The sequence below is a fragment of the Trachemys scripta genome, chromosome 2 (genome assembly GCF_013100865.1).
Source record: "Trachemys scripta elegans isolate TJP31775 chromosome 2, CAS_Tse_1.0, whole genome shotgun sequence".
Taxonomy (NCBI): Eukaryota; Metazoa; Chordata; order Testudines; family Emydidae; genus Trachemys; species Trachemys scripta.
The window spans coordinates 90,198,553-90,342,731 of NC_048299.1; the positions used below are offsets into that span (position 1 = coordinate 90,198,553).

The 144,179-nt window shown below is 40.0% G+C and overlaps 3 protein-coding genes and 2 long non-coding RNA genes across 9 annotated transcripts in view; 2 read left to right on the top strand and 3 right to left on the bottom strand.

Annotated features, from left to right (window-relative positions):
• The first annotated feature begins 14,346 nt into the window (after positions 1-14,346).
• CDK13 (cyclin dependent kinase 13) lies at positions 14,347-79,245 on the top strand. 4 transcript variants are annotated; one of them, XM_034761242.1, is made up of 15 exons: positions 14,347-16,206; positions 28,991-29,602; positions 34,189-34,359; positions 35,654-35,793; positions 36,994-37,164; positions 57,121-57,165; positions 59,195-59,384; positions 63,643-63,699; positions 67,011-67,112; positions 67,224-67,301; positions 70,018-70,134; positions 70,967-71,098; positions 71,784-71,989; positions 75,330-75,875; positions 76,489-79,245. In XM_034761242.1, the coding sequence occupies exons 1-15, from the start codon at positions 15,008-15,010 to the stop codon at positions 77,334-77,336; spliced, it is 4,614 nt and encodes a 1,537-aa protein (XP_034617133.1). In that variant the 5' UTR covers positions 14,347-15,007; the 3' UTR covers positions 77,337-79,245. The 4 variants fall into 4 exon arrangements, with proteins under 4 accessions (XP_034617133.1, XP_034617134.1, XP_034617135.1 ...); XM_034761243.1 differs by having other exon boundaries at positions 14,349-16,206; positions 28,994-29,602; XM_034761244.1 differs by lacking the exon at positions 57,121-57,165 and having other exon boundaries at positions 14,349-16,206.
• Positions 66,308-70,022, bottom strand: LOC117872604. Its single transcript, XR_004644529.1, has 2 exons — positions 67,609-70,022; positions 66,308-67,106 (listed from the first exon to the last, which is right to left on the bottom strand). It is a non-coding gene; the product is annotated as an uncharacterized LOC117872604 (long non-coding RNA).
• LOC117872605 lies at positions 77,425-84,938 on the bottom strand. Its single transcript, XR_004644530.1, has 2 exons — positions 82,904-84,938; positions 77,425-82,238 (listed from the first exon to the last, which is right to left on the bottom strand). It is a non-coding gene; the product is annotated as an uncharacterized LOC117872605 (long non-coding RNA).
• A 31,919-nt stretch (positions 84,939-116,857) lies between these two features.
• MPLKIP (M-phase specific PLK1 interacting protein) lies at positions 116,858-124,007 on the bottom strand. The gene is made up of 2 exons (XM_034761247.1): positions 123,537-124,007; positions 116,858-118,287 (listed from the first exon to the last, which is right to left on the bottom strand). Exons 1-2 carry the CDS (start codon positions 123,903-123,905, stop codon positions 118,084-118,086), a joined length of 573 nt encoding a protein of 190 aa, XP_034617138.1. The 5' UTR covers positions 123,906-124,007; the 3' UTR covers positions 116,858-118,083.
• A 2,729-nt stretch (positions 124,008-126,736) lies between these two features.
• The window catches only part of SUGCT (succinyl-CoA:glutarate-CoA transferase), a 491,880-nt gene continuing 474,437 nt past the window's right edge, over positions 126,737-144,179 (top strand). The window contains exons 1-5 of one of the 2 annotated variants that reach the window (XM_034761248.1): positions 126,737-127,127; positions 131,348-131,399; positions 131,495-131,568; positions 138,678-138,763; positions 139,239-139,289. In XM_034761248.1, coding sequence (XP_034617139.1) covers positions 126,950-127,127; positions 131,348-131,399; positions 131,495-131,568; positions 138,678-138,763; positions 139,239-139,289 — 441 coding nt within the window. In that variant the 5' untranslated portion in view covers positions 126,737-126,949. The remainder of the gene's footprint in view (positions 127,128-131,347; positions 131,400-131,494; positions 131,569-138,677; positions 138,764-139,238; positions 139,290-144,179) is intronic. The other variant, XM_034761249.1, reaches the window with a different exon arrangement.

Consider the following 144,179-nt stretch of genomic DNA (forward strand, 5'->3'; position numbering starts at 1 on the left):
GCTTCACTTAAGCAAGTGCTTAATTCCCATTGAAACTTGAAGTTAAACATGTGATTAAGTGCTGTTCTGAAGAAGGATACTTTCCTGAACTGGGGCCTTAATAGTTACACAATTAAGTAGTTAATTTAGTAGTTATACAATTGTCATCCATTTGTGATTATAATTTACAAGGATTTTGGTAGAAACCAACAGAAAATCTGTCTGGTCCCGGACTTATTTATTCCTGCATTTCTATTTTCTTCTTGTCACATCATGTGTCCAATTTTCCCAGGTAATAATTAATTTTAAACTGGATCATGGAGAATACTAAACTTTCTAAAAAACTAATACTGTTTATTTTTGCCAAACTTTCAAGTGGTTTTCAGCATTATTATAACAACATAGGCATAATGGGCCTGACGATGTTTGGTGCCCTCTGGCCACTTTCTGTTGTCATAGCTGGTCCCAAGCAGCTACAAAACAGCTATAAACCCCCTGGTATAGAGAGGGCCTCTTCCACCATGCACAGACCCAGCTCTACCCCTGCACCTAGGAGAAATGCCAGGAGTAGGCCTTGAGTGGAAGGATGTGTAGCCAGTGTTCTTACACTCCACCTATTTGCCAGCTGCTGCAAGGTCCTCAGAGGCTATGACAGCCAAGCTGCAAGTTAAGGTTGATCTAATATGTGCTGGGGACTTCACTAGCTCTCAGTAGCACCAGAATATAAGAAGTACAAGCCACCACCCCCCTTAGTCCCTGTGCTGGCCTCTGCACTAGTACCAGGATGAATCAGGTCCAATGTTACTGAGAAGACAGCTAGACTTTTCATCTTCTGGTTGAATGTGTTTGCTTGTGTATTGGACTTTTTTGTTTGTTTTCTTGAATCTGGAAAACATGCAAACAAGAGACCAAGTGCACTGCAATTTAATATGCTGACTGAGCAATGGGGAAGAATGAGCTGTGCTGGATCACAGAAAAAGGGCAAAGGTGGAATTAATAGACTGCACCTCTGCAGATCATTGGTTTCAAAGTGACAACCCCAGATGGACAAAGTCATGAAAGGCAGTCTAATGGGAAAAATGGAAACGTTAGTTATAAGCTGTATGTAGAGTCATAATCATAGATTCACAGATTCTAAGGCCAGAAGGAACCATTGTGATCATCTAGTCTGACCTATTTAATGAAGGTCATAGAATTTCCCCAAAATAATTCTCAGAGCATATCTTTTATCAAAAAAAATTGTCAGTGATGGAGAATCCATCACAACCTTTGATAAATTGTTCCAATGGCTAATTACCCTATTAAAAACTTATGCCTTATTTCCAGTCAGAATTTGTCTAGCTTCAACTTCCAGCCACTGGGTTGTGTTATACCTTTCTCTGCTAGACTGAAGAGCCCATTCTTAAATATTTGTTCCCCATATAGGTACTTATGGACTGTAATCAAGTCACCCCTTAATCTTTCTTTGTCAAGCTAAATTGATTGAGTTCCTTGACTCTGTAAGGCATGTTTTCTAATTGGTTAATCATTCTCATGGTTCTTCTCTGAACTCTCTCCAACTAAACAATATCCTTGAATTGTAGACACCAGAACTGGATGCAGTATTCTAGCAGTGGTTGCACCAGTGTCAATTCCAGAGGTAAAAATCTTTTTACTCCTACTTGAGATTCCTCTGTTTATGCATCCCAAAATGACATTTTTTTTGGCCAAAGCCTCACACAGGGAGCTCATGTTCAGCTGATTATCTATCATGACCCTCAAATCTTTTTAAAGTCACGGCTTCCCAGGATAGAGTCCTTCGTCCTGTAAGTATGACCTACATTCTTTGTTCCTAAATGTATACATTTATATTTGGCCCTATTAAAATGCATATTGTTTGCATGAACCCCTTATCAAGCAATTCAGATTGCTCTATCAGTAGCCTCCATCGTCTTCATTATTTACCACTTCCCTAATTTTTGTGTCGTCTGCAAACTTTATAATTTTGTTTTCTCCCATGTCAATGTACCTACATTCTCCTATCACCTAAACATTGGACAGATTGATAGATTTGGTAGAGTTACTAAAACAGAATCTTATGTCGACCTGGCAGTTCAAATATGATCATGGCAAAGACACAAGAATTTCATTGTTTTTGTGTTAGCACCCAAAAGCTCCACTTAGGATCACTCTAAGTGTCTTACCCTCTTTTGGGGTTAACTGGCCCATTAGGAAAGATCACTGCCGATGCAGGGATAGATTTTCCACCTTTATATAAAGCAGGAAATCATTCCTGACTTATTTGTGAGAGGTATGTTAAATGCATGATCATCAAGAATTCATAGGACTTGCTTTGATTGGGTTCTGTAGGGAAACTAGTAGCACTTGAGAGGTTAAATAAACCAGGAAGGTATATTGATGATGTAATATTTTTATCTAACAAACATTTCCTTAATATTAGTATACAAAGAAATATAGGACTTTGGGAAAGCATCTGGATTCAAACTAAATGAGGTCAAACCTGAAACCCTAGCTATAAATGTGCAAGACTCTGAGAAGCCTTTCCTCTAGAAAACATTTGGGTACAAATGGGTAGCACAGTCTATACGATACCCTGGGAATTCAATTCTCAACCTAGAAGAGTGCTATGAAATTAGATGTAAACTCCTACTTCAGGAAATTAAGAGAGATCTGCCATGGTGGAGAGAGTATGCAAATTTCTTGGTTACGAAGAATAGTCGCAGTCAAAAATATTTTGTCAAGGCTATCTTTCTTGTTTCTAAATCTTTCTATGATTGTCTCAGATAAAATTCTAGCCGGAATACAGAAGATGGTGTTAGAATTTATATAGAATAAGGAAAGACCTAGAGTGAGTGCAGATACTTTATACATACCCATTAAGCAGGATGGACTAGCTGTTCCATATGTTATATCAAGTCAACCATCTCAAAGCCGTAATGGATTGGAGCACTTTACCCAGCAAAACACAGCTTTATTGAACAAAATAATTATGGCAGTATAAATATTGCTAGGCTATTAGGGACTAATAAAAAATCATGCCCTCCAGAAGTCTGTACATATCCTTTAGCAAAAGCTACTCTAGGGGTTTGGGCTAGAACTTGACATAAGTTATTTTGCCTCACAAGTGATACCCATTGCAAATAATTCACATCTTAACCCAAATCATGAACCAGAGAGTTTAAGATATTAGGAGAAACATGGCCTGCATAGGGCTGGTCATTTATTCAGTGAAGAAGTTTTTCTAACTTTAACTGGCCCACTCTCCTATGAACCATTACTATCAAGTTAAGCATTATTTTTCTCAACTTTCTAGGAAAGTTGTTTTATACAGAAAAGTGAACTTCAATAGAAGCGATGCCAGCTGGTCAAGTTCTGTTTTTTGTTTCTTTAATTATCAACTTATGCAGACAACTTTCCTAACCCAACCCCCCCCCCCCCAAAAAAAAATTTATAGGACACACTGGAAAAGGATTTGGACAGACAAATTATCTGAGAGGAATGGGATTTGATCTGGAAAAAGAGGCCCAGCTATCTCAGACTGTAGCATGATAAAAGAAAATATCTGTAAGATATTATTTCAGTGGTACCTCACACCAGTCAGGTTAAAATATGAATGGGGAAAGTGTTGGAGAAATTGTGGAGAAAGAGATTTTATGCATATACAGTGGAAGTGTCCAGGGTATTAGGATACAGTCTATAACTAAATATTACAAATTATTGGATAGTTATTACCAAATGATTCTTTGGTTATCCTCCTGGGGCTTCATGGTGGAAAGGGCTACGCACAATGAAAGGAAGAATTAATCTCTCATCTGCTAGTAGCTGGTAGGGCTACTGAGAGCCTGTCACTGGAAAAAGAAAAATAGTGCAACTCAAGATGGTTCAGAAAAATGTGAGATTGTGGAAAAATTAATGTACCAATTATGTATTGAGCAAAATAGATAGAGGACAAATAAATACTTAGATATTGGTTTACCATTTTTTCAACAGTCAAAGTACACTCACCTGCAAAACAAACCACCATACCTGTCCAATTTTTTTTAACATTAATGTTTGACAGACATGCTAGGTTTGTTAAGTGTGTAATTAGAGATTTCACTCAATTTAACAAAATCAGCGGAAACAGCAGGCTTTGGGTAACAGAATGATGCTCACTCTGTAATATGCAATGCCCTCTAAAATAAAGAGATCTGATGTTTATATTACTGTGTAATGCTTCTCTAAACAAAAGCTCACTATTGTAATAGTTATTGTTTTGTGTCTGTTATTTACAGGGCAAGGATTTGTAAATCTGTTAAAACTTACTAAATAAATAAATTCCCAATTTTTTAAAGGGGGGGCAGAACACCCTTCCTTCCTACAGGATGTGTCACATCTCTAGCTGTGTATCTTACTGTATTCCATACCTTCACAGCACCAAGAAATGGCCACCCTAATACAAGAATCCTTCCTTTGGGGTGGGGGTGAGTGAGAATGTTTGGCTTTACTTGGTATTGTGTTATGAAACCTTGACAATGATAAAGGACTATTTGAGTTGGTTCACAGAACAAACAGAGCCCAGTGAATTAGTAAGGATGACAGCAGGCAAGAGAACAGTGTGTGAGGTTTATTTAAAAGTGAACAATAGCAAGGTAGCGAGACACTGATAATCCTAATGGTGCCCGATTTCCTCTACAGTGAATGAAAAACAAAACCTGCCCATAACTGGCTTTCATTTTAATAAAATCAACTGTGCACCAGCAATTAAGGTTTACCTTGAATGGCAGCATTGCACCCTCTCTGTGTGGAAAAAGTGAATGTTTCACCCCTCTCTTGTCAGCAAGTAGCACAAATTTAAAATTATCCCACCCTAATGCTAAATTTTTGCAAAAAAGCTATTCTTCCTAGAGGAACTTCAGGGATTTATCCCATGTTTCTGTGCTGCTGCAAGTTCTTTAAACAGCTTTTCACACTCTTGCTGGTATGACACTTCTGACCAAAAAAAAAAAAAATGCATTTCTCCCTTCTGGCCCTGGAAACAATATACCGAAGGCAAGAAAAATATTATGAAAGAAACTTCTGTGTGATCTATTCCATTGATGTGTTCAATCTTTGGAAACCACTGCACGGGGTAGAGAAATCCTTACCAAATCAAGTTTTTTTTATCTTTTTTCTTATGCTATAGTGTAATGTAAATTCAATGCCTCATTGAACCTGACACTTCACAAGTGTCTTGTTCTACTTGACCGTGTGCTTTTTATTTCTGTCTTTCTTTAGTCACTGCAGAAAATTAAACACTAAACTACAAATCCATTTTTAACAAGCTTTCAGTGACATCCTGATTATAAAGAACAGTACTCACAGAGAACTGATATGTTCACAACAGGAAGAACGCTTCATTGCAGTAACCTTGCAACTTTTTGAACACATCATTAGATCCCGCCCCATTCTTAAAAGAAAAACAAGTAATTTGCAAATGACTGCAAACTTTTTGGGGCGGCAACTGCAAAGAAGTTATAATAATATAATATCTCTTCCATCTCTAACTGTTGTGATCCTGTGAAGTTTAAGAACTTGTCACTATTAGATTATATACATACACTCTAAACTAATTTCTTTGATTAAAAATCAGTCTTTACAGTGCCTAAATTGTTATAACCGCCTATGATTTTTCATGATTTTTACTTCATTATGAAAGCATAGGTCAACATTCTGGGCCTATTTTTTAAATGTCTTTTGTCATCTGACTTTTCAGCATCACAAGTTTATTATCCACTTAATTTTCAGATTTCCACATTGACTCTATCCTCTTACTGCTATTCTATCCTATCAAATCCTACCTAGTCAAGTGCAGCACACTTGTTTCCGGAGTTTAAAATAGTTGAGTTATTAGATGCCATCTTCTAAAACAGAAGTCCCCAAACTGTGGGGTGTGCCCCCCCCCCAGGGGTTGTGTGGAGGAATGTTCGGGGGGCAGGGGTGGGCAGGACCAGCTCCCTCAGAGGACAGGGAGAAAGGACAGGCCACTCCGCCCCAGCCCCGCTCCAGCCCCACCCCCAACTCCTGCACCTGACCTTGGCCTCAGCACAGCTCCGCACTGGGAAAGGGTCCTGGCTGCTGGCCCCCACTGTGGCCAGGCTATGGCTCTGCTCCCAGCCCCAGCCTGCAGCTCCATTCCTGGCCCAGGGCCCAGGCCGGGTGTGGGGGCAGGAACACAGCCACACCCACCTGCAGGCCGCCACGGCTCCGTCCCTGGACCCAGACCCACTCCCAGATGCAGCCCCAGCCTTGGCCCCTTACCCCTATCCGTGCCTCCACCTCCTGAGCCACGGCCCTGCTTCTGACCCTGACTCCAAGGGGGTGCAGACAGGGGGGCATGGACAAAGGGGTAGGGGGCATAACCTTCAAAAGTTTGGGGACCTCTGTTCTAAAAACTATTTGCTTTAAAGGTGCCCAGTGGTTAAGCCTGATATATGACTCAGCTGCAAGTTAGCTCAGAACTGTTGCTCTTCAGATCCAGGATGGAAGATCTTTCTGAGCATCTGTGGTCATGATCTCAAGGAAATTGTATTCCATAATCAAGTTTGAAATCTGGTCTGAACATCTCTTCTCTAATGGGATTTTAATCATTTTAACTTTAAATGCTAAGTTCATTACATTTGCTAGCCTTCCATTGTTGGTTTTTTCTACAATGAAAGCCATATCTTTCAGATGCTTCAATTTGTGTGGTGTGCATCAAACTTCTGCAAAAACACCTTTGTGTGTTGTATCTTTCTGCTTCTGAGCAGGTTTGTAAATGTATTTTAATATCAATAGCTGTGCTTGTTTCTGTATGTAACAAAAAAAGTTTCTGCTTAACATTTTCAGTTCCATCTGTTATAAAACTATTACACGTAAAATGTTTTCTTAATCATTCTTCCATTTATGTTGCTATTTCTTTGTCAATGTAACAGTTCTCATATTAGGAAAAAGTTACTAAATGTTCAACCATGATGATTACATCAATGAGGCCAACAGCCAACTCTGACACCACCTACTTTAAAGAACTCAGAAGACCTTGCACTACAATTCACACAAGAATTTCAGGATATCAAATCCTCCCCCCACAACAAAGCCAAGAGAAACTCTACAACCACATTCCCCATGAATGCACTGCAGGGTCCTTCTACGTGCTTCCCAAGATAAACAAACAAGGAACCCAGGTATCGTATCTGATCATAGCACTCACCGCACAAAAGGCCAGTTTTCTCCAGGAAACAACTGACTTCTTCCAGAAATGCCACAACATTAACAACCTCCCTTAGAACACTATATACATAAACATCCTTCACTATGATGGCATCACTGCCTGCCTCAAATATCTACCAGACTATAGATAGCGGACAGATACCTGCCCCAAACACATTGCCAACCTCATCTAGTGAATCCTCATCTATAACTATTTTACATTCAACAACAAACACTTTACCCAAACTCTGTAAACAGCCATGGGTGCTAGAATAGCTTCCCAATATGCCAGCATCTTCATGGGCCACCTCAAGGAAGAATTTCTGGACGAATGGACCAGGAAACCAATGATATACCTGTAATACATCGGTCATATTTTCACCCTCTGGACAGATGACCTAAACTCCTTCATAGATATCCATCACAACTTCAACCACCCATCCATCTCCCTCACCCATCAAACTCCCTCTAGAACACTCCCACCCCAGCATCAATTTCCAGGACTTCACAGTCAGCTTCAACAGTTGAATCCTACAGACAACTATACACAAGAAACCTGTGGATAACCAATTATTGCCCAAGTGGCTAACTATGTGGGGAGATGGACTTTGTTAACCCTCAGTTTGAGGTAAAATTAATGAATGTCCGTCCCAGAATTTTGTTTGTCCTGAGGCGTCTCCCTATTTCTATTCCTCAAATTTATTTTTAAAAATTCGCTAATATTTTCAGAATGTTCTTTTGGGGTATAGGCAAGAAACCTAGACTGGCTCTGAACAAATTATAGCTCCCCCATCTCTGGGAGGATTTCATTTTCCCAACTTGGAAAATTAGATCTCCTTTTTGTTAAACCAGGCATTTTGTGTGTTGAGATTGACCAAAAATTGATATACCGTCTCCCCCTTTCAGGCATTGTAGGATCAAATTATTATAGATTTGATGGCTCCAGAACATCCACAATAACAGCTGTGAAGCAAGCTTGGTCAAACTTGGGTGGAGAGTTCTGCTTCCATCCATTCTTCCACATTGAGGGGGCCCTATGGAATAATCCAGTCCTTAAAAGTGGTGGCAAAACCTTGATGGGGAGAGATTGAATGGACTGACGAATTATGATTGTGATGTAGCTAATCAACAATTTAAACCATTTGTAGATCTTCAGCAACAATTCGACTTTCCCTGCACCAGAGCATGGAAATATCTCCAGGAAAGCATTTACATATGAATGTCATTGGACCAGATGCATTGAACTCCAGAACCTTTATTACTTTGGAGGAAAACTTCATGGATTTATTCAGCTTTTTTATTCTGTCCCAAAAAAAAAAATCTGCCAAAGATTGATAACACTGCTCTATAGCCAAAATGCTTCTGAAATAAATGTAGTCAAACTTTACTAATTCTGGGTCACTGAGAACGAAAACGATGCTTAAAATTGTTGATTGGCTCTAGTTTTCAAGATATGCTATTGGGTCAGTATATATGACTCTTGACTTGGGAATGGCGGAGGATAAGTGAGTTATAAAGGGAAGGGATCTCAATTTAAACCAGAAATGACTAAAATACATCTTTGACTGGATCTATGAATAAATCTATGACTGGGTTTGGACAGTACTTGCTTTTTAGGCAAAACAATGAATGATGCAATCTGAAGCTGGTATTGCGTCATACATGATATGAATTGCGTCATGTTATTCCCAGTGGTTGAACAGGAAAAGGAAATCTCTGCCTTTTGCAGTGCCAATGATTTGGAGAGAGCCAACAGATCATACCAGCAATTGTTACTTCTGCATGGTGCCTCCAGTTGGGAAAGGTGTGTCAAAGAAGAAAAAGTGGACTGTGCATTATCCAAACTTTCCATCAGCTATACGCCCAGTACCCCACAGAGAAGGACTGCTGGTTCCTGATGCACCAGAATCATTCTCACTTGAGTCAGACGAGGAAGAGGATGAAACTTCTGGTCCTGAACCATCGATGTCACAGGACCCACATTTTCTCCCATCATTCTTCTCTGAACCACACCTCATAACACAAGGTGAACTGAATGACCTTGTCAGGGATTTGGAACTACCCAAGAGTAAGGCAGAGCTGCTGGGCTCCAGACTACAGCAGTGGAATCTCCTGGCAGATGATGTTAGGGTTTCCATGTTCCGTGACCATCAAAAGGATCTTGTCCCATTCTTCTTCATGGAAGGTGATCTTGTAGCCTGCAACAACATCGATGGTGTGATGGCAGCCCTCAACATCGTTCATGATCCAGATGAGTGGAGACTGTTCACTGATTCATCGAAGACCAGTCTTAAAGCTGTTTTACTGCAAAATGGCAATGTTTTGCCATCAATTCCAGTTGGTCATGCAGTCCATATGAAGGAAACCTATGACAACATGAAACAACTTTTGAGGTGCATAAACTATGACCAACATCAGTGGCAGCTTTGTGGCGATTTGAAGGTTGTTGCTCTCTTGCTTGGTCTGCAGATAGGATACACAAAGTACTGTTGTTTTCTCTGCGAATGGGATAGTCGTGCAAGAGATTCCCACTACATCAACAAAGATTGGCCACTCAGACAGTCATTGGAGCCTGGGAGGAAAAGTGTTCAGCATCCACCACTTGTTGAATCAAGGAAGATTTTGTTACCACCCTTACACATCAAGCTGGGTCTGATGAAGAACTTTGTCAAGGCCATAAACAAAACACAAGCAGCTTTCAAGTACCTCCGTGGAAAATTTCCAAGGTTAAGTGAAGCTAAGATAAAGGAAGGTGTCTTTGTTGGTCCTCAGATTCGTGAACTTCTTCGAGACTATGCATTTGACCATGCACTGCGTGGCAAGGAAAAGACGGCATGGAAAGCCTTCCAGTTAGCGGCAATAAATTTTCTCGGAAACAACAAGGCAGACAACTACAGGTTGTTGGTGGAAAACCTCCTCAAGGCATACAAAAGCCTTGGTTGCAACATGTCACTAAAGATACATTTTTTGCACTCTCATCTAGATTTTTTTCCACCAAACTGCGGAGCAGTGAGCGACGAGCACGGCGAGCGATTTCACCAGGACATTGCAACAATGGAGAAACGCTATCAGGGCAAATGGAGCCCATCAATACTTGCAGACTATTGCTGGACAGTGACAAGAGATGCTCCATTTAATGAATACAAGAGACAAGCCAAGAAGCGCCGAGTAGACATTGAATAGGACTAAACTATGTACATAATAGTTTTTTGCCTTTTGTTTCATAATAAATTTTATTTATATAACCCTTTTGCTGGTTTTTAAAGTGTCACATAAACAGGACAGGTGAAATATCATCATGTAAAGCAACCATAAACACATGAAAAGACCTGGGTTTACAATTTATGATTAAAACTCTACTATCTACACAACATACATAGACATAAAATGTAAAAACTTAAATATCTTAAACAGTAGCCAATCAGTTGTTTTAATTGTCATATTTGAATTCAGCACATCAAAATACATAACAAATAGCACATTTTATCTCTGAAGCAGATGACTTCTCAAAAATTGTAGACCAGTGTAATTTGAGACTTCCTTGGAATAGAGATTTGGATACACAACCATCTCCAACCTAATGGAATACATTTGTATCTAATGTTTAAAAAGCAACTATAGGTTAGAGAATATGGCTTATTCACTGAAAGACACTTTTTCCAAAATACTGGTCCCCACATCGGGTAATGGGCAAATAAATGCTGACTGCAGTTGGAAATTTAACTCCCTCAGTGTTATATTAGCTTATATGTTTTGGGTTGCCCCTGTATCAACAATTTCTGAAATGAGGTGGATCAAAAGACCAATTTAATATTTGATGCTAAATTAGGGTTACCATAATTTAATTTAAAAAAAGGAGGACACTCCACAGGGCCCCGGTCCCGCCCCTTCCCCACCACCAGCCCCACCCCAACTCCGCCCCTTCCCCAAAGTCCCCGCCTCAACTCTGCCCCCTCCCCTGAACGCTCCGCCCCCTGCTCCTCCCCCTCCCCTGCTTCCCGCGAATCAAATGTTTGTGGGGAGCCTGAAACGGAGGCAGCAGGTAGGCTGGGGCGCGGCCCAGTCCGGTCGAGCGGCTCCCTCCAGCGGCCGGCCGGCCCAGGCCAAGAGGCTCGGGCCCCAGCGTCTCCCGCGTGGCTTGGCTTGGCTCAGGCCCTGGGGCGCTGGTCCCCGGCCGAGCACCCCCGGCCCGGCCGAGCACCGCCGGCCCAGCGCCCCTGGCTGAGCACCGCCGGCCCCTCCCTCCTTATTTTCCCGGACATGTCCGGCTTTTTGGGATTTCCTCCCGGACGGGGATTTGAGGCCCAAAAAGCCGGACATGTCTGGGAAAAACCGGACATATGGTAACCCTATGCTAAGTTGGAGCCCTCCCACTTAATGTTCACTCTTGGATATATTCCTGATACATGAAGATTATCTGATAATAAGGCAGTGTGGTTTCAATGTGCAGCTTTGGTTGCTTTAAAAAAAAAAATCCTACAAAAATGGAAAAATTGATCCCTACCAAATATTAATGCCTGGCTCAGTGATACAGCCGACCTTACAGCTACCAAATGACTGGCATTATGCAGAAAGAGAATGACTGAAAACAATTAAGCTGACCTTTTAGAGGTCTATGATTAACATGGACCCTGAGGATAGATGTTGTTTCCCTTCCCCTCCCTTTATCTACTTTGTATATTATAATGATTCTTATATTTTGGTATATTTGTTGTATTTGGGAAAATAAAAAAATTATTAATAAATCCCATTGATCACTAAACACTTCTCTTCACAGATTCAGTAATCATCCCAGACATACTAAGAAATCTGTTGTTTGCAACCCGGCACTCAAATACCACAGAATATGCTCTGAGGAAAAAATCCAGGAGACATACCTTAACACACTTAAAACCGCCTTCACTACACCAGGATAGTCCATCAGAGCAGCACACTGACTCACAGAACAGGTTCCCCAAATACTCTGCTTCAATACAGGGGAAAAACTACCTCCCGCACCCTTAGTTGTCACTGTCCACCCCACACTGGAACCCATATGGGCTATCATCAAACAAGTACAACCCATACTCAATAGGGACAACTTCCTGGAAAAAAACAAACAAACAAAAAAAAACCCAAAAAAACCACACCAATATGTTTCTGCAATCCCCACATCTGGCCTCCAAACAACCTCCCAGCCTTGCCAAGCTCATCATCAGAAGCAAGCTCCCTTCAGACCAAGACTCATCGAGTCAAAGCGGCATCAAACCTTGCCAGAACAACAGATGCAAAACCTGAAGCCATATCTCCACTGCTACAGTGAGGAACATACCCCACAGCACACCTTTCACCACATGTGGTACCTCATCCAGTGCACTACATACCCCAATAACAACTATGTGGGTGAAACGAGACAATCATCATGCTCTTGAATGAACACTCAAGCTACATCTACATTACAGCTTATGTTGGCATAACTTGTCATTCAGAAGGGTGAATAAATCACCCCGAGAGACATAAGACACACCAAAACAAGCAACGGTGTGGACAGCACTACGTCCAGGTGAGAGTTTCTCCTGCCACCATAGCTACTGCTGCTCATGGGGGCTAAAGTAGTTAACTTGACAGAAGAGCTCTCTCCCATCCGTTTAGAGTGGCTATATTCAAGAGCTTACAATAGCACAGCTGGACTGATGCAGCTGCACCACTGTAAAAGTCTCTAGTGGATTATGCTCAATACACTGTAACCCATTAAACCTCCTTTGTCCTATGACTGCATAGGTATTAACTGCCCACTTCGCCTTGAATGGTCTATTCCACGTGTACTATCTCCTTATTAAGCTTAACAATCTGTCCCACCTTTGTATTTAGCAGTGACAGTCAAATGAGAGTATCTTTCTTAGAACTGAAAAAGAGCTTGGTGTATGCTCAAAACCTTGTCTCTCTCACCATCAGAAGTTGGTCCAATAAAATATATTTATTACCTCACCCACCTTGTCTCTCTAATATCTTGGGACAAACACTGCTACAAAAACACTGCATACATAAAACTGCTAGGACACTAAAGGCTGCCAGCTACTAAGAGCTGAAGGGAAATGCTTGACCTATATCTTCCACCAAACATGTATTTTAAGCTTTGTTACTTGCATGTATATACCACCACAGCCTTGATTTCCAACGAAACTCTAGCACCATCAATATCTATTTCAGAAGTCAAGATTGCCATGCCCAAGTATTCCAAAATCATGAGGCAGTCCCCAGATTTAAGATTGGTTTAAAATCATAAGAGTTTTAAAAATAATGCCTAATTCTACTTGTTTTTTTTGTTTTCATGCCTTTAGGACTTAAATTTTCATCCCCCCCAACACAGAAGTTAAACAAATCTACTCTAAAGAACGCGAAGATACCACAGGACCTGAACAATTGGCGAATGAAATAATTCCCCAAATACTTGCAAGAATCATGATAATCACCAGAGCTGGAAAAACCTAAGGAGCTTGTGTTTATATTTAAAATTTAAGTGCAGACATTTTTAATACAGAAAATGTAATGTCTCTGTTAGGTGGGGTCATCTCCCGGATCATGATAATGAGAAATCACGTCCCCTGTCCCACTGAGCGAAAAAACAACTCAGCTGGTGCAGGATTTCTCCCCGCGCAGTTTACCCCAGTGAGTAGAGAGATGTGTAGGAAGAGGTCCGTGTGTAAATGCAGCCAGCGGGCCCGGGGCAGGGATTACAGCGCTGGCTACTCTCGGGCTGTTGGCCTCACAGCCTGAGTGCGCACGAGGCTCGGGGCTCGAGAACGTGACCCGCGTTGCGTTACCCCGAACCACCCACTGCTGCCGTTCAACACGTGGGGTGGACAACACGGCGCCCTCGCCCGGTAACCAGCGCCGTCACCGCCGCCTGCAGCCCGGGAGGGGCGCCACAGGCCCGGGCCTGCCACAAGAACTACGGGGAGGGGAGGGGGAATCACTTTCCCTCCAAGGCGAATCCTCCTAGTGACCAGCAGCGATACCGCCCCCCCCAACAGGAAACTCTTGGATGACCTTTCACCTCTCAAAGCGGAAGCTGCGGCCGTCGTCCCCGCGCTGTGGGCGGAGAAGCGGATTGGGCTGTAGACCCGGCCGGAACTCACGCATGAAACCTTCCGGTCGTGACGTTTAGGGGAGTCTCTCGCGTGGTGTCGATACTCTCCCGGCCGGCAGCGGGGAGAAAGCTCGCGCTAGTGAGCGCCTATCCCCCGCCCCCCGCTGTACGCGCGTGCGCAGTGTGCGCCGTGTCCCCTGTGTGTGTGTGTGTCAGTCGCACAGCGCGGAGGCCTCTCGATCGCTGCACGGCTGCGAGTGACCGAGGCGCCGGGATCGAGCCGCCGGGAGTGCGCGTAGCTGGGACACCTACGGCGCGACATTGACCCTGGGACTCAAGGAGGAGCCGGGGGGGGCAGCGCGGCCCGCAGGCGCCGCCGGAGGGGCCGAGAGAGGCGAGCAGCAGCCGCCGCCGGAGGAGGAGGCGGCGCGGGCCGGGATGGAGTGAGGAGGCCGCCGTGAGACTCTTCCGTGTTGCGGGGACAGTGGGAGGCCGGGCCTAAGAGCCTCCGGGCTCGTTGGAGACTGAGACCCCCCAAGCCCCACCCCCCGCTGCTGCCGGGCGGCCCGAGCGCGGGGGTCGCGCGGCCCGATGTGAGGCGCGGCCGGGCGGGCGGCGCGGTCTGTGAGGCGGGCTGCGGGGCCGGGGTCTGTCTGTGCGCGGCGCGGTGTCTCCATGGCGCCGGCAGCGCCCTGAAGGCGGCGGCGGCGGATTCGCAGGCCGCGTCCTAGTCCTCGGTCTTGAGTGATCTCGATGCCGAGCACCTCGGACGCGGCGCCAGCTGGAGGGAGCGGGGGAAGCCGGGGCTGGGGCGGCTCGGCAGCGGTGGAGGCGCCGGCGGACAAGAAGCGGCTACATCACCGGAGACGGAAGCGCTTCGCGGCCCAGCCGCAGCCTCCCGCTCCGCCGCCGCCGGCTCCTCACCCGCTGCTGTTTCCACTCTTGCAGCCGCCGCTCCTGCAGCCGCCGCTGCCGCCGCAGTCTCTGCTGTTCCTGGCGGCCACCAGCGCCTCCTCCTGCTGCGGGGACGGGGGGGAGCGGAAGCGGCCCCGGGGCAAGCGGCGCTCGGGGTCCCGGCACAAGCGGCGTCGGGGCCGCGGGGGAGGCGCAGGGGGCGGCGGCGGCGGCGCCCAGGAGCCGGAGAAGCGGCGCGGTAGCGGGGGGCTGAGCACTCTGGTGGAGGAGTACGACGACGTGAGCTCCCAGTCCGAGGGGCTGGTGGGAAGCGGAGCGGCCGGACCAGGCGGGGCGGGGAGCGGCGGGGGAAGCCCGGCCTCCTCCTCCGGCGGGGGGAGCCAGCGCCCCCGGGGGGAGTCGGAGCGGAGCAGCCGGCCGCGCCGGGAACATCGCGGCAGCAGCGGTCGCTCCAGAGAGCGGCACCGGGAGCACCGCAGGCGGGGGGAGGAGAAGCAGCAGGAGGGGACGGCGGTAGCCAGGGGGGGAGCCGAGGCTTCCTCTTCCTCCTCCAAGTCCCGCAGCCGCCACAATCAGACCGGGGGCCAGGACCGGGAGGGCCCCAAGAGCAGCAGTGGCGGCGGCAGCGACGCCCGCAGGAAGGGCCCGGCCGCCTCCCCCAGCAGTGGCAGGAAGGAGTGGGAGGGCAAAGCGCACAAGAGCAGGACTAAAGCGGCCAAAGAGCCGCCCTCGGCCTACAAGGACCCGCCGAAGGCTTATCGGGAGGATAAGGCAGAGCCTAGGGCCTACAGGCGGCAGCGATCGTCCCCCAGCCCCGGCAGGGACGACAGCCCCCCGTCGCACAGGGCCTCCCAGAGCCAGAGGAGCCGCAAATCGCCCAGCCCCATCGGCGGGCGCTCCCCCCTCAGCCCATACAGCCGCCGCCGATCCCCTAGCTACAGCCGGCACAGCTCGTACGAACGCGGTGGGGATGTGTCGCCCAGTCCCTACAGCAGCAGCTGGCGCCGCTCTCGGAGCCCCTACAGCCCCACTGTCAGGTGAGTTGGTGTTGGAGATATGATACTGTGTGTATGTCTACGGAGAAGAGTGTTGGGGGCGGGTGGGGGTTATGTCCACGGGGAGGCTCTGTCCCGAATAACTTGGGTGGGGAAACGGGGAGATTTATATCTATTTTAGGGGGAAAACGGGGTTTTCTGTTGTCCCATCCCATTGGGGAGAAGGATGGGGAGAGGCTGTGATATACTAAAATCATGCTCCTGCCTTGTCCTTGGGGCAGGGAAGAGACCTTAATGCAACAAAGTGGACCTGTCACATCATCTCCTTTTTCTCTTGTAGAGAAGAGAGATTGTAAAGATAAAATCTCCCCTGTGTGGGGGAGTGGTTATAAACTTCCTATTATAATATTATCTGAAGTGGGAAATATCCTCAGTGGGGGATGGTGAAGACCTTTGGGGCACTATGTCTGTTAAATGTTATAATCAGCAGATTTCCCTCATAATCATCCTGTTCCTGTTTAACCCCAGAGATAGGTAAATGTTAAGTTCTTTTATAGCTTAGTTAATCTTTTAGCACTGAGTTAGTTAAAAATTAAATTGAATAAAATATGGGGCATTTAGTGTTTGTAATTGTGTAAATTATTAGTGCAAACTTTGTTTTTGTAGAAAAAGGCAATATTTAAATGCTGCAAAGGAATTATGCATGTTTCACTAAGTACTTAATTTTTTAAAAATTATGTTTAGGTCCTTATCCTGCAAAGATTTACCACTGTGTTTAAACTTCATGCACTGCAAGTAGTTCCATTGATATCAGTGAGCACTTGTAGTGCAAAAAGTTAAGTGTGTGTGTTTTGGCAGGGTCAGGGTCTTTCTCTGATTAATGTATATGCTAACCTGATGGCTAAGTTCTGTTTTTTGTATATGCAGAAAAAAATGGCTTCAATAATGGCTGAGTATTGTCAGGTAGAGTTATCTACCTTTTGTATTTGTACTGCAAAGATATTTATTATTAACTGGATTTTTGAGAGGGCTGTGTTTGGCCTGTGCATATTTCCAAAAGAAGAACTATATTTGTAATAAAAAAAATCTTGTGATGGTCTTGGGCCAATAATTGATTTATCTTAAAGTTGTTACAAACTGATGTGTAAAGTTATTCAGGTTCTAAAAATATTTGTATTTTTAAGTTTTACCACTCCATTGACAAGAATTCTGTAGGCTCCATGAAAAACAATTTCATGCTCCCTCCGATGGTTCTGTATCAGTTAACACTTTGGCCAGCGCTCATTGAAAATGGTGCATGTTCTCTGAGCCATCCCTGGCATTCTACTGAGGCTTTCACTTTCTGGATGGGCACTAAACATTGAAGTGGTTGAGTAACTCAATTTGTATCCCGTATTATGTTGGGGGGAATAAAACAAAGATGGTTTTTAAAAATAAGATGTATTCGAAGTTGCAGTTGTGAAACATCTTAGTAAACTTCAGAATGTTTCAAAACAGGAAAAAATATTCATAATCTGAACAAGGACAATCATTAGGATGAAAACTATTTGTCATTTAAGGGTGTTATTGGTTAAAGAAACTTTTTTTTTTTTTAAATTATCATGATTTAGGAAACAGTTGGATTTAGGAAATATTGATTGAATTCAGAATTGCTGAATTATGACCTGATGTGTGCACTGAGTGGAATTCTTTGGCAGTATTCCAGTCATGAAGTGCAGTAATATGCCATGGGGTTTCAACTAAGGAATTGCCATATCTGATACAATTAGTAGTTCATCTAGTCCAGTTTATTTTTCTTTACACAGCTGCCAGTAAGAAATGCTTTATAGGAAGGTGCATGAAACTGTGTAGTGGACCATTACAAAACAAAGTAGGCTTTTGGTTTGAAGCATGAGAGTTTCTATCCCTTAAATTAAAAAATTTTCTAATTTGTCATACAAATGTCTGAATTGAAAATCTGGTGGCTTGTTTTCCAGAATTTCTTTGCATTTTCTCCAGTTCATCTGTGATTTCTGTCCAGTCTCTTAGTCTATACAGAGATACTTCTATATTTACTAATTTCCCTAGCAGATGTGTTCTTTCTGACTTGCTGGAGGAGTTGGGGGCAGCCAGTGGGAGACTGCATTTATAGAGACATTGAGGGAGGAAGGGATGGCCTTCTGATTAGGGCTTTGGACTTAGAAGATCTGGGTTAAATTCCATGCCCTGCAGTTGACCTTGGCTGGGTCATGTATACTCTTTTTGACTGTTTCTTGTCTATAAAATGGGGATGATACTGCCTGAAGTGGACGTGAAGATAAATTCATTAATGCTTGCACAGTGCTCAGATGCTCTGATGATAAAGGGCCATAGTTCTTGGGTATGCATAGTTCTGGGGTATACTTGAGTCATCCTCAGCACCTGTCTGCTTTTCCATCAGTTTAACTAAGCCTCCCCAAAAGTATTAATTTTCTATAATGGGAGTTCTTTGCCTTTAACACACAATAGGTCTGTAACTTGAACACTGTCTTCAATTCATCCCTCTCTAAAATGTCGCATATAGGGCATGTCTAAATCTTTCAATTTCTCCCTGCATAGCATCTCTAATATCTGGCTTTTCCTTTTTGTCATTATTACTAAAACTCACATTCAGGCCTGCATTACTCATGTCTTCGCTCTTGCAGCCTCCTCTCTGGCCTTGATAAATCCTATTTTGCCCTATTTATATGCATTCAAAATGCCGCTCTGAACATAATTTTCTTTGCCTGTTGCTGTCGAAGAATATAGTGGATTTTCCATGCTTCTGTTCTTAAATCTGTCCTTCATATTGAGGACAGCAGGAAGGATTAATGATGGCCAGCTTGGGATGGCCTTTTCTCACACATGGAATAGAGGTTTCAGTTTTGGTCTTATCTATACAAGAAAATTGAACCATTTTAAACTTTGTTTGTTAAGCCTCTGTGTAGACATCCTTATTTTACTTTGAGTGGCTTATTTCAATTTAATTTAAACTGATTCCTAATCAGCTAAATGGGAATAAGCCTGGTTTAAACCAAAATAAGTGTTCATATAAACTCTTGCACCAGTGTAACTAAATCAGTTTAAAATTGCATATTCCTTGTGTAGACAAAGTCTAAAAGTTTTACTGTCTTGATCAAGGGGATAGGAGGCTTTTTAAGTTGCTTGCTGGAGCAGTTGGGCCAGCCAGTGGTAGAACAGGCCACAGTATTGATAGGGAGGTTTTAAGAGCTGTCTAATTTAGATGTTTCTAAAGCAGCTATTATTTAGGGCTGGGCTTTTCAAAAGGGACTATGGGAGTTAACCACCCAAATTGCCTTGAAAGATAGAAATTATCCATCCATTCCAATGCCTTGTTGCTTTTGAGAGTACACCTTGAAGAGGTACATCAGTTACCAGTCCATCCCACCTCACAAATCTCTGGGAGTCTGTTCAGTGTCTCACTTGCTTTATGAGAAAAGGTATAAAGAGAAGTTTCACTGTTTTTGAAGGTTTTCCTGTTGTGGGCGTATCAGAAAATTCTGGGCAGTTTTCATCTGCCCCAATATAAATATTATGCACTAGTTTATATATATCCATTTTGTGGGGCATTTTTGGAATTATGTAAATAAAATTGAAGGTTATAATATGAATCTTGAATCAGTTAATGTGCATTTCTTAGTCAGTTGCATAAATGAATGATGCTCTGCCAAATAAGTTGGAAGGGTTTGCTGCATAGTTTAGGCTATAGTTGCATGGGCAAGTGTAATGCTTTCATGACGGTAACAGCTTCTTAGGGCATGTACATCTTGACCTGTATGATATAAAGCAGTGGTTCTCAAATTTCATTGCACCGTGACCCCCTTTCTGACAACAAAAAATATTACATGACCCTAGGAAGGGAACTGAAGCCTGAGTGTAGGCCTGCTGCCCTGAGTGAGGGGCCTATAACCTGAGCTCCGCTGTCCAGGGCTGAAACCAAAGCCTGAGCCCCGCCACCCAGGGCTGAAGCCCTTGGGCTTTGGCTTTGGGTGGTGGGGCTGAGGGTTCGGGTTCGGCTTCGGGCCCTAGCACGTCTAACGCCAGCTGTGGTGATCCCATTAAAACAGGGTTGTGACCCACTTTGGGATCCTGACCCTCAGTTTGAGAACCGCTGGTTATAAAGGCTTCATTCTGGGCTAGTGTCTAGGTGTAATGGTGTTATGATAATTGGCTTGTAGTCTGTTTCCTAACGATAATGCCTAGAACTGCACAAAATGTGCTTGCAGTAATGCTACATTGCTATCTGTCTCTAGCAATTTTGGTATCTAAGGAGGGTGAAAATGAAGATAAGGTGAATAAACTTTTACAGTGCTTTAGGTATTTTGTCTTCAAGGCTTGGAAAAAAGGATTACGTACGTTTTCAGCTAGATGACTGAACTTCCCAGCCGGAAGCTTTATATAAAATATGGGGGATGGAGAAGAAACTAATGAGGTCCAGGGACACAACAGCTCCAGTGACTTCACTAGCTTATAACTTAAATAAGCAGCAGCAGAGTGAAACTGACATGATACTTGTCTGTTCACAGAGTTCTGAATTGCACTTGTGAAATTGACTAGTGCAAGGGTTCTCAAACCGGGGTTAGGACCCCTCAGGGGGTCACGAGGTTATTACATGGGGGGTTGTGAAATGTATTAAAAAGTGTTTTTAATTTATATGGGGGGTCGCACTCAGAGGCTATGTGAAAGGTCACCAGTACAAAAGTTTGAGAACCACTGGACTAGTGTCTTGTCATTTTCAACCTGTTGCTGCTTGGAGGTGGGCTCTGAGCATCCGCAGACATTGGATCAGTTTACCTATGGTTCACATCTGGAAGTTTATTTTTGCAACCATAAGGGTTAAAAATATAGTTTTTCATTAAAAACCTTGAATTCTACAGGCACTGTTTAAGTTTAAGCTCCATCACTTGTCAGTGAAAACTTTCAACTCATTGCCAATGAGTAGGTGAGTGGATTTTTCAAGACCTGTTGTGCTTGGGCTGAATGAGATCAGTTTTAGTGTTTCTTTGCTGGACTGGGAGACAAATGAACATTAGCTATTAAGATACTACTTGAAATAATTGGTAGTGTTGCCTATGTTTTTCTTTTGTCTATATTCACAGAGTTATTCTGTAGGAACAGATTGCATATTTAAGATAATAGAAGAATGAGGATATAAGGTATTTCTGTAGCAACTAGATTGAACTTTGAACACTCTAGTATAAAAATATAAAATATAACAAAACCATATTGCAACAAACTTTTCATATCTGTATTAGAGTATTTAAACTTTCTCTAGTAACTAATTCTGATGTGTTTTACAAAGCATGGAATTGTAAAACAAGATTAGGTAGCTTCCCATGACTTCATTCAGGTAATCCAGGTCATTGTAAACTGTGTGATCACAGGTTCAACTCGCATAACCTAATATATTTGCTTTAATTTGTCTATACCCAGTGCAACACCAAAGGTCTTGTGCAACCACCTGTATGTAATTTTCCCAATATAAACATCCATTCATTTTAATTGTATGAAATATTCAAACATATTAGTACCTCTGCCTATGTGTGAAATAAAACAATGTGACTTTTTTTTTTTAGCAGAGATGTTTTTCTATTTGAAGGATGGGGTATTCTAAAAATACTTGTTATTAAAGTTCTGTTTAGAACAAAGCTTTCCTTGAAAAACTTAAAATTTAGAACTTCAGTTTAAGATAGGGAATGGAAGAGCTTTTAAAAATTCTGAATACTTGTTCTTTTACCTAATTTATATCTATCTGATGTATATCAAGGACCTCTGTCATTGTGGTGTGAGTTCTGAATTCAGAATTTAAGATTTACATTGGGAGTGGATCGGCCATTACACAAAGTAAAAATATTTCCCCATGCTTATTTCCCACCCCACCCACTACAGTTCCTCACATCTCCTTGTCAATGGCTGGAAATGGGCCGTTTTCATTACCACTACAAACAGTTCTTTTTCTCTCCTGCTGATAATAGCTCACCTTAACTGATCACTCTCCTTATAGTGTGTATTTTAACATCCATTGTTTCATGTTTTCTGCGTGTGTGTGTGTATGTGTATGTATATATATCTTCCTACTGTATTTTCCACTACATGCATATGATGAAGTGGGCTGTAGTCCACGAAAGCTTATGCTCAAATAAATTTGTTAGTCTCTAAAGTTCCTCAGGTACTCCTGTTCTTTTTGCGGATACAGACTAACATGGCTGCTACTCTGAAACATTTTTACTTGTAGTGGACTTAAGTTTTTACCTCTCCTTTGTTCAGTGGCTCTCTTCTTGTTCTTTTTCCTTATCTTTGGTTATTATGGGCTGGATTTTTGAAAAACAGTTAATTTTGCAAAGCATTCTGAAAACAGGCCTGAGGTCGGACTAATCTCTGTTGGTAAATAATTCCCTGAGCAAGGGTTCTCTACTGAGGACACATTAGTTATAAAATTAAATTAAGGAGAAAATAAAATTACTAAATTTCAAAATTACCCAAAATTCCTGATTTTTTTTTTTTTTTTTTTTTTTTTAGATTTGCTAATGACTTCAAAATACTGAAGGAATAGAATTTGAATATCTGGATAAAATTAAGACATGTGGCACTTGCTCAAATAGCAGTACTAAATAGTTTTTATATATATAGCTGTGTGCAATGCAAATGTAGACATTGAACTAAAAACTGGACTAAAGGAAAAACATGATTAATGGTATATCACATGAGAGAAAATTTGTCCTATCATAGCTAAGGAGAATTAAGCAAATTTAAGATTATTAATGCACAGAGGGAATTTAGGCTAAAATTATAATTAACCAGAATATCTTGTCATTGGTGGTTCAAATTACTGAGTGATCATATGGGTATATAGTGTCTTGGGAAACTTATGGTAAAAGTCAATTGATTAAATTTAGAGATCTGCCTTTTCAAATATTTTTAAAAGAACAGATAATTACAGTGGAAGACTATGGTGCTTATATACCATTTGCTAGGGTTGAGCTGTAGATTCCATTTTAACCTGCTCCCCTTGTTTCGGTTACTGATAACTTCCTCAAACATCTTCTTGTGATGATCTCTGAGGTGTTGCATCTTGGCCTAAAGTTGAATATTTTATTAAGGAATTGGGAAAAATCAGTTCAGCTGTTCTTGAACTCTGCAAATATTGGGGGAAAAAATCCTGATAAGTTCTGATTAAAATGTTTGCTGTTGCGTAATTCAAATGGCTGAAAGTCAACACTTCAAACTTGGCTTTCTCTTGAATGTCTAATTAAAAGGAAAAACCATAAAGGTTTAAACAAAATCTTGTAAATGTTTTAAAAGGTTATGAACAGTGAAAGCTAGCATTTTTTTGCTTGAGTTTAAATTTGTTTTTCTGACATGCTACTAGTCTGTGTTAACAATGGTGATATGCCTCTAAAGTATTTAATCCCCTTTTTAATAAAAGGGGGTGGGGTGGGAAAGAGTGATGTAACAAAGAACTCAAGCACTTCAATCAAGAAATTCACAAACTTAAGATTCCAGCTATAAAATTCTCACTTGGTACATACACATGGTTATTTCTACGTAATATATTGCTGTTTTTTTCATTCTGTACCTTTTAAAATATTCAGATGATACAATGTAGCAATTAATGTTCCATTATAAACTAACTACTGGAGTTTTCTGACTTCAATGTGCTTGATTATTCAAATGTTACATTAACTTTTTGCATTAATTCTTAAATACACTAGGTTTTGATGCAACTTGTATAATTAACATTGAAGGTATGACAGAATCTTGGAATAACAGTTTTGTGATAGTTTTGAGGCATGCATCTGACAAAATCCAGTATCCAAAGTAGTAGCTTGTTGTGAAAGCTCTCCAGTAATTAAGCAGAGATAAAGGGACAACCAATCTGCTTTGAAAAATGTAAGAAGTTAAGCAAAAGTTGTGTTAAATCATGCTTAAAAATACAGTGCTTTATCCTGTTTGCTAATCTGTGAAAGCATTACCCAAAACCATGCTGGATTTGGTTGTTTTGGAGAAAGCCCTCTACTATTATTCCTTTCTCTATTTTTTACTATCTCTTGTCATTTATGCTGTGTTTTGTGTCTTTCCCTTTTTCTGCTTTCCATTTGTGTCTAGCAGCAGTACTATACATTTAACCTATTTCAGAGAGAAACCAATATAACCTAATTTCACTCCTAGTATGTTCTTCTGAAGCTGGCTCCAGAAAAACATGTGGTCAGGTGTCAAGAACTCCTAAGTTCTAATTCTATCTCGTTTGTCTATGTTTCTCTCCATCTATAAAATAGGATTTGTAGTCCTTGTCTACTTCAGAAGTGTTGTATGAATTTTTGTAATGTTTTGAAAAGTATAGTGCTATATAAATGCTAAAAATTAGGTGTGAAGTGCTGCTGTGCTATAGCAATGCAGTGTTCCCTTTGTTAGGTAAATAAGTAAATATGACCGGTGCTTGTGTGTTGACAAACACCAAACAATGTCAGCTGCTGGGCATAAACATGGAAAAATTGAAACAGACTGATATAAAGCCAGGATTTTTTTAAATTGTTTTCCATCCACAGTTCCCTCTAAAAATCTAGCATTATGGCAACTTCCTTCAGTTGAGGAGGACTGGATGTGGTACTTAAGTCTTGTACTGCCTCTAGTCTCCCCAGACTGGGCAAAGATCCTTTTTAAATTCTTCACTAGTTAATGCAACAGATATTTACAAAAATATAGTTTCTTAGGTAAAATAAAAAATAAATGTAGAAATTTATGACTAAGCACAAAGAATCTGGTGGCAAATACATGTAAGATGGGGCAATATATATATGTCAGTAGTCTTTGAAGAACTGAGCAGACTTCTGATATAAGCACTGTTAAGAAGTCAGGTGCCTGTCATGATGTCCTCTAACTTTTACAGTACACAAATCTGATATTTACCATAAAGATTCTTTTAAAACAAGCACATTATCTGGACAAAGTCCGGACATCATGTGTGAGACCATTTTTACAACTTTGTGACTTGATCTTTTTTTAAACTAAGGTGTAGCCTCTAAATAATGTTAAAACCAGTTGGTATATGCTTGAGACCAAATTCTTCCCTCAGTTGGGAAAATGGAGTTCTGTACACTCATCTGAGGACAGACTTTTTTTCCTGAAAGGTAACCTGTAAAGGGGAAAAAATTGTGCTTGTACCCTCTTTCTTTCCTTTGGCATATCAGGAAGGCCTGAAGTTTTTTTTCCTTTTCTGCTTTTCTATTTTTTTATATATATTAAGCATTAGGGTCCAGTCTAGGCTGTTAGTCTGTTACGACTAGTAAACTAAGGAAATGATGAAATTATCGGTCAAAAGAGTAGAAGTTAAGTGTTTGAAAGAGGAAGAGTATTTTAGTCAGACTGTTTAAAAACTGTTTTTTGATTAGGACCTATGAAACTTGAATGACTAACACTTGGGGTAAAAGACGGTTTCCTCAAAGATTCAGCATTCTGGCCCATTCAGTTAAGTGCTATAGTTCACAAACATCTCTGTGAGACCTCCATACAGTCTGTCAAGACTAAAGCCTCTCCCCTTCTATGTTGATGCAGTTACATTGGTATAAAGATGCTCATAACAGTAAAGCTCTTTTCTATATGGGATGGGAAAATAAGCTATAGCAACATAAGGCAACTTTGTACTGGTATAACTGTGTCCACACAATGAGTTGTACCAGTGTAATTATTTAAGAAAAAAAAAAAATCTCACACTCCTAATTGAAATAGTTGTACCACTTTGAAAGCGTCATGTCAACTAGGCCTGGGAAAGTATTTTGGAACTTTTGGCGAATCATAGAATATCTGGGTTGGAAGGGACCTCAGGAGGTCATCTAGTCCAACCCCCTGCTCAAAGCAGGACCCATCCCCAGACAGATTTTTGCCCCAGATCCCTAAATGGCCCTCTCAAGGATTGAACTCACAACCCTGGGTTTAGCAGGCCAATGTGCAAACCACTGAGCTATCCCCTCCCCCAATGTAGTTAATACATTTAACTAATATGTTTTAGAACCCTAATGTAGATGGGGCCAAGTTTCATTTTAATACTTTAGCTGGGCGAGGTTGAAGGGTTTAGCTCCACCAGTTAGTTTTAAAATACTGTGTTGTCTATGCTAGAGTTTTAAAACTCATGTTAGCCAACATGTTTTCAAACTACATCTTTCATTCTAGTGTAGGCAAGTTTCTAGAAGTCCTCCAGAAAAACTGGAGAATGCAAGACTTGACATTTCTCATATTTCCAAGGTCAAAAACAAGCAGAAAAAAAATGTGTGTGGGGAGGGGTGATAGAACAAAAACTTACAGACATACATAATGCGGGGGGGGGGGGAGGAGGGGCATTTTGGTTCTGTCTTGCCTTTTATTAAAAGTAGAAAATGTTCTCCCTATTTTACGGATGAGGGACCTAAGGCATAGAAATGTAAGTGACATTCCCAAGGTCAGCAACTAAATTATAGAGTAAGGAAAAGAACTCAAGTCTCCAGACTCCAAGCAGTGTGTTTAGTTCACTAAACCACTGCTTCCATTAAAAGTTAATTTGGAGTATTTTTCTTAATTTTTTATGTGCCAGAGCTGCAACATACTTATCTGAAAAAGTGCATTTTACATAATTATTTCAGTCTCAATTGGAAATGCTGTAGAGTACAGTGATTTCCCCCCCCCCCCTCCAATTTTCTTCTTTTCTGACCTCTTCCAGTTCTGCCAGAGGGTTCTGTAAAACCTTCTTTCTGGCACAGAAGTGAATTATGTTAAACTTCTCGGGAACTGGGTATATATCTTGGAGAAAAGATTTTGGTTGATTTTTCTGTGTTTTGAACTGTTAAATTGTTCTGACATATTTAATGAAATATAGCTCCATATAGCCACTAGTTTGTTTGTTTAGTTTATAGCATATTGCAGCAGTCCTACTTAATCTAAACGTGCTATCAACGTGGTTAACTCAGTGAAATCTTGATATTTCAATAGCAAGAGTTGAAAACCCCTACTTTCCTCATACAAGATTCATGTTTCTCTTGGAAATTAACCAATATATATGTAATAGAATCTTCTCTATTTTAATACTGTATAACACAAGATCAACTTATCTGAAGCACATATATGTATATGAATAAAATATATTATGCACAATCAGAATTGAATTAGCTGGTACTATTCAAACACATGAAACATTCCAGGAACATTCATGATATTTGTTTCCTTGTTTTAGCTGCCAGTTCTTAGATGTTGTCTGGTTATATTTGTTATGAGCTGAAGTGTACAGCACACTGAGAACTCTGATCCTCACTATTCTAGCTTATTTTTTTAACCTAGATAAATGGACTCACTGAAATAACTTTTCCCCCCAGGAATGATCTAGTCAAGAAAAGTAGAATTACAGTGTAGTTCCACTAAACTTAATGTAGAACAATGGATATGGTGAATATGCTTGGTGACAGATATGCATAGTAAAATAAAGTGGATGAAGAAACACTTTCATAAATTTTCAGTAATAAGTTAGGGCACTTCGCTTATATTTTACTCAGAGCAGCCAATTTTTAACACCTGTGGTCTAAATTGGCAGTTTGTCTCTAGTAGTTTGCAACAAAAAACTAAATCAAAACTACTAGGCAAGTCGAAATATGGAATCTATTGAATTAGTAAAGTAAAAATGCATGTGAACTGGTATCTTTCACAGTGGCTTCAAACAATTGCTGAGCTTTCTCCATAACTACTAACATTTTCTCTTTTGGATATTTTTCCCTCCTGGGCCCTTGTAAATGTGTGTCCTGTTCTGTTCTCTGTACATGTGCAGAAATCCAGATGATTGACGTTCTTTTCTTCTCTCCCCTGTTGCTCTTCCTTTTCTGCAATGTAAATAAATAACATACGGTAGTATGACAGCTTGTCGGTTACATATGCTTGTGATGAGGTGCAGGGGATATGCAGGGAGAATTATCTGTCTAAAAAAAGTATGGACTGTCTTACAAAAATGCAGTAATACAGCATTATGCTTGTATCATTATGTCCTCAGAAATGAAAGTTAAGATTGAATGTGTCTTTCAGTTTGCCTCTTTGTGCGCAGCTCACCACAATAGTTTCTAACTATGTATTCAGTAGTATTTCTCAAATATAAGATAATGATAAAAAGTTACTGCAACAATAGTTAACCAGATATTTTTATAAGGCAGCAAATTCACAAATTAAGGTTCTTAAAGCAATATTACTTCAGCTTTATAAATAGTGTTTTCTCTTCCTCTTTTTCTTCTTTAAGTGTATAACTTAATATTTCAATTTGCTAAATATGTACTAGAAACATTAACAAGAGGTCCAAAATTGCAGAATTAACATTGCTGTAGTTCCATAACTTTTTTTCCTGTCAACACAGCAATTTTTTATCCTCATATTTATGTAGTTTTTAAAATGGTTGTTGCTTAGTATCAAGCTATTTCTATCAGCAAGCAAAGAACGGTTCTGACACCGAGGAAGGAAATGAACAGCTGATCAGAAGGCATGCAGTGTGTTTTCTGTGTGTTTATATTTTTGTGATTTCCTAATGACTTTTTACAAAGGAGCTCTGCTAAAAAAAGATTCATAATATAACCTGAGGTCCTGTGTGGTTATGTCTGTGCTATGGATATTGTATTCAGAGATAGAGTTCTCATTGTTTCTGAAAGTTTTTCCATATGCGTTTATTTAGATTCATGTTCACCCTTTAAACATAGTAATGGCAGTGACAGTATTTGCAAAAGCTGCTTAGTAATAAGGAAGGCAGGTTAAATAAACAGACATTCTTTATTTTTAAGCCTAAATTGACCAAATCTTTACTGTTTTGAAGCAGGAGATCAGCAAAATCCCGAAGCAGAAGCCCTTACTCATCAAGACGCTCAAGGTCTCGCAGCAGGCACAGATTATCTAGGTCCAGAAGTCGCCACTCGAGTATTTCTCCTAGCACACTGACTCTGAAAAGTAGCCTGGCTGCTGAGTTGAATAAGAACAAAAAAGCTAGAGCTGCAGAAGCAGCCAAAGCCAATGCAAAAATTTCAAACACCTCTACGCCTACTAAGGGAAACACTGACACTGGTGTGAGTGTACCTCAAACAAACAATGTGAAGGATCTGAAGAAAATAAAAACTGAGCATACACCTTCTCCTACAAGTGGTGCAACTTTGAAAAATGACAAGACAAAAGCAAAGGTCTCTGTTCAGGAGACAAAGGTGGAAAATAATTTGATTGTAGACAAAGTGGCTAAACAGAAAGCAGCAGCAGCAGTAAAAGAGAATAAATCAGTTGTTGTAAAGCAGCAACCAGTCACTGTAAAAGAGAAAAACAAACCACATACACCAAATGTAGGAGCCAAGGAGAAAGATAGAAATGTTGCGCTACTAACCTCCACGCTGCCACCCTTGCCTTTCCCTCCCATGCTGCCTGAAGATATAGATACTGACAGGTGAGTATATACATTCACGTATATTTTTAAAGAAATAAAAACTTGCACAATTGCATAGGACTGATCAAAAGCTCCACTTTAGGCAGTTTGTTTCTGTTCTTCAGTTAACTTCGATTTAAGATGGTGGTTATTAGGAACTTAAAGGGGCAGAGACTTGTATATTCCAGGAGTTAAGATGGGGGAAGGGTTTGTTCTAAGATAACTTTGTGAGTAACAATTCTACTGGAGAAGGACAAGCTGAAAATTGGAGGTGGATTGAAAAGTTTTTGTTTTTTTAATAATTTGCGCACACAAAAAATATTTAAGATCTCAAATCAGCTCATATAACTTCAGCTACATACAACTAGACTTATGAAAAAATGCATTTGGTAACAATATTTGAGAAGTACAGGTAGTTCCTCCGTAATTTACTTGCCAAGGCTTTGAGTTCAGGGTTCATTTTCCCTCTCTGCTAGTAACAGCACTGACCCCCTACAGCATTGTAATGAATGCAACTCCCTATTTCTTGAAGGGGGTAGCAACATTGTAAGCACTGCAATGGTAATGAGCACTGGTTTTAGCAAGTGAAGCAGCTAGCAGTTTGTCTTTGAAGTGAATATGAACTACAAAAATATTATGTCCATAGTGAAGTATTTCTAGGTCCTAAACAGTTATGGAACCTAGACCATATTCAACTTTTTTTTAGCTCTGAGATAGAAACCTTATCAGTATTAGAAAATTGTTAAATCGTAGCGTGTTGCTCTTTTCCTCTGATTTTTGAGCAATATAAAGTCTAGAGTGTGTATTATCAATATCACACTTTCATAGGCTATGGATTTTCAGTCTGCCCTTAGCTTGTAAATTAAAATTTTAAAAGATTAGTGCCAAAAAAAAAGTCAACACGTGAAGGCATCCATCTTAATATTCCTAGCATTGAAGCTGCAGTGATAACATGATTTAAAGATTCCATGCAACTGTGTAAAGACACTGCTTTGACTTAAACCAATAGAGCAGGGGAGGGCAAACTATGGCCCGTGGGCTGGATCCGCCCCGTCAGGGTTTTCAATCTGGGGGATTGCCAGCCCCATGGCGCAGTGGGGCTAAGGCAGGCTCCCTGTCTGCCCTGGCCCCATGCTGCTCCCGGAAGCGGTCGGCACCACATCCCTAGGGGATGGGGGAGCAGAGGGATCTGTGTGCTGCCCTCACCTGCAGGCACCGCCCCCCGCAGCTCCCATTGGCCGGGAACGGGGAACCGTGGCCAATGGGAGCTTCAGGGGTGGTACCCACAGGTGCGGGCAGCATGTAGCGGAGCCGCCTGCCCCATCTCACCTCCAGGAGCCACTGCCGGACATGCTGGCCACTTCTGGGCATGGCGCGGGGCCAGGGCAGGCAGGGAGCCTGCCTTAGCCCCGCTGCCACCCGGGAGCTGCTCGAGGTAAGCAGTGCTGGGCCAGAGTCCGCATCCTGAACCCCTCTTGCACTCCCCTGCCCTGAGCCCCTTCCAGCACACCGCATCCTCTCCCACACCCCAACTCCCTGCCCCAGTCCTACATTCATGGCCCTGCATACAGTTTCCCCACCCAGATGTGGCCCTCAGGCCAAAAAGTTTGCCCACCTCTGCACTAGAGAGAAGCACAAAACTTTATGTAGCATTGTAATAGTTCAAATTTAGCAGTGTTTACACTTGTTTTGTCTGCTTTCCTTTACCATTTTAAACTGTGTAGTAGCAGCCCATGTGTGTCTTACCTGTAAATAAAAGTTGCTAGGAATTCAGACTTAAATGGATGGCTAAATATAAAAAACACAGGGTGTAATATGTGTTAAAGTACAAAGATTGTGAAAGAAATACAGTTGAAATATCTGACAAACTTCCTGTGTTGTAGGAAAGAAATTGCTTCTTTTCCTCAGAAGTGCCAGCAGAATTCAATTCATTCCTCCAAGAATGATGGATTTGTGTAGTGAATATGGGAATGCATGGCTCAATCATACTCTCTTTGAAGATAGTGACAAAACTGCCTTTTGTTTTCATGAGAACAAGACTCTGGTTACAAATATCTACTCTAAATTACCTGGTCTAGAGTAGAGAGGAGGGCAAAAAATTAACCCCTAAAGGGCTTGGTCAGTTGAGCAGCATTTATTTATTGAGGTGTGAAAAAAGAAATTGCTTCCTGATCCCAGCTGATAAACAGCTTCTGCCTGAAATAGAATGCTAAATATGCATTGTAATATATCCTAGCCAGTTTAACTTCAGATTATATTTTTATTCAGAAATAGTTGAGTTACCAGTCTGAAAATTAGGGAGGGCCATGTGTACACAATATATTGCAAACTGGATTTTAGAAACTAGTTCTACCAATTGATTTTATCTTTGTCAATTAACATTCTAGTAGATAGGCAAATATTGTACCTTTTGGACTACGTTACCAATCTAGAAATAATTATATCACATTGTAACAAGATAATCGGAGATCTTATTGAAATTCATAGGAAAAATACCTGGACTTCCACTTCTAATAGTCTAAGAGGAATTCAAGTCCAAGTATTTTAAAGGACACTGTCAATTCAAAATCAAAAGATTCTGTTTTTGAAAAAAGCTTTGGCTCCCTTTAGTAATGTTGTGGCTTTTATAGTAACATTTTTCTATTTAAACATGTTCTCTTCCCTGTTGTGTGAAAGACAAAGAGGAGAAATTGACTATATAAAAAATGCTGTCTAATATGTAAAGTAAAACGGGGGGTGTGGAGAGTTTTCCTTAGTCTTTCATTTACAGCAATCTGTAAGATGAGATGTTACCCACTATCTACTTGTAACACATTCAGATAGCTATGTGATCTCTTAAAAAGTTGGTATTCTGATGACTCAAATGGTAACTAATACTCTAAAGCAATGGTAGAATTAAATTATACAAGTAGCTTATTTTTGTGTGTAACAATTATTATATAGTTTTGTAAGAACATTTGAAGGGAAGGAACCTCCTGGGTTGTAAAGTCCAGCCTCCTGCTGTTGTAAGCAACCACATGATATAATCAGTTTCATGAACGTATCAAGCTCCATTTTAAAACCAGTTAGGTCTTTTATCTGCACTATTATTATTGGGAGGCAATTCTAGAGCCTGATGCCTTTGCTGGCTAGAAACTTTCTTTCCAGTGTTATGTTTTCAATTTCCATAAAATAAGGCAGTGCACTTAATAAAATTGCTGTTTTTAGAAAAATGTCTGATTCAAACTACTATGGTACTGACAGGGGGATGGGCGAACAGACTATTTTGATCCAGTAACAGTCCCGGGATAAGTATTACATCCTTCTAGATTTAGAAGCAAATGAAGCAAAATAGCAGAAGGGACACAGTAAGGGGGAGTATGAAAAGACATAAGTGAATGAGAGGGAATATGATTGAAAGTTCTATATTAGACTATTCATATTATTTTAGTAGACCAATTTTGGTTTCAAATTGCTATCAGTGCAGTTTGAAAACTTTGAAGAATGGTGAGGCCTCCACACAAGATCAGTATTAAATCAATGTCAGAATGATTATTTATAGACCAGTTTTGCCAATGAAGAAATACTATAGTTATTGAAAAGGTCCACTGAAACAGTGGAAAAAGTCACCATAGTACTGTATTTTTAGAGAGCTTATTTTTAAAAATAGGCTAGTGAATAGCAGAGAGCCAAACGGTGACAGTCATATGGAGCAACAAGGCGTGTGAGGCAATGTGGGACATGGAGTTAGACTCCCTGCCTCCATGTATGTGTTCATATGCTGCTTGTGCATCAGATTTATTTATTTATTTTTTTTAATGGAATGAAAAGAAAAAAAGTTTTTGCTCTTCTAACTGTGCCTTTCAAAATACTGTTGTAAGATGAGTAAGCATTATTCTCTCTTCGCAGATGGGAAAATAGTAAAAGGCCAGGCTAATTGAATTGCATGAGCTCACACGTGAATTGTGTGGCAGAGACTTAGGCAGGTCTTCACTACCCGCCGGATCGGCGGGTAGAGATGGATCTATCAGGGATCGATTTATCGCATCTCGTCTAGACGCGGATAAATCAATCCCCGAACGCGCGCTCCCCGTCAACTCCGGAACTCCAGATCACAAGAGGCAGAAGCGGAGTTGATGGGGGAGCGGCAGCAGTCGACTTGCCGCCATCCTCACAGCCAGGTAAGTCAACCTAAGATACGCCAACTTCAGCTACGCATATCTTAGGTTGACAACCTCCCCCTTCTCTTCTCCCCCCCCCCCCCCCAGTGTAGATCAGGGCTCAATCCAGGTTTCCTGACTACCTATCCTGGCCTCTAATACATTGCTGTCATGACTAACTTTAACATTCACCAGGAAAAAACTAAAGGTATTCTTCATCTTAGTGCACAGCTTTTGCAGCAACTCAGCAGTCAGCTCTGTCGTTCTTAGATCACTCGGTTCAGTAGTCACATGTAAAACATAAACAAATGTCCTCGGGGCTGTAAAAGCAGAGACTGCTGCTAAAACAGACTATATGAAATCATCACTTGTAGTGAATTCCACTGAGGCCTCACACCCATTAGGTTTCCAGTCATGAAACGGAAAAGAATTTTAGTCCGTTTTAGCTGATTTTGTTTATCTTTATAGTTTGCGAGGGAATCTTTCAGTGAAGGCAGTTAAAAAGGAAGTGGAGAAGAAACTACGACATCTGCTTGCAGACTTGCCACTCCCACCAGAGTTGCCTGGAGGAGATGATTTATCCAAAAGTCCTGAAGAAAAGAAACCAGCAGTTCAGTCACACAGCAAAAGGAGGCCTAAGTATGTTTACTACTTCCTTTATATATATATATATATATATATATATATATATTAAAAAAAAAAACTGCATGTAAGACAAAGTGAGACACAAGTTTCTTCAAAATATAAAAATTTGAAATGTATATAATTTACCTGGCTTTTTATAATTATTCAACATAGGAAGTACTGGAAATAAGTTAATGCCTGCAGCAAATCTTGAATCAATCGATTTACTTCTGCTTTGTGCTATTTAAGCCTTTTTTTAACCATTAAATGACTCAGAATGTTTTATTTCTGAGAGTCTTCTAGACAGGCAAGGCGGTCCCTAGGTGCACTGGCACCATTTGAGAAGATGGAATTTTGTACTCCTGCCCACCATTTCCCTATTTGCCTCATTTGCACTAAGTTTCTCTGAACCCTATTCCCTTATTTATCCTCATCCTTTGGTCCCTCATCCTTCTGCCCTTCTGTGTGCAGTAATGATGAGGGACCAAATGAGCAGAAACTGCAGACAAAAAGAAAGTGGTTTGGAATAGGCTTGTTGGTGAGTAACTGTGAAGGTCCTCTTTAGATGCAGAACTGAAAGTGCCCCACTCAACCCATGTTTAAGACTGTTACTTGGTTTTATATCCTCTTGCTTGTATACCCTCCCTTAAATCACCACATTAAAAACTTTCCCTTGAAATTCATTGTTGTGTAAACTATCCAGAAAGTGATTAATAGGTAAGGCTAGATGCTGTTCCTTTCTTTGCACCCATTCACCCTTTTACAATGAGGTTGCTGCAGCTATAACACTTTGAAGAAGGTAGATACTGAATGAGATACCTTTTATGATAGTTAAATGTACTAACCATTGGGTAGGCATCTTTTAATAGATTAGTGAAGTGTGTATGTATTGTTTTGGATGGACAGATGCAGAAACTGTTAAGTAAAATGTGACTCAAAATGTATCTTTCCTGAGACACAATAATTTTGCTTTTTTTATAAATTTCAGTGGAGACCATTTTTAAACAAACAAACATTCCTTTGTGGTGTTTTCAATGCGAATAATGCAGTTTTGTGCTAGGGCAGGAGAAATGCAAAGCGATTGACTGGAAAGAGTCGGCAAATGAAACTGAAACTAACTAGTCTGTTTCCTTTGTCCAAGAGAAATTAAAAGAACATAAGTGTTGAAAGTTGAATTCATTCAGTTCTCTCAGATCTGTTTTTCTAAGAAGTTAGTAATATGAAAAAGGTTACTTTTTACAGATAACTTATTTCTGAACATTTTGATATTTTTATGGATGTATTTTTAGAGCTAATTTTTATTTAATAGAATATGTGGACCACGCCATGGTGAAACAAAGGAAAAAGACATTGACTGGGGAAAACGCTGCGTGGATAAATTTGATATAATTGGCATTATTGGAGAAGGCACTTATGGGCAAGTTTACAAAGCCAGAGATAAGGATACGGGTAAGATCTGAAAATATATAATGAATGAGTGCTGTTAACTACAGAATTGCATGGATTTAATTTGGTATATTTTGTAAAATGCGTATGCTTTTCTGCCCTTCTCATCTTGGAAGATTCTTCAGAATTGTGTTGGGTTTCGATCCTGGTAGTTCTTCATAGTAGTAGTAATTTCTCTGTGCTGCTTAAAATCATGTAACTGCAGGTTATTGCTAGAAGCATAGGGTGCAGGTATTTTTTGGCCAATTTCCTACTTCAGCTTTCATGCCTTGAAGACAGTTAGTGAGAAAGAAAAGAGAGAGGCACAGCAGTAATGCTTGTAGGAACTGTTGATGAAAGAGCTGTTGAACAAAGGGTATATTCTGGAACTTTGCAGTTTCTCCTCCTTGCACCTTCATAGCTACTACCTGAAATAATATAAAGGGGGGAGAGCCTCCTGTACAATGACACCCTGAAATATGATCTCTAAGGTTGCTTTTCCTATAGTAGTCCGATAATTCTCATTTATGGCATCATAGTTTAATTAAAAGCTGAAATGTTGAAAAACTTGTAACTGCCTATCTGTTTATTTTATGGCTTTCTTGGAACACCAACCATGGGGTATCAAAGGACATTTTGGTCAGCACCTTATAATAAGCAGTATTTTGAGATTAAGTTTCCTGATGTATGTTGTTTTATTTTCTTGTTTGATCATCTCACTTTACATTAGTATTCTTTGCCACATTACAAATGTGCTAGATGTATTGTTTATCAAAAGGAAAAGACGCAAGAAGGAACCTCCGTCTATTTCCCGACCTCAGGTGTCCTGAAATGTGAAATCTGCAGCATGCGTAGGCCTTTAAATGTAGAGACGCTGTTGACTCTCTCTTGTGTGTGGGCTTAGTGATTGGAAACCCAAGGAGGCAGATCCGATTGCAGATGAGAAAGAAGGAAGAAGGCTATTTAATAGTTGTGAGAAAGTTGTCTTATAGTTTCACTTCTGCAAAAGATTTGGTGTCTGAGCTGTGAGTGTTTTGTTAACATGGACCTGAATTTACTTTTTTTATTTTATTTTTTAGTGCAGGTGCACATACTGGAACATGAATGATTGACATCTTTTTTTTAAATATTGTAATTCAAAAAGGATGTATTGAGTGACAGAAAAATCTGAACTTCATTTGTTTGAGTGCTATCCTTCATGTTTTTATTTAAACCTTTTCATAGGAGAAATGGTGGCGCTAAAGAAAGTACGGCTGGATAATGAAAAGGAGGGTTTTCCAATTACAGCTATTCGGGAGATTAAGATTCTTCGACAGCTTAACCATCAAAGCATTATCAACATGAAGGAAATAGTGACAGATAAGGAAGATGCTTTGGATTTTAAGAAGGACAAAGGTATGTACACATGCACAGGGCAACTACTTCTCTGCAGTCCCATTCTTAAAGCAAATATTAATTCAGTATCTGCAAGTGGAGGTTTTACTTAAAAAGTGCATTCATAGGTAGTAAACTTTCAACAAGGAGTTGTAATGCTACTTGTTCTCTCTACAAGCCCTTTATTTAACAAACAGATAAATACCATTGCTTTTTGGAGTATTAATGTAAACACTCTCAGAACAGAATAAATGTAACTTTGTTTTACAGTGTTGGAGCAGATGTGAAGATGCTTGTTATATGTAGATTAAGCAGGATTAACAGAAAATGGGAAGATGTCACTTTGGAGTCCAATTTAGACTCCACTCTGCTCTCCTTGTTTTCTCCTGCCTCACTGGAATACTGCAGTCTCATTCCTTTAGGGAAAACGTTTTCCTTATAGGCTTAGGTTATTTTTGGCTTGTGATTTCATTTTTTGGATTCGGCATGAGCGCAGATGACAGAAGGAAGCAAAAGGGCAAAATGATGTATAAATTGGCCTTCTTTGAAGGCCAAAGTACAGATGGATTTATTAGTAAGTAAGATGGATATGTTCTTGCGTGTCAGAGGCCTACAAACTTTCATCATCTTTGTTCGCTCTTCTTGAGTTACAGCAACCTTCAAAGCGGAGAGCCTTAAGGCTACAGTAGGGAAATTTGTACAGGGCTGTTGTGTTGTGCTCTTTGCAAGTGTAAATCTGACAATAGAGCTGGTCATTCCATCTTTGGAGATGTCTTTCATGCAGTAATCTACCAGACTGTTCTCAGTAAACCCTGGCTTCTTTGGGTCTCCAAGCAATAGGTGTCTTTCTATTAAAATTTTTGGCTGAGAAAATGTCATTTTAGGGAATTTGGATACCTATGACATTGCCTTTCTCTCCCTAAATCTTAATGGGGAATATTAAGTAGATCCCATCTGTTCTGTGCTAATTGAGCCAGGCCCCATAAAGGAGAATTTTCTTACCACCAATTCTTTTGTGTCCTAGATTCCTCTGGCGTAGACTCATCTCTATTGATTAGTTAGGAATCTATAAAAGATTCTGTGGAAAATGTGAGGCTTTTATACAGGCTACTAATCAAAACCAATTTTTTTTCCTACTTTAGAAGTACTGAGTGAGGAGAGAGTAGGACAAGTGAGTGGTGCTAAGCTAAATGACATGTTGTAAAATGAGTTTTTTCACTGGTTCCTCTCTGTCCTAATCTGCATGTGAGGAGGAACTACTTTTCTGTTCTGTGCCAGTAGAATCCTGAACCCAGAGAACAAATTGGTAGTAAGAAGAGTTCCCTTTCTATATAGTTATTGAATATCAAAGAATCCCAGGGGCCTCTGAAAACTAAATCAATGAACATATAGTCACTTCATCCATCATCAAAATGCAGTCTCCTTTGAAAGGAATGTGGAAGTTGTTAGTACAGTGTGGCAACATTGCACAATAGATCAGACAGGAAAAGATGAATATATTATGCAGCCAGTTGACACATTGGGTGACATTTTGTTTAGGCAGAAAGTAGTAGCATGAATTTGGTTATGGTGCCAAGGTTAAAATCTGTACTCTTGCAAGATGTCCTGTAGGAGCAGTAATAACCCAAGATGCTGATTTTTGTGTGTCACCCAAAAGAGAGTACTTCCACCAGGGTTCAGTAGTGACTGTGGTTGTGAAGGGTGGTGCCCCAAACACATGCCATTTGTAGGAGGTAACTTAGATTTTCCATGGTTTTTTTCTATTCAGTTGTTAATCAGACCGATCCCTACTTAGCTCATGAAAACAGTTTGTGTGATCATTCAGCCTACTGTGCCTTGCACTATTGTTACTGTCTTATTGCTGAAAGTGTCTTTTCCTTCTCTCTCTTGTCACTTGTGCCACATCGAAACTTAGATTGTAAGCTCTTTAGGACAGAGAGAGTTTCTTTTTTTTAAGTGCCTAATACACGTTTTGGTACTATTAAATTAATTAATCCTTTTTTTGGGCTGAGCTTGTACTTGTGATACTGATTCCCTTTTTGAATTTGGTATTTATAACAAAGAGAACTGTTTTCATCTGTTGTTGACAGATGAATTTGGACAGTCTTCCAATACTGTGGTTCTGTGAAGTGGCTTAAATAGAATTAGTCTGACAACAACCTCTTCATAAACAGACAGTATTGGCAAAAGGGTATACAAGACTCTTACTGTTGCAGGCTGTGTGAGAAGAGGTTGCAGTCAGAAATTTGCTTTTTGGGTTACTGCTTCGCTCTGTTTCCCCATGGAGTATAGTTTGAGATGAACTTTATTGGTGAGAAGTTGTAGCCACATCACAGTCCTGACTGAGCATGGAGCTAGAACAAGCACACTGTTTTTCAGTTTCCACGATACACTATCACAAACTGTATTTTTAACTTGGATTCTTAAATTTAAAAATAATCATTATTAAAGTTACTTTAAATTATGTATCCTGGTCAAGATATACAGCATAGCAGTTCTTGCAGTGAAGAGGCAGTTGAATTTGCTTTTCCAGCAATAGCCTTACTATCTTGATCTTCTAAAAATGTTTTGGGTTAAAGTTTGGTTTAAAAAATAAAATAAAAAGAATAACCTAATACTTAAAACTAACATGTAAAAAAGTGAGGCACATGCAGATGTTTTCGAATGCTGTTATACCCTATGATTTTAGTTTGCAGGTTTGGTTTTGAATGTGATATTGTGTCAAACTAGTGAAAATGCCAAACTATTAACTATTTCTTGATAAAATTGAATCTTTGATTTTAAGAACAGGTAATTCTGTTTGATGGGAATATATAAAAATAATTCTTATATGTATTCATCTGTCTCTTTAGATCAAAAATTAACTCCACCCACTTGACATTTCAAGATTGCATATCTATGAGTAGCCCTATTTTAGACAGTATAGCCTTGAACATAGATTTGGCTGACTCTTTCTGAAAGTCCATATGGTGAAGTGGGTGAGACTTGGGTCAGCTATATCAAAGATCAGAGTTCTGTTTCCTCCCTGTGTAACCTGACAGTGGAGCATGAGGCCTTGCTCAGTAATGATTGTGAAGGGCACCAATTTATTAACAGCAATTTAGAAGAAATGTAAAACTCATGGCTTCCTGGTTCCCAGCCCAGGTCACACTCCCCCCCCAGGCAGTTGGGTGCTCAGATAGAGGGAGGAGAAATTGGAGGATACATTTTGTGTGTCTTGTCAAGAGTTACATTGTGGCATGCTGAAAGGAAATGGTGATGCATGAGCATTATTCATGGAATGTTAAGGAATTTTGATAGCAGGCTTTTAGCAAGTTGTACTGAGCAAAACACAGATGGAACAGGACCATTTCAGATCTTTTAACTGCGCCAAATCCAAATGGATTTTCATGGGAACAGCAAAAGCACTTCACGTACCCCAGGTCTGCCCCCTTGCCAAAATTCCAAATGCTGCTGCAAATCATTGAATTACTAGAGCTCTTTTTTTTTTTTTTTTTTTTTTTTTTTAAGTCAAATGTGTAATGGAAAGTATTAGACAATCTTAATACAGTATAAGGGTTGTTGCTGTCCCACTTATAAAACACATGCTGTTATCTAAACAAAGCAGGTCACAAATAGCTGAAAATACTTCACTTAATATGTGCATTTCTAATATGCCAATACTTGAGAAGGAAAAAAAACATATTGGGAATCATTGGGTGAAGAAATCCTCAGAGGTGATATCTGGGGCATTAATAGGAAAAAGCTGCTCGGAGTTGTTTCAGCTTCTGAACTGGGAGTGGGAGTGGGTCTTTTGAGGATTTGATCTATGTTCAAGGAGGGGAGAAAGATTAAAATACCTTTTCTAGACAAATAGGATTGGACGACTACAGATGTATATATTTTTCAGGGTGAGGGGGTGGTGAAATTCTAATTTACTAAAAGAGATTTCTGTTCTTACAAGATACTCTGCTTTTAACAGGGTATAAAACCACACTTCTCACGTGTGGAAGGTAATCTTTAGGTACTTTTTAGTACCTGAGCCTCTCAGCTGCCAAATTGTACTTCTTACATCTGAGACCCTCCATTATCTTATGTTGAAGACTTTGTCTTGTGACCAGCAGGCTACAGAAACTGTGGCTGTCTCAACCTCTAGTTACAGTAGAAGCAAATGGCTTTGACTGTGTGGGCCCTTGTGACAAACAGCATAACCAGCTCTCATCTTTGTATTTTTGGCTTCTCTCTTTGTGTTTGCCTGCTGCAGCCTGAGGGCACTACTGCTTGCTGAAAGTGTAAATCTCCGCCCATGCCCCTTGACTGACTCTGAGGGCTTGTCTACACTGCAGATTGAACCACAAAACTTTTTTTGTTCACAGGTGCTTAAAAAAGCCCCTGGTAGCTAAAAGCTGTGTAGTGTATAGACAGCCTGAGAGAGGGATATGCACTCCAGAAACCGTTTACCTTTTGTTACCACTCTTGAGAGGTTATGGGTTTTTCTTGTCTTTGGGGATGTCTGTGTGAAATTACCTGTGCTGATGGGAGGAGTTCTCCCATTGGTGTAGGCAATCTACCTCACAGAGATGGCAGCTAGATTAACAGAAGAATTTTTCACAGCGCTGAGTGGCATAGCTAGGTGGACTTAAGTTTTCTAGTGTAGACCCAGCCCATAGCTTTGGTTACAGAGAATATAGAGATCCTGTGTCTCTAAAAGGTACGTCTACTCTACAAGCTCTACGGTGATACAGTTGGATTATACGTATACTGCTATACTGTAGACACTTACTACAGCAATGGAAAGGGTTTTCCATCCCCTTGAGAGGCAGTAACTATGTTGAAAGAAGAATTCTTCCATTGACTGAGATTGGCTTAACTGTGTGTCTCGGGTGTGAATTTTTCAAACCCCTTAGCGATATAGCTAGGTTTACCTAAGTTTTAGATATAGAGTAGGCCTAAAAAGCTCTTGCATATTCTGACATTCCCTAGTCAGTCAGCCCCAGTCATTTTCACTCAGCGAACTTTTCAAGACATGCCCTTTCTCCCCATCTAGGGCAGCCACTCCTAATTTTCAAACCAATTTTTTCTACATACTGCATACAATAGAGTTTTGAACAATCTCTGTGTTTTCTAGGAGATGGGCTGTTGAAAATACAAAAACCCTTAATTAAATAGCTGACTTTCAAATGGCTAACCTAGCTATAATACTGCTCTTCTTGGTGCATATGCTTACTTTCCTTTTCTGCGGAACACAGTGGAGGGAGTTAGAGTGTGGTCTTTACTAAATGTCCTTAATTCAGCTGTCATGAAACACAAATTATTGCTTGACACATCTTCTGTTGTTATGGGGCCCTCCATCACAACCCAAATGTAACAACAATTAAGCCTGCATTTTTCATGTGATTCAATTCAACACTGATGGTATTGGAGTGGTTTTCTGAAGCCTTCAGGTGTTAGAAAAAGTGTCCATACCAAGTGTTAAAGATATGTATTTAACCAATGCCAATGTGCATTTTGAGACAGGAGAGGGTATATGTTCTTGGTTCTTGCTAATCTATTATAGGGTTACTGTCTGCTTCAGTTGGGAAAATTCACAGCCTTTAGATTTTTCCTTATTCCTTATCCTTATTCAGGAGTCACTTCTGATGATCTTGCTGGGCATTAGAAACTAGAAGACATGCTGATTTTGCAGCTAAACCACTTAAACTGCAAGAGGAATTAAGATTAAATAGTTGAGCAACACAATGATATCCCAAAAAGAGAGTGAATCCTGGTTTGAGAGATTTTGATGAGGAAGCAGATCTGACTGACAGATTCCTCGCTTCTGGAAACTCCATTTAGAAACTAGGCTGACGTGAAGAATATTGACTTCATGGTGGCACTGGACATATTCCTGCTGCTACTCTGGCAAGGTAGTCAGTGACTATACTTCTGAAAGGGTTTTTACTTCTGTTCTGATTTTTGACTCACAGAACAAAGTCCCTATAAACTTTGTTGTACGACTGGTTACTTCCTTCCAGCTATCAGGCAGTTCTGTAGTCTTTCTGAAAGTCTGTGAGGATTCCCTGACAGCAGTCATGCAGTCATCAGAGAATACTTCACTGCAGAGCTGTCTCTCTGTTCCCATTGTAAGTAACTTTACCCAGGCTTCCCAGGGCTAATGTGAAGGCTGTTACGAACTGCAGAACTTAGTGAAGGCATGGTGTTCGAAGGGTCATGAGGAAAAGCGGTTTTTTGCAGCCTGGTCATTATATTGGCCATTTGGTGCTTCCCATAGTACTGGTAGTGGGAGTGGGCTAGCATAGAACAGATATAAGAGGTATGGATCTGTTCAGGTAATAAAGAACATCTCTTTCCTCTGCTTGCTCGTCTGGGATCCTTGACAAGTTGAAATAGTGTAAGTGCTGGTGTAACTGGAAACTGAAAGCTTGCACTGGTGACACATTTCGAGAAATATCTCTGGAAACAAGGTGACTTCCTCCCTAGAATAAGGTGTCAGCTATCAATTTTCTTTGGCTAGTCAGGTTTAATTTCTTGCTCTGATTTGACTTCCCCATTTTTATTGGCCAGATTGGTCATCTTCCTATGAGGAAGAGCTTTTATACACAGTAAAAGCTTTGTATCCAGCATGTTGTGGAATGGGGGGTGCTGATAAGTAAAAAAAATTCCGGTTAACTAAGAGGGAGAGAGAGTTTCGGTGTGTGTGGGGGGGTCAGGGCTGGCTGTTGGGGTGCAGGAGGGAGTGCGAGGCGCAGGGGGTTGGGGCACAGGAGGGAGTGTGGGGTGCCGGATCTGGGCAGGCTCATCTTGGGTGACTCTGTGTTGCTGCCTTCTCCCCGAGCTCTGGCTCCGCAGCTTCCATTGGCTGGGAACCATGGCCAATGGGAGATGCGGGGACACGCCTGTGGGCGGGGGAAGTGCGCATAGCTGCCTAGCCGCGCCTCCGCCTAGGAGCAGCAGGGACATATCACAGCTCCTGGGGAGCTGCCCGAGGTGAACGGTGCCTGGATATGGCACCCCACACTGCGAACCCTCATGGCCATTCCTCCACCTAGAAGCAGCAGGGACATATCACCACTTCCGGGGAGCCACATGGAGCCAGGTAGGAAACCTGTTAGCCCCACAACAACCAGACTATAACCTGGACTTTCAATGAAGATCAAAAATGCCGGCTTATAGAGCTTTCCGGTTGCTAAAGTGAAGGATAACACTACTTTTACTGTATATGTTTAATCTCAATAACCCGCTACGCCACTTCATCTACAGGAACACAACAGGAGGCTCCTCAGTTAGGGCTGGGGAACATAATTAGGGTTGGAGAGCCTCCTGTTGTGTTCTTGTAGATGAGCTGGCATAGAGAGTTATTGAGATTAAACATGAAGGCTCCCAAATGCCATCTTCCCTAATAGGAAGACTTTCTAATCTGGTACAAATCTCTCTGCTCCCACGTCACCGCCACCTCCCACTTTGACAGTTCCAACTTTCTCCCTCCCATGTTAACTTGCCTACAAAGCAGCTTCCCACTAAGACGTAGGCACTCTCTCCTATGACTGCATCTTGCAAGACCAAATCCAGAGACTCCACAGCCCTCCTGCATCTTTGAGTGGGGGATAGAAACCTCTCACTGAAATTATCCTCAGTCACACCAGCTAAAATGTCTGGAATGGTAGGGTTATTTACTTGAGGCAGATATTCCTTTTCTATGTTTAGATTGGGCTCTGGCTCAGCATGGATGGGGGCCTACCCATTTGGCTATTCAACTCCCAGCTTGCCAGCTGTAATAGCAACATGAGAAGCTCTGAGAGGTAGTGAGGACTCCTGATCTGCATTGTCTCAGTAACCCAAACCTAGAAGAGACCTTTGTATTTCTCATTCCATTGGGCGAATATCTGGTGCAACGGAGGCACCAAATATTTGGTAACTACTTCCGAGGACTAAGTAAGCTCTTGCAGTGACAGGTCTTTCACTTGAGAAGTATTTGGCCATGGAATTTGTTTGGAAACAAAGCAATTGAGACATCAGTCTGAGTGTACAGCATACAGAAATACAGGATTATTAGAAAACAAATTACAGGAATGCGACTCTTGAAGAAATAGGAGATGAGTAAAGTATGATATGAAGTAGTATCACACAACAAGAATATAGTCATCTGTAGCTTATACAGAAGAAATAGGAAAACCTTAATAGAATGAGAAGATACTAACCAGGGGCTAAAGGGAATGAGGAGGACTCTTAGAAACAATTTAGGGTGAAAAGTACTAGAGAGAGAGAGAGAGAACAGTTTTAACGAAGGAATAAAATTGATTCATATGACTGAGCTATTGCACGTCTTGTTAAAATCCATTTTAACAAGAATCATAAAATTGTGTTGATTAGAAAATAAATGTTTTTATAAGGAGCAACTGATTAAGAGACTATATGTGACGCTTAAATGTACACAACTGGATGGGAAAACTTACATTAGAAGAATTACATAACAAACTTCTTGTATGACTGACAGTACTTCTGAAAAGTCTTTGACTGCCATAGAGGTTATGGACAACTGGAGAAAAGAAATGGAGTTCTGGTGTTAAACAAATAAAATTTCTGACCATTACTATCCCAAAAGTCTAACTAGTATTTCTGTTTTTTAAAAGAGGAACAAATGTTAAGAAGAAAACACTAAATATCTAGAGGATTACAGAAATATAAGTAATAAGCAGCACCAATTTATGAAGAAATTATCAAACAAACTCAATTGTTTTAGGCAGCATTTCAAAATGAATGAGTGAAAGGAAAGCAAAACATGTAATATTAGTACAATTTTTAATGAAGTCATGAAATCTTATCTGAATTCATTTTGCAACTAGGCTTGTAAATGATCATTATTACATGGACTGAACATTGGCTGAAGGACCATAAAGAAAGCACAATAATAAATGGTAAAATATCAAATTGGGAGAAGATGCCTAAAAAGGTCCTACAAATACTGGCAGTAGATCTAGCTTTAATTTGGAAGCACTAACTAAACTTAAAGTATTAATTTAGAAAGCATTGTGAGCACCAAGGGCAGAGAAATAATGCAAAGGGACTTAGAAACATGAGGATAGCACCACCTACCATTTAGGTTGCCCGACTCTTCCCATTATAAGACTCTGTTTTCAGTTGCCTATAATTTTGTCAGGCTTTAACCAGTTGGGATGCAATTTTCCTTGCTGGGTATCTGCCTTGGGGTTTTTTTTGTTTGTTTGTTTGTTTTGTTTTGTTTTAATTCCAGCCAAAATAGTTTACCTATTCCCAAGAATGAGGCTAGGAGAAAATACATGGTTTTTGCTGTATTGCTTTTTGGCAGACTTTCCTTTGAACAGCTCTAGTACCGCCATGCTTTGGAGCAAGGACTCGGCAGGGTTGTGCCTTTTACCGTTCTCGTGAAAATCTGCCCAAAGTTGTAAGCCTTTGAAAAATCAGTTTGCACATGCTCAACAGAGGCTTCCTGAGATTTTAGCAGCTAAATTCCCAGGGCTGAGCAGCGCTTTCTTCGCAGCTGGGACTCTCTCTCTCCCCTGCGCTCTTAATGACTTCCCTGATGGGATGAGGCAGCATGGGGGAGGAAACTGCCTGATTCAAATGCAGAAGGGACAAGAGGGAATAGATTATGATGAGTGGGGGATTACGACTGGGATTTAGGGTGGTCGGGGAGACTGATACTGGCTAAGCAAGGGGACTGGGAGCTGGGACGGGACTGTGAATAGGTGGATAAGACAACTGGAGCTGGGAGGGAAATTTAGGGATGGAGAACTGAGTTTGGATTCTATTGTAGACAGGTTTTATACCATGTTCAGCACCATACAGTAGCTCCTCACTTAACGTCGTCCCAGTTAACATTGTTTCGTTGTTACGTTGCTGATCTATTAGAGAACATACTTATTTAAAGTTGTGCAATGTTTGCTTATAGCATTGTTTGGCCATGGGGGCTTGGAACCAGCCCCCCATCAGCCCCCCATCAGCTCCCCTCCACCTCGTCCAGCGTCTCCCATCTGCCGGCAGCCCTGCAGATCAGCAACTCCCCCATCCTTCCCTGCACTTCCCGCCTGTAGCAATCAGCTGTTTCGCAGCATTCAGGAGGCTCTGGAGGAGAGGCGGGAGGAGGCTCTCCCTTTCCCCTCTCCCCCCGAACCTCCTGAACGCTACAAAACAGCTGATTACTGAGGGAGGGAGGCGTGCAGTCTCCCCACTCCCTACCCATGCCTTCACGAAACAGCAGATTGCTGCAGGCGGGAGTTCAGGAGGCTGGGGAGTTGGGGAGAGGGGCGGGAAGAGGCAGGGCAGGGATGGGGCCTTGGGGGAAGGGTGGAGTGAAGGTGGGCCTGGGGCAGAGCCGAGGGTTGAGCACCCCCGGTACTTTGAAAAGAAGAGCAAGAGAAGCAGCTGGACAATCCACCCTATTTCACCCTCTGACTCCTCCATCTCAACCAAGCTTCACAATGGCCAGGATAGCTCAGTGGTTTGAGCATTGGCCTACTAAACCCAGGGTTGTGAGTTCAATCCTTAACAGGGTCATTTAGGGATCTGGGGCAAAAATCTGTCTGGTCCAATAGGTCCTGCTTTGACCAGGGGGTTAGACTAGATGAGGTCCCTTCCCACCCTGATATTCTATGATTACATTGTTTAAAATTGTTTTAAAAGTATATTGTATATGTATAATATCTTTTGTCTAATGAAAAAATTTCCCTGGAACTTAACCCCCCCCCCCATTTACATTAATCCTTATGGGGAAATTGGTTTCGCTTAACATCATTTTGCTTAAAGTAGCATTTTTCAATAATGTAACTACAGCTTTAAGCGAGGAGTTACTGTAATGTACAAGTGCCTTTTCAGTAGTGCATTAAGCAGCATTAACTACACTTCTGTCACATGTTGTTGGACCACCCCCTGGAGAACTTTCTGTCTCCCACCCAAACAAGCTTTACTCTTATTGTTGAGAGTTCCATTGTGCCAGAGGAGTGACGTTTTCGACCATGCTCTTTGATCTGGTGTTTTAGGTTCTCTGGGGATGGTCTTTTAGGTATTCTGGACAATGATTTGAAGATAAGGACCAAGACCTTGAAATTTGATTCAAAGTTCTATGGGAAGCCAATGAGAGCGAGAACAGGTGTGATGTGCTCATGGTAGCTGAGGAGATGTGCTGTGGCATTTTGTACTTGGAGCTTCCCAGGTGTTGACGGTTTCATGCACAGTATGTCACATTGCTGTAATCTGGTTGAGGGCTGACAAAGGCATAAATAAGTGAGGCCAGGTCTTCATCAGGATGGGAGGGAGTCTCCTAGCCAACTGGAGATAGAAGAAAGTATTACTCTCATCTGTTGCAATGTGAGAGCTTAGCATTGGATGAGAAACTTGGGGGAAAGGAGGAAATGGGGGTGGGGAGACAGGTCTGACGAGGAGCTGGGCGTGGGGGGAGAACTGGCACTGTCTGGGCAAATAGATTGGGATAGTGAGTTGGATTGGGGGAGAGAGCACTAAAACTTGAGATGAGAAGATTGAGACTGAGAGCCAGTGGGGATGGGGAACATGGGTAGTAGAAGAGGGCAAGTGATTGGAGGCTAAGGTGGGGGATGGAGGCATCAGATGTGGAGCCAGGCGGAGGTGGAGGGAAACTGGGTCTGGCTGGGCAACAAGACAGAGACTGATGAGAAGCCTGAGGAATGGACACTGACACTGGATAGGTGAGGAGACGAGGAGCTTGGGTGGGAAAGGGACTGGTTGGAGGGGACAGTGTTAAAGGAGTCACTTAAGGGAAACAGGCAGAAGAGTCTATGCCTGCTGGAGAATGTTCCCCTCCAGAGCCTGGACTGGAATCCAAGATCTCTGACTTACCATTCCTCTCCTCTCAGCATGTATCTGTGAAACTCGAGAGCAAAGTTTTTCTCATCCGCCTGTAGTGCTGGTCCATCTTCTCATTTACTCCATTTGCTCAAGTAGTAGAGGTCTGTGCAGCTGATCTAAATACTCCAACCCTGCTGGTGATCAATGTGGGTGACTGTGATGCCACAGCATGGAATTCCTGTGGGGTGTGGTGGATTTTTCAGTTTTCTTTTTAAAAAACCTAGGGAATTGCGTGCACCAAAAAAAAAAAAAACTTAAAAGGACATTATTAAGGTTGCAAAGTTAAGCGCTCCAAAGTTAGGAAATGCCAGAATTAAGTTTGTCTGTGCAACATTAATTCAGCTCCCTTGTGCCTGTGCATTTTGAGAGTTTTTAATTACATGATCCTATACTGTTTTTTCCCCACAGGAGCCCTACCTCATTCAGTGCACAGCATAGACCTGCTCAGGGTTGTATAGTGAAGGAGATTATCTGCTTCATTTGTTGCAGAAGTTGGAAGATGTGAAGTGAATGAGGCAGGGGATCATAGGAAAAGAAAGGAGGGTGTCATGGTTAAAGCAGTTGAATGCTGCCATGGATTATTGGATTCTATCCCTGCCTCTGTCCCAGAGTTCCTGTGTAATGTTGGGCAAGTCGCTGAAACTAAACTTGTCATACACAGTCACGAATTGTGTGTTCCTCATTTCTGGGTGCCTGACTTGAGATCCTGGTGTCTGATTTGCAGAAGTGCTGAGCCCTCACAGCTGCAACCAGGGTGGATTGATTTAAGTCACTGATTTTAATGATAATGTAAATCACCAAGAAAGAAACCTTAATCTAAATCATTTGTACTTTTTAGTTAAAAGTTGGTTCTTGATTTACAACATATTGATTTACAATTCCACATAGACTTCACACTAAATTCGGTGCTTCTTTTTGTCAGCCAGAAGGAGATGCTGTAGCTATACACATTTATATAAGCAATCATGTGACTTAATTTACCTTTATTCAGATTCTGATTATTAGCATTGTTAGAAATGGTGAATGATGCGTTCTTATTTGCTAGATTAACTTTTTACTTGTAATTTGTGTCAAACTCTATGTTGATGGAAATTCAAATTCAATTAAAAAGGCACAAAAACAGCATTTACATTTTTTTAAAATCAGTAAAGCTACCTTAAATGTGCTGGATACATAGGAGAAAAAATGCTTATCCAAAAGTTCATCGAACCATGTTTTACATTTTAAACTAACTGATTTATTAAATAAAGTATCTGCAATTAGTGAATTTAACTGCTTTTTTTTCCTGGTCCCTGTGTTCTTCTAGATTTTAGAACTAATAGTTCCCATCTTCCACTTAGATTTAAATTCATAGATTGGAAGAGGAAAACAAGTTTTCCGTCTTGTTCAACTTCCAGTTGGTTTCTTAGCTTTGAAGGAGTTAGTCATTGAACTGCATTAATTGAACAAACTGAAATGAAGAAAATATTCTCTCTGCACTTGCAGAAGAGGCTATTTCTATGAAAAGCTCGTTTTGTACTTCAGCAAACTCTGGGTGCTTAGCCAGTGACTTACACCAGTTGAGTGATTTGACTTTCTTTAAAACTCTGGCAGCAAATATACTGCTGAATATTATTTTTTTGTATTTCCTTTAAAAGATTTTAATAGCTTATAGTGAGTTTAGGCCACAACACTAGTTCTTAATTTCAAATAGGTTTAATTTAAAAAAAATAAATCTGTATTTAATTTAAATAAGATTTAAATTATTATTATTATTATTTATTTTTAATTATCTACCCTGACTGCAACTGAAGTTCATGGGAGTTGTCTTTTGAACTCAGAAGTGCTATATAGTTAGGCTTGGAAGGATGAGGTTTTTATCCGTAAATGTCAATTTCACCATACACAGAAACTGACGAAAAATATTTCCATCAATAATAATAATAGAAATAAAAAAAATAATAGAAGCAATAATATTATAATAATAGAAATAAGAAAAATGCTTCTGGAGAACTCATTAGTTTGATTTAAGGCTATTTACTTTGTATATTGGACAAGTGATGCTGACAGTTTTTGTTTTTAATGGTTATAAAACTTTGACTTTTTGAATCTCAGCGTTTTCTGTCATTAAGTAATTGTTTGACCCTTTCATAATTTCCCACAACTGTGAAAGTGTAAATCAGTAAAAATTGAAAAAAAATGCGTTAAAATAACACACATCCATCAAAATTATACAACAATAAAAATTGAATTCTGCCAACCTATATATATATTGCCAATTACTCTGAAAAATCAGGTCCTAGGCACCTCAGATTGGTCATCCAAAACTAGTAGATACTATTTGCCGTAATCTCTGTGTGTTTCCTCTCCCCATCAGTAAAATGAGGATAATCCCATCCCCTCATTTCACAGGGCCGTTGTGAAGAGAAATGAATATTTATAAAGCTATCCAGTACTACACTGATGGAGCACCATAAAAAAGCCCACAAGGAAATTAATAATTCTGTCTTATTGCAAGATTTGAATAGTGTGCAGTAAGTAAGATCTAGGGCCAAACATTAAACAATGAGGAGAAAATAAAAAATTGAATAGCTGAGCACTAGGTGAGAACTGTCCATTCTGTGCACTGGATGATGCAGGAGTCCTGGGGAAAAATATCAAAATGCATACATAGAAGGGGGCTGAACTAAGGTTACACAAACTACCTTAATTCTGGTATTTTGTAATTTTTGAGTGCTTGACTTTTCAACCTTAAATTTTGTGCGTGTAGGCAGAAAACAGAATAAGATTAACTTTGGGGAAAATATGAATTGCTACATCTAGACAGTACAGTCCAAACCAAATATTTAGTGAGATTTAAAAACTGAAAATAAAATTTCCTAAGGGAAGACATACAAGCTGTACTGTTTGGCTCATTAAAAAAATTAGACAGAGCAGTACACTAATAAATATATTACAGAGAACAATCCTGAACTTTCATAGGAACAAACTACATAGTCTAACAGTTTTTTTTTCTTATTTAATTGCTATAGTTTGATTATGTTGATTGCATTTCCTCATCTTACTGATTGATTTATACATATAAACAAACCAACCAACCCAAACACTGCTGAACTGAATCTGACTCAGATTGAGTATAAATATTTCACAGTGTCACCCAAAAAATCCAAGAGTAATCATTTGTTTATTTAGAAATTAACAAAACTATAAAAATATTGGTGGTTTTCAAGCAACTCAAGCTAGTGTTCTGTTTTGATTAGGATTTTAAACATAAATTTGAGAAACAAATTCACTGTGTAGTTCAGTGTAACTTAAATTGTTATATATATATAAAATATACACAAATATGTACAGTTTGGGAAGGTGACACAGAAGGCTTGATTTTGAAGACAGGAGGTGACCTCTGATCAGGAAGATTTCTTGCAATGAAATTAAATGAATACATGCCTCATGGATTTTTAAAAAGAACAGGAGTACTTGTGGCACCTTAGAGACTAACAAATTTATTTGAGAATAAGCTTTCGTGGGCTCCTGTTCTTTTTGAGGATACAGACTAACACGGCTGCTACTCTGAAACCATGGATTTTTAAATGTTTGTATGCCTTCTCAATTGAGTTGTAATCAGTATAATGAGAAAAAAAATGTAACCAAATTGTAATAAAATAAACAAAAGAAGTGATAAAGGAACTAACAAAAGCAAGCACCACAGTTTGCATCACCTTACACTCATTCCCATGGGAGTGAAGATTAGACCTACGTTTATCATCCCTGTCCCACAACCTGTTTTTTCAATGCTTGTAGGAAGGATTCTGACATCGTCTTATTTGGTACCTTTATTGTCCATAAAATGTCAACACAGGAAGTTCAAAAACTTTCCAAATACCTGTTAATTCCATTAGACAGGATGTCATCCTAAGTGTGTGTGTTGGGGGGAAGTTTGTGTTATATCTGTAGGGATATAGTATCAGTACTGTTTTAACATAAGCACTGCTTTCCTTCTTATAACTGGCAGTCTTAGAGCAGGACCAGAAAAGTTCCCTTCTGTGTACAGTTTGTCTAATTTCAGAGTAGCAGCTGTGTTAGTCTGTATCCGTATGCATCCGAAGAAGTGGGCTGTAGTCCACGAAAGCTTATGCTCTAATAAATTAGTTTGTCTAATGTAACCTTAATAATAAATTTCGTATGGTTCAGCCTGACTACTGTACTATACATTCTAATCAGCAGCTGCTGTTGGGCCTGCACTAGAGATGAGATTCCATCAGGAGAATGTCTTCCCTACTCTTCAGTTCCTAATTCTGTTTGTACGTTTCTTTACCACAGTTCCTTTTAGATTGGCTTGATAGAAGGGAGCCTTTCACAGCTGCTTTCTCCTGACCACAAAACTAACCATATCAAGGGAATTGATAATTACTTCTAGAAAGTAAAACTGCATTTGTTTATGTTGCTACCAGACCTCTTTGGGTGCATCTCCACTGCTGAATTAGTCTTGGCTCTTACTCAGCCATTGCCCCAACTTTCCTCCAGTCTGTACTGAAAACCATCTCTAACCTGGGTGGTGCATTCATCCTGGGCTAGCTGCCGAGGCTGGGGTGTGAGTTAGAGCCTGGGTTCACTTTCACGCAGTCTGATAACCCACCCATTTTGCAGTGAGGTTAAATCACTGGAGTGCTCGTAGTTGAGGGCTTTCTCGCAATTCCCCCAGTGTGCCGAGAAGGACAGACTAGTTATCTCATGGTTCACGGAGAGACAAATTGGAGTGGCTCAGTTTACTGCAGCACAAAGAACCATGGGATATGCTCCCAGAAGTCCTAATGTGTCCTAGTGACACACATGGATGGAGCATCAATGAGGATACAGCACTCTGACCAAGACTTTTCACACAGGTGAGGGTAATGGAGGTGCCATCCACCTCCCGCTGCAGAGAAGGCAGACATAGCTCTCTTCCCCCCCGCCTCCCCCCCTCAACATGTCATCACTAGGGGACAGAGGTGTCATGTTAGACTGTCTCTTTAAATGTACTGTTCCTTGTCACAAAGGGAGAGGAATTAAGACAAATATTTTATTTCTGCCTCATTTAAAACTCCTACAGGCTAAGTATAAAGAGAAAAAACAAAAAAACAGGAGTGGAAGTATGTATACATTTTGCTTGTAAAAATGCACTTTTTACATAAAGGAAAATCACTTTATCGAGAAATGTTTACAGGTTTTTGTCTAATCTAGTTTGTTAGAAAATGTTAGTAATAGACTCTGGTCTCTCAGACCATTCACTCAGGAGATCTAATCTGTGTGTCTGATTAAATCTGAGTAATCCCCATTTTACCCTTATAAAATACTGTTTCGTATTTGCTTAGTACTCTCAGTTGTTTAGACTTTCAGCTTTCTCTAAGCACTACTTGCACCAATGAATGAGAGCACCATCTTCCATACTCTAGCAACAAATGCATGGTTTGGTGTTCAGCTTACGTCAGACCTCCCAAGTCAGTTACCCCAGTGTGTAAATAATAAATAAATAAATAAATAAGTGCAAATGTGTCCGTTTTGAAGATGCCTGGAGGACATCTTGCCAGCTTTTACAGGTCCCAGGTGGATCCTTCCTACACTACAAACCACACTAGTGACATTTTTATAGTCACATCCATCTTGCATACACACCTTAGAGCATCATATTCCAGCTCAGTTGATTGGTAATAGGAACTTTTGCTTTTTACCGTTGACAGAGCCCCTAGAATGGAAATAAAAAACAGGTGCTCTAATCGTAAAAGAGCTAGAAAGTGAGATATCCTTTTAAAGATCAGCATCTCTTGAAAAATACTAGGTATGTCTATACTGCAATAAAATACCCTCAGCTGGCCCGTGTCAGAGGGCTCAGGCTGTGGGGCTATAAAATGGCAGTGTAGACATCCTGGCTGGGGCTGGAGACCAGGCTGTGGGACTCTCCTCCCAAACACTGCACTTTTATAGCTCTACAGCCCAGATCTGTGATCCCATCAACTGACATGGGCCAGCTGCAGGTGTTTTATTGCAGTGTAGGCATACCCAGGGTCCAAAAAATGAGTTCCCCAGATGCTAATACAAAGATTAAGACAAGGATTGTGTTTGTCCACCCAGGTCTCCTTTATATCGTGTATCTCCTTAATAGATTCAGTTACTGTCTCTTATCTCATGTTGAAAACTGATCATTATTACCACTATCTAGCTGCTTCTCCATCAACTCCAAGTCATGTTGAGGAAGCTTATCTCAGAAGGAAGGGAGATGAGCTGCATGGTATTAGTGAAGGGAATTGGGCAAAGACATCCCGCTGTGAGTGCTCTCTTCCAGCATGTGGAAATGGACTGTTGGTTGCCTCCCTCCCCATAGGTACTTATGAAGCAGTTCAGGTCCTTAACATAGCAGGCGCTAAGTTGAGCAATGTATAAATTAAATAAGTAATTTGGTGTAACCAGTTTATTTGGATTTCATAAAATTTAGCGTAGCGGGCTTTTTGCTTCCATTGCACTGCCTCATGAAATATGGCTAACGGGGAAAGCTGGTGTGGAGGAATGGGTTATTTTGAAGTATAATGTAACTCCACAGTTCTTGAAATTCTTGGTCTCTAACTTGAAAGGGGACAATAGGGTTCCCATGCCAGTTGGTGTTTCCTCATAAGAATGGGAATTATGTGGGATTTGTCTAGGTTACGCTTAAAGCCTGGTGCTGCTATGAACTGAGCTACCAAATCTTGTGGGTTATGGGGAGAAACTGGTTGTTGTGCAGTGAACAGGCTACTGTCCATCTAAAAGCCTCTTTTGTGTTCTCATTCTCTCCTTCCTTCCTCCCTCCCTGCCCCAATTACTGCCTTGAATATCAGGCCCATCCCCGGATGTATATGCAAAGGTAAGAAGCAGGGAAGATGGCAGGCTCCCTGCTTTGTCCGGCCACACAATATGACATGATCAGATAGCATAAATAACTTTTCTCTCACCATGAGATCACACCCACCTCATGAAAATAACCCTGCATTTGTTTTTATGAAGGAGTAAACAAAACACTTCATTTGGATTGGTCTAATGCCTCTTGCAGTCGCAAACTAAAATTAGTTTGAGTAATACTGAAAATCAAATTTGTAATGACCTATTTATGATTATGGCAATATGAAATTGCAGTGTCACTCATCCTATGAATACAACAGAATATAATTGCTTAGTAATCTAGTTCTGGCAGTTCCCCTGTAGGCAAGAAAAAGAAAACACTGTTAAATCTACATACAACATTGTATCTGATATTTAGTTTATTTTCTAAAGCATAAATCTGATGTTGCATTCCATTTTCATTTGCACTAGTACAATCAGTAAAATGGGAATTTTACTATATTTGTTATACTCATCTTATGTTCATTATAAAAAGTTGGAGTGAGAATCTGGTGTATTTAATCGGGAGAGTGTTAAAAACAATTTAACAGCACCAACCAAGTCCATATCTAATTCATATGCCGTTCTTCTTTTATTTCTCAGTGCTCCCACAGTAATTGTCATCCTTCTGAGATGATATCACCCTATTGTGATGTGTTGTTTGAACAGTGTAGTGAAAGCAAAATCACCAAAAATGAGGGTCAGTCCAGGTGCTTGATCCCCTGTATAATAGGGTCTCTTCCAAGCTTTTTTCTGGGAGCAAGCACGTGGACTTTTTGGTCTTTCTACTTTATTAACTTTTGTGAGAGGAAGAGGAAAGAAATGTGAGTTTTGTGTAGTTCTTTTGCTTAGATTTTTAAAAGGCACTAGTCCTGATTGGATAAGTTCACCGTGATAGTTCCAGTTATTCATTTTGCTATATGTTTAGAGATGAGATCTTGTTCTGTTTAACTGCATATATAATGGGCTTGTAGTCTTCTTTTATGCAAGGAAGGGGAAGTAGGCACTCAGATGATGGGGCACCAGCATTAGTACCCTCCATACACTCAGGAATACAAAATATTTCCCCAAGATTAGTGGTTATTTGGCTTTGCAGAGTTGATGAACCATTTCATCAAATGTGATTAGAAAAAGTCACTAAATCATGAAATTTTAGTCTGATCCTGTGGTTTTTACATTGACAGTGCATTTTGTTGGGGGTGTGGGGTGGGTTCAAGCTTTGGGTGGTCTGCATTTTAAGTGTTTCATGTACCACCTTCCTTCTTATTTAAGGTCACAATATCCCTGTGGCAACTACAACAATTGGTTACATGGCAAGTAAGGAAAATTTTAACATTTTTATCTGTGTTTTAAATGAAGTCTAGCTTTTGGAAATGAGGAGCTAGCACCTTGTAACCGGCTAGCTCTCTACATACTTCTGTGTGAACCTCAACATGATGCAAACATTGCAACACAATGTCAGGAGACCTGTGGCTGTCTGCAGCTCCCTTTTAACATTGTCTTCCATCCTTTCCCTTCCTATCTTCCTCCCATCTTCTTGATGTGACAAGATCATATAATCACTGGTCCATTTGCTCAGCACTTCCCTTGCCCTCTGTAGATGTGTGACAACATGGGGGTTGAGGGGCTATCCTACAATCAGCACTCAGCTCCCTCTGCCTGAAATCAGGCAGAAAGAGGGGAGCTTAAGAAAAAGCCACATATGCCAGGAGAGCCATGTGCGGTACCCAAAAGGGTCACTCTTCTAATTTGATCTCAAGTTTCTTAACATATTATTTTCTTTAGAGTAGGAGTAATCTCTTTTTGTCTGCTTAAATGCTAAGCAAAGGAGACTGTTTAAACTTCCATTTGCTGGTCAGGGCCCTTCACTTTTTTCCAAGTTACGCATTTGGGTATTAACCTTATTTAAATGTGGCATATTGAGTGCCCATTGCTGAACTACAGACTTTCATTAGCTTCTAAAGTGAGACCATTATTATATAGTGAGCCTAGGCTGTTGGGAATTCTTGTCTGGTGTAGATATTAATATTTTATAAAGGGGTGAGCCTTGAAGGTCCTGTTTTCTTGAAGGCCTTTTACAAGGATAGGGAGAACCTGTAAGATATAGTTTCTTCATTTTCATCCCCTCTCGCTGGTCAAGGAGGGCTCAGTGTCACTATGGAGAGCCCATGAACTTCTCTGAGCAGCAGTGAAGGAGGAGAAGGGGGAAAGGAAATAGGTTCTAGACAGATTAATGCTGTTTTCTTACCTTAACACTTCAAGTTACGTATTCAGCATTCAGAGTTCCTTAGTATTAAGCACCAGACTCACAAGTAGTCCCATTGATTTTAATGGAATCACTTGTGGAATGATGTTTTACTTTTCAGTATCAGAAGGGGCCAGATTCTGCCACACTAGAGGTGCGAGGGAACTAACTTCTGATGTGAAATCTGGACCTCTGCAGAGCTGCTGCTAACTTGTGGGCTTCCTCTTCTGACTTGTTCTGGTCTGTGTTATAGGCACTGCCAGTCTGAATAGTAGGCTCATTCCTGACACAATTCCACAGTGCAAGCTTAAAAATAAATCAGAGGACGGTAACAGAGAAATACAGTGTTAACTCACCTCTACCCTAGATGTAGTTTTATTTCTGGATTTCACCACAAGGTTCATGTGAAGAAATACTAATCCAGCTAAACCATTTTGTGTAAAATTGGTATTTTGTAAAGAAGCAGCCACTGTAACTCTGTCCAGATATCCTCTGTACAGTAGAATCTCAGAGTTATGAACCACCAGAGTTACGAACTGACCAGGCAACCACACACCTCATTTGGAACCGGAAGTATGCAATCAGGCAGCAGCAGAGATTTCCTCTGCCCCTCCTCCCCCGGGGGAAAAAAGCAAATTCAGTACAGTACTGTTAAACAAAAAAAAAAAAGGGGGGGGGAGAAGTTTTTCTTCTGCATAGTAAAGTTTCAAACCTGTATTAAGTCAATGTTCAGTTGTCAATTTTTGACGGAACCATAACGTTTTGTTCAAAGTTACAAATGTTTCAGAGTTACGAACAACCTCCATTCTCGAGGTGTTCGGAACTTTGAGGTTCTACTGTATTAGCATTTTGTTCTTACTGTATCTCTGACAATTACAACAGTTGCTTACATGGAAAAGTAATAGGAAAATATATTTTTAGCTGTGTTTAAATGCAGCTAAGCAGTTGGGAATAAGGTGCCCTCTCCAAGGTTATCGAGATTTTACAAAAATATGAACACTCTCTAATGTATGTGAAGAATACTAGACTGTACTTTTAAAAATAGAGTAATAAGATATTTTGGAATATTATGAAATCTGTAATTTTCCCCCCTCTTTCTAGGTGCATTTTACCTGGTCTTTGAATATATGGACCATGACTTGATGGGACTCCTGGAATCTGGCTTGGTTCATTTTAATGAAAATCACATAAAGTCATTTATGAGACAGTTGATGGAGGGATTGGATTACTGCCATAAGAAGAACTTCCTGCACAGAGATATTAAATGCTCAAATATTCTACTGAATAATAGGTATGGATATAACCAACTTTAAAGTGTTCACAAAGTTATAAAGTAACAGCTTAACCAAAAAACCTTTGATTTAATTCTAGCAATTTGTGTCACTTTCTTCTATCACTAGAAAAATAGACTTTAATTATTTAGGTTGCTTATTGCTACTTTTAAAACTAGTTTCAACTTTGAACCTAGAATCATTCAATTTAGGGTCTGTTCCTGCTGTTTACTCATTACTTCACCTGTATGGAAACACCAAGATCAGGACTTAGGTTCATCAGCCAGCACTAAGAAATATAATTTCAGAGTTTAATCATTGAATCATATAGATCTGGAAGAAACCTCTAGACCATCTAGTCTATCCCCCTGTGCTGAGGCAGAAAGGACCATGTGTATCTAGACCAGTGGGGGGCAACCTGCGGCCCATCGGGGTAATCTGATTGTGAGTCGCAAGACATTTTGCTGACGTTGACCATCTGCAGGCACAGCTCCCCGCAGCTCCTATTAGCCACGGTTTGCTGTTCCCGGCCAATGGGAGCTGTGGGAGAGCGGCAGATAGCACGTCCTTGTGGCCTGCTACTTCCTGCATCTCCCATTGGCTGGGAATGGCGAACCGCAGTCACTGGGAGCTGTAGGGGGACCGTGCCTGCAATGGTCAACATCAGCAAAATGTCTCGCAGCCCACAGTCAGATTCCCTGATGGGCCACATGCGGCCTGCAGGCCGCAGCTTGCCTACAACTGATCTAGACCATCCTTGGCAGGTATTTGTCTAATCTGTTCTTAAAAACTTCCTATGACAGGGATTGCACAACCTCCCTTGGAAACCTATTCCAATGCTTAACTCTACTTACAGTTAGAAAGTTTTCCTAATTATAACCTAAATCTCCCTTTGTGCAGATTAAGCTGGTTACCTCTTGTCTTACTTTCAGTGGACACTGAGAACAGTTGATCACTGCCCTCTTTATAACAACCGTTAACATATTTGAAGACTGTTATAGGTGTCACTTCAGGCTTCTTTCCTCAAGACTAAACATATCCAGTTAAGTTGACTAATGAGGAAAGGTTATTCTCCTTTTATCACTTCTGTTGCTCTTCTCTGGACTCTCCAATTTATCCACGTCTCTCCTGAAGTGTGGCACCCAAAACTGGACACAGTATTCCGACTGAGGGCTCACCAGTGCTAATTAAAGTGAATCAGTTACCTCCTCTCTCTTTCATAAAACGCCCCTGTTATTAAACTACGGTATTTTAGCCTTTTTTGCATCTGCATCACATTGTTGACTCATATTCAAGTTATGATGCATTATAACCCCCAGATCATTTTCAGCAATACTACTGCCTGCTTTGATTTTTTCCTTCCTAAGTTTAGTACTTTGAACATTTATTTAATTTCATCTCGTTGATTGCAGACTAATTCTCCAAAATGTCAAGGTCATTTTGAATTCTAATCCTGTCCTCCAAAGTTTTTATAACCCCGCTAAGCTTGATATCATTAGCAGATTTTATTAGCAGACTCTCCACTCCATTATCCAAGTCATTAACAAAAATAATGAATGGTACCGGATGCACAACAGATCCCCGTGGGTCCCCACTTCATACATTCTCCCACTTAGGCAGTGAACCATTGATAACTACTCTTCGAGTATGGGTTTTCAACCAGTATGTGCCCACCTTTTATAATATTTTTTTCTAGACCACATTTCCCTAGTTTGCTTATGAAAATGTTATGTGGGATGGTCAAAAGTTGTACTAAAATTAAGATAAAACATATCTACTGCTTCCCTCCCCATAGTTCACTAAGCCAATAACCCTGTCAAAGGAGAAAATTAGCATAGTTTGGCATGATTTGTTCTTGACAAATCTATGTTGGCTATTATTTATTATCCTGTTATCTTCTAGGTGCTTACTAATTGATTCTTTAATAATTTGTTCCAATGTCTTTCCAGGTATTGAGTTAGGCTGACTGGTCTAATTCCCCAGGTCCTCTTTGTTTCCGTTTTAAAAGATAGGTACTCTATTTGCTCTTCTCCAGTCCTCTGGGACCTCACCCATCCTCCATGAATTCAGAGATAATTGCTAGATTCCTAGTTCTTTAAGTATCGTAAGGTGATTTCATCAGGCTGTGTTGACTTGAATACATCTAACTTATCTAAATATTCTTTAACCTGTTACTTTCCTATTTTGACTTATGTTCCTTCCCTCTTGTTAATATAAAGTGTATTAAGTATCTGGTCTCAAAAATTTTTAGTGAAGACTGGAGCAAAATAGGTATTAAACACTTCAGTCTTCTTGGTGTCTGTTATTAGCCTTCCCTGCTAAGTAGTGGATCTACACTTTCTTCTTTTCCTTGTTCCTAATGTATTTCTAGAACCTTTTCTATCAATAGCCTTTTGTCCCTTGCTTGGTATAACTCATTTTGTGCCTTAGCCTCTGAGTTTTGTCCCTATGTGCTATTCTTTTGTTCCCATCCATAGCAATTTGTCCTTATTTTCGTTCTTGTAAGATTCCTTTTTGATTTGCAGCTCATTAAAGAGCTCCTGATGCAGTGGCTTCCTAGTTTTTTTTTCCTTCCTTTCTTTCCTTTGCATCGGGATAGTTTGCTTTTAATATTTTGCCTCTGATAAATTGCAGCTCTTTTGAACTCCTTTTTCCCTTAGATTGTCTTCCTATGGGACCCTGACTCCCAGTTCTCTGAGTTTATTGGTCTGCCTTTTTGGAGTCGCTCTCATTCCTTCCTTTCTAAGAATCATGAAGGCTATCCTTTTGTGATCACTTTCACCCAAATTGCCTTCAACCTTCAGATTCACAATCAGTTTCTCCCTGTTCACCAGAATGAAGTCTAAAATGGCTGCTTCCCCTGGTTTCTTCCTCCTCCTGAAACAGGTTGCCCCTAACATATTCCAATAATTGGACATTTTGTTTTTCTGTATTATTTTTCCAACAGGTATCTGGATAGTTAAAGGCCCCCATTACAGCCAGGTCTTGTGTTTGGATATTTTTGTTAGTTGTATTTGTCATATTAAATTAGAATATGTTAAAGCGTAGTTTCTGACCTGTGCTTTCTTGACTATCTGATCTTATAGTCAAATGCGCGTAGACTCCTCTATCACGTTGTATAATACTGAAGACCTCATCTTTTGGGAGTATAGAAGTACAGTGTTTCGATTTAAAAGAATATGCAACCAGGTGTGTTCAAACACATATTTTAGGTACACATTGATACTCTTGCTCACAAGTGCAGTGATAATCCATGTTTCACACATATGTATATAAACATAAGCCTCGGTGCATTTGTGGAACTGCCGACAGAAGTTGGTCCAATAAAAGGTATTGCCTCATTCACCCCCCCCTCCCCCGTCTCTCTAATATCCTGGGATATAAATAAAAATATACAAATAAATCCTGGGATATAAATAAACTTAGTACATAACATTTAGAAATAAAGGATTTTTTAAAATCAACAAACTTGGTGAAAGCACCATGTCCTTTTCTTTCCTTATAGAAATTTATGAATGTCCTTTCTAGTGTAGGAGTACTTGTGGCACCTTAGAGACTAACAAATTTATTAGAGCATAAGCTTTCGTGGGCTACAACCCACTGAAACCTTTCTAGTGTAAGTCATCCAACCTTCCAGATTGGCATGGTATGTTGCCTGTTGAGCAGCAGCATCCTTTATGCCTTTTGAATTATCACTCTTAAAATCCCAACTTTAGCCTTTGATACAAATGGAGTGTTTAGTTTTGTATGCTTCCCACAAGGAGGTGCAATTGCTGATAGTCACTTGCTATGCAAATACTTGATTTAATATTTTTTATTATGTACAGTTACCAGTAAATAGGCCAATTTACCGAGTAAAACGTTACTGAAGTGTGAATTAGTAATCTCCACAGCCCTAAAGCCAGGCTTAAAATGTACAAAAATGACAGTCTCCCCTCTTCAAAGTTTTATCAACATAATAAGTACAGTCGTGTGTTATTAGTTGATTATTTTATAAAGTATACCCTGAATGTTCATTAGTATTCTTTGAAGTGTATATCTGCATTTGTCAAAAAGAAATACATCATTTCACAATCCCTTATGGTTTGTTTTTTAAAATTGCATTGGTTAGCATACTTATTAATTGAGAAGATGCAGTAATTTGTAATGGTTCTCCTGGTGACTAGTGTGAATTAGTGAAGTTTAACTGTAGATGTGTTAGAGCATTTTAAACATCTGTTTGGTTTTTAAATCTGTTGACAAGATTAATCAGTAAAAATTCTTTACTCTTTCCACCAGAGGGCAGATTAAGCTTGCAGACTTTGGGCTTGCTCGACTGTATAGCTCAGAGGAGAGGTAAGACAACTCTGTTCTGTTAAATATATATATTTAAAGCATAGGTCTCTGTGATTATCAGAGCTAGGGATGCTTTTTTCTGTAGAGGGAAGTTTAAGTCAAATCACATTTTTAATATGGCATCCTCTTTTCTGATTAAATATCTGAAATGATAGAAGTAAAGGTTTGTAGTGTGCAGCTATGCAGTGGTTTATGTTGGTATAGTGCAGTTATATTCATGCTTTAATTCAATTTTAGTTGAGATGTCAAAGTATAATAGCTGTATGTTGATAAACAATTGTCAGGCCATCTAACTAAACAACTAGCATAAAAAGTTGTGAAGCCCCAGAGGGACGGAGGTCAGTCACCTGGTATGTGTGCACGGTAGTAAAACCACAAACATAAAACTCAAGTGTAAATGAATTATATGGAGTGGGAAAGAAGAACACCTCATCCTGGTTCTTTAAAAGTACAAGGATTCTTTCTGCAATACCAAAGCTATAGTCTCTCCAGAATACCATGGACAAAGAACTTTGGGGAGATGGGAATCTGTTTATGCACTTTCCTTTCAAACTTTGAACTTCAGTTAAATATGTGGTGTTCTTTCTCCCTGATTGTATCATAAATACTGTTAGAGAGGCTTGCTTCTTGAGTTAAAGGATAATCTCCATTAGCTGTAATAGCACAGATATAGATTATTTTTTTTTTTACTAAAGAGCTCTGACTAGTGACATCACAATTAATACTTTCATTTTCAGTCTAAACTGACTGGAGATGAAGGATGCAGATTTATAGTTAGGATGTGGTCTGCTTAAACATTTCAATATTACTCCTGCTTCCATAAATTAACATGCATATTCTGCCTTTTTGGAGCAAATTGATAAATTAAACGTTAATAAGTCACCAGACCAGATGGTATTCACCCAAGAGTTCTGAAGGAACTCAAATGTGAAATATATGTAACCTTTTGTACCAGATGACTGGAGGATAGCTAATGTGACGCCAATTTTTTAAAAAGGCTCCAGAGGTGATCCTGGCAATTACAGGCCAGTAAGCCTTTTTTTGAGAAGGCTTTTGATAGCATTCACAGGACTAGCCTATAGTGCATTCTGTGGGCCTGTGGAATCCCTCTCCGTATAATCAACATCATCGAAAGCTTTTATTTCAACTTTACATGCAATGTTGATCCCAGTGAGCTCAGTTTTGGCATCTCATTCCTGATTCAATCTCTCATTGAGTACGTCTTCTCTTCAGTAATAGTAGGATTTAATGAACATTTAAGGATTGTACTGTAACAATTTTTCCACATTGTTGCTAACTGAACTATATTTTTTGATAATTGATTTACTGATCTGATTAAACAGTATTTAGAAGGATTTGGGACCTTGAAGCAGCAGAAGAAATTTCTTAAAGCATTACTTTAATGCTAGAATCACTGAAATATATTGTGTATCTCATTTGTCAAAATTTGAAAAGTCCGAAAGCAAGCTTTTAAAAAATAAGCTGTATGCACTTGTAATTGTGTGCTTAACTTATGCATGCATAGATCTTGAGTGTACAAAGGGGGTAATTGTACATGCAAATGAATAATTATGGCCTTTTTTGTACATATTTACCCAACTTCCACTCAGAGTTGTGGTAATTTCACTCACAATTGTGCATCTAACTTTAAAAAATCACTTCTGAATGTATAACACTTTCCAGCTAGAAGGTGTGACATATTACATAAGAACATACCTGTTGAAACAGAAAGTAGTGTCTAGAAATCTTTAACAATTGAATATTGATAGGTTTGACTTTTTTTGTTACTGAGTTTCTCTATCTAAATACTTCTGAAAATAATACTCTCTTCTGGAATAAATCTGGCAGATCTGTAGAGGGTGGAGTATAATTTCCCACAAGAAGTCCCATTTTCAAAAGTGACTTAAGAGCCTAAGCCATTTAGGCACTTTTGAAAATGTTTCCAGTTTTGTGTGTGTGTGTGTGTGTGTGTGTGTGTTGAAAGTGTGTATGCTTGTGGGGCCACCAAAGGGGATTGTTTTAGTGTAAGGTTATCACCTGTATTTACTGAAGGGTCATAAACAAGTCCACATTGTAGATCAGTGTGTTTAGTTGATTAGGCAGTTGCACTGAACATAACAGTGGTGTCATTTGCAATGTGGAATGTTCACCTGCTATGGAAGGCAGAAATTGCTTGTAACTTCGTTTTATTTAAACACATATAAGTTATTCAAATACATTGCTTTATACCTATGTGTATTTGCAATTCAAACCTAATGCTTTATTAAAGATGACAGATGTGAAATGGTGCTTTTCAGTTATCTAAAAACTATACCTGGAAAGCTGGGCTAGGTAATTTCTGTTGTATTAGCTGCTGTCTTGAAAACTGTTAATACTGGAACATTGCTATTCACTGTCTAAAATATTGGAATCTCAGCTTTCAAATTGAGTAAAATGTTACAAAACCTCAAGTTACATAATATTAATGGCTAAAATCATACTGGTGATTGGGGGTGTGGTGACAGAAGATAACAATCTGCAACCATGTATTCTGTGGCAAGGGCTGCCGAAAACTGAATATTCAATTGCATCTCCCAAGGGTATACAAAAATAGAGACTTCTACTGAAATAGATTTGGCAATAGCACTGTTTTATTTTGATACATTCCATTATTTTATTGTCCCCAAACTTTGTTTTCAGTCTGATAAAACTAAAGTAGATTGCCTCAAAACATTGCAGAAGTCTTTCAGTGGGAGCTGGAAGTTTTGATAGCTTGCAAATGTAAAGTCGGGGCTGTTGGAATCCAGGAAGATCTGGGAGCTTTGAAACCCAAGAGGCAGTTGAAACTTATGATAGTAGGGAACGGCTGCATCTATGCTTCTCTCCTTTGTGGAGAAGGGCAGAGGTGACTTGAATTTTTTTCCCCCCCAACTGTTGAACTCTTTGTTCAGCACTTCAGCAACCAACTTCTTTGTGCCAGTAACTGCACCTAACAGCAGTGGATGGAGATATTAATGAAAGTCTTATTGCTAAAATGAATAGCAATTAAACAGCAGTATAGGTATTTAACTCTGAAGCCTGATGATATTTTTAATGCCCCATGAAGATGGTTATGTTTACTTATTTCTGAGATACTGTTTCAGGCTATCCTTTGGTAGATTTAAGTAATGACTTTCTATATAGTGGCAGCAGCCTCAGTATTGGTAAAAAGGGAATGAAAAAATGGCACATTCATAAAACAATATTGTAGTAGTGAAACCTCAAACTTTTATTAGTTCACTACAATCTCATTTTAAGAGAAATGTTGAATCTCTCTATCTTCTTTTTTTCAGTCGACCATATACCAACAAAGTTATTACTTTATGGTACCGGCCTCCTGAACTTCTGCTTGGAGAGGAAAGATATACTCCAGCCATAGATGTCTGGAGCTGTGGGTAAGAAGTTTTAATACAAAAGTGTTAAGTGTAAATCATGAACTAAAATAAATCTCAAATAAATTTATATAAAATGATATTGATGGAATTATATAAAACTTTATTTTACAGCTGTATCCTGGGTGAACTTTTTACTAAAAAACCAATATTTCAAGCAAATCAGGAACTTGCTCAGCTGGAACTAATAAGGTAATTTTTAGACTCCACGGTGTGGTTGGTGCTTTACAAAACCATAGACAGCACTTTTATTTTTCATGAGCATTCAAAAAAATGGAGTTACAATATTAACATTTAAAAGTTGTCAGAAGTTGCTTCTCAGAATAAAAATGGTAGTAGCTTTTGGGAAGATGTAAAACAAATTATTCAGAAGTGGAGAAGTGCTTAGTAGCTTTCCATGGCATAGGAATGCAGGTAGGTAGGTAGGATTTTTTTACAGTGCAGCTGGAGTTACCCCTTACTGAAGCCCATCTCACAACAGGGCATTTGACTTGCTCACCTTTTTAAGCAGGTGAGACTGCAGCTTCCTTACTCCATTCTCACATCAGCAGGTTAAAAGGCCAACATGGAGAATAATGAATGACTGTTTTAAAGGGAGAGCTTTGCTCAAGGCTAGGTTCTCTCCATACTGCTGGCCCTATGCTGCTTTTTCATTCTCCCACATGTCTGCAACTGGCTTCTGTCTGCTGCAGAAGGGAGTGTTTCTCCGCTTTCCCTCAAGACTTGCCAGATACCTTGGGGGAGGTAAAGGCTTTCTTCACCTTCCCACCTCAGTGGATCTTCTCAGGCAGTAGCTGTTTGAATTAGTAGTGTCAGAGCCTCTTTTCTCTATTCAGGTGGCAAATGCTGTCTCCTGCTTCTAATATCATAATCAACCTAGGCAGTGGGGTGGAATCTTCTTCCTACAAAAGAAAAAGAGGATGAGTCAGTGAATTGCTCCTTTATCTTGATCTCTCTTCACACAAGGTCAAATATTTGATTCTGAAAAGCAGTAAGTTACATGGGCTGTAAATGCTATATGTAACATGTAGGAAAGTTGGTCTGTACAAGTATAACAACCTTTTAGAAGGTGCAAAACATGGCGCTGGTCACCCTGTTGTCATTTTACACTACTGAAACAACTCCTGTTGTGTGAATGTTTGTTGTTTTTCGCTTTAACCACAAGATGGCAGTGCAGCACTTAATTCCAGTTCTGGCTTTCTTTACCAAACTGGACATAGTTTTGTATAGCGTGAATTGATTTCATTTGTAAAATTTATTTTGATATCAAAAGGACACTGTCAACTAATTGTTCATAGTTTAATTTTTTTCTCTTTATTGATGCTGTACATTAAAAAATTTAATACATTAGGACTGTTCCCAGCACATTTTAACTGGAACCTAAACCACCTATAATGGAATAGTTCTTAGTCATATCATTGTCAATTTTTAACTTGCAAGCCACTTTTAATTAATTTTGATGCCTCTATCAACATCATAGGTGACCATCAATATTTTGTGGTTTTTTAATTTCCCCAATGGTTCTTTCCCCCAAATATTTCAAGACCACAGGAATCAGGAAAAAGTATTTGAATCAGGAAAAAGTCTAGAGGAAAAAGTAGCATTGTCTTAACTTCTTTTTCAGAATATGCTTTAGATCATATAAATAGGCACAAAGGCGGCAGAGTGGTCTAAAGATGGTCTATAGATAAGTCTCTAGAAAATATTTCTAGTCTTCCGGGAACCCAAAGGCCATAAAAGGTGGTAGGCTCTTCTGCCCAAGACCACTCTATTTATAGGAAAAACTTGCTGTAGAAGTTGAAAACAAACATCTGCAAGGTTGCGAGCTGCAGCATCAACCAGACATTTATGCAAATTTAGCTTTCTGGCTGTGAGGCCCACAAAGTGTAAACCCTACTTTTCACACTTAGTGGCCTTGTCTAGACTAGGATGAAAGGGGTACTGTTAGAACATGTTACTAACACTTTTGATAAAGCCTAGTGTAGACGAGGCCCATTGCCTTCAACATGGGCTAAGATTTGTTGAGTTAAAGCCTGAGGAAAGCTTGGCTTTTAACTCCATCAGGTTTGCTTGTATTAAAGTCTACACTGCCTGGTGCACAACAGACTTTTGAAAAATGTGGTGGCTAACACATTGGAACACCCCATCTTTAAATCCTATTCTAGACAAAGCTAGTGGAAGGGACAGACTTGGGCAACCACGTGTCGGGAGGTGGGCTGGCTCAGTGACCCTTTTCTTTGGCCAAAAGATGGTTTTAATTTTTTTAATTCAAGCCCCGATCTTTTCTTAAATTTAAAAACCATCTCACCTCTGCCACCACCTTTGGTCCTCACAAGGCTCCTTCCTGTTCATTAGCAGATAACTAAATTCTTAGTCGGCAATGGAGTGGTGTTTACTCCAGTCATTTGTCAGAGTTCCTTTCCACACCAAGAGTAAAAAAAAAAAAGAGAAACGTACTAGATTTAAATTTAATCCAAATTCACTCCTGCCCTTTAAATTTCTCTCCTGTCTAGAGAGAAATTCTAGTTTCTGGAAGAAACTGACCTTGCGTTAGGGTACATAGGATGCTACCTGAGCATGCTAAGTGGAGTCTTCTATCATTTTCAAGAACACAGTGATTGTTTATAAAGAGCCTCTACTTTGGAGAAGTGTGGGGGAGGTAACCGTTTTTCTAGTGCGGTATTCTTTGGCCTCTTAAGAGTGGATGTTTACCTACGCTTCTTCGCCAACTCTTGAAAAACTTCATGGCCATGGATCACAGGAGGCCTGTGAATATGTCCAAGGAGACTAGAATTTGTTTTCTTTGTATTAACAATGCCTGTGAGTATAAAATTGCAACTACACACTTTGTTGTGTTTGATTTCATACATTGATGGTTTTGTTTTGTTTGTTTGTTTTTGGTGTATAGCCGAATTTGTGGGAGTCCTTGTCCTGCAGTCTGGCCTGATGTAATAAAGTTAGCCTATTTCAACACCATGAAACCAAAGAAGCAGTATCGTCGAAAATTGAGAGAAGAGTTTGCTTTGTAAGGATGGAGACTTCATTTAACCATCTGTATTCCATTAATTTTTCTTAGGTCCTTTAAGAATTTCAGTATTTTTCAAAGATTTGTTTCTGGGTTCAGTCAAATGTAGAGAGAAGTGACCTGAAGTTCCTATCCTTCCCTTGATACACATGCCGAGCTATTATTGTTGTTAGTTAATGGGAACTGTGTATATGTATCAAGGAAGGGGGAATTGACCCAAATATTTCAGCCACCTGTCAGCTTTGTACTTCGGAAATGGTTGCTCTTTGGGCCTGGGTGCACCTGCTCATTGTCCCTATGGCTAAAAGCAGCTCAGGATACTTAGTCACTTTTAATTATGATTGGCTAACATTAGGGACTTGTTAGTCATAAATTCAGTATATAAGACTAATTCTCCAAGCCATGTATCCTAAAATAATGCCACTGGAGTTGTCTCATGCAAATAACAAACATGAAAGTTACAGAAAACATCTGTAAGATTATTTTAAAAACTGCCTTTTCTCCTTCAACTATTTTGGGGTTTAGGAAAATGTATCATCCTGTTTATATTAGTGGAGCCTACTTGTGTAACTTTAAAGCAATAGCATTATTGTCTGTAGCCCAATTAAAAAGTATAAATCTCTTTGTGCTAAATTCCAAGTATATAATAATATTAGACCCTTGTTAAAAGGAAAACGTTTAAAACAAATGTATTAATATAAGGCCCAAGTTTTAAATCATACAATTAAACTCTACTTGACAACATTAAAAAATACAAGTTTTATAGCACAAAGACACGGCATCTGAAATAACACAAATGTGGACCCCCCCATTTCTCTCTCCTTCTTGCCAGTATTCCACCAGCTGCGTTAGATCTGTTTGATTATATGCTTGCTTTGGACCCTAGCAAGCGTTGCACAGCTGAACAGGCTCTTCAGTGTGAGTTTCTGCGAGATGTGGAACCTTCTAAAATGCCTCCTCCAGAGTAAGTTACTTCCTGTGGTAATGTCAGTGCTTACGTGATACAAAATGGGAGTATGTATTTAATGTTCATTGTGTAGTGGTGAAAACAAAGGTAGTACAAACATAATACCTAATGTGTCAGATATTAGTAACCGTTCCATTAAGAGAACTGCAAAGTTCAGTGGCTCCTGTACTAATGAATGAGAACTGTTCCCTAGTTCCATGTTTGATTTGTTAGTCAAACGTTCTGTACATTTTTCTTAGAGTTAGTGACCTGCAAGTGTATTTAGAAGAATGAATGTCTCCAAACAACAAGGGTAAAAAAAACAAAAACATTTATTCCCCTAATTTAATGCAAAAGTTCTGGATTACTGTTTAGAGGATTGCAGGTTGCTGAGTTCTTATAGTAGAGCACCTTTCCTTTTTGTAAACTCTGTCAATCCAAGTAGACAGCGTTGTCACGTTGAGAAAATAAATATACATTTTGTTCTGCCATGAGGACACTTATTTATGAAATGAAGCCAACTGATAAACATTTTCAGCTAGGAAGCTCTTCTGAGATTATACTTGCATTACACACTTGTTATGAGTATGGATTCACAGAATCCCAACAGACTCACCTTTTCAGATTTTATGTTATATATTGAGCATTTATTTTAATATTTTGTACAAAGAAAATGCTGAATATTTACCATTCTTCTTTACAGCCTTCCTTTGTGGCAAGATTGTCATGAACTGTGGAGTAAGAAACGTAGACGGCAAAAGCAGATGGGCATGGCAGATGACACAACAGCAGCTAAAATTCCTAGGAAGGATTTGTCTTTAGGCCTGGATGATAGCAGAACCAACACCCCACAAGGCATGCAGACTTCTTCCAAACTCACAACTCAGGGCAACTCTAGTGTAGCACTTGGTCAGTAATCTTTTTTTGTCGTTTTTAAATTGTCTATTACTTGCTGACTATGCATTTAGAAATTTAGATGTTAACGCTTTCAAAATCTTGAAAGCTCTTGGAATTCTTAAGGGAAACAAAAAGTGTAAATTTAAAAAATGCTAAAGATTTATCTTGTCCTCAGTAGTCAGGCATTCCCAATATGACTTGCATAATGAGTTTTCACCTTGACCAGTGTCAAAGTTTTTAAATATTTTGATCTGCCTGGTAGTAATTTTAATTTTCGTGGGGGGTGGGGGGGGTCTGTTGTCCACCTCAGGGTTTATTAAACCCCACCCATGAGCAGCTGCTCTAACTCACATTGTACAACTCTTCATAGTCTAGAGCAACCTCACTGATCATGACATAAATTGAAGGGAAAGGTTTCATGTCAGACATCTTCACAACAAATAGATTCCTCCCCCATGTTAAATAATCTTCCCTCTCCCAAGTATATCTGCTTTAGCAAGTCTCTTCTAGCTGGTATTGCTGAACTGAGATACTAGCTAATGAGGGAGCTTACTATATGATGACAAGAGAATTAGTGAACTACCTCTACAGTATTCCCAGCCCCACCCATTAAAGCAGAAAACCAAGCCTAGAGTGTCTTGCTTGGTGTTACAAAAAACTGCTTTGAAGCCAGTAGGAAGAAAATGTTAATTTATAATCATAAACAAATGGGGTGTCTCCTTATACAGGAGTTGGTACTACTGCCCTTACTATAAGCAAGGTGTTTTTTTACTTGCATTCTAAAGTATAGATTGTGTACGTCGTGCGTGTGGGGCAGCTTACAAAGGAACAGACAAGAGTTTGATATAGACAGCTTTGTAATGCGGCAAGCGAGTATATGTAGTGTCACTGAAGTGGGAGCTCCAAGAATTGAAAGAGAGCGAATGTGTAGTGCATTCATTTAAATTCTGTATGGACAGTATAATCTCAAATCAGCTAGCTCTCTCTTCAACGGTAGACCATAGCTCCAAGTATATGTTGCAGAGCTGTAATGATATAGTTCTCATGACCCGTGTAGTTTACCACCTCTTGCTCCTGGTCATCCTGTTTTTCATTTTAATCCAGCAGTGTATTTCTGCCACTCTTTTGCAACAGTAGCCTCAAGTCTTGGCAAGACTTTCAAATTCTGCTTATCCCCTAAAAATTTTATCCCACGTTGAAGATTAAAACATTTTATTAGAGTCCCAGTGGTTGGAGTTACTTCCTTTATGCTGTTATAACACTTTGTCACCTCATGAAGTACTAACTGTATTAATCATTACTAATACAGTGTTAATAATACATATCTAGTACCAAATTAACCAAAGAACTCAAGAATTAATTATTCAGCCCCATGTCATTCTTGGCACAAGTGTAAGTATAGAAGAAAATATGTACCAAGGTGGAGAAAGCAGGGTTTTAGTGTGTGGTGGAGTAGAGACAGTATTGTATAAAATTGAAAATGTCTGTTCTAAGACTTAGGAGTGTGTACATGCTGAATGAACGAATACACAAGGCCATGGGGCAAACTAAGGAGCTGACACACAAGTGCAGGCTTTATCCAAATTTAAATAAACTAAATCATTGCACATATGACAATGCACAAAGCACTAACATTTTTCATTTTGGGTAAAAAATAATTTGTCCTGAATTATTTGCTACTGTTCTGGTTCTTATGTGAAGCTCTTGTCATTGCATTTTATAACTTAACAGTGTGTGTGGAGCTTACTTACGATTTCCACCAAGAATTTGAATTCCCCTATGATATGGATGTCTTCTAAAATTTTGGGGTGGGTAGAAAGATGCTGCAATTTTCTGTCTCATTCATATTGTCTACTGGATTTTCAATTTTGGATTCTGAGAAATATCTTCTGTTCCTGGTCCTTGAACAGACCATTTTCAGATGTCACGTAATTTGCAGCAGGCTTGACATCTGTTATGTGGCTAATTAATACATCCAGAGAATGCAGTGCAAAGCGTCTGAGAGAGTAGAGTTCTGTGCATTGCCAAATAAAAATAAGTTAATTGTTTTTGAATTCCCCTTGTCTTCACTACATTTTAGCTGATAGCACCCCAGCGTACATCAACAAGCAGCCTGATTTAATTTTGCAACAACTGTCTGCTCACAACTGTGTCCGCTTTAGCGATGAGTCAAATGCTGAGGACAGAAAGTTTTAAAAATTCCAGCTGTCCAGACATTCACTGGATGCTGCCAGAAGTTACATTACATTGGTAGCCTTCTAGTTTCACATGTGAAAGTTCAATTTTTATATTGAATATTTAATATCAACCTGACAGAGGCACTGTTTACAAATAGGAAGACATGATGCCTTTGCTTCATTTTTCTATAAAGAAAGAAGTTTCCCCATTATAATGAAATAAGATGTTATCCTAGGCTTTTTACTGTGTTCACCACCTGGCAGATCTGGAATTGAAATTCGAATTATTAGGATTTTGTGCCATTCCCAATTAACAACAGTTTTTTCTCTCACTGGTCATGCTGCTAGGTTTATGTGCTCTCTTTCATGATGAATCTGTAGGTGCACCCTGAATAAGGGATCCTGTTCCATTCCTGCTTCATATTTGAGTGTACCCTTGATCTGTTCTGTCTGTTTAAAGTTCATAAGTCTCATAACACAAGTAACAAGCCTCACCATAAAGTGCCTTTGTGGGTTCTTTTAAACTTTAAAGCTAGCAATGAGTAGGTGACTTAAAACCCATGCTTCTGCTCTCATGTGGCTGTCTCCCCACACCTCTGAAATCAACAGAACAGTCTTCTATCTTACTCAGCACTTTACTTGTCCTTCTCAGTAGTTTTGCACTTATGCCATTACCTTCAGATAGCTCATTAGCTTCTGGGTCAGTTTGTCTGGTCACCTTAGCAGGTGTCACAGCATACAAATTAAGCATGTGGTGGGTCAGGGTCTGACTGGAAATGTGTTTTACAGATGGCCACTTTTTAAGCAAAGGGATGTAATATGTCAAAGATAGGAGACTTTGTGGTGACTGGAAATCTTACAGCTGTCTAAGGCAGGTGGTCTTAAACCCTGGCTTCATTGTATTGTGGAAAATGGAGCTCAAACATGATGTTTCTCATCTGTCTTAGTGTGTGGGCGTGCCCTTTGTAAGTCATTTTCTCTGTATTGGATCATGCTATTCAATTTCGTATTAATACTCTTCCAAATGTAATTAATTTGTAAAAGCATTCCATTTCTGTGTTGTCAGAAACCTGTACTTCGCCAAGATTATCAGCCATGGTATATTAAGCTCGATTTGGAGCCTCTGAAATATGACCGTTCTAAATAACACTTTTAAAACTCCTTTTTGTCTTTAGTGAAAACGGGCACTGGACAGCAGTTAAACCAGAATGAAGTGGCAATCCTGCTAAATCTTCTACAGTCTAAATCAAGTGTTAGCATGGCACATTTTGCCGAAGTGTTGAATATTAAGATAAATGCAGAGACTCAGCAGCAACTAGATAAAATAAACATCCCGGCTGGTATTTTGGCAGCAGGTGAAAAACAGCCAGAGCAACAGCCGCCTCCACCACCACCAGAACAGGAGCCTTTGCAGCAGCCAGCGGTCACTCAGCCAGCTGTCCCCCCTGCTCAGCTGACTCAGCCTAAAATTGAGACTGATGCTGCCCAGGCAGCTGTGCAGAGCGCATTTGCTGTGTTGTTGTCTCAGTTAATAAAGACTCAGCAAACAAAGCAAAAAGAACTTGTACTAGAGGAGAAGGAGAATGGATCAGGAAATGAAATGTCGTTACAACTCAGGCAGCCTCCGGAGCCCTGCACTCCTGCATCTGATAACCAGGAGGACACGGAATCTCCAGCATCTGTTTACCCACATCTGATCAAATCATTATACTCATGTGCAGGTACTTACAGTTTTGAATGTTGATAAGTAGATATCTTGACCACCAGAGAGATTGACTTGAAGATAAACAGCTAACATCATGCTTTGTACCCTGGGTATGCATGGTTATGCCATACCCATTAGCAAAACATTCACAGGAGCGATGACACTGAGGACGTGAGAAGTAATTTCATTTCCTTTTGTCACTTACTATCTTTATAAAACTTTCATAGATAATTGACGGATTTTATTATACTGTACATACACAGCTTACTCTAAGGTGTAGACATGCAGTTATACTGGCTCTGGGTTGGTGTTCGTATTATTATGGTAGCACCTAGATGGCCACCCCCAATCTTTAAGTTAGATGATCAGGTGTGCTTGCAGGAGGATCCTGGAACTCTCAGTTCTGAAGAACCTTTGAGAATAGTGTCTTTTTGTGTCTGAGAAAAGGCATTTTGGAGATACTCTTACATTTAATTAGTTGATTAACCTTTATTTTTTGTGAAGAAGTGCGGTAGCAAACTTTTGTGAATTTTTGCAAAGTGTTTTTTCTTCCCCCTTCTGGTATTGTAATTATTTGTCAAACGTAATTTCAGATCTTGCTCTAAGGCTCTTCTTCTTAATCCATTTAGGTCAAGATGATTTGGTTAGACAGCCTGAGATGAGGCTTCTAAACCAAACACCAGAACAAGAACGCCCTCGCATCTTGCCCCCAGACCAGCGTCCTCCTGAGCCACCAGAACCACCTCCTCTCACTGAAGAAGACGACCTAGATTATCGGACAGAAAACCAGCATTTGCCTATTTCTAGTTCTTCAGGAACGGATCCTCATGCTGGGGTGAAAGCTGCTCTTCTACAACTGCTTTCTCAGCATCAGGTTCGGCCAACTGAGGAACCAGTAACAACTAGTGTGGATTATCAGGCAAGAGACTCCTATGTAACTGACTACAAGGATAATTTTGGATCTTCTTTCTCTTCTGCCCATTATGGTGGTAGTGATGGAATAGGAAGTGGATCATCTGGGGCACTGGAAAGGAGAAGCTTCATTGGAAATTCAGATATTCAGTCTTTGGATAACTACAGTACTGCTTCATCTCACTCTGGTGGTGCACCTCCACCTCCTGCCTTTTCAGAACCATTTCCCAGCTCAGTAACTGGTTATGGAGACATTTACCTCAACACTGGTCCCCTGCTATTTAGTGGAGATAAGGACCATAGGTTTGAATATAGCCATGGCCCTATTGCAGTTCTGGGAAACAGTGGCGACACTTCCACAGGGTCAGAAAGTACTCATTCTTTGTCCACAAAGATGCACAACTATAGTTATGGAAGTAATTTACAAGAAAACCCTAGTGGCATTAGCCACATCCATGGACAAACTTGGACTTCTCCAGCCCAAGGACCTGGATATTCCCAAGGATACAGAGGACACATTAGCACATCAACAGTCAGAGGGCGAGGCAGAGGATTACCATACTGAGTATCTGTTTTTCCTCAGGCACATCATTTTTATCTGGAAAGACTTTTTTTCTAGCTGCAGTTTAAAGCAGCAATCCAATAGACTTGAATAATGTTAATTCAACAGCTTTATTTTTATGTGGAAAAGGGTCTTGCATACAGTAGGAAAATTTAAACTGCTTAAAACTCATGCTGTCTGAAAACTAGATCAATTGAGTGTACATGTTCACAAATTCTAGTTATGAATTTTATTTTGTATTTTGGCAGTTTTAAGTGGATGCTAAATTTAGGGACATCAGCTTTTTATGGCACTCTTTCAGATCTTCTGAACTATGCACATTTGTGCTTTTTTTGTAAGTTTGGACCAACTTTTATGTAAAAAATTTTACAACAATCAAAGCAGGGCACTGATTTATTTGGTATTTTTCTTTTTACAAAACTACCTTTAGTCAAAGGTCACTGTCAGTCTTTGCACTGCTTTCAGTGTTATTGTGGAAGGTGTACTTTGTGCTCATTTCAGATAATAAAACACAACCTTTCTCTTGATGCAACAATTTTATAAATATTTGGTCAATGTTATTTTTTTCTTTAAAAAAAAGGATGGTGTAGTAAAATGTTTCCCCATCTCCCAGACATGTTTGTATCAAAACTGTTTTACTTGAATGGTAAGTGCCTTAACGTGTAAGTTTAAGGTCTGCGAAAATTCTCACATTTTTCTTATAAAGGAAATTCCCTTTCTTTAAGGTTATTTTGTAGCTTGATTCAAAGATTAATACTTAAATATAGATACACTACATTAAAACAGAGATAATTATAGGCAACTTGGATAGAGTGCATTTTAAAGTGGCATATTTGCCATTTATGTCAGCTAAGCCAATTTAGTAGGTATACTAAGTTTTCTCTTCATTGAAATGACCTTCCCCAAACTGAATTTACTGAGAGAATGTCAATGTGAAGACATTAAAGAAAGGTAGGTTTCCCTCAGCTTTTCTCTAAAAGCTGTATTAACTTCTGTAGTCCCTCTGCCAAATAAGATCTACTTTATACTGAGCTATGGATGGTAAAATAGACTGTAAAGAAGACAATGAGAGAAATCTTTTTCCTCAGTGTCATTGGTAATAGTTAATGAGTTTTGTGTGGAAAGCTGACACTGTCTCCTCTTTACCACATATAAAAGCATTATGGAAAGCCTCCAAGGTTAAAGACCAGTATTTAATGCAACATAGAACATTTAGCAGTTCAAATTTTCTGGAAACTGGGATTGTGCCAATTAATCCTTTCTATATTCAGCTATTCCATTGATCATTGTAATACTTGATTTGAACAACAAAAAAAATTACTGTAGCTAAAATTGCTACCAGAAACCACCACTCCAGTTTTATATTAGTTATACTTTCCAGCATGTTTTCCTCTGAGAACAGCAGTCTCTCTCTCTCTCCTGCAGAGAGGGGATATGGCTATATTTTCCACGTACTGAAAAGAATGTTTAATAGCCCATATTGGATACAATTTTCCAACTGATTATCCAGTTGATAAATTGATACATTATGTAAGACTGTTTAATTACTTTTAAAAAGGTCAAATTTCTACTTACATTATTACCAGTAGAGTCATGTCAGTGACGTCTTGGATTTTCAGATTAGAAGCCAAAGTTGTCTATTTCATTTAAAATTCTAATTTATGACTAATTATTGCAGCATACGGTGTGAAGAACATTAAAATGTAGCTAAATAGTGTTCAAGTATCTGCAGTTGCATCATGGTGAGTCTTATCTCTTTAGACTTCCCTCTAAATCTCATAGTTATCCAAGTTCTCATCAGCCACACTAGAGAATCCTGCTGTCTGAAAATAAAAGCAGCTAAGCTGGAAACAAATATTTGTGACCTGAATAGCCTGTGTTTAAAAGAAATTAAACACTTTATATAAAATGACACTGTGTTTGAATAGTTTTTCTTGAGTTAAACACATCTTAGTATTTTTTGCAGGAGAGAATAAATGCAAGCAAAATAGTGTTAGTATTGTCGTGTTCAGCTATAGCGTCTTACCATTTTTATAAAAGTATGCTCAGATAAAACAAAAGCCAGGCTCGACAATAAAAATCTAGCAAAAGTTAGGTGTAAAATCTGGCAAAAGACTTTCAAATCCATATACAACCTTTGTGGCAAGAAATGCATGGTCAAATATTAATGTGTACTGCACTTCAAAAAAAAAAAAAAATAGCCTTGTGAAACTTCCCTAAGAAGCAGGTAAGTCCAAATGAAAAGTAGATGATAACGAACAAATCAGGAATAAGTGATTTTGACTTTCAAAAATAAAATGTGAGGAAGAAATCATACCTCTTACAGCTTCCTGCATAGAGATAAACTTTCAAGTCAGATAATATACTTATTTCACTAAAGTTTCTGTAAAAAGCCAGCCTCTCTTGTCCACATAAATAGTAATAGAGCAGTTTGATTTATGAACTGAAATACTGAGACAATTAAGGTGTTCCATGTAGTTAGAAACTTTGGCATGTTAATGTATTGGTTGATATCAAAACATCTGACTAATTTTAGACTTTGATCTTGACTGAATAAGAATAAAAGAGCAATTAGAAAAGGACACAAAGCTGATTTCCAAATGACAACAAATGCATTAAGATTTAGCAAGTCCATTCACATGCCATTGCTGGTATATGTATTGCACAGTGATTTTCTACTAATTTTAGTTCAAGCAATACTGGCCTAACATTTGAAAACCAATGGTCCACACTGTTCAAATAATTCAGAAAGTCAGGCTGAATTACGCAGCCACAATAATCTTGCCTTTTTTAAAACCCAGGCAATAGATTTCTCCCACTTCCACCCCTTGTATGACATTTTGCTACCCTGCAAGGATCAGAACAATTTTAGGTTATGAGCCCTATGCCGCTCCCCTTACAAGCAGCCCAGATAAGGAGGTCATGTGTCCATAGTGTACAGTTCTCTAGCAATCCCAGGCTATGACTCAGCCCTCAGAAGGCTACAAAAAATGAGAGCAACCCCCGTGGCTGCTTTATGATGTGCCCAGAATATGGGCAGTGCAAAAATGGCTTAAAGTTACTTTGCCCCCTATCCCCTTGATTACTTCTGTGCTGCACCTCCTAGAAGTACTACAGAGAATTGGACCCAACATCAAAAAGTGTTTTTCTCTACCATCCAGATTAAAGTATTTGATCCTGGACCTACTCCACGGGTTGAATAGTTAATTTTAAATGAAGTGGTCTCCAACATTACCTGGAGTAAAAAAATTTAAAACACTAGTGCTAGTATGACAGGCATAACAATTTGCACTAATACGATATTACATAACTTCAGCCAAATGAAAAGGAGAGAGAGACACTGACATCAAAATAAATTCATGATCCTAGGATAAAGTAATCCGGAGTAGAAGAAACAGGAGAAAAAGAAAAAAAACTACAACATTTCCCCCCATCAAGTAACTAAATCTGATCTTTAAATGCAAATGTAATTGCTAGAAAATTAAACTTATACATTTTAAAAATTGCATATTTATATTTTTCATACCTATTCAATACATATTTAATTACTATTACCTTTTATCATCCTAAGCATCAGATGCTTAACGAAAAACAGAGGAGGAAGGAGTTTTAATGTAAACTATTGATGCTTTGAGTTTGCTTTTCCTGTTATATTTATATCAGGAGTTAGTGCCAGTCTGAAGAAAGTTATTAAAGGCCCATCTGTTGCTGAGATTTATAAATAAGCTGTAAAACTAATTTTAAAACTAGCACGGGTAACTTTCATGCAATTGTTATTCAGACTAAAACTCCATTAGGTCCCAAACTACAAGATCTGGCCCCATGTTTCATTACCAGTAGAGGAAATAAATTTCAGCCAAACTTTTTGAATTTTTGTTTTAGATTGAAGAGAAAAATAAATCCCTTCCAAAGGATGAAAAGTCTCAGAATTGAATTATGTCGGTGGAAAAATCTTGATTAATGCTTAAAATTGTTTGAGGCAGTATTAATGTGTTCTCTGCAGATAAGTATGCCATTAAATAAAAAAAATTGCCAGAAAACTGATTCAGATCTAAACTGTTTCATATTTAAAAATTAAGTGCTGGACTTAAATTCAAACTAATTTTCACTGAACAAGGTTAAGTATTCTTATCATAAGAATTATTTTAGGGCAACAAAATTTAAAATACTGAAACTGTTACTTCAGCTTACTTATTGTTGATATTTCTTTAAGCCATTTGTATATAAGATGTATCGAGTAGCCTGTAAATAAAATACCATGAGAACTTCAGCCTTTTTATCCTTGTTTTCCCTCCTTGAAAATCAAATGGCCTATCACAAAATTATTTTACATTTTATTATGATGGAATAGGTTGACTCGCCATTCGTTTTGGAATCCCACACCTTCAGTAGCGTTCAGTATATTAAAATCTGTAAGCCATCCATTGCTTTTCAAAGCCAGGCAGTCACCATACTCAATTTGTGTATCTAACATTCATAATTTGTGATAATGGGAATGGAATATTAGTACTGCAGTGCTGATGTCACTAACCCATTGTTCACAGGATACTTAAGACTTCAAAGCCAAGTGAAGTGTCACAACTACCAGAATAAAGATAACCTGATTTAATTTCATTTTTTCCCATGTATTTTACATAGTGAAACTGATCAAGAGTCAGTGGGGTCAGGTTAGTAAAAAGGGGAATTCTTTAGTTAGCAGGCCAAATGAGAAGATTTCAGTGTGATTTTTAACATAAGTTCAAATGGCATGAAGAGGTCTTGAATTATGCAGGGTTGGAATCTATTGTAGAACAAAGGGATACATTATTTTACACTTCAAAGCAAGAACATGGGAGAGGTGCAGATCTCTTCAGGGAATTAGGTGACTGTCTGGAGAACCTGCTGCCTGAGCTGTTGGTTGATCTCCTGGAACATAGGATATGTAGATCAGTGAGGTATTTTCGAGCCCGCTAAAAGGGAGGATCGATGCATAGGCCAAAATTGATAAAAGCTCCAAATCAGTAATCCAGACTTTTTTTAATTACTGGGTTATTTTCATACCATGGTTGAAGAGAAATGCACAAATCTGGCATGACTTCTAACAATAGCCCTTTCTACACTAGGATGACTTATGAAAAATATCCACTGTTCACATTTTTAATGTCATTGCTGTTACCAGCACTAGGACAACTGCTGCTGCAGCCGCTACAGTGTTAAGGATTTAGCCTTGCAGCTGTCCACCACCATTCTATCAAAGTTGCTAACACAATTGAAGCAGAACCAATGCAAGGAAATTGAAAAATGGATCTAATGTAGACAGTCTCAATAGGTAATTTTTACCCAGAGATTTTTTCTTTAACAAACTTCAACAGCATGACCATCTCTACAGGGTAGCGAGGTAGGAAAGTCTACAGACCAGGTTTCATTTTCCTTCTAAATAAATGTTAAGTATTATTCACAGTGTATTTAGATGGAGTACTTTATTTCTCTGGTGAAGGGGGGCACGTGATGTACATGTGAGCTAGTCCAGCACACACACAGCTAGTCAGTAGAGAGGCAGGAAATGTGTGAATCACAACCTAAGGAAGCACCTGAGGTCAGGAAAAGGAAGCCTTGCTACCAACTATAGTGGAAACCTGAGTCTTCGGTCAAAGATTGAGACAGTTTCTTCTTCAACTGCTGAATGGAAATTGTATCAAGGCCTATGGGAGAGAAACAAGCAACAACAACATAGACTCCTTATTTCAGTACAGAGTTACAAAGGTTAGTAGTATAACAGGATGAAATCAGTTGACAAGAAACAAAGGCAAAGTAACTTGAGCTATAAACTGAAGCATTTTAGTTTTCAAAGAACCATTATGAACCACACATGTGCTTTCTTTTATAAGGAATAGTGCATGCAGTTATCCATACACTCATCATTTGAAGCATCTCTAGCAAACCATGAGCTTCTAAGGAGATGGTTACAGAGCATTGTAAACCTGGACTCAAGCTTCAGTTTAAACCTCCCCTTTCAATCTACATACAAATCTCTCAGCCTTGACCTAGGACCCTGTGGGTCTGGAGGGGCCAAGCCAGGAACCAGGGTTCAAGACCTATTGAGTTGCAATGTCAACATAGTCCTGCTTGACTCGTGTCCTGGCAACTGGCCAAAAGTATCCCACAATCCCATGGGGCCACCTTCCTTAGTCCTCTCTATCCCAAGAATCCTCAATTGACTCCAATGGAATCGACGTCTCTTGGTGTACTGCAGCAGCTCAGTGAGCCAGCATTAACCCTTCCATTGGCTTCTGACTAGAGACCTGCAAATGCACCATCAGAAAGTTTTCAGCATTTGCACTAGAGACTGACCAGCCTTTTTTGCAAAGCCCGTTGCTTCATAGTCATGGAAACGCAGCCAGATTTTGATTAATCTCTGGTGCAAAGCCAGCAGAACCACAGTAAGCATACTGGAATGATCAAGCATTACCAGCAAATAGTGAAGAAGCTGGCAGCATTGCAAATATATCAGACTTGTAACCAGCGTAGGGAGTGGCTTAAACAGCTCAAGAGTGAGGACAGGAAAACCAGGGATCAGAACCACACAGTTGGCAACTCACCACTATTGTGCCCATTTTATGAGGCATTTCACCAGGCTGGGAACAGCCAATGGTGCAGGATGAACTGGTCAGCTGGGATGGCACCCTGCTGGCCTCAGAATCCAGAGTGAGGCCAGCAAAGTGACTCTGTTGCTGAAGAGAGTCCTGTGGGAGGTTTTGCCACAGGAGCAGCAGCACATCCTAGGGCCATATTCGGAGGAGCTGTTCGATGCCTCCCCTCCAAAGAACAGCCTGACTTGGAGCCTGCAGCCGACACGGGTCAGAAGCCATTCCAGAGCCTGGTAAGTTTCTGACTCCATTTAATACAGTAATGGGATGGATTTCCATTCTATGAACCAATGCAAAAGTTATTAGAAGTCCTGGCTAGAAGCATGTATCTACTAACAGGAGATTGTATCCCAGGGACATGGTTCCCCACCTTCCTCTAACATGGAGTTCCAGATGGTGATCGGGAAATACAAACAGCAAAAATGCCTTGAAAGCGAAAAGGCAGATTTTTGCTAGGCCACTCCTGCTTCTTAAAAATACTAACCTTCCACTGCCATTCCTGTAAGTTTGCCACTCTGTAACCACTCAGCAGCGTAATGAGCCACCTGGAACAGTGAACGGTATGGGGAGGAGGTAGAAATCCATTCACCAATCTAGTCCATTTAGGTAAAGGTAGTCCAGGCAGTCTATAGGTGACAAAAAAATTTGCCTCAAATACGGCTGGGTTTGAAATGAGTCCAGAAATGTGCAGGGTGAGGGGGGAAGGCACAGCAGTGGAGTTACATGTGTTTGCATAAAGTCATATCTGGTTCAGCCAGGTGGAACCTAACACCAAATCTTGTTGATTCCCTCGTGAAGTCTGACCCAATCCCGTATGCTGACAGATGCAAACTCCTCCTGCAGCATGAACTCCAGATAAGTTGGTCACATTTTGGGGAAGGGCGTATGGTCCAGGGCCACTTCGGTAGGTGTCCAGGCCTTTCCACTCAGATGTGCTGTTCAGTCACTGTGCATTTGAATACACTGGCTGCATACCAGCAGGTTTAAATAACATCTTTTGCCAGTCGGGCACCACATGCCTGAAATGATTGGAAAAGCCTTTGTAACATGACCACTGACTGCCCACCTCCCATCCCCAGCACAAATAGTTCTGCAATTTTTAGAAAACAAAAACCAGTTTTGAATTTACAACTTACCATTGCCTCTGCACCTCTGTTGCTGCGATTAACCAGGCTGTGTCCAGGGAGCTTCTGTGGTCTGAAGCATCCCTCTCACAATATACTGAGGTTCAGTATGGAAAAGTAACATTTGATGTCCTCCTGCACTGGGCTATTTGAACCAACTCCTCTCGGTGTCTCACCCTCTAGTGGCTGCTGTGCCTCCACAGTTCAGTATAAGCCTGGCCCAACATAGCTTTACAGATTGTTCCAAGAGGAAGTGTTTCCGTGATGAACCTATAGGTGAGGTCTGGCCGGGGCCACCAATCAGGTCCAGTACCAAAGACCGAGGGACGTATGGCTCGAGGAAAGGCTGAGGCTTGCTGTGAGGCTTGAGGACAGGCACTTGCTTTGAAGTTTCTGGAACAGGAATGGCAGCTAAGGGAGGAGGCCAAACCTCAGCAGAGAGAACTGTCTGAGCAGCTGATCTCAATAATGGCTGCAAAAGTACCGGCTTCTGCTGCATCACTTTTTGTCCCCTGTAAGGTTCTGTTGTTACTGATGTGTTAGTGTAGTAATGGCAGCTGGCCTGCCTGGCAATGGGGGAACGTTGTACTTTTCTAAGACATATTTATAAATAAAGCTTTTTATGTCCCCAAGAAAGTTTATTGCTATCACTGCATGGCATCATACAATGTGTATTTAAAATGCTAAAGGTAACCATATGATCAGGGACATCTAGGAATCCATAAGCAAACACCATTCCTCTATACAGTTAGGTACAGCAACCCACACTTCAATCACAGTATGGATTCATATAAGGAAGTTAATCACCTCCTGCCCCTATTTTGTAAGTGGTCATATCATTCATAAGTACCTTGCATGGCTCTCAAGCCCCTATCCCTCCCCAAGCACTGAACCTCCACCCCAAATCAATGAGCCCATCTTCTATTAGGCCAAGCAAGTTTATAGTGAGGGAGCACAAAGCATCCCTGACTTCCATTGTCTGGGTGCAACCAGCTCCAGCAATGGTAGGGCACTTTCTGGCTGAGTGTACTGGTTCAGTGACCCCTCACTGTCAAAGGTCCACTGAAGAAAAGTCTCACAAAGCTTGTGATGAGCACAGTAATGTGCACAGCATGATTGATCCTGGCATCCAAACAGGTCTGTAGACATTGCCAACAGGATTTCGATCTGCCAAAAACACTCCAACAACCATTCAACACCCGCTGAGAGCACAATAAACCTTTTGCCAGGGCCTCTTAAGGTTCATATGTCAAGGCAAGAGGGGGCATGCAGTGTCCCCTAGAATAATGGTGGGGATAGTAATTCTGTTCATGACAATGTCATTTGGTGGGAATAGTGTCCCAGCCTGTCCATGAATGTAGATTCCTGATCAGCAAAAAGCCCTGCCAACATGAAATTTCCAATGCAGCCCATACTGACATTCATAAATCAGCCTCTGTGGTCCATGAGGGCCCACATAACAATGGATAGTACCCTTTGTGGTTTACTCATGTGCTCCTTGAGGAGGGTAAACTACGGGCACGAGTCCCAACAATGGCCCCAGTGCAGTTTGGAAACTCCATTCTCTCAAAGCCAGCCATTACTTCAGGAATATCTATTATGCCCGCCACTTTGGGTAAACCACATGCCTGATTGCCTCAGAAACCTCTGCCAACCACTCTACTCACAGTCTATTTCCCAACACCAAACTGGTTGGCCACGTCCTGTTGCAGTCTAGGGTAGCCAGCTTCCAGAGGCCTATAGCAATCCACTTCTGAAGTGGCATGGGTGCCTTCATACGTGTCTTTGCACTGGAGGGTTGGGGCAAACTGCTCACAAAGCTCCAGAAATGTAGCTTTCTTCATGCAAAAGTTCTGGGCCCATTGTTTGTCATCCACATGATGCTGTGGACCTACCTGTGCTTGTTGTCCTGCTCCAAAAGCGTTGATCTACGTAGGGAGGATCAGCAGCTATAGTGAGTGTAATGAGCAGCATCAGCCAGTTCAAGTCTGCCATGCCTGGGTACTTGTGGTGGTGCTGCTGCCTCCTTTTCCTCCAGCTCCATTATAAAGTTAGACAGGTGCCCTTTGGTGGGTCAGAAAACGCTGCTGAAATGTCCACCAGCATCTCACAGCTTTGCCTGTTCCCTGACACAGGAGTGAAAGCATAAGCAACAGAAGTTCTTCAAATGGTGCCTCCTCCATGTTGCTGTCTCTGGTAGTTGGGAGTGCACAGACCAAAATGATTGCTCAGTAGGCTGGGTTGGCAGGCTGTTCAAACTTCCTCTGATGTGCAGGGTGGACAGTCAAGTTTTCCCACAGTTCACTACAGTCAAAAGGCTAGAGCAGCTACAACACAAGAGGGCATTAGGGAGTCTTGGGACATGGCTGGTTTGACTGGGGTCTGTATGCTGCAGTGTGGACGTCATAGTCTCAGGTTCAAGCCCAGGTTAGAAAATTCTTAATGTAGGGTTGACAATGTGTAGATGCTCAAGCCCTGGATTCTGTAACCCAGGGTCAGCTGACTCGAGTCCTGCTAACATTGCAGTGGAGACATACCCTATATCTCTACATTTACTTTTGCCAGAACACATTTAGAATTTAGACTTTTTCCTCCATGCAGACTTTCTGGCAGCTACAAGAAGTGTGTGGGAAGATAACTTCCCCCTCCAACTGCACCTGCTGGAAAAAGAGCAGCACAGCCCACAATTCAAAGCTGAAATGTCAGTGCTGCTGTTCCATACAGTCTGAGGGGTTGTGATGTTGAAGTTCATTAATTCACTTCTCATGACTTCTCAGTTCAGGCTTTTTGTAGCTGCCAGCTTAGGGAACCCCCCGAGGCTATAAGATGCATCTCAGTTTGTAAAGTAGTGGGAAATAGTCAAAGCACACATCACAAAGCCAGCTAAATTCTGTATGAACAATTCCTGTAAGTGTCAGGGATTGCACGGTGGGCTTAGTGCTGTTTCATTACAGGATGACTCTATGCAGTGCTCAGCCTAATGGGTCATTAGATGAGTGAGTGAATTTTTTGTAAACAAAATATTTTTAAATGTATCAAAACATGGAGAGTAAAAGAAGCCTTAGTGTGCAGTAAACAAAGTAGCTTTTAAACTCTAATCTTAGAGTTGCCTCTGCCTCAAATGTACTGCATTCATACAGTAAAAAATGGCTTTTCTAATTGCCAGTTTTGCAAACTCAACCTGGGACCTGAGAATCAAGTTTCTGTTCATGTATCATCACACATTGAGGATTCTGAAGGAAAAATTCTGTCCTCAGTATAATTGGGGGCAGAATTTGGCCTACAATTGGAACTTAACTAACAGTTCTGCTGATGTCTGAGCCTCTGATGCCATCTCTCTCTCTCTCTCTCTCACACTCAGAATAAAAACGTAGTCACTAGATTTTGTGTGTGTGTGTGTGTGTGAGAGAGAGAGAGAGAGAGAGAGGAGCAGATATGACTATGAATACAAAGTGTGCAGGTTTTGTATAGGAAGGAACCATTTTTATATAAGTAGAACCTCAATTTTATGAGCCTCAGTCTTGCAAGCAATTATACAAATAATTTTTCCCCAATGGAAAAAAAAATCACATAATAAAAGTGACATCCCTACATATTCCAATGCCTCTGGCAATGCTTTGCACTGGTTTGAAGGATGAGATCAAAGTGATTCAGGGCACCATTCTGCAACTTTTGCGCTCTAGCTTCTGTAATCTTGCTGTTAAATTTTATGAACTCCTTGGTCCCCAAACAGTTTGTAAAATAGGGGTTCATCGGTTGCTTTACAGTTCAGTTTTAACATGTTTTGCATTATTTCTCCAATGTCTTTTCGCCATAAGATCCACTACTTTAGCCTTTACTTCTGCATACTCTGCTACTTCCACTGTTCTGAGGCATGTTCTAAAATATTTTTCCCACAACAAATGACACCCCACTCCCAGCTGCTGTAATGTCAACAGCTCTACATGTATGTTCCACTTTGTCTCCACCCTGAGGTTCCTCTGACCTCTCCTTCCAGACAGGACTCTGCTGCGTCTTTCACTCACTTGCCGTAGCTCTGTAGCCATTCTGGTAGAGAAAGGGGCATTGCTAAGGATATCAGGGGCACCAGCGATTCCCTTGGCTTGGTCTGTTTCCCCCGTGCTTGGATCAAGACAGGGGGCTGGTATTCATAGCCCCTCCTCAACTTTGCAGCATTGCTGGAAAGAACTTTGGGTGCAGTTTCAAGGGCACAAGCGGTGTTTTTCAGGATTTCTTCAGTTTTGTGCCTCATTTATGCAGCACTGAGCATTTTCCAATTAAAATCTCAGCCTGTCTGTCCTCTCATGGATGCCCAGTCATCAGCTTGAGCTACACATGGGTAAAACAGAGCTCCTAATCTTCCCCCCACTTAAGCCCTCCCCACTACTTCCTTTCTTGATCACTGTGAATAACTCTGCCAGCCTGCCTGTCATTCTGGTCTGTAACCTGGGTGTCGTCTTCAACTCAAACCTCTCTTCAGGTCCTCACATTTAGGCAGCATCTAAATATTGCTGATTCTTTCTGCATGACATATCTAAAGGTGTCTACACTAGTATTGGAAGAGGTAAAAATTCCAGCTCGAATTTTTTTTATTATTTATTTATTATTTTTTTAATTATTATTTATTTATTAAATTTATTATTTTATTTATTTACTTTTAGACCTGAGCTAGCACGCTAAAAATAGAGCGCAGCTGCAGTGGACCGAGCAGCAGCAGTGGCTAGCCACTCCAAGTACATACCTATGGTCTTGGATGGGATTGTACTCAGGTGGCTATCCCCTCCTGTTGTGCCACTGTAGCTACACTCTATTTTTAGCATGCTAGCTCCATCAGAGCTAGTGTGGGTATGTCTCCTTGCACTGGAATGTACATCTTCCAGCTCTAGTGTAGATATACAACAAGACACAGCATTTTTTTATCCATCCGTCCAGCTAAAACTCTCAACATCCTGTGACTTGAGTACTGCAACATCCCTCTCTCTGGCCTTGACATATGCAAGCTTGTCCTGCCTGGTCCCACCTATTCAGACTCCTGCTGTAAAGATCATTTTCCCAGCCCATTGTTTTGGCCATGTCATCCCTCTACTATTTCTCCCTTCTATATTTCATCATATATAAGCTGCTTGTCTTCACTTTCAACACCCTTCACAGTCAATCCCCCACTACTGATGGTCTCATTCTCTGTCGACACTCACCTCCGATTGGCCCATGCTGCCAGCTTCCATCGCCCACTTGTTAAATTTTCAAACAAGCACCTTCATGCCTTCTCCCATGCTGCTCCACACACTTGGGAGGAGCTCCCTGTAAACATCCACAAAGCCTCATTACCCTCTTCAAAACACTCCTTTCCCAAGATGCCTACAAAACACTCAACTGCAATTTAGGCTGTTGGTTTGCAGAGACCACTGCCTGCCAAGCTGACCAATAGTGTGATTGATTGTTTGCACTCTCTTGACTGTACCCATCTTGTCTTATACTTGAGTTGTAAGCTCCTGGGACAGGGACTGACTTTTTGTTATGTTTGTACTGCGCCTACCACAATGGAGACCAGGTCCATGACTCGGGCTCCTAGGTACAATGCTAACAATGTAATTTGTAACTAATACAAATGTCTTCCAGGGAGCTCTTCCTGAAGGGTGAGTTGGAAGTAGCCTGGAGATTTCCCTTCTTTTAGCTTTTTCCTCCCCATGCTGAAATAATAGCAATGCCACCACTGTGACCTGGAAGGGCCTCTCTCACACCAGCCCGACAGCAATCTAGGCCTTGACAAAGGTTTGAAGCCAGGATCAATCGCAACTCAGGTGCATTGGGCTGCTTTGGGGTTCTGTCAGTGGTTCCCCACCCCCAATGCCTTATCCCTCCATTGGTGCTATAGCTACTTACAGTAGGACTTCAGAGCAAAGTTAGATTTACTCCCCTGCTCAAATGTGGCCAGATACACGAATATTGCCTAGAAGGCTCAAAAGTCAAAAAGTTAATAGAGGTGGATGATCTACCTGCATCGTGGCTCCTTCTCTGCAGGAGACTGGAGAGGTTACCAGCCAGGGCAAGAAACATTTTGCACAGAATAAATTATCCAGCCATTTACCAAGAGCCCTAGTATCCATATCCACACACTTTCAGGATTCTGTCCACCTCACTATTGTCTGGGTATTCATGCAGATACCTTTCCTTTAAATGTGGTCTCCCTTGCCAAATTGGGGACCTCCAAAAAGGGAAAAAAAACCCTTTAAGTCTTATCCCATTCTTTTTTCACCAGGTTAAGTGATGTGACTGCTGGTTGGTACTATAGCAATACTGGGACTAGCCTTCTCATCCATTGTCTCAAATTCTTCCATATACCACCAGACTGGAGAGAAAGGGTCTGTGTAGCATACTTTCTGGAGCTCCTGCCCAAACCCCTTTCCTTGGTTCATTCACTGATGAAACTGTCATGGAGCAAGAAGGAAAGAAGCAGCTAAAGAACGGGATCTGACATGGAGAACTTAGCTTTTGTGTGAAGGAGGATGTCAAATGGTTCAGAGTATCCACAGGGAAAACATCAAGCAGCATCCAACCTTCCCCATCCTTCTAAAGAGAGGAAGGCTCAAAATTCTTCAACCAAGAAACCAATGAACATCTACCAGCATGTTTGCCACAGAGAGAATTTCGAACATAGCCAAAACAACCAGTTTTGCCCTTCCTCTCCAACTGATCCAGGAACGATCTTTCTGGTCCCATCCAACAAGATCATCAGACCACCTTTCCATCTTTCTCCACTGGACTGAAACCTAACGTGCCCTACAATTCCCTCTTCCAGGGAAAAGAGATGAAAGTTTCACCTTCACACTCAATATAAAGATGCAAGAAAATTTTTTAAAAGTCTCCCCTTCACCTTACTCAGGATTTGGCACCTTCAGAGGAACTTATCTCCATGTTCCCATTGTTCTATTAGCAGTATTTCTTCCATCCCACAATCCAAACTGAATGCTCAGGGTACAGGAAAGGTCCCAGTGTTTTCTCTACAATCCTCAATAATCAAGTCCCTTCACAATTAGAGAGGGATCCTCTTAAGGATAAGCCTCTAGAGCAGATGCATCCTCTATCATCTTTTCTACAGAGAACATTTTAAGAGAAGCAGAACTTACGGTACTATGGAAATGGTCAAGAAGCAATACAGAACAACAAAAAAACACCCCTTCTAGGGCCTTTAAGCAGTGTGGGGAAAAAGAACTGGGTAACCTTCTTTTTGACAGCCAAAATAACATCAAAGGCCCAAAATCAGGCTTGACAGAGGCTCAATATACTGACTGCCCTTACAAAAGGCAGTACAGACCAGGGCCTGAACAAGACTAAGCTGTACAATTCCCTGCCAAATACGGTCAAGGGTTATGACCAGAGGAGGGAGGGGAGGGAGCAATGCGAAAGGCCTCAGCAACAGAGTAACCGCTTGTTTATGAAACATAGTAACTGCCTATATGAAGAAATTGCTTCTAGTAAAGGCCAACTTCTCCTGTAGTTCCAACTAACTGCCAAACTAGCCAATCATATATCTTCTTTGGGCGTCCCGTGATAAACCCCTATGCCCTTAACCGTAAAACCCCGGAAAGATAATATGTACCTTAACAAGAAAAACCCTCCAACTGGTGCCAGGTGCCAAGTACCACCCATGGCGGAAACCACCAAGAACCCCCCCACCGAATAGGCACCCAATTCTCGTAAAATAATGAGGAAGGTACCGGGAAAAAGGGACAGACCCCAACTCTTATTTCACACAAATGACGTATTATTTGTACTATGCTTGCGGTTTGACGGAATAAAAGCAGCCTGCTGTGCTAGGGGTGGTAGTTTTCGGACTGCTACCCCAACACGTTGGTATGTATTGCAATAAACTGGCCTCAGGCTTGAGTCTGTGAACTAAAATCAATGCGTGGGTGACTTTTTCCACGACAGCAGTCATCAATGCCCTTGTGAAATTGTTCCATGAGATTCCCCTGAACGTTATACCTATCTGTATGGAAAGAATAGGACAAGTATGACATATCAACTTGAATTTTTAATCCATCATAATCCTCTCCTAACAGTTTATGTTCTAGTTTGGTTAAACCTGCCAGCCAACTTGCTTAGCAGTAGGGGATTGAGTGCTCAGTGAGAAGTCTTTTTAATTTACTAGTGTCCATTTGGAGCCTGAAACATATTCCCCTCCCATTGACATTCACAAGCATGTGAGACAGGATGATTCTCTATTGTGGGCAGACCCGATGGTTTGTGAATATTGTCTTCATGGTCAAGAGGCAGGGAAGATCACATCAGAACAAGGCTTTTGTCAACCTGATTGCTCCATCCTGAGGCTCTGGTCCTGCAGATTACTACCTATGTTGATGATATTTACTACATATTTTACTCCTGGGGGAATTCTGCGTCACTGTGTGTGCACAGAATTCATAGCCCCTGCAGATTTCTTTGCTTACCCGCAGAAAAATGACTTCTGACAGGGAAGCAAAGGGAAGCCACGAGTCCCTGGCAGTGCAGACAGATGGGTTTGGGCACCCAGAGCAGCCGGTAGAGATGTAAATCACTGCCGGGGGGAGGGTAGTAAAGAGAAAGAGAGAGAGAGTGTGTCTGTGTGTAAGAGAGAGAGACACACTCTGTCCCTCTCACTTACTATTGCAGCACGCTTGGCATGGAGGGCTTTGGGGTATTTTTCAAGAGGTAGGCGTGGGGTAGGCTCTGCTCCCTCAGGCAGAGGAGAACATAGCAGCCTGCCTGTTTAGTGAATTATTCCCATTGTTCTTAGTGAATTCCCCCAGGAGTATAAAACAGATGTAGAAATGTTAAGGCTCCTTTATATTGCCAGGGTGGTGTAAAGGAGCCTTTATTGTAAAGGAGAGTATGGCCTTATAAATGCTTAGGGTGCTTTAGTGATTACAACTGGTCTAAATTTTTGGACTGAAAAAATTCCCTGTCAAAATGTGCTTCATGAACTGTTTACTACTGACCTTTCTAGAGATGGGCAGTAGCCAGGATAAATTGTGAGTTTGAGTCCCCAGCCCTCACTTGCTCTTCAGTTGTCTATGATGTAATACTGAGCATATGGCTGCATATATTTGTTGACTAATAATTAGAAGTAAAGGGTCAATACTAGCCACATTACTATTAGACAGAGGGGTTTGGAGATTTCCTCCAATGCTCCCCACTCCCATTTTCCATCCATTGTATTGTACTTTAAATAAATTACCAAAATAATTGAACTAGCTGGATTATATTGCATTATTTTGACAAAAAATACACAGAATTTTAAAATATTGTGTGCAGAATATTGAATTTTTTTGGTGCAGAATTCTCCCAGGAGTAATATTTGCGGATTCTGAAACTGAAGTCCATTCACCAAGCTCCTCAGTCATCCAGAGCTCCACAGGCTGAGGCTTATAACCATGTATGGAGAGTGTTATTCAGACAGGAATACTCTAGGAGGCTGGTTGACCTCCTTTGTAAACCCAAAGGTTTGTGCTATACTGACTATTGAGCAATATTTGGAGACTGTAGTTCTCATGGTCGTCCTACCTCATCGGTACCGATCATTCTTTTATCTAGGAAGAAATTGTTTTGAGTCTGAGGATTTCACAAGTTCTGCTTCAAGCTTCCATTACCTATGGACCTTCATAATTTATTATTCCCTAATTTTGAAGATGTTTGGACTCTGCTGGCAACCTCCTAGATATAATATCCATACTAGTGGATCTTATAAAGGGGAAAGGTCAAATTAATTTTCTTACATGTCATTTTCTACAAGTAGGATCTGCTACTCTGGCCATGTCCACCCTATTAGCTCTGTTGATGACTACTTAGCAGTCATGAATTACATTGTGGAAAGAAAAATGTTAGTATGGATTTAAAAAAAAACAAAAAAACCTCTACCCCACATCTTCAATTTAGTGTATGTTCACATGTTCCAGTCTTGTATCTCTTTGGAAGCCTCCACTAGAGTTACACAGGCAGTGTAGTAAATGTGCCAGCAAGAGGAACTGGTGATTTCTAAAGACAGGAGGAGGAACAGGAACTCTTAGTACCTGCTTTGGAGATTCAGTAGAAGTGGCAGAATAGCCAGAATAATGGATCTCACTTTTAAAAAGTAAAATTATAGGCAAGAAAACCAGGTCAACTTAAGCATTTATTATTCCACCCAAAAAGTTACACTGAGAATATTAGGGATGCCGTTAAGCACGCCAAAATTAGGAAATGGCTAAGTCTGCACATGCCCTGTTGTGCTGATGCATTACGATAGTCTTTGCACGATCATACACTATTGCTCAAAAAACAAAATTTAACAGATTTATGTGCAAGTGTAGCATCTTGTAATGTTTTCTTCATTAATTTTATAGTTATTATGGTCCAATACATCTAGTGACTTAGAGTATAGTCTTCAAAGGTGCTCAGCATTTGGCAATGATCACTGAATTCACACCATGGAAGTCAATGTGAAGACATCCTATGACTTCAGCAGGCTTTGGATCAGGCCCTAACTGATCAGTTCTCTTCTCTCAACACGCTATTGCAGCGATTTCCCTCCATCACCACATTAGGAGGATTTTGTTCTTTTCTAGATGTCCCTCTTAATACTGTATGTAGCTGGAGGTTTTTTTTAATCCAACAGAAACACACATACACCACTGCATTAACATTTGTTTGATTTTCTTGTTTAACACTCTTAACAAAGTATCACTTCTCTGTAGTTTTCATGTGACCTATCCTCAAACTTTCCTAAGGAAGTTAATTACTTTATCCAAGTACTAGATGCATGTTCTTTAATATAATAATGTCTTTTTAATGAGTGAGAATTTCTTTGTAGAATTTTGTCCTTATATATTATTTTTTCAAATCTTACCATTATATTTCTAAGTAAATCAAAAACTGAATTTTTCCATAAGTATCTGTTTTCCCTCCTAGGTGCGAAATACCTCATATTGTTATGTAGTAAGTACTTTTTAAAATACCAAGAAGTATTTTTTTGAAATGTTGCTGAATGCTACAGTGAATGAAAGTTAATGTAATTTTAAACCATTATAAATGGCAGGACACCTTTTCTCCTACTCTTATAGTTCACCAACAGTATATTGTGCAGCCTCTTTGAATATGTGATAGTACAAGGTGGCACATCTGCTTATGCAAATGTTGGAAAGGTAGGAAACGTTATATATTTGAGACAGAATATAATCATGTAATTTGCTAAACGATAATGCATGTACAGTGTTAGCTGGGGTCCTTGGGCTCAGAATAACATACAGTCTCAACAGGAGCTCTTGCCAGAACCCTAGCACAGGTGACTAGACAGTTCGCTGTGAAGGTGACAGTGTTGGGTATGCACATCTTGATCAGCCTTCCTTAGGGTCACACAATAATCTTAATGAATGTATCTACTGTATATGCTCCTAACCAGACTTTCAAATGTACAGACATTAGTGGATCAAAGAACTTCCTCAGGAATAAGGCTGTGCACCTCTGAGATGATGATTTAATGTCAAAGCTTCAGCAGTCAAACCTCAGGTGATTTTCCTACAAGAAGGTTCAAAAGACGCAAAAGATTTTATTTTATATTATAGCAAGAAACATTTTTCTTGCTTTTTTTCAGATCCAACAATGGCTGAATCAATTTTACTCAAACCAAATCAAACCCCCTTCAAGCAGAGACCAAATATCAGCACAAAAGTAATGACCGCTCAGACCTTTCTGACACAAGAATGCTCAATGCCCTATTTTAGCTAATTAAATATTATGCTTAGGGCTCTGAACACTTGGATGAGGAGAACATGATTGAACCATTTATCCCAGAGGTAGTTTGGAACAGGAGCAAACCACATGGCCTGAAAAGCAGGGTGGAGATTCAGGAGCCAAATCTGTCTGCTAGGCATTCACTCAACCCTCTTGCCAGTATCAGCCTCAGCCAGGTTCAGCTGTTTTATGCTGCATTAGATTCCTGCAATTAGCTGTGACCCTCTGGTGGTATGTAAATGGGCAAGTTAATGCTGACTTCTTCCTTTGTAACGTTTAAGATGACTATTTATTTTAATGCCATGTTGTAGGAGAACATGCTTTTTACAGCATCATTTCTCCACATCCTTCTCTCTTCTGTCTAGCTGTTAGCCCTTAGTAATGCATACTGTGGGGTGGTGGCAGACTAATACACATGGTAGCCCCATTACCTTCTCATGCCTTCCTAACCTCTTTAGGGTGTGGATTGTACCCCTCTAATTCCAACAGCAGAGCTTAAAGGGAAGAGAGAGAGAAAACAATTTCAGCCTTCAACTGGTATACAGATTAACAGGTCCAACTTGCTTAGGCAAGAAGTGCTACTGCTGAGTTATCTGAAACTACTGGCAGGAGGTCACAGACTTTGGAGGCAAAAGAGCAGAAACAAGTACGCTGGTAAAATGTTCACATAGTGGAGTAGAGTGTGAAGACAAGGTTTCCTGTAAATCTGGCTTTCTGTACAGATCCCAAAGTCTAAAGCTCTGAGTTTCAGGTCTCCTTGATCTATACACGTCATTTCTTTTAGGCAGAGGCACTGGTTACTTTCCAGATTTTCTTGCAGTGTATTTCCTTGTGAATCACAAGATTGTAGCAAATGTCTTAGTTGTTGTCTCGAGGGGACTGATAGACATCAGCCAAACCAGGAGATACTCTATTTTTCTCAAGTATCTATGGCCTGGTCTACACTAGGGGTGGGGATCGATCTAAGTTATGCAACTTCAGCTATGTGAATAATGTAGCTGAAGTCGACGTACTTAGATCGACTTGTCTTCACTGCAGTGAGTCGACTGCTGCCGCTCCCCCGTCGACTCTGCCTGCATCTGTTGCGGCGGTGGAGTACAGGAATTGATGGGAGAGCGCTCGGAGGTTGATTTAAATTAACCCCCACTGGATTGATCGCTGCCCGCCGATACGGCGGGTAGTGTAGCCATACCCTATGTGACCCTGATCACCACAGCATCCGAATGCCTCACAATCTTTAGTCTATTTACCCTCACAATAGTTCAGAGAGAGAGAGAAGTGCTACTACTTTCATTTTGCAGCTGAGGAAATGAGGGGCAGGGAGACTATGATGTATCCAAGGTCAATGCAGTCTGTGGCAAAGCAGAGAACTGAACACAGGCTTCCTAAGTCAGAGTCTAGCACCTAAAGGATGGTGCAGTGGTTACTTTGCCTGTGTCATGAGACTGAATGCAGGGATGAGCAGTTGCGTGTGTTCCTTACATTTCTCCTGATGAAGCATCTGTACAGCACTGATTAATTAATTTTTAACAGCTGAGGCAAAACATTAGTCTTTTCCCTGGGGATTGTCTTTTCCCAGTGATTCTAAAAAAGCTGGTTCTCTACTACTTCTTCTAAGCCAATAACCTTGACATTTCTGTGTCCAAATTATATTGTAAAGTGACTTGCTCCAGGTCACAGAGTGAGTCAGAATTACCAAACTCGTCATTTTATACTTTGATCTTGTTATTCCTTTTGAAGTGTTGGGCATTCAACAATTTCTATTCCCTATACCAGACTAACATGAAGACATTTATCACGTAGAAGAAAGGATGATCCGGTGGTTAGGGCATTAGCCTGGGATTTGGAAGACCTTCATTCAATTCCCTGCTCTGTCACGGATCGTATGACCTTGGGTAATGCAGTGTTGGGTAAATCACTTAAGCCTAAATCCCTTTTGAGGTTGTGAGGTCTAGTCTCCAGGGCCTCAGTTCCCCATATGTAAAATGGGGATAATAGTTCCCTATTTAACAGGACGGTTGAGGGGATAAATACATGAAAAGACTGTGAGGTGCTTAGATACTATGGTAATGGGGGCACACAAGTATCTAAGATACACAGAATCTGCTGAACTTCAGTTCCACTAAGGATTGGACCTTCTTTACAGGTGACATTCTTCCTCATTTTGGTTTTCCCCCCATTTGGATTCATTGTATAGTCAACTGATCCAACATGCAAAGAAACCACATGAAAGGAACTGTCCAACTCTATGATCTCAAACTACTATTTATGGTTAAGATGTTAGGACTCAAGACAGAGAAGTGGCCACTAATTCTGATTGGGTTTCATACCTAAATCAAGTTCTAGCTACATTACTACTGGAACATGATATGCAGCATGAGCTATCCTACTAATTACAAAACTAAATTAATCACAAATGAGTCCATTAACTTAATTGTTAAACAAAGACACCACTGGTCTGGGAAACCGCTGCTTTTTATTACTTAGTTTTATGATTGTAAATAACTTTAAATTTTGTCTTACCCCCCACAAAAGAGAGACAAAATACCTAAACAGAATTTTTATTTTGTAAATTTAGTATTTCTTTCACAGTGAAAGATGTCTGACTAGTTCAGCCTTCTTTCCATTCTGATCTTAGTTTTACTGGTATTCTATTACCATTTAGACAGTGGTTCTCAACCCTTTGGGGCTCAGGATCCATTTTTAAACCTCGATGGCCTGTCCCAACCCAGTAAATAGCTTAATGCTTAAAAAAACAAAACAAAACGAAACAAAACTGGCTTACTAAATATTTCTTACCTAATGTATTATATCTACATTAACATATGTACTAAATAAGTACACCATGCATACCATAGCGGCAACTTCAGAGCTCTTGTCCCAGGGGACTGACCAGGCACTGTGCTCCCTACTCTGGCTTCAAAGCACAACTCACCCAAATTTGAGAGTAGCATTGCGGTTGCACCACCATTCACCCAGCATGGGGACAGCTAGGCCAAACCTGAGCAGTGCTAAAACCCAGTGCACTGGATTGCAATGCCCGGAGTGGGGAGCCAAGCCCAGGCAGCTTCCTGGGACTTGGGCCACAGGAGCTGCTGCTGTGGGGTGAGTGCAGAGTGGGCTCTGCAACACTCCTGGCCAAGGCCTTCTTCCTCCACCATGGGCAGGACCTGACCCTTCCCCCCCCCCCCCCCCCCCAGATCCTCACAGCCTACTAGGAGCAAGACCAGAATCCTGTCCCACCCCTTCCCAGGCCTCCCACATTCTGGGACCCCGTTACACATTCTGGTCATCTACTTTTCATCTGCAACCCCATGAGTTGAGAAACTCTGATTTAGATCATATAGCGGTCAAACAGCAAAATCCAAGAGGGTGCTAGAAGCACAGTGAAAATGCAAAAAAGGTTATCCCTCCCCACTCTATAAGTCAGATTCTCCATTGGCTAGGTGCACTTTTTCTCAACTGGTCACTTAATTGGGTAGCCTGGTGAGAGGCAGTGCTTTTATAAGGCTGCCTGCATGGGGGAAACCTCCCCTATATCTAGGCCACAAGGAAGCAAATGGTTTAGAGGTTAATTAAGATTAACAAGCTCTTTGTGGTAGGGAACTTGTCTCTGACACTCTGCAAGTGCTAAGCAAACAACAACCGTGAGAATTCTTCTGATCTATGTTCCCAAAAAGTGCACGTCAAAAAATAAAAACAATGAATATATATTTTTTAAAAGTGAGCTTTCAGGTTATTTGGTTATACCGTAGCATATAAGAATGGCACTTGACATATACTAAATTTTGTTGTGTGTAGAAAACAACTTACCTTTGTTATTTTTTCTTTCTAGATCCCTTTTGTAATTGTGGATTGCAGATTCCTTCTCTGAGATGTCCAAGCACACACTATGTTAGCTTTGTCACAGCCAGCATAGATCAGCAGAGGACACTGGAGTAAAGCCACAGGACAGGCAAGTTGGAAGGGGTTTTATTTTTTTTTAAATTGACACATTTGCAATTAAAATTATTTTATGCCTTTTGATAACATGAAAACAAATTTTGCAAATCGTATTTCTTTGCATTAAAAGTTCATCCTTTGTTCAGCCTCCATCATAAGGTAAAAAGGTGGAAGTTTGCTTCCTTTCTGAGTTAGCTGATTTCATTAAATGTGAATATGAGAGGCTAGAAAGGCCATTAAGAGAGAGCGTGAGAGAAAGCATCCTAGTGTTTTGCTCCAAAAGAGAGAATGAAAGCACCGCCGTGTCCGGAATTGTATAAAATGGAAACCAAGTATGAAAGCTGTCTTGCTAGACCAATGAAAGAGGATGAGTGAGGCAAAAGAGAATCATTGATTTGCTTTGCTGATTGTAATGTAAAGCAACATATGGCCTTTTTCCACACGAGGAATTTTTTTAACTATGTAGCTGGACTTTTAACTGGAAACTTATATTAACTACTATTTATCCCACTACTTCAACTAGCTATCAGTGTATGCTTCCAAAGTGTTTGTATAAGGAATTCCATATGGTAATAAAGGGAAAAGGGAGATGCAGTTTTGAGGAAAGATCTGGATAGCCATGCTCTATTACTAAGTGTTCCTGGAAAAGGATAAAAAGGAATTGAGTACACAGAACAAGAAAGTTGGCAAACATCCAGACAGGGAAGTAAGGGATAGTCTGGATGGATAACTGGTAGAACATTACCATTTATGTTGACACACACTTCTGATGTTGATGGAAGCATGGAAAAGGGCAATTTACCATACTCTTTGATGGGGAGAAATATCACCAGAGGGAAAAATCCCAAATTACAAAATATTTCTTGGTGAGACAGCCAGATTTTTTCCTTGAAAACTTGTTAGCTTTAGAGAAGAGAAAAATCATACTACTAATTATCCTCCCAGATTTTTAAAAAACAAGTTTGACCTTGATCCCGCAAACACTTTAAATATGTGAGTACCTTTGTTGGCTTCAGTGAGACTGTGTGCTTAAACTTATGTCAGAAATTTCCGAGTGCTATTCAGTCAGAATAGAGAAGGGGTTTTCTTGTCTCTGGCTGCTGAAGTCTTTTGAAAGACTAGCGCGCCCCTTTCTAAAAATATTGTTTCATGTTCTTGGGAATTGGTTTAGTTTAAGCATTCTCAAACTTTATTGCACTGCGACCCCCTGATAACATAAATTACTACACGACCCCAGGAGAGGGGACCAAAACCTGAGCCTGCCTTAGTCCCACCACTCCAGGCCGGGGTGCCAAAGCCCAAAAGGCATCAGCCCCAGACAGGGGGCCTGTAGCCTGAGCTCTGCTGCCCATGGGCCCCAGCAAGTCTAATGCCAGCCCTGGCAACCCCATTAAAATAGGGTTGCAACCCACTTTGGGGTCCCGACCCACAGTTTGAGAACTGCTGGTAGTTGATAGGTGGAAGTTACTTACAAAAAGGATTTTCGGATTTCAAATCCAGGTGCTTTTCTGGTACTATTAAAGCCAGGGATGAGTGGCTGCAGGGCTAGAAGATACAATTTAAAGTATCCAAGGGGCATTTCATTTTGCAAAGGGGACCAATATGTACTAAGGCACAAATGAGAGTTCTGTGACTGAGTGAGGAAAGTTGTACATGCAACTATTTTTTGTGTGCCCAACATTGTAATATATGTAGGAAAATTCAAAGCCAACCCATTCCTGTAGAGTGACAAGACATGAGTAACCACTCTAGCTATAGTCCCAATAAAAGAAATCAAATAATTCATACATTGATTAAAGCGTGACGCTGTCTTATTCCATCAGCATACTATGTGCATGCCAGCAAAGGAAAAAATATTGAAAGAAAATAAAAACTCTTTTTACTGTTAAGTGATCTCCTGTAGCTGTAAGATGTCATTATATACACCACTACCTTGATATAACGCAACCCGATATAACACGAATTCGAATATAATGCGGTAAAGCAGTGCTCCGGGGGGGCGGGGCTGCGCGCTCTGGTGGATCAAAGCAAGTTCAATATAACGCCGTTTCACCTATAACGCAGTAAGATTTTTTGGCTCCTGAGGACAGCATTATATCGAGGTAGAGGTATACTTGATGCAGGAACTGACAACATTCAAACCCCACAGCAATATTCAGTTAAAACATTTCAACTAAGGCTAGTTTACCAATGCAAAACCTATTGTTCTTAAGTAAGATCAGTAATTAAGGCTTTGCTGCTGCTGCCACCAATGAGATACATGAGAAATTTCAGAATAAGAATGCATATTGTAATTGAACTGAGAATTTTAACAAGGCAGAATCAACATTAGTAACATTAACAGTAAGTTTTAATTCTTCTTGGTCCCAGGATATTAGAGACACAAGGTGGGGGAAGATATTTTATTGAACCAACTCCTGTTTCGAGCTATTCTTCAGATATTACCTCACCCACCTTCTCTCTCCAAGTTTTAATTCTGACAAAGAGATTGTTTAAGTCACTCAAATCAATCCAAGATTTCATTCAATAGAGCAGCATTGGTTTGCTGTCATGTTGTAGGATTCCATAGGCTGGAGAGAAACAGATCCAGCGCTCACATTCAGAGAAATTATTCCTTTAGGCTCCAAATCAGTTAGGTACATAAGCATGTGAGTAGTCCTCTGGACATGAATTATGGCTTTAATTAGGAATTTTAGTAATTACAATTAGTAGGGTTTTTGTTTTTAAATGAGAGCTTCAACAGCAGGTGGTTTGCATTTCTCTTTCTTCAAGTTCCTCTTTAAATACATCATTAAATTAGAAAAAACAAGTCCAATTCAGTGCAACATTATGGCTGCACAATCAGTCACTAAAAGGCAAAAAATGAAATAATTAAGGTTCCAACAGTAACGTTAACTTGGCTTCATTACACCTACTGTATGTCTTATGATATATATCTTTTGATATCATACATAACTGGAAAACAGTTGTAAAATAGAATACATAGATGCAACATCTATGTTCATGTTTTTGGAACCTTGAATTCTGCACTTCCTGACTTTAGGTGACTTTAAGCAAACAACCTTAATAGTGCATTAAGTAATTTTTTCACTTTATTTCTGAATTTTTTCTAAAGAAAAGAAAAAAAATCTAAGGTAGGGCTAATGCTTAAGTTGTTGACGTATGCTGACATCTGTAAACTCTTTCAAGAGCTTAAGCCACATATAATACAGTTTACTCTAAAAACAACTGGTCTAAAGCTTACATTGTGAGGTTGCATGTTTGTTTCTCAATAACGTAAAATTTTGCTCCGTTTACAAGATTTTTTTTTTTTTTTTTTAAATCCAATCCTCCCATCTGAAACCCTGCCAGGCTTGCAAACTCAACTTGTGATCTGAAAGTCAAGCTGTTTTTCTTTCCATCTTGTTAACTATGGTCAATAATGAATTGTGCAGAACAATTTCGGTCCTCTGTTACATCTGTGCAACTCCAATGTTATCTTCTACTTTCTTTCACCCTTGACAAATTCCTTTGACCTCAATAGGGTGAGACTATAACCTTGCAACTCTCACTTTTAACAATTCCATTGATTATGCCCCAACCCAGTATGGAATCCAGCCAATTCTTCTATAACTCTAGTGATTCTGCAGTATTGACAGGAATAAAAAGTACTACAAGTTTCTCTTTCTAAATTAAGTAGATATTACTGAAAAAGACATGGACCAAGTCCATTGAGTAAGAGAGGACAATTTTTACAGAGTTACTCTTGAGACTAGAGCCTTATATTAGGGGCATCTAGCCCTCGAAATACACTGAAAAGTGTACATGTAAAACAAAACAGTGCACTTAAAAACAAAACAAAAAATATGCATGCAAGGTGTTATAACCTTAAATATAGCACCTATCTAGTGCTTGTTATCAATTTTTATGTTTATTATATAATGAAAGTGGAATGCAGGTGATTTACAATTTAGACTAGATTGTTAGTTATGCATGTAATTAATATGACTGGATAAGAATTGTGTGTACAATTTTGCATGTGCAACTGCTTGTGTGCACTTCTAAAAATGTGGGCCTTAATATTTTCTAAAATGTTAATGTACATGTATTGTAAATTCCTTTGAATTGGCTTGCAGAGAGTAACATGGCAACAATTCATTGTTTACATTACTTCCATACATGTATCACTTAAATCAAAGGACTGGTGACCAGAGGAAAAAGAAACTGTACCCTTTTTTGTTTTTATTTTGAATCAATTTTGTATACTTAAGCTGTATACTCTTACTGTTATGACATGGGGGAAAAAGTGTGCTCCAGTATAAAATAACATCCTGCTAAAAACTTTTAATGCAACAATTCATGGTAAATTTGGCCACTGTAAATCACATTTGACGTGTTCAGTCTATCTCAGGGGTAGGCAACCTATGGCATGCGTGCCAAAAGCGGCACGGGAGCTGATTTTCAGTGGCACTCCCACTGCCCGGGTCCTGGCCACCGGTCCTGGGGGCTCTGCATTTTAATTTAATGTTAAATGAAGCTTCTTAAACATTTTAAAAACCTTATTTACTTTACATACAATAGTTTAGTTATATGTTATATACTTACAGAAAGAGACCTTCTAAAAATGTTAACATGTATTACTGGCACCCAAAACCTTAAATTAGAGTGAATAAATGAAGACTCGGCACACCACTTTTGAAAGGTTGCCAACCCCTGATCTATCTTCAGACAAAGGCTTTCCTATAGAAAAATGTCCAAAAGTCATATAGTAAATATTAACTTGAGCAACTAAGGAGTACAGAGAACAGTTATTTTAGAAGGGTCTCACTGCCAAGAAAACGGTTAACAACAAACTGTAATCAAACTATATTGCTGGAATGTTATAAACATTTTCATATATGCCAAATAAACACTCAGGACTATGGAATATATTAGAAAACACTCAGATTTTGCTTTCAGGCTAATGGAAAATAAGAACGCAATGATTTTTTCCATAAGACAGAGCAACTGGTTGGCTACACTATAGATTTCTTCAGTTATAAAACTTCTGCTTATAAAGAGAAAAAAAAGCCCCTTGAAATTAATGACTAATACTGCTAATGACTGTCTTATTCAGTGCTAATTGCTTGGGAATCCTCCAGTGGAAACTACAATAATTAAACAGATTGCTGACTAAATCATTTCCAGGTGCAGTAAAATTTACTAGTACAAGTATTCCAGTTCTTATTTTTGAGAAAGTTATGGTACAACCTAAACTTTTGCACTTTCCTCCATGCAAAATTAACAAAAGAAATCTTATTACAATAATGTAACATTTAGTTCCTGCACAGACTTTAAAAATGGGTATTAAGGATGAAATCCTGGCTCTAATGAAGGCAATGGGAGTTTTATCATTGACTTCAGTGGGGCCAGAATTTCACTTTATATCTTTTAATTTTATTCAAAAGAAACAAAATTCCATTTATCCAGCACAATAGGTAAATAGTTGTTTTTACTCTCTGTATTTCAAGAAACTTATTTTTACCCAAATTTCCTAAAATGATGAGTGGTACAGATATGTAGACAAGTATTGCACATTTTAGTAAAGAAATCATGAAGATTCTCAATGGTTTTAAACTGTTGCATGCTAGCAATGTGAGAAACCTCCACTGGATTTATTTTGCAAAAAGATAAGATTGCCTGAGGGCATCTACAAGCTCTTTGTAGCAGAAATGGCGGTCACTTACTAGAAAGATACCCCAGGAAAATAAATGAAAGCAGCTATGCAGGCTTGGACAAGGCTATAGGATACAATTAATGAGCAATTACATTAGGGAAGGTGCTATGTAGATGCCCACAGCAGAATCAGATATCACCGGTTACAGCTGGTATTTTTGTGGAAAAAACGTATTAAAAAAGTTACCAGATTAAAAACCAAACAAACCCTGAAATCAGAAGCAATGTCTAGTAATTAGAGGATGGGACTGAAATTCAATAACTCAAGTCTTATTCCCCGTTCTGCCACTGAATATCAGAGAAACCTTGGAACAAAGGCTAGAGTCAGAGAGATTGTCTACATTGCAATTAAAAACCCATGGCTGGCCCCTGCCAACTAGCTCAGGCTCATGGGACTGTTTAATTGCGGTGTAGACATTTGGGCTCAGGCTGAGACCCTGCGAAGGGAAAGACAAGCCAAGGGCATCTAACTGCAGTGGGACTTAGGCATGTAACTGCCTCTTTAAAAACTGCAGCTAGGTGACCACAGATTGAGAATTTTGTGCATGTCTTGTGGGAAACCCAATTTCAAATCCCTCTCCTACCCAATTTGAAGCAGGGACTTGAACCTAACTTTTCCACATCCCAGGTGAGTGCCCTAACCACTGGGCTATAGAGTCACTCTCTCTCTCTGGCCCAATGATTTACAGAAAGTGGAAAAGTCTCACCATGAGAGATTGAGGAGCAATGCCAACAGTCTATCCATTAGTGTGCTCAATTGGGAGGTGGAGATCGGGGGTCAAGTCCAAATCAGATGGAGGAAGGATGTGAAAACATCTCCATCTCCGGTAAGTGCCCTGAACACTAGGCTACTAGATGGACAGACACGCATGAAATTCCAAAGCTGTCTTTTGTGCAGAACCCAATCCTGTAAGCGTGCTCAGAGAACACCTCTGAAATTGGGTTCTGCCGGTAAGAGACAAGGGAATGCCTAGTTTGAGAATGCCACTGGGGCTTAGATATGAGCTAGGGCTCTGAGCAGTTAGTTTGCTGTGAAGTGGCACCAGCATTTAGGAAGACTTGTGCCTGCCTACTGGCAGAAACTTATGCACTATGGGGACTTTAGGCACCTACAGGGTTAGGTGGCAGCTGAGCAGTGGTTTTGAGAATGTCAGTGGCACCTAAATGTTGGACTTAGGTACCAAAAGAGGCAGCTAGGCACTTAGATCTTTGTGGATCTAGCCCCTACCCTTTCTGTTTCCCCATCTGTAAAATGGTGGAATAGGATTGACCGGTCTTAAAAGGACTATGTGATGCTTAAAGTATTAAAACATTCTGGCTACCTTTGGATGAAAGGTTATATACATAAAGTGAATTTATAGTTAAGAATGCAAGGGTAAGATTAAAACTACTTCTAGTGCTACACAGGATTTCCCCCTCATTTGTGAGAACCTTTGATATTATCCTTCTTGCACTAGCTAGCCAAAGGTGACAAAAAATCATTGTCTTGAGATTATTGATTCTACTTTTGCAGCTTAGGGCAGAAATTCCATAGTTCATCACTCATTCACAGGGGAGAAGTACCTCATACAAGATTTTAAATCTGTAATTCACGGAGGAACAAAGACATTGGTAGCCCACATGCCTGAGATATCTCCTCTAGTAGATGGTTTGCTTAAGCGGTGCTTTTTGAGTATCAACTGAAGAATTAAACTAAAATTTCTTGACACCAGTCAGCTTATCTAATTGGTGCTGCTAAACAAACAAACAAAAAAAAATGTATCTTGGCAGGTGCTGAAGGCTTCTGGCAATGGACCCAGTATGGTTTCACCATGCAAGGGAAGGTAAAATATTTCAGGTGGTAAGAGAGCCAGCATGGACCATGCACACACTGCATCCAGCTCAGCTTTGTGGAGGTGCTTTGGTGCAAGCTGATGAAGGAATGGGGTTGGAGTAGCCTCCAGAGAACAACTTAACAGGTTGGTGGTGGAAGTCTTCTTCCCTCTTGATCTACTCCAGCTCCCTTGCCTCTGATGACCAATCTGTATAGTTTAACAAGCAAGAACTTGAGCCATATAAGAACCTTCCAAAGGGAGAACAGAGAGCAGTTCATTTTCTGTCACTGCCTATTAGCATGGAAGTAGACCAGACAGGGAATCAGAAATGGTGTGCTGGCTTGTGGTTAGGGGGGTTGTGTGCAGTAACAAAAGTCCCCTGGAAGAATTGGATCCTATATGAATTTACAGGCCTAAGGTCCACCATATTTGCAAGAAAGTAAGTTTTGGGGAGACTGAGTTGAGATACAAACAAGAGCAACCTTTTCCTGTCTATTACAGCAATCTCTAATGAATATTCAGAGGGTGAACAGGGCATCCATCCTATAATGGGGAAATAGATGTGGCCAGCATCTAGTTGGGCTCTCACACTGAAGGGTAACATAAGATGTTGTGGTTTCCAACTGTGGTTGAAAGTTTAGTTAGAGAATGATAGAGGTCAGGAGGAAGGAAAAAAGCATTGAGAGTGATGCTCCTATTTAAGTATTCCTGACACTTTAGTTTTTGTTTCCACCATGTTCTCTGTTCAGAACTTTCGAACTATTGTAATAAAAATATTCTACATGTTGTAAATTAAATATTTATCATACCATCAAGAGAGTTTTTCATGTGGAACCACAGACTGAGCTTCTTGCCCACTAAAAAGGCAAGGAAAACCAGAACCTTACCTGTAAGCATAGGCGCCGACTCCATGGCTGCTCTGGGGCTCAAGCACCCATCAAAAAAAAGGGGGGGGGTGCTCAGCACCTGCAGAGCCAGATTAATCTTTTATGGGCCCCACCCCCATTCGGCCTCTTCCTCCCAAAGCCCCACCAACTGCTCTGTCCTGAAGGCCTGGCTGCTGCTCGCACGGAGGGAGCACCCACTGGCAAAAACATGAGTCAGAGCCTGTACCTGTAAGTCAGGTTTCTAGTATACCACTCTAGACATCTGGTTTGTCAGTGTATTTTATGCTCTGCAGGCAGATGTCACTGATTAGCATGGTAAATTTTCTGGCCACATTCCAAAGCACATGCTATTTCTGTCATTCCCTCAAGTTCCTATGATGATTAGGTTATTGGACAAACTAGACAAATTTTCCTAAACAGACTAATTTATAAATCCCCCAACAAAACAAAAGAAAAGGGGGGGCAAATATAAAACTGACTGAACAAGTATTTCCAGGTGAGTTTTGCAAAAGCCCTGGGTTATATCCAAGGACTACGGCTGGGATTTTTGAAAGTGGGTGCGTTAGGCATAGAAAGCTAATGGGAGTTGTGTGTTTAATTCCTGTAGGCACATTTGAAAAACTCCACCCTAAGTTTCCAATTTCTATACCAATTTAGAGCAGCAGTGTATATAAAATAAATCCATATAGCACAAAAATGGACTTAAGTGTCACTTGTTCTGTAAGACCTCTAAGAGCCATACAGCTATATCACCTGAAGTCCTAACATCTAATTTGTAATAACGGTTACTGAGTAGTGAATAAATTTTCATGTAATTATCTTACTCATTCTTGAAGAGGCAGATTTTTTTCAGCCCACTGATCTAGCTGAATAGTCTTCACATCAACCTCTACTATAGGCTTCCTTAATGCATGAAGTAGTCAGTTAGCTCTGGAGTCTTGAATGATTTCACTTGTATTATATTTTGAAACAATTTTTTTTTTCAGACTGAACTTTCATTCTAATTGAATCTGAATTTTAAAACTTCTCTTTATCAGAAGGAAGAGGAGAACAAAGTGAGGGTAAGCAGATGTTCTTGTTTATACATTGTTTTTACAGAGTGAACTCTGGGATTGGTTTGATCTCTACCTTGTCACTGAATTGAGATGAAAGGAAATTTGCATCAAAGAACTACTAATTGCTCCAAATCCTCTGCTGAGGAGATGGATATTATGAATGCTACTTGCCAGGACAAAAATTGTATAGACAGCAGAGAAACAGTAGCTAAAGACTCAAAAAGAGGAGGGCCAATTCCATTAGCAACTTTGTTCCATGGAATATTGATCTTTATTTTGGATGCTATCCTGAACATCTTACAAGCTAGATGGGTAAAATAGTCAAATATGGGAACCGTAAAGCTGGGTTTTAATACACTCAACTGCAAGGCCATATCTAGGAACAAAGAATGTAGGTCACACAAGACAGGAGCCAGTATCCTGCAGTGGAGTGACATTTAAAAGGATTTAGGAGTTATGATGGATAAATTGAACACGAGTTACCAGTGTGATGCTGTGACTAAGAGGGTCAATATGATCCTTGGATGCAAAGGCACAGAAATGTCAAATAGGAGTATGGAGGTGATATTTACCTTAGCATTAGTATGCTGCACTGGTGAGATCATTACTGGAATAATGGGTCTGGTTCTGGTGTCCACATCTCAAAAGAAATGTTAAAAAATGGGAGGTTTAGAAAAAAAGCTCCAAAAATGATTTGAGGTCTGGAAAATATGCATCAATGAGACTTAAGAACCTGTATTTAGGTTACTGAAAAGAAGCTGAAGGGGTAAACTTGATCACCATCTACAAGAACCTACACACAGAAGATATTTCTGATCGTAGATGGCTCTTTCATCTCGCAGAAAAATGTATAACAATGGTTGAAATCTGAAGCTAGACAAATTCAGGCTAGTAATAAGGTGCACATTTTAAACAGTGAAGCTAACTGACTGCAACACCTTCAGTTGGGATGATGCATTCTCCATCACTTGAAATCTTTAAATGAAGACTGGATATCTCCCCTAAAAGATATGGATACAAATCATTAACACATTTTTATTCTTAGTAAAACCTTTACATAGCCTAGATTTAGGCCCTAAATTGAAAGTGATCCTCTCAAAATTACTGCCTATTTTCTTAGTTTAGTGAATTTAATGTATAAAGAACAAGCCTAGCAATATCTGCTGCTAAGGAATATGCTAATACAGAATAATTTATATTGGAATGGAATCCCAGCTCAGTTGCTGTTTCTATCATTGACAGCACTCAGTACATAATTTGTTTTTGGAGGTTAAATGTTCTACAGGTAAAAAAGGTTTACTGAATTACATGAGTCTGTTTTGAAGTAAATAGAAACTTTGCTTGAATAAGGAGCACACGATGAGGCTGAAATTTTAAAATAGGACAAGTACACTTCTACCCCGATATAATGCTGTACTCGGGAGCCAAAAAATCTTACCGTGTTATATGTGAAACCACATTATATTGAACTTCCTTTGATCTGCCAGAGCGCACAACGCTCCCCTGGAGTGCTGCTTTACCGCATTATATCCGAATTCGTGTTATATCGGGGTAGAGGTGTACTATTATACTAAGGAGGTGCCACTACCACATTTTAGTTGATTTGTACTTAAGGCAGCCATTAAACCTCTTACTTGTGTGTAAGAGAGTTCATCCTTCCCTATCTTGCAACACTAGCTCAAGAATTTTTCTGTGGTTACAAGTAAATCTGGTAATTTGAGGAACTGAAACATTTAAAAGTTACCCCTTGGGGGGGGGGGGGGGGGGAATAGTCTAACCTTTTTGAACTCTAAGAGGGATTTTTGGTGCTTGAAAGTTGAATATTGACTTACTTTTAGAATCTACAAGTAAGACATTCTGTTTTTAAACTAAGAAAATATAAGCTGTTGATTCAAGTTGTAGTCAGTCATTTTCCATATACAGCAAATATTACAGTGGAAAACTGGTTTAACTTTAGCATGCCACTATTCAATGTAAAATAAAATAGTTAATCCATTATTTTTGCTGAAGAGATCATACAATAAATTTGATGGTTTCAACTTAGGAGAAGCAGAGAAAACATTTTTCATCCAAAAGGACAGCCTTACAGCTATCAGTTAAAAAGTTCACTACTTCACCAGTTGAACTGTGAGCAAGAAGCAACGCCTAGAACTTGTCTCAGACTGTGGGAAGTCTGCAGGAGAAGTCCATGCCTCCGTGGTGTTTTAGGAAATGAGCTGTTCTCCTGGCTCCCTTACATGCCTTGTGGAAAGCCCTTTGGCTAGTGATCCCTGTATTCTTATCTCCTCCCTCCCCAAAAAGTTAGTATTCAATTTCAAGGATAGGATTTTCAAAAGCACTTGTATCAGCCTAATTCTGCTCCCATTAAAATATAAAGTAAAATTTCTATTGGCTTTATTAGGAGCAGAGTTAGGCCAATGCGTGTTATTTTGAAAATCTCACCCCTGAACTGTAACAGAATAAATCTGGATGTGTGCAAAAGTTTCACAGATTACCAAGAACAATTTATATCAGTATAAAACTTGTGCTTATAGATTGCATGAACACTGACAGGCAATGCAGGAGTCACCTGCCTAGGATCTATTGAAGGGGAAGAAAACTTGTCAAGGATTTCAGGAGTGGAGTTAGTTAGGACTAGGGAAACAATTCACTGCTTTAACCACCACCTTCCTGCCCATTCCTACTCCCACCCCCAAATAAACCCCCACCAAACTGTACACTTCTGGTGGAGAAGTCTAACTGTTGTTCACGTTCTCTTGCCCACAATGTTAATATAACAATATATGGTCAAGATATGATATTTTGCTTAGTATAGTTAATTCTGCATCAAGATGCCCCAACCCCATTTCCAACCCTTGGACTTTTGCTTCCACATTTACATTTTTTTAAAAAAACCCACAAATATTAGTGAAATGTATATTCATAACAAAAATTACATGCAAAAATTAAGGTCAGGCAATTTTACGTACACGGAAGGAAAGAATATTGTTAAATTGAAAGAAAGTTCGTGTAGTTGATTTTTATTCTGGGAGCGGATTGGAAAATGATTTTGGGCATGAATCTTGCTATAGTTTAAGATTTCCTTGCCTTAGTGGTCATGTTGTAAGAAAACAAACTCAACTGGCCTACCTTAAATAAAGTAGCTGAGTTTGTGAGAATTGTATCTAAACAAAAACAAATGGGCATAAAATACAACAAATGAGTCTTTATAATACAGTGGATCCCTCCACCCCCAACGACAGAATGAGAGGGAATTGCTGGAGTTAGGAGAAAGAAGAACAGGACTCACTTAAATATACATTTGGAGAAAGATAAGAAGTCAGTTTAATTTGATTCTAGGCAGCCCTATCTAATTCATGATCTTTTAAATGTTTTGTATTTGAATCCAGAACAACTGTTACTATTACTATTAAATTTTATTTGCTGGAAAAATAAGAGAAAAAGCCAGCTAGCTAATAGTGTTTGAACACAGGTGAGTGGCACAACTTCCAAACCTAGATCCCAGGGAATTACACACATGCTTAAGGTTTACTCATATAAGTAATCATTTTGGAGGTCAATGAGTCTATTCACATATGTAAAGAAGTGAAGCACACACAGATGCCTTTTCAGAATCAAGGCCTTAAGATTATTATTGGGGGAAAAACAACTTCAGTTAGCCACGTTCTGAGTGTTTAAGTGTCCTCCAAAATTGTAACTGACAAGAAGTTTTGTATATTCTGTCTCATTTCCTTCTACAGGATATCCTTTTAATAAAAGAAAAAATAGGATCAGGCCCATCAGGGTAATCCACTGGCAGGCTGCTAGACGGTTTGTTTGCATTTGTACGGCTCCTTGCAGCTCCCAGTGGCCACGGTTCGCCGTTCCTGGCCAATGGGAGTTGCGGAAAGCAGCGGCCAGCACGTCAGCCGCAGGTTGCCCACCACTGTCTTATATCAAATAGTTAATATATTTCATTACTCATTCATGGTTAAACAATAACTTTGACAAAGAGAAGAGTAAATTAAATAGCCACTTTCTGATGATCTCACAATGAACATGAAATGAATTCAACACTGAAAATTGCTTAACATTTTGGGTGCTACTTTAACAAGTTTATTAATAAAATGCAACAGAGGGTCCTGTGGCACCTTTGAGACTAACGGAAGTATTGGGAGCATAAGCTTTCGTGGGTAAGAACCTCACTTCTTCAGATGCAAGTCTTGCATCTGAAGAAGTGAGGTTCTTACCCACGAAAGCTTATGCTCCCAATACTTCTGTTAGTCTCAAAGGTGCCACAGGACCCTCTGTTGCATTTTATTAATAAACTTGTTAAAGTAGCACCCAAAATGTTAAGCAATTTTCAGTGTTGAATTCATTTCATGTTCATTGTGAGATCATCAGAAAGTGGCTATTTAATTTACTCTTCTCTTTGTCAAAGTTATTGTTTAACCATGAATGAGTAATGAAATATATTAACTATTTGNTGCACCCCAAACCCCATATCCCCAGCCCCACCCAGAGCCTGCATCCCTTGCACCCCAACCCTCTGTTCCAGCCCTGAGTCCCCTCCCACAGAACCCTTCGGCCCCAACCCCATCACATGAATTTTGTTATGTGCACCAATATGAATGCGACATGCCACACATCATCTCCATATTGGTGCACATAACAAAATTCATTCCACACATTGGTGGGGAAAAATTAGAGGGAATACTGATCTGTACCATATGCTAGTGAGAGCAATAACAATTTAAATTTAATGAGTTAAAATAGTGAATACTGTGTCAGATTAGATATTTGCTTCAGAGCTTGTCAAAAGTAATTGCACTACTCTGGAGTTATGAAAAACTTGAAAAACTGAGTTAACAGGAAAGCTCCATGAACAAAGGACTGAAGGCAAACACAGTAGGGTAGATAAATAATTTATCAATTCAACCTAAATAAAAACAGACCTAAACATAACTTACCTTAAAATGTCTGAAGTCTGCTAGGGAACAAACCTTCCCCATATTCTCATTTTTTCCTTAAAGGAAGAGTCCACTCCTCAACAAAACACAGGCACCATTTTTACAGCGCTCGCAAAGAGGGGAAGCCCGGGTGCATTGTCTATCAACTAGTATTCTCAGAGCCATTCTGATATCATGCATAAGCTTCATAAACAAATAAGGATGTCATGTATTCCAGCGCCATTAGAAGCAGGAATGTTTGCCACATGGAAAAATGGCAAAATCTGTGGTGAAACAAGTGTTTTCAAGCTATAGAAAATAAGTCAAAGCTGAAAATTGGCTTTAAGTACATTGTATTTACAGTTATGAACAAGAATTCATGCATTTTAGTCACAGCTATTTAATAATGACATTTTGAAACACTGATCAGTTTATTGTAGAGTAAGAAGACCAAACTATTCACATTATAAGTGCTTGGTGGAGTTTGAGGAGTTTAGCAAAAGATTGTTTACATTTATATTCCTTGCCAAATCTTGGCTGAATTATTTGAGTCTGGCAGTTTGATGTACTTTATCATAAATATAGGTCCAAATCCTGACATGCACAGGAGCAGCCGCATACTAGATGGCACGGTTGAAGGCCAGTATTAGTTTAACAATACTTCAAGATATTTTCCTGAAAATTTCTTTTTCTGGAAAAGTATCTACCTTCTCTGAAGTCTGAGACCCAAATCCAGTGGTAGCTGGGGTGAACTGTAAAGCTAAAGTGAAAGAAATGCATCTTTACGCAGTACAATGGCAGCTGATGTTGGGCTATTGTAAAATAGTCCCACCTCTTACAGTGTCTTCTGTTATGAACCCTTTCCCTTCCCAAACCCAGTTTCTTCTCATATCTGTAACTGGGAACATTTATAATTTGAGTCTCTGAAGAGTATCAGATATCACCAAATCTGTTTCTCAAGAGCATAAAACATGTTATTAAAAAGAAACTGCACTGAATTATATATGGCACAGTAAAAGAAAGTTGACGCAGTAAAGCATCTCATTGCTTTTTGTTTGAGCTTTACAGCCCCCATCAAATAAAAAAAGCAAAGCTTAATATTTCACGTTTCATGATGGGTACATTTCACTGTTTTTAGTTCTATAAAACTTTCCATGGTTTATTCTTAAGTAATCTCAGTACTGCTGGTATGCACGGTGGATAAAAACAAGGACAGTCTAATGATACATTACAAATAGCTGGTTAACCAAGAACCAATTTTGATTCTGGACGGAGGGTTTAAATATTCTTGACATCAAGCAGACAGTATGGAAGAATTCTGCAAACATTTAAGGGCTATTTCACATTCCTCATTCAAGTAAAACTCCGATATTTGAGAGCTACAACTTAGCAAGGTGTATTGAGTAGTGTCCTAAGCAGACATCCATGGATGCAATGCGTGCACACACACAAAAATCTTAGAGTATGTGATTCTGACAACTACCAAGGTCATTCTTCTGAAATGTTATGAAGCACCCAAACTTAGTATCACACTTTAAAATTGACCTCAGACTTCCTTTACTTTAGTAAGTTCTCACCCATAATCTATATTTAAAATCCAGCATAACAAAGGTCAAAAACAAATACTGATATTTTCAACCATAACATCTCAGGTGTTTTGACAGTTTTTAGACATTATTACAAGCATAACAAGTCATAGAAAGGGCTTGTTTAAACATGATTTTATTTCCTATTTATTCTGGAAATAAGAGCATCCACACATGGAGTTAATCAGGGATAACTCCAAGTGTAGATAAGCCCTAAACAAAGCTTTCATATAACTTAGACACATTACCCATCAGGAGACAAAAAATGGTAAAAAGGCTCTTGTAGGCAGATATGTTAATCTAGTTTCTTTATCTAAGTCAGAAGAGAGTTATAAATGTTAATGGACAATTTAAGAGTGAAATGTTATGGTATGTACTGAACTCAATTATCTAATCATACAAACGGAGTTTGATTCATCACCAGATCTACACTATTCTAAAAATTAGAGCAAGACGACATCTTTGTATTAATTTAATTATCTAATGTTTATGTGCAGGTTAATCTTTACTTGCCAGAACACAAATTTGTTTGCTATAATCCATACATTTCTATTTTGTTTTCAAATATGAATCCTTTAAAATGCAACCAAAAACAAACAAACCCAAAAAAAAAAAAAAAAAAAAAAAAAAGCCAAAAACAAAACAGAAAAACCACAACCCAAACATGATTACAGACGTTTATCATTCAAGAGCTGGTTTAACAAATTAAACTTTCCAAATACAATACATTGGTTTCCTGAGATGGCTAAAACTCATGTTTCACTTATTTTACACTAGAATTAACAAAAAATTGTGCACAAAATCAAAATTTAACCAGAGAATATAAGCATTATATTTACAGAATATAACTAATTACTTCTTTGCCAAGTACACCTTAACAAAAAAGTCCTAAAATAATTTTTTTTACATTACAAACCAAGGATTTACAAAGGTTTTTGTTTTTTGTATTTCCACACTTCATTTTAAAAACGTTGAAACATAAAAAAATACCACTTCCTAAAGGAGTTAACAATAAAAGTTAGGGTAACAATCTGGCATGGAAGAGGTAAATAAATGGAAACCTGTTTTAACAGACACAAATCAATCGCTGGTGATTAAAGAACACTTTGTTCTTCGAAGCTGGTAGGCACTTCCATGTAGCCAGAAATGTATATTATCCACCACTACTTTCCCCTCCCCCATACATAAAAATATCCAATGCAGTAAAAAGAAGTCAGATAAAAGGGTGGACATTTGTTCAAATAAAAGCATTAGCTAGGGTCTTGATTACTGTTCATTTTGTGTAGGTTTAAAGATTTTGTCCCAAAGTTTTCCTGACAGATGGAGTTATTTGGCTTTTAGAAATGTTAACTGAAATACCTCCCTTTTTTACCAGTATATGTTGTTTGCTCACTGCTGTATTGTTGGTTTATGTCTGTAACAGAAACTGGCTCTAGGCCAGCCCATGGGTCCTCAAGCATTGAAGGTCTGTAATAGTTTTCCACATCATTAGACACTCTTTTCCCTCTGCCATGCGCTGTACCAAATGGAGTAGATGTCCTGGGTGATCCCTTTGGAAGAAAACCATCAGGTAAAGAAACATTTAATAGACTAATTAAAATGAAAAAAGTTTTCCTCTAATGTAGCAGACCTTTCAAATTCCATCTGCTAGTGATAATTACCACTGCCCTAGAGTATCTTCCTCAGAAAAGTTTAGTTTATGTATCAAGGTTCATCACAATATTTTCTTGGAAATGGTGATGTACCATTATACAAGAGTAAGCTTGTCTAAAGTAAATGTTCACTTCATACCTGTATGTAACTGCAGAAAAAAACAACCGAGACTACTTTTAAATAGACTACACAGTCCTGAAACAGGTCTAATTTAAAAGCTAGGCAACAAAACAAAGAATAGATTAAGCTTGGAAAGAGTTTACAAAGAACCATTTACAAACAGAAAAATCTAGACAACACAGAGTATTTAAGGGCTGAGGGTTTAATCTGTGCTGTACAAAGCAAAGACACAGTTAACCCAAAACACTTACAGTAAAGAACATTGTATTTGGGTTAAACCAGTTGTTTTTCAAGTTCTACATAAAAGATTCCCTTCTTTAGATAACCAAATGTGGGTACTGTTGCTATATAAATCTGTTAATTAAATGCAGCACAAACTGTTTACAATGGACTAATTATTTGTCTGTTGGTGCTTTTGAGACTTGAATTTTGTCAAAGCAGAGACAAGTTACGTTAATTATTCTCACTGACTACTGTTGCAAGTACATAACCTAAGAGAACTGTAACAAAGATTTTACTTTGTGAATCTGACAGCATGGGTATTGTTAATTTCATACTTTCCTCTGTAAACTTAGTTTCCTTTTGTATAAATGTAGGTCCTTCACACAGCAACAGATAAGATTTTAAACTCTCAAATTTGGCAGGAAAAACTTGGAACCAGACAAACTGCTCAGGGATGGTCTAAACCAGGGATCGGCAACCTTTGGCACGCGGCTTGCCAGGGTAAGCTCCCTGGCGAGCCGGGCCGGTTTGTTTACCTGCCGCGTCTGCAGGTTTGGCTGATCGCAGTTCCCACTGGCTGTGGTTTGCCGTCCCAGGCCAATGGGGGCTGCGGGAAGCGGCGCGGGCCGAGGGATGTGCTGGTCGCCGCTTCCCGCAGCCCCCATTGGCCTGGAGCAGCGGACCACGGCCAGTGGGAGCTGCGATCGGCCAAACCTGCAGACGCGGCAGGTAAACAAACCGGCCCGGCCCGCCCGGGGGCTTACCCTGGCGCGCCACGTGCCAAAGGTTGCCAATCCTTGGTCTAAACAATGGCACAGAAATTATGTATCTAAAGATACCAGACAGCAACAAGTTGTTCTTCCATACAGAGATGGTCCCTACACCTAGTCACAGAGGAGGAAGAACTGAGGATGTTGGGGACCATCCATCCTCTCCAAACCTCAATTCTAAAAATCTGGTGGTGCAAAGGGGTGCACAATAGGTAAGTTTTTTATAGAGAGCACCTGAAGTTTTATGGCACTGGAGATACATCCCACAAATGGGAATATGCAGAAGCCACCTTGATTTTTTTCACCCCACTTATTTCTCCATGTCATCATTATATGGATATGACTAGGATCTCACAAACAGAAGAATGACTACAAGTAGAGAAGTAGAACAACAGTGATGCCACAATTTTCATCTCAGTGTACCCAAGTCATAAGAAAAAATATATAAACACAAGAACACCTGTTATATTTCACAAAGCCTTCCATGAGACATTAGTAGATTTACAAGTGTTTCTAGACCAAGCCAATAAAAACTAGCAAAAAAGACTGGCATTAAGAGACACTCATTTAAGCCTGCATATTAAAAAGCAAAGCTGTATATTCTAGACTTCAGAAGACTGATCAAAGAAAGAGATGCTTCACTTCACTAAAATGTTGTAATCTAATTCAGTGGTTATAACACTGCTCCCAATCACCACACTCAGGAAATCTTTATTCTTTTTGTAACATTCTACTTATAATTTTCAGCATTCAGAAGACAATTAATTTATCCAAACTCAAAAACTCTGACACTGGATTTGTAATAAATATTTTGAAGGGATGATTGCATTGGAGAAGTGTATTTAAAATTCTAACGGGCTCATTTAGACATGAAACTCAATTTGGAATAAGGTGGGCTGTGAAGTTAGAAGGCATTAGTTATTCCTGCCTAACTCCATGTGTTGATGCTTTTTTGGAATAAGAATCCCGTTTTGAAGTAAGCTCATTTGGAATAAAGCACTCATTCTGGAAGAGGAGCTTCCACACATTGTTAATCACAAATCACTATTCTGAAATAACTCCCTATGTATGTAGACGTTCATATCTTAAAATATTAACCATGACAAGTATCTCCAAACACAAAAAAGTGTTAATTCTTAATTTTATTACTGAGAAAGTGTGGGGAAAGGGAGACAAATTTCAGAACACTTAACATTATAGTGAAGCTATTCTCACATCAATCCTCCTTTGAATAGAAAACCTAAGGCTCTGTCTACACAAGGAAAACTGTCTCTAGCTGATGTGGTTTAATATCATGATTTTAAATGTGGCAATAATGCCTAGAAAGATAGCAATGGTCACTCCCATTCCCAATTTCCTCTGTTAATGCTGAAAAGGTTTAGGTGCCAGCTCAGAGGAGCCAAGGGTTTTCAACCCTTTATAGAAAGCATGATAGGATACCATTTTACCAGATTTTGCACTTCCTGTAATAATGCTGACATTTTCTGTCCCATCTCCACATTTTTCCAGCCTCCATTGATGGGGGAAATCAGGGTTACCACCACTGTCAGCAATGGGACATTTCCCTGTTGGAGATGGAGCCTCTGTATTCAAAAGTCTTACTAGTCACTACTATGTCCAAACGGTTAATCAAGTTAGCATAAAAAGGTAATAATGGAAGTAGAAATACTTATGGCAGAAAACTAAGTCAAAGCTAAGTAAAGAGAAAGTCCTATAGTTAGATAGGGACAGGTATTTATTCAAACTGTTTTGAAAATTAATATAATTATAACAAATCTATACTTAATACTATTTCCCTTTAAGCTTTTTTTAAAAAAAGGTTATGGTAACTGAGGGTGCAAATTCAACTGTCCTCATTTTTAGTGCTTGAAAAGCACAATATTAGGTGTTAAGTAAAAAAATCTGACAAACACTGTTAATAAGAATTGCCTTTTCTAAGTCCTGTTTCCAGACAAAAGATTTTAGATGGTTTTTCTAGGTCCCTAAACTTGAGGATATCAGTAGTATTACAAACTTTAGAGATTTTGATGTGTATGAGGGTACGTCTACACTTACCGGAGGGTCCGGCGGCAGGCAATCGATGTTCTGGGATCGATTTATCATGTCTGGTTTAGACGCGATAAGTCTATCCTGGAAGTGCTTGCCGTCGACACCGGTACTCCAGCTCGGCAAGAGGAGTACGCGGCATCGACGGGGGAGCCTCCCTGCCGCGTCTGGACCCGCGGTAAGTTCGGACTAAGGTACTTCAAATTCAGCTACGTTATTAACATAGCTGAATTTGCATACCTTAGTCCGAAGTGGGGGGTTAGTGGGGACTAGGCCTGAGCAATGATGGGTTTACAGGAAGGAGAGAGAGAGAATATTAGTCTCTCCAGTGGTAACACAAACTTTTGAACAGACAATGGAATCAAACTGCTCAGTACTCGTCATTTTCTTCCCAGAAATCATTATGAAATAGCTTTCTCCTGAATGCAGTGGTCTAATCTATTAGAGACTAAGTTGTAGGGACACAGTCATGAGTAGTTACACTTTGCCACAATATAACTTCTTTACCATGTCTATTTATGTACTCTGTACTTGTGCAACTCAAAGAACAGTTAAATTTAGTTACGGTACTTTTCTAAATATTTTTAGTATCTATCAGCATGAAGTTTAAGATCAATTGTTAACTGTCCCCTCCATACCTTTTACTCATGTTAGATTTCAATCCCTTCCTCCACTGCAAATTCCTAACTTTTATTCATTTACTCCACAAAGAATACATTGTGAACAAAATAACTTGACCAACAATTTTACAGAAATTCAACAAACTATCCATAGTTTCCAATGCTGTAAGCATAGTCCCATGTCAATAACCACTCTGAAAAGGCAAAACCAGAGTGATTCAGCATGAAGACCCATGCACAGCTTATCAGGCACTTTTAGTAGGAATAGAAATAGGTTTTCCAACTGAGCTGAAAACAAATAATTTCAGTAGTTACTGGGAACTGTATTTTGTATGGCTTTAACACTGTTCACTTTCTACCTGATTAAGTTGATAAAAAAAAAGTAGTAAACCACTGTTTGGTGGAGTGTTCTCTACACCTACATATCAGCTATTGGGACTATGACTATAGCATTTCTACAGTGCATGTGCGTTCTGATAAAGTTAGTTCTGTATTCCCCCCTCCCCCAACTTTTGTTTTTAAAGACAAAGCTTAAGTTATGAACTACAAAAGTTATGACATTGCTAGGTAAGAAATATTTCACCTGCACAGGTGTTACTTTAACTATTAGCTCCATACAGAAACTAACTACAATTCAGAGATTAGCATAGTGATTCATCACTTTAAAATTGGAAGTTGAAAACCACAAAGCATTATTGAGACAGTATTTCACGTCTCTATTTTAAAGTTCCTTTTATAACTAGGAAAGATTTTCAACTCTGTTTGAAAACAATTTTTTTAGTCATTTTAGCAGCAACCTATGCTTGACTGTACCCAATCTCCCAATTATGTCAACTCCTCAAGTAAGAGGTCCCGGCCAAAGTTACAAACATTCAAATTCATTTTAGCTCTTAAAAAAAAAACTAAAAACAACTTGGTAAAGTTGAGACCGGGAAAAAGCTAACATAAGGAAGGAGAGAGATGAGTTTGATGCTTTCTTATCCCGCCCCCACAAATGCCAGGGCAGGAGGGGAGAGAATGTTCCTGGGGTTCTTGTCTCTTTCCCAGCCCCAAAGAGCCTGGAAGTGGATTCTGCTTTGCGTCAGTTTCCCTCCCTTTCAGAAAATGTGGAAAGCGCTGGTTGTGTGAATCAGTCTCTCTCCTCCCTCTAGTACAGGGTGGGGATGGATTTCACTCTGTATTGCACTAGTCCCTCTTTTCTGGGATCTGGGAAGGGAGCCTAAGGGGGGGGGGGGCGGAAATTGGGGGGGGGGGGGCTGCTGCGTGTTTCAATCCGCCATTAAGCTCCTTCCCACACGCGCACGGCGCCCACGCACCGAGGCACACAGCAGCGCCTCCCGCTGTCCAGGGCAGCTCCCCCTCCCATACCTGGTAGTATCTCTGGGAGCCCCGCGGCGAGGACTTGTATTGCTGCGGATGATGCGGCGGACGCTGCTGGGCCGCGGCCGGGGGGATGCTGCCGTAGGGAGCCGAGTACCTGGGGCTGGCACTCTGCGGCCTGCGCGGGCTTTGACCCCCCGGGGACGGGCTCCCGAACCGCCCGCCGCCGCCGTGGAAGCTGTGGCCTCGGGGCGAGTAGGGCCGGTGGCCGTACGGCGGTGTGTGGTGGGGGCTCCCGTAGCCCCGCGGGGAGGGCGGCATAGGGCCCCCGCCGGAGGGAGGGCTCCGAAACCCGCCGCCCCAGGGCCCCCCGCCCGGGTACGGGGGCGTGGGGGGGCGGAAGCTCTGTCGGTGCATGGCCCCGTTCCGGCTCCCGCTGCGGCCTCAGAACCCCGAGCCGGGAAACGAACGAAAAGTGCGCAACCGCCCCTCCTAACCGCCAGAGACACACGGCGCGTGCGCGCGCGGCGTGCTGCGTTGCTGCTCGCTGGGGCCCGACGCGCCCTGTGCCGCGGCCAGGAGGTTCCGGGTTCGGAGGTTCCGGCGAGGCAGAGAGGGAGGGGGGAACAGAACACTACACCAGCGTTTCCCCCAGCATCAGTTAGGGCACTCCGGGCACCGCGGTCCCCGGGGAGGAGTCGGCAGCAGCTGCCAGGGAGCAGGCACCCAGCAGGGTGGGTGGGCAAGGTTTGGCTGAAGACACCGAAGGTGAAGCTCTCCTCTTAGGAGAAGGCCCCTCGTGTTCTCACTGCTGACTCCGCGTGGACGGTGAAGTCCCATCCCCAAAGCAGACTGTAGCCATTAACCCACCTTGGGTTCCAGGCAGGGTAGTGCCTTGTGGCTGGGCCTACCCAAACAGCTGTGTTTTATCCATTCGAATAAATATAAACATCAGAGGCCCTCAGATCAACCCCTGTTTTGAACAGGTTGAGGAAGGAAAAAGGACCAGAGGGAGAGCTCCCTGGCTTGGGTAGGCATCACCACTCTGGCTTCTCCTTGGCTGGTGCACTAAGAGCTTCCCCCCTCCTGTTTCAATCTACTTTAACCACTGGTTCAAAATAAGATCCCCTCTGCCCTAGTGGGTTTCCTCAGGCTTGGTTCCACTTGCTGGAAGTTCAGTGCCCTTGGCTCTTCCAGATTACTTTCTCCTAGTAGGGCTCAGGTACCCGCCTCTCTGGTCTTTTGGCTGCACAGATCAGCTTGTTGTTTTTTAAAGTGATAGTCTTACCAGTGCAACCCAATCTTCACAGTATTTATCCTTGTCCTTTCAGACATGCTTTGATTAGTGAAATAGTTAACAATATTGATATTTAAATTATCACTGGGAATCTGAGGTGTGAACTACCCTACTGAGTTGAATGGGGCTGCTCCCATATCAGAGCTATTGTTTCAGGCTCTGCAGATTCAGGGCCTGTCTACACTTGAAATGCTACAGCTGCACTGCTGAAGCACTTCAGTGTAGACACTATTCTTATATTGAAGGGAGGAGCTCTCCCATCTGTTGGCAATCCACCTCCCCCAGAGGGGGAAGCTAGGTCAAAGAATTCTTTTGTTGAGCTACCATGGTCTATATTCGGGGTTAGGTCAGCTTAACTACATCATAAAATCATAGGGTTAGACGGGACTGCGTCCACAAGGGTCATCTAGTCTAACCCCCATCCAAGACATAACTTCATTTCAGTGTTATGGTGGCTCTTTAATCTAGGTTAAATTAATGGAGAAGTGTAGCCCTTTTATATAAACTGTCCAAGATTCTAGCATTGCTTTGAGAACTAGGCCTCAATGCTGTGCTCTATGTGGGTGGACCAACGCATAGCCCCATTTCTACTTCAGCACGAGCACCTATAACTTTTTTATTATCTGTCATTTAGGTGTTAAAATTTGCAATGTTGAAGTTAATTTAATCTTTTGCATTTTTTAAAAGAGCTAAGCAAAAAGAAATTACAAATACAAGCCATAAATTGCTGCATTTTATAAACCAACCGTGCAGAATACCATTTCAAACCAAAAAAAAGTAACATAACCTGTTTACCTCAATTAAGTTTAAATTATGCTCCACATGAAAGAGGTCCTAACTTTACAACCTAGTTGAGACTGTATTAAACTAATGCCTTGTTGATTAATTTCCCCCCAAATAGCTCAAATTATTGATTTCCAACAAAATACTTGTGGGAATCTGTAGCAGATATGTTCTGTGACAGGTTTACCTACCTATTTATGTGTCTACCAACATACTTATATGGTTTTCACTGTAATACTTGAATGCCTCTCAAATACGTAAAAGTACAAATAACAGTAACAAACTTTATGTTTCCCACCCTGTACAAGAAGCTCTGAAAGTTGCTCAACAAAAGTATGCTAGAGTTTAAACTTGGTAAACTTTCTCTGGAAAAAAATAAGATACATCTCTTAAATGCTAATTAAGTGCAACTGGTGGAACTCTCCTCTTATTATCCTCTGGCAACATATCCCAGAGGATGATCATCAGTTTCTAGGGCAGTAAGGAATTTCCTTCCTTACTGGGGGAAAAGTATAATACATTTGTGAGCTATATATTGTAAAGGACACTCTGGTAACCTTATGATGGATGCCTTACAAATGCATGGGATGAATATGCCAACTCTAGTTTTACACCGAGTAAATTAGTACAAGAGGGATTCTCCCCAACTATTTGCTCAACCAGGCAGAATAAAACTTCACAGCGCGGGGCAAAATTTATGCCACTCTGAGTTTACGTGAAGCAGCAGTGCTCAGTCTGAAAAGGATTTAGCAGAGGGGTAATACAGAACAAAAATTGCTCCCCTGGGAGCAAAATGTACTAGAAAGCCACCTAAGTCCGCATCTTCCCTAGAAGAGTATAGCAATAAACCATAGTGAAACAAAGTCTGAGAACTCCCTGACCGTGACTGAGGTTGAGAGTTTTCCCCACAAGCCTGAATCCTAGTCTCCCACTCCTGAACTTCCCACTACCACCAGGAAAGGTGGTTTCATTGTCGCACTCACAGAGAAGGGACCAGGAGACATTTAGCGTCGCGCTTGCGTAGTCCACATAGCTGGGAACATTTTCACGCTCCGAGAAAAAATGGGAGAGACATTGAGAACTACGCCTGCGCGGTGCGAAAGGGTGGGAGAATTTCCGTGCGGAAAGGGTAGACTGGAAGCAGCGTAGCACTGCGCCTGCGCAGTATACCGGACTGGGCACATTTTTCACACACACAGAGGTGGGAAGGGGCCGAGTCAAATCGGACCCTGACGCGCCTCCTCCAGTCCTTTCCCCCGAGTGCCTGCGGCTCTGATAGCGGTCGCTATTGCTCGCAGTGAGTCAGTCCTGTGCCTCGGTACGTAGCCTACGGTGCCTCTGAGACGTGTGATTGTCCCGGCTCGGGCTGACAGCCGCAGCAATGCTGACCGCTCTGCTGCGAAGAAGGAGTTGCTCCTGTGTCAGGCGCAGGACGAGTCTGTGCCCCACTCTCCCTAGCAGCAGTGGCTACCCTGTCTCGCCCCTCTGCCCCAGCCCTCTGAGAATCCTCTCCTCACCTAGCAGCAGCAGAGGGGTGCAGGGAAGCTCTCTCCAGCCAGGTAGTCACTTCTTTTAAACTCTTAATTTAATAAACCACTTGTTTTATCTGGCCTGGACACCGTGGATCGTGTGTATCATGTAACACGTGCGCAGGGCGGTGGAAATGAATCAAAGTCCAGGAGAAATTTTACTTAAAAAGCATCTCAGAGCAAGCGTCTCTTCATACTATTATTATTTATGTGTACAGGTGAGAGATCTTTGCCAAACCAACATGTTTCCTGCCCCAGCTATCTTAGTTTAGAAAAACACAAGAAAAACACATCCAGAGCTGGATGATAAGGGACAAGCCAACATAAATATTTGCTTGGTTGAGAATTACGCTATACGTGTGATGTGCTATAATAATGTCGTTCATTCCCCAAAGGCGCTGAGAGCGCCACACACACAAACACTGAAATGCAACTGCCTCTAGGGCTGCAGATAGCGAGGGAAACTTCTGCTCTTATGAAAAATATGATGGGATATTTTAATGTCCATGCAGGGCATGAGAATATGACACTAATAATATCTGTCAACGATAGCAGACTGAATTCACATAGATTTCTAGATCGTTTTCTTTGTCCCCTAGCATTTTAAGGAAATTTTTTTAAAGTTTATCTGAAATTGGACTTGACTCTACACTCGTGCTGCAGCATTACTAAAACCATAACTGTCCTGATTGCAAATGATTATTTTTTTCTAAATGAAAATGTACATCTGGCTTTGGGGTATAATTTTCCACAGTGGCTGAGGAAGAACTCAAAAGGTTCTGATTCTAATGCAGACTTTCCAGGGTGGTCAATGAATGTATGCAGGTGGCAAAAAAATAAAGGGAGAATCATGGGAGGGGCTGGAGCCCAAGAAGAACTAATTATCAGACTACTAACAGCAATATATAGAGAATGTGTTACGCTTTTTAGTTCAGTTACAAAAGCTGTTTGTTTCCATTTTATGGGCAAACAACCCATTTTGTGAGCCTCTTATTATTTAACAAAACTTTTCACTGTTTGCTTTCCTGCAAGCTCTATTTTTATCTTTAGTTAAAAAAGCCTACTTTCTGGTGGCCATTTAATAAGCAGAATTGATTTGCTCATTTTCTAATCTGTTTCAAATACCAAATAGAAATATAAGCAGCTGAACTGGAATGATCACGCCACAGCAGTAGCTTGTACTTTCATCCAAATTGATTGCTGGTGTAAGTGCATTGATGCTGCATCTACTTACACAATGAGTAAATGTGGCCACTGGAGGCAGTCTGCATGAATGAGAGAATATATCTACTTTGCAATTCGGTAGAGGAGGGCTTGATTCTCATCACTTGCCCAGATATAAATTAGAAGTAATTTAATTGAAGACAGTGGAGCAGCATTGGTGTAAAAGTGATGTGAGAGAAGAATCAGGCCTACAGAATGCTTCCTTTTGTCCCCTTTCTCCTATATTTGCCTCTGTTTTAAAATATAAAAGAAAACTTTAAGATTTTCAGGATTAAAAGTAGTGCAAATCAATTCTACTATGAAAAAAATTCTGTTTTTTTTTGTTAATGTTGTTATAAGCTACGTTAACACACCTGACACCATCCTGCCTGTGTAAAGTGTACTAAATGTAATATGGGAGACTCTTCAGTTTAAAATACCCTCAGAGTCTACAAAGTTTGAGTGGGCCTGATTATTTTTTTCTCAATCAGAGCTACTTGTAATAGAGGTCCATGTGTTTGTCCAGTTTATTATAGGAATAAACAATCTGCAAATATGGTGTAGCTACACCTGAGAGAGAGGAATTCTTGCACTAGTTGAGCTATAGGCTTAATTCAATAAAAGGCGAAGTTGGTACTATTTGATTTACTTAAGAAATCAATAACTGTCACAGGAGAGGATGAAGATGGGGGATGATACTCGGATAGGACTCAGAATGATTTTGGCAGTGTTCACATGACTAGTGTATTAGAACTATTATTTCTCTGGTGATCAAGTGGGTATAGATTGAGTGTATCATGTAAAATCAGCTCATTGGCTTACTATCAGAAACCAAAACTGAGGCATCATGTAAATTCATAGATGATTAGGCAAGAGTAGTTCCGCTCGCTGGCATTGCTTCTGAAACTTTCTGAACCAAGCTTTTGATCTACCTTCCACAGACCTTCCCCTCGCCTCTATTTCTCTGTCATTGGGACAACACCCCTATTCAACTTCCCGTATCTATTGTCCAACAGACCACTTCTCCCAGAAACACCTCTGCACTTTCTCCTATGCTGACCCCTACTCCAGTGGGGCCATGGTCATTGATTGGGGTTCCTAATTAATACCGTAATATGAATGATATGATAATAATGGGGACTCATTCTCTTGTTAATTATGGCTTTGTGTAAATGCATATTTTAACAGGTGAAATCTAAATACTTTGCAGACTTCCCTTAGAGAGTCTGAGGGGACTCCTAAAGGACTGTCAACTACAGCTGCAGAACTTTTTGAGTCTGGAAGTGCCTTTACTTGTGAAACTACTGTTGCTGTGGTACTACCACAGCAGTGTATGTATGAGAAAGGGAGAAAATCAGGCTCCATATGGTCTGTGGCATAGTGAAGAGATTGCGAGTTTTAGAGAGGATGGAAAAAAAGGCAGACTTTTTGTCATCTGCAGATGCTCTAATAAAGTTCTGTTCTTCTGTAATGCCCTGATTCAGCACTTAAAACACACTTAAACATATGCTTACCGTTAAGCATGAGAGTAGTCAGTCTTAATGAAGTAAATAGGACAACTTACCTGCTTAAAGTTAAGCATATGGTTAAATTCTTATCATCTGGGGCCTAAGTGAGTTTACAGATGGAGGGCTGATTAAGCGTCATCAAGCTATGTGTGGCTTTATTGAGGTTGTCCCACCAAGTATTTTATATTGATATCCAGCATAATTACTAGTAAACTATTTTGCAACCTCTCCAGTATTTACAGTGAAATACAACAGTACTAAACATGTGTACCTGACTTCCTGTGTTTAAGATGTGCAAAACAACTATGAGGCAAATATTTAGACAGACATTTTTTTTTTTAAATGCTGACTAGTCTGCATATCACACTTCCTCATGGCAACAACAACAGTAACAACAACAAAACAAACCACCCAAATCCCTCTGGAGAGATTTGTAATAATTGAGGAAAATGTCTTACAATTGAAGACACTATTTTTTCAGAGTGCAGTGTGATGAATTAAAATATTTGAGCAGGGGCCTTAAATTCCCAGTCCATCCTAATACTCTGCGTGCATGCTTTGTAACTGAGGGCTAGAGAGAAAGTGAGACTGTCTTACAATACTTTGTCTTTTCCCCTTGTTTGAACAAGTACATGAGTAAAGATGAGTTCCTCCTGGCTAATGCTATGTAACCTTTCTTGTTTTAACAGAGGTCTGATTTTTATTTATTTATTGAAATTGCAATGGCATTTATCACTATAGTAGTTGAACATCTCACTGATATTAATTAATACACCTCACAACATCCCTATGAGGTAGCGAAATATTATCCCCCATTTTACAGAAGAGTTAAGTGATGTGCCCAAGATCACCCAGAAGATCTGTAACACCTGTGCCCTAGACTGCATGTCCCCTTGGGGTTTAATATCCTTCATATAGTTTTCAACGATGGTCATGGTTGGAAGGAAAAATATGTGTGGATAAATTTCTTGAGCATATATTTACCATCAGGAGTGCTATCAGACAGAACAAATATTTTCTTGGTTTGTGCTCATCTGCTTCAGTTTTCAAGTGCCTTTTAAAATGTGAAGACACACTTTTTGTGTGTGTTGTAAGTGCTGACCCTACTTTTGATTGTCAGCATAGGTCAAACAACTCTGCAGTTGGGGAGTCATTACTTCATGTCAGTCTGTTATCCATTAGTTTTAATTCATATATCTTCTTGACACTGACTGCTATGAGTTTATTGAATCTTTCTACACAGGCTGCTGCTTATCAGCTTAATGTCTATGTATGTAACAGGCACTTTTAAAAATAACAAAACAACAGTATATTGTAGTGTTCTAAGGGATTTAAAATAGGCTCTACAATACTAATTTATATCATGCTTTACAAACAACTGATTTTATATATCTGAAGCTGCTGTTATCCCTATTTTATGCAATGTGGGTAACAAGGCAGAGTGTGATACAGCAGATATTTCAGACTTCCATGGAGAGACATTAGTCTCCTTAAAAAAAGAGGTTCACAAATAAAATATTGTTTTCTCTTTCTTACCAGGTGCTAATAAGGTGAAGCCGCTAGAAGGTGTGAAAATTCTTGATCTAACAAGGTTTGTGTTTGCTGTTTGTAGTTCAGAATAGTTTTCTGAGATTCAAATGCTGTGATAAAACAACTACGAAAACCCACTGCTTTTTAATATTGCAGGGTACTTGCAGGACCCTTTGCAACAATGAATTTAGGAGACCTAGGAGCAGAAGTTATTAAAGTGGAAAGACCAGGTAAGGTTTCTTAGTATAATCAGACTGAGGATCAGTTTAATCATTAGTTGTCTATGTACTTTTGAATAATTTTTTTCCTCTGTGCTGTTTTAAGGGGTGCCCTGCAATCCTTGGAGGCACTTTGATTTATAGTCAAGGCCCATTAGGGGTTTGGGGAGCACAGTCTGGGCTGAACATATAAAATGCAATTCCCTTGCCTGCTTTTCTCCCCCTCCCACCCTGCGGAAGTGAGGAGAAAGAAAATGCTGGTGTGTGTCTGTCTAGGCCCTTGGAAAACTTTAATTTGTTAGCTATTACTTTGTAGCCTATAGGTTTTGACTCTTTTTTGGGGCCCTGTGGATATCATTCTATTTCCAGTTTCCTTCAGACTCACAGGTGGAGAACTAGTTGCTGGCATACTTGCTGGTCTAGTTACTGGAGCTTCTCCTGTCAGTTTATTCTAAAAACTGTAATTTAGTGGTAAGTGTAGATAAGTTTTTTGTTCAGAAGTAACTTATGGCCTTAAGTCTTCTAGGAAGGATAAGGGCATGAGAAGTCTGAAGTTCTAAGATCAAGTCCTTTTTGGGTTATGAATTCAGAAAATAATGTTAATCCACTTAGCAAAAGACTTCAGACATGAAATGTACATTATCTGTGACTCGAAATTTAGATTCTTTCTAAATAATTTAAAAGAAAACATTCTCCTTTGGCCTCAGACTAAGTATTTTTGGCCTAGGGAGTTTTCTTTATCACATGAAAAGGCTTTTAAAATAGGGTTTAGGGAAAAAGTGCTGCAGTCTGAACTATAATGTCATGACAAACAGTATTCTTCCAGAAATTATCTATTATTTTTATGATTTATTTTTATTACAGGAGTACCTAGAGGCCCCAGTCAGGGAGCAGAGCCTCACTGTGCTAGGTGCTGTACACACATTTAATGACAAGATTGTCCCTGCCCCAAGAAGTTTATAATCTCATTATAGGACAAGATATAGTTATTTCTAATTGTTTTTTCTATACTGTTATGACCCTTATGTATTGTTGGTGGCTTCAGAGGATAGCTGCAGGCTACCAGTTAAAACACATGCTTTGCTCTACCTGCAAAGCCAATTGTGAATAAGGCAGCTTATTTAAAACAGACAGACAAAAAAAAGGTAAAAATTAGTACAAGAGTCGGGAGGTTTGGGGCCAGCATATGCAAAATGGTTGGGGCCTATCATGCTAAATGGAATTGTTTTGAATCCAGAATAGGTTTTGTACCTAGAGATGTATAACTGGACTGATGTTATCACTGATATATGGCAACATATTACACTTTATGTGGTGACCTTGTTAGATCTCATAAACTGATGGCCCTGAGATTAGTTGTTCTATATTACCACATGAAAGACCTTTGATTGATTTCCTGGTCTCATCACTTGCTTCTTAGGCAAGGGTTGGGAATGCTGCAGAAGCACTCCCATTCTGTTTGACCCCTGGAAATAAAATACACCATCTGCTTTTACAGCTGGATTTAGTGAATCATTTGCCTCTGGCATATTAATCAGACATCTGTTACTGATTGAAACACCGGGTTTCTAACTGGTCATTCTGGGCTCTTTTCTCCCATCAGTACACAGAGGATTTCCAAGAGTAACTGCCATTAATGCAATAGAAATTTATGGGTTTGTATAAAACTTTAGTATTAGGTTCCTGATACTATGAAAATAGAATTTTTATTTTGAGATACAGTCTGATCTGCTGTTGCTACAATTATCAGTGTATAGGAGTGGCACAGCATTGTTACAGTGGTGGCGCCAAACTAGGGATGCAATAAAAGGCATTGCATAATGCCTTGTTAGCATAAATTGATGCAACTAGGCCCCAAGATGATGCTATGAACTTAGGACTCTTTTATTGACTTCTGAAAGGTGAATGCACCAATGCTTCTTTCCTCTCTGACCCTGTACATCTAGAGGGAACAGTGATTATGACTCTCATTACAAAAAATTCTCCAATAGGTGAAAGCTTCTGTAAAACATTGACAGTATATGAAATTGTAATTCTACAAAGGAGAAATATGACTGGTATTAATTATTTTGGGTAGACATTTTTTGGGAGCGGGAAGATTGTGTCCTTTCCAAATGTAACTAAATATAGCCATATTTGCCTGGATATAGCTGGTGTTCCAAAAGAAGGCAACAAAATAGATACCAGTGTTTTCAGGGTTCAGATCCATGCGTGTGATTTTGTTGAGTTGCAGATCTTTCTATTCCTGTCCAGGCTCTCCCACTATATCCCCAGTACAAGTGATTTAGGCTGGCCCACCTCTCTGCAGGATTCCCAAACCCTGAAGGCCATGACTGCTGCTGCAGCTCTGAGTTCTTGTTCCTTCTGCCCCTCCTTTCCAAGGAACAGAGGGGGAGCCAACTGCCCAGGAGCTGGCCTTATTTTTCACCAGCTGATAGGTGCCAGTATAAGAATCTGGATAGCCTGATGGAAATGAGTACAATTGTAAGTTTAGGAGCACCTAGATTAGGAATAGGAACTTTTAGTCTTGTTCCTATTGATTGTAAATAGCATGTGATTGCAGAATGGATTTCTGTGAAATGCATATGTAATGGGGGGCAAACCAGAACTGAAACATCCATAGAAAATATGTCATTCATTCAAATAACATATAGGGAAATACATAATGGTAAGTTGAACAAAACTGGCTTAAACTCGGTGAGTTGGCGGAGATCTAAGTAGGTGTAGGACATGATGTTATAGGTATATATTCTAAGAACAATGATTTTAGCAGGAGCCATGTGAAAATTTCTTAACTGAATGTGCATCACAGCTCTGTATGGAAGGGATGGAAATTGTATGGTTATTAGGCTCTGTACGTGGATTTTAAAGAGGAATTGCCAATTTAAAAATCATATTTTATGCAAACTCTTACTTCATTATGTTATTCATTGTGACAGAGTGCTGAGAGCTAATAGAGGGTCAGCACTCTGATCACTGTGGCCTCAATTAGCTTCCCCAGTGATGGCTGATTTGAGGAAATAAGGAGGAAGTAGTTAATCTGACAAGGAAGCTGTGTGATTTAAGGAATTAATTGGCCCATCAGCTGATTATCTTGATAAAAGGTAGAAAGGAAGTGCTAGAGCATGGAGTACAGGGCTAGCTGAGCCCAGATTGAAGGAAATTCCAAGGAAGGGAGATCTCATTTCCTCCCTGGTCCCTGATGAACAGGAGCTGAAGGTCATAGAGATTAGGACTGTTGTGTTGTACTGTACAGGTGTTAGTGGAGGGGACTTGAATAAATCATACAGCGTGGACACTAAAATAAGAAAGTTAGAGCCATTCCTGGGGTAGCTGCGGGGGTAGAGGGGAGGAATGCATGCTCTTTCACAAATAAAAGCCTAGATGATCAAAGCTGAAGGATTTAAAACAGTTGCTTAAACTGTTTATGTTGTTTGCCCACTTCTTTGAATTTGCTTCAGCTTGGATAGGTTCTTAGTGCTGCAATGTTTGGATTGAAAATGCTGAAGGGGAATGTTAGCTTGTGTTTAGAAAGATTTCTAATTAATTCTTTTAAAAATCTACAGTTTGGGCAATGTTTGAGTTAACATTCTCTTTAAAAAATGTGTCCTGAATGAAAATTAAGTAAGCATATAAAATTAGGAATACCTTATCCCACCAAGGAAATAATATAGATCAGTGGTTCTCAACCTATTTACCATTGTGGGTCGCATATGCGGGTCGCATATGCTGCTCTCTATGTTTTATGTAGGCCACATCCACACTATATATATACATCTGTAGGGCTCTGAGGATGTCACGTGGGCTGCAAGTGTCCTGCGGGTTGAGACCCATTGATGTAGATTCATATTGCATTAGTCGAACATTGTGAATTTTAAATGTATTTTGCACTGTACCAGAGTAAACACCCATAGGACACATCCCATACCAGTAAGGGAACAAGCAGGTGTTTTCCCATCACTGTATTATGTTTCAGTAGTTTAATATGCCCTGAGCTAAAGCTTTTCTGTGTGAACTTAAGCTGGAGTACATTTTGTTGCACAGAGGTAGAATACTGAGCAAATTACTTGCCTCTTGAGGTTGGCCACAATTAGGCACATAAGTCAGAGATATTGAAGTAGAATTGAACAGATTGGTATGGCAAGAAACAAGAGACTAGAGCTTCATTTAAAAAAAATTAAAATGTCTAGATTACAGTAACTATTTTCTTTCCTTTTTGTTGTTGTTACACATGTCTTGAAATGGGGATTACAAGCACTTGGATTTATTGATTAAAAGGTGTCTTAGCCTCAGGAAGATGAATCAGTGGGCAGATTCTAATATTCCAAATCACTGAGCAGTTTCAAGTATCTGACTTAAAAAACAACCTGCTAGAGAAATGTTTCCTTCTCTTTCCCCTAAATGTAAATTCAATTTTGTTCCAGTGAAAGATTTTCTGTGTATAAAATTGTTACAACCTTAAATTCCAGTATTTTGTATCCGGCCATGAATAGAAATGGGATCTTTATTCCATTGGAAAGGGAGATTCTCCGCTTCCCACAGAACATTCACTTCTAGCTCTGGAAATGTCCGAGGTTAACAGACTTCAGGAGTGAATTTTTAGATAACCAAAAAAAACCCAAAAACATTTTAGCATTTTTTTTTTATGGCTCCCTCTGAGCATGGTAGTTATGGCCTGAATTTATCTCTGTTTTGTAGGATCACAGCAAGCTGCTACTTTTGAATATTTCACTTTATTACAACTGATTTCTCTTCCCACTCTATGCAGGTATTTTTTAGATTTGAAGAAGTTTTCTTAAGAACTTCCTTGTTTTAGATACTAATAACAAGTGCTTTGTCCTAGTGTAATAACTACATTTCTTAAATTTTGCAGATTTTATTTGTTTAGTTGAGCTCCTCTTAAAATTATACAAGTAGAATAACAAACTCCAGGGAGTGCAGTTGTTTCATAGGTATTTCCACATTTGGCCTCCAGTCTTGTGCCTCACTACGCACTTGAGGCATGCAGATATGTCATAGCAGCTGCACATTATGTCATGTGTTTTTCCTTACATAAGTTTCCGGCCATTTAAAAAAAAAAAAAAAAGTCTTTTCTCTTTTTATTATTTGAAGAAAAAAAAAAAAAACCCCACTAAAGTCAAACTACACACTCATTTATTATACTTAAATCAGAAAGCTATCCACAATGAACACCTAAGAAAAAGATTCTACCACTTCAGCCAACAAATCATCCTCTGAGACTTGCTCCTGCAACTTTGTTTACTAGGGTTTTAAATTGTTTAATTTTGGAAAGCTCACAGTCCCATACCAATAAGTGAAACTGAAAACTAGGATTCAAAGTATAATGGGTATAGGGAGGAAGCAGGGTCTTGTGGTTAAAGTACAAACCTAAGATTTGGGAGACCTGCATTTTATTCTTAGCTCTATCGCATTCAGATCTCAGAGGAGTCACTTAACCTCTCAGTGTTTGCTTCCCACATCTGTAAAGTAAGTTCATAAACTTATCCTGTGACAAAAGCCCTACTTCATAGGGGTGTTACTAGACTTACTCCATTATTGGTGTTAGTAATCCACTTTGAGATCCTTATAGGAAGGTACTGTAGAAATGTATTGATGGCATGGCTTGAACTGGATGAGTGTAGAAAAAAGTGTAATGATACTTTCCCAAGCTCCACCCACAAACCAAGCTCCTCCCTTTTGAGACACCAAAATGTGGAGTTCTTGGTAACTGTAATCTTTTTATGTGTTTGTACAATGCCTAGCACAATGATGTTCAACCTGGCTGTTGCCTTTACGTGCTACTGCAATATAAATGTGAAATAATAATATATGCTGCTTTAAGCTCTGCTGGGTTACTCAAGCTTGGTTCCCCCTTCCATAGGGTTCATATTTATTCATGGACAGGGAGGGGTTAAAGTCTAAGCACAGTAGGTACGTGCCTAGGGCTGTGGCTCCCATAGTCACGTGATTACATCTGAATCAAAATTTTCATTTTAAAATATGTATTTCTAGCCCTCGTGATTGAAGAAAAGCTTCAAAATTGAACCCAGGCATAACGGGTGCAGTGATACCTGGCTGAGGCTGCAGACATTCTCTGGTAGAGGGATGAGGAGCAGCCATTGGAATGAGAGAGGAAGCTGCCTGGTCTCACATGTACTGCCAGAGCAGACCAAGCCCACGCTACTCTGAGGGAATGTGGGCTTTTTGGGGTTGTTGTATGTCTTGCTGAGCTTTTCAGGATTGCCCCACCCCGTATTGATGAGATTTATTGGGCCCCCCTGATTTCTACTCCTCTCTGCTGGGGAAAAAAAGTGGTGATACTCTTCCAAGCACCTCCCACTTGTGGCATCAAAGTAAAATGTCACTCACATTAGATTGTGCATATCTTTGTACTATAATCGTCCCTTTCTTTTTTTTTATTTATACAGGTTCTGGTCACCAGTGAAATAGTTAATAATGTTGGCATTTAAATTATTGTGATTGGACATCTAAGTTACAGATAAGCAGGACATTTTATTCTTTTGATAGCTGTTTCAGACTGTCTACAAACTCATTATAACATTGGTTATGCTTGGTTCACAGTTTGAAGGTTTTTTTTCACAATCATAAAGGCTAGAGATTGACTTTCTTAATTTTTGATGAAATTGAGAGTGTGGAGGACAAGAAGTCAACCCAAAAGAGGTACTGGATTGCCAACTCAGTGCAACACAGTCCAATTCAAATTATTTATTTTCAAGCATGTTAACAGTTAATATTGCTTTTGAAGTGAGCTGTTTGTATATTCATATCATCCCTTCTTTTTCTGTACTTTTTGTCTTTGAATGCAATAAAAATATTTTTCAAATAGTCACAGCAGTGGCAAAAACAAGCCTGTTTTGCTTAATCAGGTTTCGGAGTTTTTCTTTACAGATAACAAAAAAATATCTAAAATATGTATGATTCTAAACCATTGTCTACCAATGGTGATTAAAGGAGATGTTTTGGCTGTCCTAGCTGATGCTTAAACCATTTTAAAGGTAAACTGGGAGAAGAACAGAGTGTTCATTTTCTGCATATTTGTCAGTGTATTTGGTGCAGCATAATACTGGACAGATACAGAAATGTGACATACTTATTTTCAGGAGTTGGTGATGACACAAGAGCCTGGGGACCACCTTTTGTTGGAACAGAAAGCATTTATTTTCTCAGTGTAAATCGAAATAAAAAGGTAAACAGAAGCTCCTCTATTGTGCATTGTGGTTTGGGTTTTTCTGTGACAAGGAACTCAGAACAAACGTCATAAAATTTTTCTTTTATGTTCTTTAGATAATATTTGCAGTAGTACTAGAGACTGGATTATATTGAACAGAAGCAATTTTTTTTGGACAAATTAGATAACTGTAACAATTAGGGAGAAACCAGTAACTAACAAAGCAAGAATTCTAATTGTCTGTTTTTTCTTAAGCATGCTTTACGGGGTACAAACCTCAAATACTGTAGTTTACAATTGTGTAATCCTTACTATATGTAAATGTGGTAAGATTAACATTAGCATTAAATTGGAACTGGAGAGTTCCTTTAAAGAACCAGAATGAGTATTTTAAACAATTAAGGATGTATAACTTGTTACATTTGGAAGAAGAAAACAGGGTGAGTGACACGGACTTTCACATAACGAACAATATTGTGTTTTTTGTTACCAGAGTATAGCTGTCAATATGAAAAATCCAAAAGGAGCAAAGATGATCAGAGAGGTATGTTCTGGTACAATGTAAATAATGCATTTTACATTGTTTTCAGCATAATAGCAAAGAATAAACATTAATATAATGGCCGATTAACTATATTACCCTGTTTTTAATGATTAATGTGTATCACCTGTATAGTTGTGTTAAACAGCAATACACTCATTTTCTTTTATACACTTAAACATTTATCTTAATGACTCAATATACAGTGCAACTCAGTTACACTGTACAGTGAGTTTGGATAGTGTGAAATCCTCTTTAAAGTGGATTTCACACTAAGTCTCAAATTGTTTCAGTGCATTGCAATGAGAAATTGCACTTTCATTTATAGTGCTTAAAGTAAAGCTTTTATGTGGAAAAATGGACTTCATGTTTAAGAGTATTTCACTGTATTAGGAATGGTGAACCATCTGTTCATCTATATTTTCAATATTGTATAGCAAATGTTTGCATATGTCTACTTTGCTCACTGCCCAATGAAGTCTGTGGGAGCAGGTTTGGGCTCCAGTATTTGAAGTGTTTTTCGTGTGTTTACTGTTGATCAGATCCTATGAATAGCAAAGCTGCCTCAATGTCTGTTCACTTGCCAGATCAGGCTTCATATTTCTGTTCTGTCTCTCTTTCAGTTTTTCATTTTAGAACTTAAAATGTGGTTTTATTCTCAGAAGTAACTATGTAAAAATGGCACGTCGTATTCAATAGAGCTATTCCTTATTTATGTCTCACCTGTTTAATTTAGTGACAGACAAGATGTGCTACTTGTTACTCCTGTTAACCCTGCAGCACCAACACACCAAAGGGCAGTTTTTTGCTGGCGATGATATATAAAATGATGTATTCCAATTTGAGTTTGTTTTTTTCACTTATGCAGAATTTGGAAATCATTTGGAGACCTTAAACCAAGGATCCTATAACGTCATTTTCATAGACAGACCTCAGAATAGAACTGAAAGGCAATATTGATTGCTACTTAACATCATAGTTTCCTATGGATGGTTTGGAAAAATTATACAAATAAAATAATTGTGCTTGATATAAAATTGATGTATTTTAGCAGCTTCCCTCCCGTCATCTGCCACCCCACATCTGCACCTAACACCTCAGCAGAAAAACACATGGGCAGCTTGGCACTGAGTCAAAATTTACTGTGCATCCAGAACATGACCTGTTAGTGGTATAGCTTAGTGGGAGAGCTCGACTAGCACCCATAGTAGGTACAGCCACCTGCCAAGAAATACACAGATTCCAGGAAACGGTAAACTCTTCAAGTAAGGAGTGGCAATGCAAGGATCCATCAAGTCCCATAACTGAGAAGGAGGTTGGAGACCCCCATCCTACCACTTCTCAACTTCTTCCTCTGTCCAGCACATTCTCCTGATTCTCTCCAAGACTGCCCTTGATGACTATGACAATGGTGTTTCTTTCTGTTCTGTTTATCAAGATTAGCTTGGGGCTAGGTAACTAAACAGGCTAACTAACCCCAACCTAACCACAATGATTTCCCTCATGTAGACACAGGTTATGGCAGGCGTCGCAGGACCTCACCGTAACCACCTTTCCTAACATAGGCAAACCCCAAGTGACTCTGTTGCCCAGTTAGGGTAAAATATGGGTCATTTCTGAGGTCTCCTCCCCTAATGATTTTACTGAAAGGCCAAAAGCTAAAAAGGAAAAAGATAAGTAGGGCTAATTTCTGTCCCTCTTCCCCCAAGCTAATTGATTATTCCTCAGGCAAGGCTTACAAAATATCTAGAAAAACTGAAAAGCCAAAAGTCATATGCTCAGGAAACATGTGGCTTCATCCTTTTTAGTGTCCTAATTGTCTGTAGCTTCCTCATCCCTTGGATTCTTCATTCTGAGTCAGACAAATTTAAGTAGGCTCCCCAAACCAGGTTTTTCCCTCAGGAGTATTTCAACTGCATTGTTTAGTCATCCTGACTCTCTTGGCCTGGGAACAGTAGTTTGAGGAAGCCAAACAAGCCCCTGCAAGCAAATAGTTTCCCACCGGCAGCAAAAAATAGTTAGATTTTTCCCTCAGTGCTGCTGTAGATGAAGTAAATAGGTCTGAATGGAAACAGTCTTCCAACAGCAGATGCCTTAATAGGCAAATCCTGATACTGTAGAAGATCTAAAAGGAGAACCAACCAATAGTTTAGATGCCTGAAATTGACACGAGAGTGACTGTGGAAATGAAGGAGACCATCATTCCAGCGGAGGCTGATTTCTCCCCCAACAAAAAAATAAAACTGAAAATCAAAGCCTAACAGAGAAGAAATTACAAAGCAAATTTAGGATTTGTGCAATCATTCACTTCAGATTTAAAGAGCAAGCGTTCAGGCCTTACTGACTCTGATTTCCCATAGCCCCCATCCTTTATGGAAGATGCAGTCATAAATGTAACTTTTTTTCTCTTTGATTAATGGCAACCAAAGCAGTGGTGTTGTAGTAACAGTAGAGATGAACTAAGGAGGTGTGTTTTGGTTCTGGACTAGATTTAGGCAAAGTTTCTGGACTGGGGCTAACAGGTTGGTGGTTTTGGATTATATGGTGCTAAAATCTTCCAGATTTATTTTTGTGAGATTATAGTTGGACCTAAATTGGAACCAGAAGATGGGACCTTCCCAGTGCTGGATTTGACCAAATGGGTGTGCATGAATGGATACTTTTTTCTTTAGTGGCAGATTTATAACTGGTGGTTATCTTAGTGGTCAATACATCTGGTGCACACTCCATGCTGAATCCTGAGCCTTATCTGGTATTATATGTTCCATACAGAAAAAAGTTGTGTTAAATACCATAAGGAAATTCATGAATAAGAAAAGTTCAGGTCTTGGGAAATAATCTATCCTTAACTTACGTCCTGATCCCAAGCACCAGAAAGAAGTGGTTGTGTACTCTAACTAGAGGTTATGTGGATATTAAAATTTTATATACAGGGTACTGAACACTTGAGAAAATCAGTTGTCTTATTTCCTAAATTTCCATCTTGGATACGGGAAAGAAGGCATGCAAATAAATGTTCACTACATGTATCGATAGCTGTGTTAAAGAGAAAAGCCAAAAGACTAGTAGCCTCAAAGAACCTTCAGGCGCATTCCACAGATGCAGCCAAAACAACTTGGTTAGAAGAGGCTTGCAAGTCAGCAGGAGAAATCTGTAAATCAGCAGTCTGGTCCATTTTTCATCCTTTTACAAAGCAATAGAAGATGGGTTTCCAGACATCTGCTCTCACATAATTAGTCACAAGGTTATTTCACCCTTTGGTACCCCAATAACTCATGCTGCTCTTCCTTAGTCTACTTAGCTCATATCACTGTTTGCCCTTTCTAATATTTTCAGTCACTGCTGGCTGCTTCCTAAGAATGTGATGGATAAGTGGATATGCAGCTCAGTAGAGAGAAATCTAATCTTATCTGTCATTTCCTCTCTTCTAAAAGTAGTCCACTTATCTGACATCCTATCACCCTTTTGTGTTGATATGTCTGAGTATATTTTTTACAGCCCTACTTACCAATTCATCAAAACTCTCTCTGAGGATAACTCTGTAGGATATATTTCTGCTGTGCATTTACTATAAATAATTTTGTAGTGGTTCTTACATAAAATTGATATTAGTTACCATAGGTTTGGGAAAACTCTCTGGGAAATTAATGGGCAGGCCCTTTTCTCTTCTGCTGTCCTTGACTGACAGCTCTAGCTGCCTCTGTCTCTGAAGTCAGCAGATCCATCCCACACATTCATGCCTATGTCAGAGAAGAGAAATTGATAAGTTGTATCCCATCGCACCTATCTTTATGGAATTCTTTTAAAAGTTCTCCCCAAAAGGATAAATTGGCAATATTAATACTACTTTCTAAAAATTTTCTTCTTTTAATAAAATAGTATCTGTTTTTAGTATTGGTGTTTTCCAAATAATGAGTGCAATTATGAGAGAGAGAAACAGAAATGATCTATATTTTTTGTACTTATACCACCACTTTTTACTAAGATATAAAGTTGAACAGAATTGTGTACTAGCTGTATTAAGTACAATTCCAGTGCATGCGCCTTTTTGTTCCCATTCGTTATTGGAGACCAAAATAAAAAAGATAGACTTTGTATTCAGAGATCTAAAGTGGGGAATGAACAGTGAAATTTGATTGCTATTAAGTCACAACCCTATGTCAGGGTTAGGGTGATCTGATTGCACCAGCTAGGCATCAGGGTGAGACCAAGCCTTGTAGAGCTCCCGAGTAGTACAGTTAGTGCAGCACTTTTGGGTGATCGGCCTTAGTCTAGCCCAGGTGCGAGCAGCCACATTGCAAAGCCAAACCTGAGTTACTGCATCCTCACTGATGGTGCATTCCTCTCTGTGTGTCACTAGACTTCTGGGGGCATTTTCCATGGTTCTTTGTGCTGCAGTAAACTGAGTTGCTTTGATTTTTTTCCTGGTGAGTTGTGGGATAACTTGTCTCTCCTTCTGGGTACTTTGGGGTGAGAGAGGGAGGAAATTGTGGGAGAGCATTGGAGGACTATCAGCAATTGAAAGGGTTAGCCTATGTCCTCACTACAAAGTGGGTGAGTTACCAGCCTGAGTGAAAGTGGTACCTGAGCTCTAGCCTGTATCCCCAGCAGGGCCAGCCACCCTGTGTCTGAAGTACAACCAAACTCTGGTGAGATGTTTTTGTTTGTGGACAAGAGGGGGTTGGGGAAACAACATAGTAAGAGCCTGCATTAATTCTACAGTGAAGACACCTTTAAAAAGTATTCAAAGTGTGCTCCCCATCTTACCTGACTGGTTTTGCTAGCCAGTGCAGAGAGGTTGGAGGGCTATGGTCCTACCTTCTCCCGTCTTCCAGGCTAGCGCTGACAGTGGCACTAGCTCTGTGGAACCTTTGTTCTCCCTGAGAGACAGGA

What these genes read in the sequence shown, in the direction of transcription:
- CDK13 (XM_034761242.1), top strand. Translation starts at nt 15,008, where the DNA reads ATGCCGAGCACCTCGGACGCGGCGCCAGCTGGAGGGAGCGGGGGAAGC. An exon ending in GAAGATATAGATACTGACAG is followed by an intron (nt 29,603 to 34,188) that starts GTGAGTATATAC and finishes TTATCTTTATAG; the next exon opens with TTTGCGAGGGAATCTTTCAG. An exon ending in CAACTCTAGTGTAGCACTTG is followed by an intron (nt 71,990 to 75,329) that starts GTCAGTAATCTT and finishes TTTTGTCTTTAG; the next exon opens with TGAAAACGGGCACTGGACAG.
- MPLKIP (XM_034761247.1), bottom strand. Translation starts at nt 123,905, where the DNA reads ATGCACCGACAGAGCTTCCGCCCCCCCACGCCCCCGTACCCGGGCGGG. An exon ending in GCTCCCAGAGATACTACCAG is followed by an intron (nt 118,288 to 123,536) that starts GTATGGGAGGGG and finishes TTTCTTCCAAAG; the next exon opens with GGATCACCCAGGACATCTAC.